At 39.0% G+C, this 110,135-nt stretch overlaps 6 protein-coding genes across 8 annotated transcripts; 3 read left to right on the top strand and 3 right to left on the bottom strand.

Moving 5' to 3' along the window:
• The first annotated feature begins 4,069 nt into the window (after positions 1–4,069).
• LOC135470745 (uncharacterized) lies at positions 4,070–6,042 on the top strand. The gene is made up of 2 exons (XM_064749819.1): positions 4,070–4,185; positions 5,127–6,042. Exons 1-2 carry the CDS (start codon positions 4,070–4,072, stop codon positions 6,040–6,042), a joined length of 1,032 nt encoding a protein of 343 aa, XP_064605889.1.
• A 5,450-nt stretch (positions 6,043–11,492) lies between these two features.
• On the bottom strand, positions 11,493–25,472 carry LOC135461340 (EF-hand calcium-binding domain-containing protein 6-like). 2 transcript variants are annotated; one of them, XM_064738382.1, is made up of 16 exons: positions 25,321–25,472; positions 23,472–24,220; positions 19,267–19,382; positions 19,016–19,113; positions 18,471–18,725; positions 16,816–16,953; positions 16,575–16,672; positions 16,169–16,320; positions 15,718–15,914; positions 15,398–15,511; positions 14,932–15,108; positions 14,376–14,672; positions 13,939–14,182; positions 13,595–13,767; positions 13,076–13,247; positions 11,493–12,423 (listed from the first exon to the last, which is right to left on the bottom strand). In XM_064738382.1, the coding sequence occupies exons 2-16, from the start codon at positions 23,827–23,829 to the stop codon at positions 12,175–12,177; spliced, it is 2,838 nt and encodes a 945-aa protein (XP_064594452.1). In that variant the 5' UTR covers positions 23,830–24,220; positions 25,321–25,472; the 3' UTR covers positions 11,493–12,174. The 2 variants fall into 2 exon arrangements, with proteins under 2 accessions (XP_064594452.1, XP_064594451.1); XM_064738381.1 differs by having other exon boundaries at positions 23,472–23,844; positions 25,321–25,331.
• Positions 25,473–26,621: 1,149 nt separating this feature from the next.
• Positions 26,622–36,731, bottom strand: LOC135469658 (ubiquitin carboxyl-terminal hydrolase 39-like). The gene is made up of 14 exons (XM_064748205.1): positions 36,638–36,731; positions 34,089–34,152; positions 33,678–33,772; positions 33,135–33,271; positions 31,763–31,859; positions 31,442–31,497; positions 30,936–31,161; positions 29,945–30,090; positions 29,706–29,751; positions 29,214–29,437; positions 28,938–28,999; positions 28,592–28,733; positions 28,180–28,266; positions 26,622–27,578 (listed from the first exon to the last, which is right to left on the bottom strand). The coding sequence occupies exons 1-14, from the start codon at positions 36,729–36,731 to the stop codon at positions 27,435–27,437; spliced, it is 1,620 nt and encodes a 539-aa protein (XP_064604275.1). The 3' UTR covers positions 26,622–27,434.
• Positions 36,732–36,868: 137 nt separating this feature from the next.
• On the top strand, positions 36,869–41,834 carry LOC135462095 (UPF0561 protein C2orf68 homolog). Of its 2 annotated transcripts, none has more exons than XM_064739452.1 (4): positions 36,869–37,003; positions 37,575–37,699; positions 37,999–38,075; positions 38,556–41,834. In XM_064739452.1, exons 1-4 carry the CDS (start codon positions 36,927–36,929, stop codon positions 38,682–38,684), a joined length of 408 nt encoding a protein of 135 aa, XP_064595522.1. In that variant the 5' UTR covers positions 36,869–36,926; the 3' UTR covers positions 38,685–41,834. The 2 variants fall into 2 exon arrangements, with proteins under 2 accessions (XP_064595522.1, XP_064595521.1); XM_064739451.1 differs by lacking the exon at positions 36,869–37,003 and adding an exon at positions 37,008–37,134.
• A 1-nt stretch (position 41,835) lies between these two features.
• Positions 41,836–62,476, bottom strand: LOC135462094 (piwi-like protein 1). Its single transcript, XM_064739450.1, is given in 25 exon segments — positions 41,836–43,563; positions 44,214–44,391; positions 44,707–44,774; positions 44,875–45,066; positions 45,280–45,320; positions 45,323–45,467; positions 46,854–46,888; positions 46,891–46,969; positions 47,572–47,667; positions 48,202–48,504; positions 49,033–49,173; positions 49,308–49,412; positions 51,375–51,453; positions 51,666–51,789; positions 51,792–51,856; positions 52,840–52,953; positions 53,206–53,286; positions 53,645–53,738; positions 53,741–53,762; positions 56,212–56,407; positions 56,658–56,858; positions 57,260–57,404; positions 59,112–59,244; positions 60,707–60,857; positions 62,416–62,476. Coding segments are annotated over 24 exon segments (2,835 nt in total). The 5' UTR covers positions 60,818–60,857; positions 62,416–62,476; the 3' UTR covers positions 41,836–43,476.
• A 30,121-nt stretch (positions 62,477–92,597) lies between these two features.
• On the top strand, positions 92,598–109,775 carry LOC135470640 (ras-associating and dilute domain-containing protein-like). The gene is made up of 11 exons (XM_064749711.1): positions 92,598–94,307; positions 97,474–97,514; positions 98,760–99,006; positions 99,608–99,815; positions 100,130–100,302; positions 100,672–100,822; positions 103,606–103,788; positions 104,946–105,527; positions 105,761–105,933; positions 106,424–106,563; positions 107,621–109,775. The coding sequence occupies exons 1-11, from the start codon at positions 92,685–92,687 to the stop codon at positions 107,718–107,720; spliced, it is 3,621 nt and encodes a 1,206-aa protein (XP_064605781.1). The 5' UTR covers positions 92,598–92,684; the 3' UTR covers positions 107,721–109,775.
• Positions 109,776–110,135: the final 360 nt, after the last annotated feature.

Genomic DNA, 110,135 nt, shown 5'->3' with positions numbered 1-110,135 from the left:
TCATGGTGGATGCCAGACCTCAAACCAAATAGTTATAATCCGAGAAGAGGGACATGTTACTCAAAGTACATATACACTACCATATATACCTTAATTAAGATATATCGACGCGTAAAAGCAGGTAAATATTAACTCAACGTTAACCCGACTCACTCTGTGTTTTAATATAGGGGTGTTTTATGATAAATAGGACATTCTTCTATTTAAGAATAAATAAAGTTGCGCACAAATAGTCTAAACAAATGTACACGGATGTACATCTGAGTTTAATCCATGCACCGAAACATGTAGAGTTCCTCGTGCGCAGTGTACAACTGTGCATACATGTTAGTCCATGTATCAGCACAGACCATTTGGTGGTGGTGGTGGTGGTGGTGGGGGGGGGGGGGGGGGGGTCAAGTATCAAACTACAATTAGGTTCTTTAAAGGACATAGAGAAGCTGTATATAATGAAGTTGACAGAGTAACATCACAAACTAGTTTTTATAGGGATAACAACTTCTGACTTTATTTTTACCGACATTTTGATGTACATTCTAACATTGTTATCAAGCATGTGATGATAGAATGTACATGGAAGCGTGGGTAAAAATAAAATCAGAAGCTGTTCTCTATATACAAACTTTGTGATGTCAAATTATAATTAGCTATTATAAATAACATTCACTGCTATTTAATTTTTCTAAACAACTGATTATGAAGTTTGAAGTTTAACTTCATGGCGTAGCACTCAGAATAAGTCAGGTGGTGAGGGAATGCGTAACAACTTGATTGTGAATAACTTCATTTATTGATCAAGACGTTTGGGTGTGGACTCAAACACCGTTGTACTCATATAACATTATAATAAATTGCATGGGATACGCTGAAGTGAGCAACAGTTTTCAGACTAGACAATCGTGTTAGGACGCGCCGGAACGTCGTCATCAATGTAAACGAAGACGTTGTTATCAATATAAGTAATGTAGAGGCAAGCGAAATAGTTCGTCAGGTAATGGTGAGAGTCCTTGTTCTCTCACTGCCAGGCAACCCCGAATTTGTTGACCAAATTACACATGTATATCAGTCCTTTTATAGCTGCTTTCTGATAGGTTGAACCTGGCACTTGCTCCAGTACTTAATCTAACGTTAACATGTGTACTACAGGGAAATAGAATGGTCGCATTCATGTGCTACTACTTTTAGGTGTTGTACAGCTATGTGTAGTTCTTCAAACAAGACAGTGGTGTGTCAGAGGAAATCTGTTGGGGCACCACGCAACACATATTCTGTCGCCTGTCATGTGCTACCTCCGGAAATATGTCCTTTCAGATATCATTATGACTGGCACTGTACACACACTCTCTCAGGCTTTTTGTCTGTTATGTGTATTTATGTTAATGAGGCGAGCAAACCTTGAGGTAGATTAGCGAAATTATGTACTAGAACTAGGGCACAGACTATACCGGTAACTATGTATAGACAGACATGCACTAATGATCACACGACTCCTGAAAGCCTCACGCGGTATCCTAGGACAAACAGTTAACTTTCACTTTTCGGGTCAATAGTAATTACACCGATACCGAGATATACATGGAGTGTCTATATAGACTTAGAGCTACTAACCTCGAAGAAAGCATACCGCATTGTATTGCATTGTGAAAATATTAAATCCTATTACTTTACATCAAATTAATCAGTGAAGTCACATTTAAGCGATACAGAACTTGTCTTAGCCGTTCAGTTATCTCGGTGACGACCTACTTTTTTATCCTATAATTGAAGTAAGACGTCAAATGGTCATGCCTCAGCTGTTTTAGGCCAAGGTCACCATGTATATAAAATATCCTACACTACATTACACTGTCTTCAATTATAAGATTAACTCAGTAGGGTTAGCTTTGCAAAGTTCAGGCTTTTATAACTTGTGAATTTAAAACTTTATATATTAACCTGCGTGTAAGGCACTTGAACCCAATTTTAGAGTAGAAATTTCATGTAGAAATGAATTTATAAAACAGGTTATTTGATAACTTGATAACTTCTGACGCAAAATCCACAGGTCAAGATAATTATAAAGTGTTAAGTCCAGGGGATATAAGTGCTTTCCATGTGAAAGGATATAACTGGTTACATTAAATGCTGACTTGATGAACATTTGGAAAGGTAAAACAACATCAACAACATCAATTTACTCCTGAAAACTGACTTTATATATCTGACTTATACAGAGAATTATGATGAAACCTTTGACAGAGTTACTTGCCTAGAGTATCGACTTTGAGTGGTGACTGAATCCCATGTTCAATTTGTATGTACGGGCTTTCTGACGCCAATTTTCACATGTAGTGAAATGAAGAGCCACGAACTGTATCCTTGTAATTCAAAACAAGCTATTAACTTCTTTGATTTAAACTATATAGAACTTGTATTATTGAATTTCCTTGCCTAGACACCTCTTTCAAAACTAATTTATGTAATAATCATTTAAAAAATGGATTCGCTGAAGTAGGCTAAATTAAATGCAATGGCAATTAGTTCCATATATGGTGTATATATTCGGGTGCAGTGTTTTCTTTAATCATGCATTTTTCATACATTTTTTTCAATGAAAAATAAAATTATACTACAACAGCACTGAAATAAGCCCCCACCCCCTGCAGGAAACCTTGCAGAAACTCCACACAATCATACATAATGTGTCTAGCTTACCTGTGGGACTTCATACAGGAACAAACAGTGGGTTAAATCTGATCAACAACGCCTGCTAACTTTTAAGATATACTTTAGAACAAAACCGCCCCAATCCAGTTTAAATTGTTGCGGGAATCTAAATTGTCTCGTGGCTACGTCTACCTTTGAATCCGGACAACAAGAGATATGATTATCTGCACCCTAATTTTGAGCTTGACGATTATATTTGAACTCAAAATCATGTACAACAATATTGTTTTTGGCCACCTTCTCTCTCCCCCCAAGCCACCTTAATAGAAATGCCTGTCATTCAGGCTGTCCATATGTCCATATCGGACAAGATGATTTGGATAACATTTCTACACATTTTATTAAGGAATCACCATTTCTCATTGTACTTCATGCACCCTGCTGAAGAAAAGGGCATGTACCTGTAGAAAATGCAAGTCACTCCTCCTCTGGCGTGTTCAGGGTTACAAAGATATAACAGAGATTCAGGGCATATAAAATGTGCTTGGTCGCAGTGAGGAACCAGTCACAACCAAAGCACCTGTATAGGTGAAAGCACATAGGAACCGTTCAGCTGAGGATTTAAACCCATTGATGAAAAAGAGGAACCCTTCCTGTATGGACATATACCATTGCATGGATGAAAGCTAAGAGGAGTCTTTTACAGCCTAGTATATAAACAGTATAGATGAAAGATGAGCAGAACCTGTAAAAAGTGGATACTTATAGGACTGGCTGAAAGCTCAGACGAACCTTTTACAATTGAACATTTAAAGGCTAAAGATGAAAAATAAGAAGAATACATGTATTTTTACAATGGTCATATATACACGTTGTTGAATGTTGACAAGAACCTTTTCCAACTGGGCATATAACGGCTTGGATAAATGTTCTTGCGGCAGAGCATGTAAATGCTTGCATGAATGCGCAGAGGAAACCTAATCAACTGGGGATGTAAACTCTTGAATGAAAGTTTGTAGGAAGCCTTCCCACCGAAGCTCTTCTCAAATGGTCGTATATAAAGGCTTAAGGGCCGTTTCCATCAGAACCACAGCGATTCCCGCTACGGGACCCGTCGCGTTTCCCGCAGCGTGAACGGTTTCCACCGAATGCGGTTCTGGCGGGAAATCGCAGCGCTGAAAAAAAAAATACCCAAAGCAAATGAAGACCCGGCGGTGAGCTCTAACTTTATAGTCGATATGGAAAACTCAGACTCAGAGTTCGAGGATATTGTCTTGCTTTACGCCGTCGCTCGTGTGAAACGAAAGCGCAAACATCGATTTAGGTGCACGAAATATTCAAAGCTCGGAAGATTTACGGAGAGTATCATCACCTGGTGAGAGAGCTGTCCTCATACGAGGACAAGTTTCACGAATACTTCAGGATGACTCCACAGCAGTTTGAGGATGTATTCGTTAAGATCGAGAGCGATATCAACAAAGAAAGCACAAATTACCGCGAATCGATCACAGCACGACAAAGGCTCGCAATATGTCTAAGGTGAGTTTATATTCAGATTTTACAGGTGTACGCAAATAAAACAGGTTTTACACAAACGGCAGTTTAATGGGTTTTGATCTCAAATAAATGTCAGAATGTGAAACGTCACTTAATTTGCATGTAGGCCTTCAGCTCTAGTGCTTGTACATATTAATCGGGTATGCATTCGTCTCGGGGCTGAACATCACAGAATCGCTGCCAAACGACTGATTGCTGATCTGAGAAGACGGAGTGTCACTGCGCTGATATGGAGAATCGTACATTTGACAACTGACACTCTGCGATCGGTTAGGGTTCGCCACTTGAATAGGGGTTAGAGAGAACGACTATTTTGGGTACAGGTATTCCACTTCGGCATCATGAATGATTTTTGAAATAGAAAAGCGGACTTCCGCCTGACCTCGGGGTGGTAACTTTCGGATGGTAGGCGCCAGAGACTTCAAAAACATCATCATATCGTCATCGTCGACTTGGGGGGCGCGTTTTGGGCCCTCATCGGTTTTTTCATGATGTAATCTACTATGGCCGTATCCACACTTTCGACGGGGAGAGAATTTCGCCTTTTCTTTGGCGGGGGTCGGGGTGTAATGGTGCTCGGTTTAGGCACTGTTGCCGGACTTTGTGCTGCGTTTTCCGGTTCCACCTCCTCATCGATGGCAAGCTGTGTATTTTGTGTATCGCCCAGCGTAAATCCATCGTCCTCGTCCTCTGGTCCAATGTCATCGTTTAAGTTACTGCTAGTTGCCCTTTCATCCAGAGTTGGAATGAGAAACCCGAGGATATGCTCATACTTGTATGGTTTTTTTAGCGGTAGCTGCCTGGCCACTCTTGGTCTTGTTCTTCTTCACATGTATCGCCATGCAGTCACGAATGTTTCGCCATTTCGTTTGAACATCAGAACCTGAAATGAAAATATACAGTTTTGTTTAATATTTTTTCAGGTTCCTGGCGACTGGAGATTCATATTCAACAATATCTTTCAGCTACCGTGTTGGGAAATCTACGGTTAGCAAGATTGTCAAGGAGACGTGTGATGCTATCTGGCGTAGGCTGCAACCCATCTACATGAGCGAACCGACTACAGATGACTGGGAAAATATAGAAAAAGGATTTTCTGAGCGTTGGAATTTTCCCAACTGTTTTGGGGCACTAGATGGGAAGCATGTTGTAATCACTGCTCCCCCAGCTTCAGGATCCACGTATTATAACTACAAGGGTACATTTTCAATCGTGCTTCTCGCCTTGGTGGATGACAAGTACTGCTTCAGCGTAATAGACGCTGGTGGGTATGGTTCGAACAGTGATGGCGGGTTGTTCAAGAGCAGTGCTTTAGGTAAAAAGCTTCAAAATGACACACTCGGCCTTCCCAATGACAAACCGTTGCCGGACGCCCCAGAACTAGGGTCAATGCTTTATGCACTGGTTGCCGATGAAGCTTTCCCACTCACGACCCACACAATGCGCCCAGTACCCGTCCGTGGACTGAATGATGAAGACAGGATTTACAATTATCGCCTTTTGTACGCTCGACGAATTTCCGAGAACGCATTCGGTATTTTAGCAAGTCGATGGCGAATGTACCACTGGAAAATACCATTGAGCCCAGAAAACTTGGATTCCGTTGTGCGAGCGACATGTGTGCTTCATAACATGTTGCAGAGTCAAAACCAGCAAAGCTACTCCCAAGCAGTTAATGAAAATGAACCCACACCAAACAGTATTTTGAGGAATTTGAGTCACCGTGGATGTCATGCAACTAACGACGCACTAGTTAGAAACAAGTACAAAACGTACTTTTCGTCTGCAGCTGGCGCCGTCGCTTGGCAGCGAGAATACGGTTTCGGTCGTGCTAATTAAATTCTCACTATAGGATCAGGACTTGAATTTAATTGTTAGACTGCATGGCTAGTGCGACAAGAAATTAACTAGCCCACTGAGCATGTAGCTAGCCCACATCTTTGAGGAGTTGGAAATCACTGACACATGTACATGCATGTTAACTTACAAACTGGTATTTATGAACAATATTACAGGTGACAAGTCTTTATTTTTCTGATGTATCATGGAGATCATAGCCAACAGATTAAAAGCCGATCATAAAGAATATTGAAAGTATTCTGATAGTTTACTGTCCATTCTTTACCCTGACTAGTGATTTTATGTATTCAAAATGGCTATAGCCAGAAGGGCTAGTGTTCCATAAAATGTACTAGCCCAACAGCAAATTTTACTAGACAGGGTCTAGGGGGCATATGTTAATTTCTTGCCCCGAGGATTGTCTATAAAACGATGAAGTGATTTCCACAGACTTTACTCACCTGAAATTCCCAGCTTTTCCCCAATACTTGACCAGATGTCTTCGTTAAAGTCCACTCTTTTGTAATTCGGATTCGACTTATCAAATAATACCGGATTCTTTTCAACTTCCAAAATTATTCTCTCCTTTATATCCATGTTTCTGTTATGTGATATTGCCACGTCTCGCCTACAGTGGATGTGCACTGAGACACACCAAGGGTCAGTGCACTACAACCTCTACCAGCCAACCCAACGTAATGACGCAACAGAAACCGCAGCGAAATCAGTCGAGCGAGCGGCTGGATGCGGGAAACGCAGCGGCTTTTTGCAACGCGATTCCCGCAGCGGTTTTGGTGGAGACGGTTGTAAACATTTACATAGAAGTGATCGTCTGCGGCTACCGCAGCGATTATCGTGCTCGGTGGAAACGGCCCTTTAGTGTGGTTAAAGCTTACAGGAACCCTTGCCTTCTGGGAAAACGGTTAGTCCTTCTGTACTGGGCATATAAATACTTGGATGAATGCTGGGAGGAACCTTTAAAACGTGTATTAACACCTTTAACTCTTCAATGATGTTTTGGAACATTTTGGGAATTTAAGAAACTTCGGAGAAGTACTAATATACAATTATATTAACATATGTCATATTTTAGACGAGCTGACAAATATGTCTATGTATGATCTGGGCTTTACTTAACAACTAGCTGACAAACGATTGACTAGCTTGTTCTGATCATTACATAATATCAGATGAGGCATAAACTAACCATTAATCAACGTGAATCACGTTTGACAATGAATAGTATTGAGTCAAATATATTTACATTAACTAGTTTACCAATAACCTATTATTACTGATAACCTATTATTATTTCGGAGTTATAAATAGTAGAGATAAACATAACTACATGTGTGTCAGCAATTGTATGCAGTTTAAACTGGATTTGACCATGATTTTCAACTGATAAAAATGGGTTTGAAGCGGTTTTTAGAGAAAAAACTGATAACCTATCATCAAGATGTTTTAGTTTTCTGTTCATCATGGTGTACTTTCGTAAAGATGTATATATGTGTATTTTCATACACTTTTGCATAAGTTGGTGAAGAGATTGTTTCATTGTTTACACAATATGACGTTCTTCGTAAATGTTTCACGCGCTGACCTTACAAACGCAACTAGTTTTAAGGTGCACCGACATATAACATCATTTGCTCTTTAACCACATGCACCGTTAGTTAAATGTTAATCTTAAAATAGTTTCAGATGCAATACAACTGCCCTCCTGGGCTAAAGGGAGCATGATAGTCTGTGGTATTTTCCTTGGGTTATGTGAATCGTTCACATAGACTTTGTGTTTTTTTTATGGAAACCTCCTCCTAAACCACACCACACTCACTTGAAGCGTTGTGTGCTTGTACATGTATACAACATGTGCTTATCTATACATCGCCAATTATAAGGCGTACGTGGGGAGGTCTCCAGCAAGCTGCGGATGGTCGTGGGTTATCCCCGGGCTCTGCCCCGTTTCTTCCCACCATAATGCCTGTCGTTGTGGTATGTAAGTGAAATACTCTTGAGAACAGCGTAAAATACAGATCAAACAAATAAATTCTGCGCGGGTTCTGTATAATGACCACACATGCAGATTAACATGGCGTTTATTTCCCATACTGTGTAATGTCTAATGACTGCGATTACGCCATACTGGAGAGTTTCAGGCGAACTGTCCTACGTGTGACAAACGTCAATTTGGTGGAAGGCGGCCTTTTGAAATCTTCATGTAACTACTGAAGAGAGCACTCTCAAGTGAATGTTTGCCAGTATTTTAACCGTATACTGTGGCGACGAAGCTTGATGCCTGCACAGGTAATGAACTGTTTGCTTATAACGACTGCACCTGCATACTTTGTTTACTTTGTATACATACCGGTACACTGTTTACTTTGTATACTGTCCCAAGCCTGATAACTAGCAAGGTTTGGTGATTACAGAGGGTGTCATCTCATGACTATTATGTTCGTGCTTGAAATTGTCAGTTAATATTGGATTTTACTACGCTAATGATCTTGTTTGCTATGACAGCATGCGCTGAACAAAAATGGCTGCAACATACATGTACACGTAGCTAGTTCCGTAATGATCACCGCCTTATTTTCAAAGATATTCTCACTGTCTTATCAGTCGGTAAGATAGGTATATCCTGTATCAGATGGGGGACATGGGGGAGGATATTAGTTTTAGCGATGCGGCGTTGTATGTGTTCGCACAAATGATCGAGTGTGGATAGAAAAAGACATAACACAGAAACCAGGGTAGACTAGCATGACTTTTGTTTCAAAGAATTAATTCAAAGTTTCAGGTCCAATATCTTTGAAAAATTGCGTGGGTCGAGATCATGCAGATAACTAATATATTATATACGTTTTAACAGTTACACGGCTTGTGCTTCATTTTTTTTTTCTCGATTTCTAATTGGTATCGGTTGTTCTGATCGAATGTGTGAAAAATTACCGATAGTAATTGTGAGATTCTGTCTGATTGGTAACATTGTTTCTAAAGAGACATACAACACAACTGAGATTGTAAATACCGATTGTCCATCAAATACAATGCACTAGAGCAACAGTCGATGCAACGTGGATTTGAAATGCAGCAGTCAAAAAGTCTCATTACATTCTTCCTACTGGCGGTAAAACCCCTAACCTGACATCACTCCCTTCGTCTAGGAATGAACTCGCATTTAAGTACGACAGGTATGGATGGCTAATGATCTCACACAGGAGAGAAAATGCTACAATTGCAAGAGAACAGACAATGACGCCTTAAAATGACTGGTTGCTGGCGTTCTGCATGCACACACACAGGACAAGTCCCATACACGAGTTGACACTACAAATAGAATAGACCCATTGTCATATGACGACAAACAGGGGGTTTCTGACATCCTGTAAGGCAGTAAATGCTCGCTTGGCAAAATTACAAATGGTCGCCCCCTCCCTCACCTCTCCACCCCGCTTTACCTCGCCACCTCACTCCAACTCCGATATGAGGATGAATGATCACGCTTCACTGATGTTTTACAGGTAGAGGAGGATCGTCGTTACCGACTCCTTACAGGCGATAATGGCTCCCGTTGGTGTAAACCGGATAGCTGAGCTTTGTGAAAACTTTCCTGGTTTTCGTAAACTATTTACGGGCATTAGACCTAAACTAAGAGAGATTCGTTAAAGAATACATAAAAAGGAACTATGAAACAAAAATTGTTTTTATGCCAAATGAATAAAATTATACCCCGCATATTTATGCATATTTTTTGTCAACGGTCGGATTTTTTTCAGAAATGACGTCATCGTTGATCTTGCTCAGAACTCGATAAAAATCCCCGAAGTGCCCCGCGCTCGGTGAACCGTGTCGATACAGTTTGGACAAGGTGACATGGACACAGGTAATGCATGGCTCTTCGGACCAGCTTAGCGCCCCCTCCGCGTCATCCGTATGTAGATGAATCGAATGAATGGAATGTAGATAACTGCACGAGAAGTATGATTTCCATCACACATGCCTAATATGTGAATGATTTACGGAATGAGATGCAGTATGTATGTGTACATATATACTCGAACGAATTTTGTGTATAATTTACCGCACCCATGGAACCTTCTCCTGGGCTCTGTCACGTTTCCTCACACCACATAATGCTGACTGCCGTTGGATGAGTGAAATACTCTTAAATAAGGCGTAAAACACCAATCAAACAAGTCAAATAAATACTGTTCTCTCACATAATTTGGATATGCAGATCTGCTTCACCTGTGGGTGTACGCACGGGTGCTGCTGTGTATACAAGATATGTGAACCATGAGAAAGCTTTGTGTCCGGAACAAATGAATAGTGAAGTGTATCAGGCCGACGCGTTATATAGGCCTAGGTTTGCCTTTGTGTTGCCGTGATCATGACATATGTTGCTAAAAGCTTGACCTGGTTACAAGCAAATGAAATGACACCTTACCCCCGAGCAACAGGAGATGAAGGTCCACCGTATACACATATTGAAGTTTTGCTGACGAAAGCATGACGTAGCATTTAATTTTAAATACCTTTCGTGCGGCTCTGTTTTGAACTTTCACTAAGACTGAACGTAGAAAGTAGGGGAATGTGCAATCAGTCTAATCTTCTCGAAAATATCGACATTACTGTGTTTGAAAAGTAATACCCTAGCATAAAATACAGACTCCTCTGTCACATGATGCAACCCGACATGTGTTCGCAGTCTGGCGCATGATGCAATTCTACGTGCATTCGCCGTTTGGTACAGGCTGCAATCCGGCGCGCCTTCACAATTTGCACATAATGCAACCCGGCACGTCTTGTCCATGACAGCATGTTGTTGACACTGTTGTTGATAAGACAAAAGACGGCAGTCTTAATTCACGGAGAAAACAAATTAACAAATTGTCACCTTTACTAACAAATAATGACATACCTAGAAGCTGCATAAATATGTCTGAAGGTGACATTGACTGTTTGCTCCACATTTTACGCTTTACACAAGATTATTCCAGTGATGATTTACGTTTATTTTCTGATAAAAAAAATCCTACATCTACTCAGAGGAAACTTCATGAAGGTTCAACAGACTTGTGCTTTTAATAGTGACAATTGTTACCCGGTCTATTTTGTTTTTTTTTTACCCTAATCATAAGTTTGTTAAACAATAACCAGGTACAAATGTCTTTTTAAATAAAAGCCCATCTGATGAAAACTAGCAAAAAGTAGCCTTTACTTAAAATATATCCTGAATGTCTTTCACAAGAAGGCCTTCCCTGACTCAAAAGCGCTAGCTCTCAGTGACTGTCAGATTCTTGACCAATAAACGATTCCAGCTCTCGCTTTAGTAATGTGAAGCTTCACGTCAGGAGGTTTGTAGGTATCTGGCGAGGAGAAGGGGTTGGTTGACGCCAATCACTCGAGTTTGCCTCCACCCATAAATCTGACACGTGAACACTGCGTTATCACTATATTTAAATACACGGTATTTCTTTATTCAGGGATGTAGTTACCCATGCAGTTATATCACAGATAACACAGCATTAAGTCTAACGCCATTCAATAGTGTATATACTTATCACACAGAAAAAGGTGTAAAGTACACATATCACAGTAGGTTAACATCGAAACATAATACCCCTATCTAGGGGCTTACTTAATCGTAGTAAGCAGCTCATTGTTGATAAATTACACATACAGCTATAAAAGTACTAGCATCCAAAAATAATGTAAAGAAAATTGTGATATATTGTCTACAATGAATCATCTGTTCACAGATCTACATATTCCAAAAAAGAAAAAAAACCAAAACATCTCCAACACTTAATGTACGCACAATGTAGACGCAGGATAAATCTGTGTTCTTCGTTTACATGTGGTAAATCCTCGAAACTAAGAATATTTGTATGAACTAATATATCACATCGGCGCTCTTAACTGAAGTCAATAACACAAAATTAGCCATTGAAATCGAATCTATGAAAGCAATCTATGAATGCACTTGAAACTTCACCATTGCGGGTTATGGCCTTTGTAACCAGATCAATTTCAATTCTCAGTAGTGACGTTTTCACATATAACCGGGTGACCCAAAATATTTGTTCATGTTTTAGAGTACCTGTTGTCTAACACAGGGAGACAACTCTAGGGCGCAGGTATTCTCACACTTTGCCTCGTCTCTGGTTTAAATATTTCGTTGATGAACTTTTCGTAGGGAATGGTACCGCTCATAGCTTCATCAAACACATTCATCAGGTGATAGACGTCATCTTCTGTCAGGATTACATTCATCAGTTTGAGCACTGACCGGAACTCCGGCACGGACAAATAACCATTATTGTTTATGTCCAGTTTCCGGAAAGCTCGCCGTAGATTTTTCCATTCTCCTGCCACCTGGAAATAGAAAGTGTTGAGATATTTCAAATCTTACAAATGCATGTTTAGTAGCCTACCAGAAAATTGAAGTACATTTTTACCCCAAAGCTTCTGTGTAATCTCACAGTTCTTTCTTGACAAATACACATCGGTTATAATATATACGAGATATTCCCGGTTGAAGAATTGTACGCGTAGAGCATCCACTATACTTTTCGTTAAACACCTTTGAACATTTGCAAAATGCAGACCATCAGATAATTATGACACCCAGTCCAGGTAGAGGCTTGGTGTGAACAGTTGGTTTATGAATCAACCGTGCGATCACATGTATACAAGAATATTTTATATGCAGTACTTTTCGAGACGATTGGCAGGATGTGATGTCGAAACAGCGTTTAATTAGAAAGACGAGAAAATATATGTATGAATTAAATACTAGAACAGCTACATGCATCTTGGAAACAAATGGGGAGCTACAAAATTTGATACGACGATGCCCTGTGATATCACCAGAATAAAACGCCATCTAATTCCATTTACCTGGAGGCGATCAGCAGATGTTTACAACAAACACTACATTATTCCGTCCAAATTTCGTGCTTATACACTTTCTCAGTTCTTTGGTGGTTTGTGTTAAAGACACGCGAGCTATATCCGCACTACAAACCTTCTGTCTTAGTCTAGAGGTTATCCCGTGAAGCCCTTTCTGTGGCGGTTCAACAATGTCTGTGATCGGCAATTCAGGTTGAGGATGCTGCAATAATGATCCCATGTCGTTTCCGCTCCGCCATGTTTGTTTTCTTATGGCGAATGGTTTCAGGAAGTCAATATAAGATACTCTGAAAGAATCCAATGTAATGGTGTTTAAAATTCCAGACACAACTGATGCCGACTGAAGATGTAGAAAATCTATGAAACTCGATAAAAAATGTATTCAGCATACAAACCTTCTTTCATGACACGTATTCTCCTTAAACGTGACAGCGCTGTCCGTACAGCATTAAAACACTTAAAGCAAGAATAGACTATAAGGTGCAAGATCTTGTTTACTTTTAAGTTTTGTGTGGCTTGGTCCGATTCACATAGAAATACGTGAGCAATGTGACCCTCTTTTTGATAAAAAGGCAAAAGATATTCCCGTTTAATACTAGTTATCAACGAAATGACTATACAAGAGATGACTTACCGCCCGTCTTTTTTAATGTCGAATTTGCGCGTTAGCATATTAAGCTCATGCTGACTCAGGTGCACACAAAGCTCTGAAAGGACATCCCTAAACTCTTCTTCGGACACAAAGCCAGTTCCGTACAAATCCATCTCCACGAATTCCTTCCTCAAATCTTCCCACATGTATTCGATCTACACAGGAAAAAGGGGGAAACAACAGATTCATGAAACTGACATCTGTATAATTAACCTTGTGTCACTATTTTTAAATTTTTTTTTTATTATTTTTTTAAGTGTCACACCAAAACCAAAGGCAACGCTTATATGTGCGATATAATGATTCCCCATTCTTTACAATCTTACCTTTGACCTTAGAGTGTCTTGAATCATATCTGCTGCACAGTTCAACTTCCTGGACCTCAGCATGTAGTCTGCGTCACCTCGTTTTGGAGGATGGGTCTTGGCATTGGGGAATGCAGCCGATTTCAGGGAATAACCAAAATGTCGAATAAACTGAAGATAATCCAAAGTTTTATCTGTGTTTGTGATGAAAGTTTTCCACAAATCTCGAATCTCACCCCTGGTGATTTCTGGATGTATGTCAAACCTGTAAAATGGATTTTCCGTCGATTAGTGTATCATCCAATTTCGCTACTGGTGCTAATACAGAACTACTGTGAGACTTGGCAGGGCGGATAAGCACTTCTGTTAACTCTAGACAAAGCTGTGTACTTTCGAAACAATTCGTTATTCAATTAACGTTTTGAATTTCACTCTTTGTCTTTAATGGAGATATTTACTTTTTCAGGAGCTGATACATGGACTCCTGTGACATTCTCTGGGTGTTTCGGTCATCCATCTGGTAAAACATCTCCTCGACCTCCTGAAATTTCCTCCTCAGCAGATCCTTAATAACCCTGAACAATTCTCTAGGGGTGCGTCGCGAGATAACCTCATCGAGTAAGGGGTCCTCATCTACTGGGTGTGGCTCTGGGCTCTCGGCAATGGCCTCTAACTCTGGATCTTCACGAATGTCCTCCTCGGGTAGAATGTCTGGGTTGGCAGGCTGGCTGTTAAACAGGCTTGGAGCGACGCCTCTGACAAACAACACAAACAGACATTTGCCTCAGGGAGGAATACATGCATGGCTGTTTACTTTTGTGTCTGAATGATCTAATTAATGTTAAAGTGATGATTGGTTACTGCACTAATGTTGTAAAAGGGGCGAATAATAAGAAATATTTCCCAAGAATTGTAACTTGTAAAGGGTAGCACAGCTGTATTTCTCATTCATGACCTTCAAGTTTTATTGCCTGTCTTGTCTGTACAGAACTCGATTCAATCGCCTTTACTTACTTGGTGTCAAACTGTTTCATGAATTCTCTGTATTTCACATTGCCGTCTTCGTCTAAGGGGAGTTTTTCCTTCATGCAGTCAAACTGCACCTCAGAAAGCTCCAAGCCAAAACGGCTCTCCATGGCGGCTCGGAATTCCTCTTGGCTCACATAACCAAGGTTAAATCTGTCCAGTCGTCTGCGAAAGATATGAAATTTCATCAAAACCATTTTGGTGCGACCAACGCAGTGAAAGAAACCAAGAGCTTTGCATATTAGGATTCCGAGGGTTATTTAGGTATATGCTACCGTGATTATTCCGCATGTGACGAAATCAAATATTTCCAACAAATCAACTGGCTTGACACGATTTCCAGCATGCATTTTTGTTACGGTGCTATGGTACATCGTGATGATTCACCTGTTAAGCAATGTGCTCAAAATTTGACAAACTGGAGTGAAACAAATTGCTTCTAATAGCCACTTACTGGAAAAATCCCAAAAGTGCCAAAAAATCCCTCTGAAACATGTTCATCAGCTGTGACTCAATGGCACTTAGACTAGAGTTTCCACCAGCACTTGTCGGTATATCTGTATTGAACCTGTAAACATTCCATGAGTAAGATAATTAGCCGATATTAAAACGTAAACAGAGGAGAAATTGGTGCAAAAAGAATAATTTAATAGGTCCTACAGAATATTCACCTCGCCAGAAGCTGTGGAATGATCCTATTCGTTTTTTAAAAACAATCTAAAGAACCACAGAGGGGCACATTCACCTAAAGTCATCGTATGTACATGTAGTTACCTGTGCTTGCGGTCAGTCATTATCTTGTGAGTCATGCCTTCTTCTCCTCTATCCTGGAAGCGGTGTAAGAATTCTCTGTAAGGTACGCCTTCGCGGCGGATCTCTACAGCACAGCGGGAAAGGAAAGCTGGCAGCATGTTCTTCTCCATCTTCAGCCCATTGTTAGCCAGTACATCCAAGAACCCGTCATGGTTTACCTGGCCAGAGAACACATTATAGGGAATCGCCATTTAGTATTGGGTACTACTGTTTTGAAAAACTCACTTTTGAATTCACTTTTGAATATACTTTACATGTCATTACAAGTTACTGACACAGTTTGCATAAAGAAAACCTACTTTCTAATACAGCCTACCAGCGACATTGATATTTTGACTAGAAATAGGTAGATTTGTTCAAGTGAGCTTGCACAATAACACCCTGACAGACACGTATGCATTTCAATACTCACAACACCAGCTTTGTCAACGTCAAGCTCTTCAAACGCTGTCTTCATTGTCATGAACCCTTCTCGGAATTTGCTCTTCAGCCACTTTTCAATGTCCAATGAATGTTTTCTTTCCATTTCAGACTTCTTCATTTGTCTAGCTCTTGATACGCGCCCTTAAAAAGACACATAAAGTAGTAACTTATTTTTCTGTTTATATATGAAAGAAACGAGCACAACAGTCTGCGGAAGGTATGCGTCATGTATGCAGTTCTGTTTTGATATTTATATTGCAACAATAAAGCGATGTAATATAAAGATTATCCAAGTCAAATATGCATTGAAAGTGTTAGCAGAGCTCAGTAACAATACCATTAGATCAACATACTTTAGTACCACAAGTGGACTCGATCGTTGTCGTTCAGCTTACCTGAGGAAGACTGGTGCACACTTCCGTCCCTTAAACTTATCCCCAGAGCATTCAGAAACTTTTCACCATTGATTGTGCCAATATTTTCTGTATCGTATCTATATTAACACAGAAAACACCAGACGTTAGTTAAACATTATTTTCAACCTAAGAAAACAAAAGCTTTAATGGGCTCTAGTTACAATGTTCCACTTGCATGATGTATTAATTTAAAGGTTAAAACATGGTTAAAGAAATATACCTTTGCCAAAGTTTTTCAAATTCATCATCTTCCATCTTGAAGCTCATTTTCTGGAGGACATTCCGGAGTTCCGGTTTGAGGATATGTCCGGATCCATCCGGGTTCATCTGGGGTATAAGGTCTGCCACGTCCAGGAATCTGTACAGAGAGATCGTCACATGAAAGGCAACTAAGTTATTATCTCCAACTATTTAACAACATGAAAACCTGAGGCAGTGGGAATTTTTTCAGTTGATTGGGATTTAGCGCCGTATTCTCAGAAAATGTATCTCTGCGGGCGATTTCATACGTGGAAGAGCAGGCCAGTGATCTCCAACAAAATTCATGAAAGACCACCTCGATACGATCGCCTTGGTCGTTTATGGCAACGAATGAATGATTGACTACGACTTTACGCCACATTTGCAGTATTGCGTATCGTAGCGGGAACATCTTATAACCAAAAATGAGTTATGGCTTTCGATATAAAAAAATTTAACATTCAAAAGAAAAATCAAAGAGACGGACGCTTTTAAAACCTGGTATGAAAATAAAACCAGTTAAAAATAAAAAAAAAAACCCGTATCGCAGCGAGGGCCCTGAAAACAGTGTATGTGGTGAGTATCTAGCATTTCCTGTCCGAGGCAAGGTATCGGAACAAGTCTGCCTCGACCTGCTATGAGCTCAGTCATACAAACTCTTCACATTCAGATCAGTGAGGTAAAACATATATCTTAAAAACAAACCAGCAGCAAATTTGTGTTGAATAGTATCTTCTGCTAAGACTGAGTAGTCAACTTTACCCCATATATGGCTGTCCATCTTATTATAAATATGGGCCATGTATGGGAAATAACGACACTGCCAACTTTTCCCAAAATGAAAACTTTTTTGGCCGTAAAATACAACAACATGATGAAACCGTTTAATCTCTGTACTATTTTACTTTATAATCAGACAATTAATCTGCGGCCAGGTGATGGTAAAAATCAAGCTAAGAAATCTGGGCCAAACATGGTCACCGCCTGTAGAATTGGTACCTTTTGCTACCGTTCTAATGTTATTATACATCATCGGATGTCAACCAAAAATCAGATACCATCACTGAACTGATATAAATCCCATGACGCGCTGAAATTGTCATGATAATGTTTTAACCGTAATCGAATTAGGGGTGCCGCGGTGGCCGAGTTGGTTAGCGTGGCACATTGACCCAGGAGCCCTTCACCATCGCCGTGGGTTCAAGTTCAGTTCATGTTGGCTTCCTCTCCGGCCTTGCGTGGGAAGGTCTGGCATCAACCTGTGGATGGTCGTGCGCTTTCTTAGGGCTCTGCCCGGTTTCCTCACACCACAATGCTGATCGCCGTCGCATACGTGAAATATTCTTCAGTACGGCGCAAAACTCCAATCAAATACATAAATAATCGCATTAATGTATTTTTTATCGCATCTCTTTCACTATGGAAACTTTCACTCCAAGGCTCAGCACATAAACATCTAGTACATTCAGAAACTAAATTATAATGGTTTCACGCTGAGAACAATAAATGCTATACAGTGAGTCTGAAACAGTCATGACTTTTGTGGTGCAATATCTTGAGATTTATCAGACCCTTAACAGACATATTTCCATTGTATTGTTTCCATATACGATGTAAAAATATTGGTAAACTTACCTCTGTCTAGCCTTTTCCTTAAGCTGGGCATGTACCTGGCTGGCTGTCATGGAAACCTTGTCTTGCCAGTGTCTGTGTATAGGATCCATCCAGCGAGGATGCTCTGTGTCCATTGGTTCACGGAATACCGCGTAGAAATCAAACACACTGATCACATGACGGTCTCTGAAGCCGAGTCGCTCGAGGAGTCTGATAAAGATGTTCTGACTCATTGGTCGGTTCAACAGAGTCACGAGGATCCGGAACAATGCCTCCCTGCAAAAAATGGTTGTTAATTAATGCATCTATATATACACCTGTGCGCAAACAGATCTTGAAATGGAAAATGGCAAAATACAATATATTGGAATTCGATAAATGTATTAAAAAATTACAAGTAATTTAATGTAAACTCAGGCATAATATTTTACATGTTTCGCTATCGCATATCCCTTTTGCGAAGGCATTTTTCACTTCCTGTAAACAGACTACTGTGGCAACACCGCGCCATAGCACAAAACGTGTAGGATACTTATTGTATGAGGAAACATGTGGAAAGAAATTACCTTGTGACGTTGCCTTTCCCTTCGGGATCGTTATCTTTGAACCTCTTCTTCACTTCGAAGAAGTTACCCCGAACCTTTTCTTTGAGCATCATTTCCAGCTACAAATAATACCAAACACCGATGATTACTCATAAATCTTGCAACTCATTTGAGGTAGCTTAGTTTGTTTGCAGTACACAAAGTGAAATATAAAGAAAATCGAATGGTCCTGAACTAATTGTTTTGTAGAATCCAGACCAAACTTGACTAACCTCGTCGATCTCCAATCGGGCTTGGGCGGAGGCCTTGGACAGGCGTGATGACGCTCGGCTTGCCACATCCCCTCGGCTCACAACCTCTCCCCGGCTACCAAGATCAGCCCTGTTACCTGTAAAAGGACAGGTCGTTATGACTGTTATTCCATCAGTCAGATGCACAGAATACAATTACCCTAGCATCAATGCCAGTGGTGCAACACGAAAACCCTGGAATGATCACCGAAATGACAATACAATAAACAAGTCGTGTGTTGATCTATTCCTTGTCAATATATCTTGAACAAAAAACGGATCCCAGAACTAATCTAGATAGCACCAAGTAATATGGTGCTTTTTATACAATATATGAATGTGGAAGGCCCGGAGGAGGCTATTGATTACTAGCCCGCATCCGCATCACCCCCACCCCTATCAACTTTGTTGTTTTTGTTTTTCAGGCTTCATCAGGTCTCAAATCGGGGTTGTTTTAAGCATGTCACGGTGGTGCCAGTGGCTTGCCAAGGCCATGACACCTGTTTCATTTTGTTGGCGAATAAATAAACATGGAACGTTAAACCAGCTCACACCAATCAAGTGAGCAATCAGATCAGTAACTATAATGCTATGTGATGTTCCAAATAGTCGACTACACTTCCTAATACTACTTCAAATGTATAGTTCACTTGCATTTATTTTTCCATGTGTGGGCGGCTTAATTTTTTTTTGTCGTAATTTTAACTTGAACAACCGTTCATTGAAACCAATGATACTAATACCTGTATGCCTGTGTGAGAACGAGGCTGTACAGTGTTTAGATCCAGAGACATTTGTGTTAATGAACATTCAGTGAACACATAAAGAGAGAATGCAGTTGTGAAAACGTGTTTCTTTGTTTTGGAACATTTTTCCTTAGCTAAGGGTGAAAACTGAGCGGTGCCCAAACAATCCCGCACCAGGTTTGGAACCTCCCATTGGATGCTCAAATATAGCTTCACGTACGCAAAGGTCTTAAACACTCTCATGATTGATGTTCGAGTGTTGAACAGAACACTGGCAGTCAATATGCTGAATGTGATGCACGTTATCTTGTCATTTTTTGGTGGGAAAGACGTTTGTTGATCATTTTGTATTGCTCTACAGTTCTTGTCCCATCAGTTCTAATCAGTTATTATCCCTAGCCGAAAGTGTACTATGCATTACCTTTGAGCAGATTTGTCCTCTCGACTTGTCATCACTGCTGATGACTGAGCAGATAATATTTGGGTAGTATTAGTCAGGTGTACATAACAGTGTTTTGTATATAGGCCCTGTGTCACAATCCCGATTATTGTGTCAACACAGAAAAGTTGATGACAATGTGTCACTGACAATGCCAGTGCAAATGGCTTGAGAAAATATGCCTACCATGCCAGTAGAAGAAAACCTTATCATGCTACCAGAGTACATTAAAGGTCCAATCTAGTCGTGGGCAATCTTCCCTAAAAAGGCAAATGTGCTTTTCCTCTTCTTTTAATCAAAACAAATTTCATTTCGTTTAGAGTTTACCAACATAGAAATTACTTTTGGTCAAATCAAGCTTTTTTACTAACTGAGGTTTACATGATAACAATATGGGAAAGATGTAAGACAATTAGGAAATCATATACATTTTATATCTGCTACGATTTATTATGTCCTATTTGTTCTTCTCCAATCACTGTTTCAAGCCAGTTCAAATGGGAACCGGTAACAAAGCCTGAACCCTTAAATAGCCTTAAAACCCACAGAATTTACCCAGGCAACGCCTTTGATAAACAATCGCTATGGTGACAAAAGTATTACTTATAAACATACTGATATTAATTACAGAAAAAGGGGAATTAAATATGTAATAAAGCTTACTCAACTGTATGTATGATTTTAAAGAAATGTTTAAGATTTTTTAGTCTTATATCTCAAAAAAAGTGAAGAGTAATGAAACTTCATTGGCAAGAGTGGGATTGGGGGCCTCTGTGTTAATGCCAACATAAATAGCGTTAGCTACGTTTTCACATAGAAAAAGGATCCCCCCTTATAACTTATGTAGATAACATGTACATGGTGTCTACAAATGTCATGATAACGTCGACCTAATCCCGCGTCACAACATATCACGGGTCACGTGCTGAATTGCTCGCACAGGTAAGTAAACACACAAGTAATATTACACCAGCGCTGACCAGATCGATTCGCAATACTTCAGCGATATCAATTGTTTATTTTGTACTCTGGTGTTGACAGATAAACCCAGTTCGACCATTATCGTGCTGAGGGGAGTTGGGATCGAAGTTCCCCTGACAGTTAGTGTCCTTGGAATGGCCCCACAACCAAGAACTGCCCAGACTTGACCAATAATTCTGATTAACGTATTACCAGAGTACACATTAGGCCTGTGCATACCAAGTGATCGCGTTACTTAATTACGGTGGTAATAAATATCCATCGACCTATTTAACAAATGTGAACTGGACAGACAGGCATGGCAGTGTTGACTTTTATATCAGTAAAAAATTGACATATGTGTCCCATGTTTTTAGTATTTCAAGCTTGGTCGTTGAATGATTATTATTCTTTCATGGGGGCGTAACATTCATAATGGATTCCCCACTGGGAGTGGCTCGCTAAAGTGTTTATAACTACAGTAATGTTTACCAGTTACATATATCCAAAATACATCGTGTTAATCCCCATGTTAAATTCCTGTCAAACACAAAGATCGCTTTATGCATACGGTATATGTTTTATCCGACACCGTCAGCATGGCTGTGAAACTTCAAGTGTAATGTTATACATATTTTATTTATTTAATTGATTGGTGTTTTACGCCGTACTCAAGAATATTTCACTTATACGACGGCGGCCAACATTATGGTGGGAGGAAACCGGGCAGAGCCAGGGGAAAACCGACGACCATCCGCAGGTTGTTGTCAGACCTTCACACGTACGTCCGAAGAGGAAGCCAGCATGAGCTGGACTTGAATTCACAGCGACCGCATTGGTGAGAGGCTCCTAGGCGCGCTAACCAACGGAGCCATATTAATATTTTAAAAATGCACAATTTAATTCTGACCACTGCTGATATTATTTAAAATAGAACGCCGAGGTGATCATTAACGGATAGTAACATGGCTTATTAATAAATTCATACATTATGTATATATGAAGGTCTTAATTAGAGATATTTCGTTTTTGGCGGGTTTATCTATACGGTGACCTATATAGGACATCACATTTTTGCAAGTTTTGTGACTTGAAGAGTTTGAAGAGTTTTCACATGGGCGAACAGATTTTCAAATCCAGGGGTGGAGTTTTCAGCTTGATGAAAACATTTTCAACTGGATGGAACCAGCTCTCGCCTGGCTGAAAAGTTTTCCAACGGTGGAAAAAGTTTTCACCTCGATGGAAAGGTTATCACGCAGGTGGAAACTTTTGCACCAGGTGGACTGTGGATGTTCACATCATACCAGATGCCTTCCCGTGGTTCGAAATGTAACAATGATGGTATGAAGAGCGTAAGTAAGAGTAATTAAATCAAAGGAGAATTAACTATACATCCTTGTGGAAGGTATTTTCATTGTTGTTCACCGGCTTTTGTTCTTTACAAACCATGAAAACAGTTTTATAGACAGAGCAAACCGAACAGCCCCGAGTATAAAGCCACCGTCCTTCAGCAAATAAATCATGAACTTTCTCATTGGTGCCCCTCATATTTTCAGTTGCATACATGCAACTTCCCATTTTACTCAGGAAATAAATGTTTTCACCCAGATAGAAACCAAAGAAAAGGTTACATAACGTAAAAAAAGTAAATGTCCTATAGATACTGAATTTGAGTCTGTGCTGACCACGTAGTTCTTAAGGGGCCTCTGTGGCTGAGGTGGACCCACTCGCCAATGCGGTGCTGTGAGTTCAGGTCCAGCTTGTGTATCGCGTAAAACACCGATCAAAATAAATACATAAAATAAAAATATGATTCTTAAGGTATCCATGTGAAGTATTCTCCTCGTTGTACAAAGTGTTTTATTCAGTTCCAGCTACTTTTTTTCAATCAACATATTTGACAACGAACTTTAATACATTAAAAGCGCAGCTTGAGCTATTGCGGTCATTTTCGAAACTAGACGAAACTAGAGTTATGTCATAACTTCACTTGGCAATAGTGTTAGCGTCAATTTATCTGCCATTATAGACATTCCACTTACCAAAAATAGGTATCTTCGGTTTGTCCGGATCTCCGAATGTCACCTCCACTCCCTCGGGAATAGCCTCTATACTGACGGGAGGGTTGGGATTAATTTGGAAACGCCGACTCTGCCGACTTTCTCTTCCCGCAGCACTGAAACTTTTCCTGGGGGTAAACACTGTTTCATTGGCCAGCGGTCTGCCCTGTCCGGCCGAGAATGACCTGTCAACTGCCCCTGCCCGAGAGAGCCCCCGTACTACACCCAGATCGTCCGGGTTTGATACCCGGGACATGGGGTGTTCTATACTCGGCAATTGACCCACTCTGTTTATCCCACTCATCTGGGTAGCGGGTCGAGATAGCCCCACCTGTGACATGTTAACACCGGACACCTGTACACCACAATATACTGTGACTATCTAACACCTCACAGGTTATCAGCTTTTCCCTTCCTGTGGTAGAAGTCCAACCCTCTAAACCTTCATTTCTGCCCAGTTCCGATCTCTCATGGGCCATGCAGTTCCATATGTCAAACAGTTGGGTCGTCAGTAGCAACGTTTGCTAAGTAACTAAGCCGTGGCTAATTACAAGTACTCATCTTACTGAGGCATTGCCGGAGTACCGGTCACCCCCGAGAACAGTAGGCCTGGTCTTTGATAGCGAGCCAGGCTTGACGGCTGTAGAGCAGAACGTAACACGACCATTGTGCCTTAGACAATGGGACTAATACCTACTTCGCCTCGGGAGGTAACCGTCCCAGCACTCAGTCTGTGTTAAAGCATAGGGCATATAGAAATAATCTGTTCAGACCAGATTGTTCATTTGATTCATCGTACACGACAACAAGCTCTCTCTACATACACATTAACACTTTTACTACAGACGAAGAGCTCAGTTGTTCTGTAAATATGACTTTGTAGGCCTATGCTATATTCGTTTCATTAAACATCATGCAAAATTTAGAATATTGCAATAATGATAATATTTAATAACAGCAGTACAGACTTGTATTTTACCAGTCATTGTATAAGATGACAGACAGTTCTGTAAACGTGAAAAGTACGTTAACACAAGATGGAACACAGTTCTATATATATGTCTTCTTGTAAAACATATATGAAAGACTTTGGAACATAACCATTTAAAGTCCTTTAACAGCGTAGATTTCGTTTAACATCTTACCTGAACATCTTTTTTTGTTCTAGGCCTAAGTAATTTTCGAATCCCGATGAACCCGGAAATGGGACTGGCGGGTACTGAATGCGTATCAACGATAGTGTTGATGAAAAGCCAAACTAATTCTCAGTAACAAGTTGAACAGTTTTAAGGGAACGGAGCTTCCTTGTATGTTAAGAGAGGGAGAGAGTCGGTTTACAAGGAGGGATTTTTTGTAAGCTAGGAGAGAACAATTAGTAGAAAGGTCTATTATTTCATCCGATAAAAGGTTGTGGAAGACAAGTGGTCTTTAATGAACGTTAAATAGGCTGCGCAAAGTAGTATATCTTGATTTGATTCATCATTTGACGACAGATACCTCAGACCGAACGATTGATTACGCCATCCAAACGAAGAAATTGTCAGAGATTACAAATGATACAGTTAAATGTAACCATATGTGACTGAATATAACAAAACTGGTGCAAGTTATACTTTAACTGGCATTGCCGCGGATCTTTTTCAGGTACTGGAGCTGGTCATAGTCATGCACAAATTTAATCAAAACAAAATTATTTATATGTAAGAGATTTTCGTCATTGTAAGCATTTGTTTTTTACAAATCTATAAAGTCAGTTTAATGGATGAAGGAAACCAAAGTGCTTTGAGTATAACCACCAACTACTGGTAAAAAATAACGAATTTTCACATACGTGTTTCATTGCAGATTTTCATCTGCAAAACGAGCTCAAATGGCAGGCAAGCGGTATCCAACGGATCCATCATTGCTGTCGATTGAAAGACAAGCATCTTAACGGGATGGACGCGACGCCTCGCTGGCGTTTTAGACTTTCAAATGTGTCGATCTAACCTACAGCTCGGCTATTCACAGTAAAAATGGACTAAGGGTCCGTGGCGCGTAAACGTCTATCGCCAAACAAGGAAAACCAAAATGAGGCCTGACAATTTAAACGTCTGTTGGTTTGCGGTCATCATAGGTCATCGTGCAAGCTTCCAATCCAGAAATTTCCTGCCAAAAGCCAATAGCCAAGTCACAAAGTACAAAATTCGAGACCCCCAACGTATTTGATCGCATGGACCTACGTCATGCGCTCATGGCTTTTCATGACTTGATTGAGTGTCCCACAGATAACCTTCGATCTTTGCTGTCGGATTATTCAATATACGTCATTCAAAGATCTGTTTTATTAACAGGGTTGTGCGTAATATTTCACAGGCACGCCTGTTTGTTTCCTCACTAAACAACGGTAGGCCGTATATGGCATGTTCTTCAGCTCGGTGACTTACAACTGCTGGCTGGTAGCTAGCAGTCAGAAAGGTCAAATTGTTTAATGTACGATATTGGGTGTGATTGTTGTAAGTAAATGTCCGCTGCTTCATTCCTTCAATAGTAAGAAGAAAATCGCTTTCCCGACTTTTGACGGATCAACTAATTTAACCCCAGCTTAAACTAGCACAGCCAGATCGTCAAAATCTGCTGAATTGTGATTTGATACGAAACCCTATCAGACCATTTTAACCAACCAGTGTGTCACCGACTATTGACAAGTCATTGGCAAACTTTCCAACACACGACATAGGTCATTAGTTAAAGGGTCTCCAGCCAGTTTTATGTAAGACCACGCGCCGTCGACCACTTCTTGCCACCCAGGTCCCCTGGACAACAGAAACAGACATCTTGAAATTCTGTCTGAGAATGGGACTGAACCATCGATTAGGGTGACATAGATATTAAGAGGCAATGCTCCCCTATTGCCATGTATATGGCATTTATTTAAAACCGGAGTGAAAGTCCTGATGCTCTGATAGTGATCTGCTTACTTACATTTTGAATGCATTCTTACCACGCATTTGCAATAGATGATAGTAACATCACAATATCAGTTTTGGGTGTGCTGTAAAACTCAATTGGGACAAAACCACAACTGTGATCAATGTTTTCCTTCATTATTTTATAATTCTTTTCATTTCAATAAATAATCAAGGATACCGCTTAAAAACAGAGTGACAAAACTTATAATTTATTCATTTACTTTAACATGGATGCTAAGACAGAAAAAGAGACAAGAAGTCAAGAATTCAGCTGTTTAACTTACAGTAATCCACACATACACATGCTAGGCATAAATGATGGAATATCCGTCTTAGGTTACTGTGATTTGAATGTATACAAACCCTGAGCTCAATCAACCATCCCTAACACTTACCTTGAAATTGATTCCAGAGCATACAAAGCTATGTTCTGAATTTTGTAGTTTACTGTAATTAATATGCACAGAGAGCATCATTGATGGAACATCCCCCAAGAATTATTGTGCTGTACATGTATGCCAAACCAGAACCCAATACATGCAGACCTTCTTAAGATATGACCTATATCATTCACCTTAAGATCATTTAGCTGGTATTGGAAGCAAACGCGAATGCTTAGGTTATGACATAAGTTACTCTTGTACTTTGTACAGGCGAGCTAAAAATGCAAGGCCAAGGACTAAATGAAGTTCAGATAAACTCAGCATTTCATTCATGTACATGTATTTGGTCCACTGATTGATATTTAACAGTTCAAGTGACATTATTAGTGAAATACAACAAAAATAAATTGTAAAGAAACAAGATGCACCAATTACTTTATATAGCAAAAAAATCAATAAATTTCTTGTTTCACCAGTTTTGAAGAAAACTTTTCTGCCAAATCGCTAGGTTTCAAGTTTCTACGTGACTGTTTCAAACCTCCCTGCTAAATACACAAATTACAGGAATTCCCGACTTTTACAGCAAAAAGTTTATGACAAAAAAGTCTGTATCAGCTTTCTTTGGCAGATTGTGAAGTTGTCTCCCCTTTTGTGCCACTCTCTTTTGTAACTGCAACTCCTTCCATGTCTTCCCCAGTCTTCTCTGGCACCACACCAAAATTTGGATTGGGGATGTCCCTCCTTAACTCATAGATCTGTGAAGAAAACATAGCAGTAAATTGTTTAGCACCATCAGGCAAACCAATCAGTCAGTGACTGTATTTTTCTGTAACATGCTTCATTATAAGAAAACTGTCTCATATCTTTCCACTATTTACAAGGCTGAGCCCAACAACCAATCAAATACTTAAGTGGAATGCATCATTAGTACTTCCTAAACACTAGTTACACAACAATCTCACCTGAATGTAACTCTGACAAACCAGCTCAACAGAGCTACCAAGAAATATAGTTACACAGCAATCTCACCTGGATGTAACTCTCCGACAAACCACCCCGACAGAGTTATCCAGAAGTACACACCAATCTCACCTAGATGTAACTCTTCGACAAAACCACCTCGACAGAGTTATCCAGAAGTACACAGCAATCTCACATCGATGTAACTCTCTGACAAATCAGCCCAACAGAGCTTCCCCGAATTACAGTTACACAGCAATCTCACCTGGATGTAACTCTCTGACAAATCACCCCGACAAAGTTATTCAGAAGTACACAGCAATCTCACCTGGATGTAACTCTCTGACAAACCAAATCAGCCCAACAGAGCTATCCAGAAGTACAAAGCAATCTCACCTGGATGTAACTCTCTGATAAAGTGATCATTTGAGGAAGGATGTCAATCACATGAAGGTCCTGCATCTCATACCACTTTTGAGTTCCCTGAAACATGATAGATTTTACATGGATTAGGACAGGAGCTTTGCATACAAATACAAATTCTTTTGATTAACACAAATGTGAACTGTGCTATGTCCAACACCTGTTTCTCATCCATGTACAATATTACTGACTAGGTCAGACACCTGTGCTCACCTTATGTAGGATGTGAACCTTATAGGAGGCTCGCCTTCATGTACAATGTTAAAGACTAGGTCAGACACATGTACTCACTCTATGTAGGATGTGAACCTCAAAGGAGCCCTGTCCAGCACCTGGCTTGTCTTCATGTACAATGTTACTGACTAGGTCAGGCACCTGTACTCACCTTATGTAGGATGTGAACCTTATAGGAGCCCTGTCCAGCGCCTGGTTCTCCTTCGTGTACAATGTTACTGATCAAATCGTAAGTGGTGAACCTGTGCTTGGCTCTGATTTCTGGAGACAGCAGGTCACCAAAATCTACATTCCTACCAGAAAAAATATAAAAAAAAAAAATTAAAAAAAATACAACAGCGCTTAAATTAATTTATTCTTTATAACCCCTTTTTGGCATAAAATAGCAACACCAGCCACAAATATAAAAATATACTTCACAAACAACATGTTTTTGTAATGTTGCAGTTGTCATTTTCAAGGTGATAAAGTACCATATTACTTAGGTTTATACTTACTTAACAGGGAAATTAACAATTGTTCGATTCTTCTCCAATACAAAGTAGTTTTTGTTGAACCTCTAAAATGAAAAATTTTACATACATTATCAAGCTGAAAATGACTATATATGCATTCATGAATGGTAAAACATGTAAATCACAACAGAAAAGACAGGTATAAAATCCTGATGAGTGTATTACACTTTTGATCATTAAATGAACACACAAAAGGTACAAACACTTTCATATTACTATTAGCTTAAATTTCATTAACATTTAAACCTAGAAACTTACTTTGACATAGAGTATGATGTATGGGGGAAGGTGGGTGATTTCAAATCTTTTCATGGTAGAATCCTTGTAGGTTTTGTATTCCTTCTCTGATACACCATTAAATTTAGACAAGATGGTGGCCAGGGGAACCTGTGGGATGATGTTTTCTCTCAGTCCATCTGGATAAAGCGGTGGAGGTGGCAGGTCACAGGTGAGGAACAACCACGGAATGTCATCCATCGTCTCTGAAAGATTTATCACACAGGTGTCAGCCTCTATCTTCAACAATTTTGTAAGTGAGGAACTTAAGTCCACTCAGATATTGGATACAAAACTTTACTGACTGAACGGTCTAACATCAAAGCATCATGAAGAATACATGTAACAAACCTGAGGTAAAGGTATCTTCCAAGAACCAGTAATTCCCACAAAGATCAAGATTTCATTTTAATACTGACAACTATACAGCATCTGATGTTTATGACATATGAAGTCCCATCGAAAAATAAGTACCTTTGTAATCTTCCATAAGAAGTAATGTCTCTTTCTCCTCTTCTTTCTGAAGCAAAAAATTACACACTCTCTGAATTAATGACCAGAGGAAGTATTAGCGCTACACCTTAAGCTCTTTCCATGAAGATTAGAATATCTTCTGACAAACTACATGATTATCAGAAGAAATAACACAAATAATTTATTGAATGACTTTCCATATCTCACATCAGCAATTATTTAGTGTTATTCTTTTGTACCATATCAACTGGAGGCATCTTTCTTGAATAGACTTTCATTTTCCCTCGAAACGTCTTGTTTACAACGCTGCTGGACAACTTCTTATTTCCCCCTAAAGCAGTGTGAAGAGCATTCAGAAACCATGACAGGAAATCTATAGCATCCCCTGAAACGAGAAAAGGTTGTGCATGCAGATTGTAATGGGTGACTTAACTGACTGCCACAGTAAATGACCTCACCACATACACAGTGTGAGTTCAAGTCCATGCTGGCTTCCTCTCCGGCCATAAGTGAGAAGGTCTGTCAGCAACCTGTGAATGGTCATGGGTTTCCCCCGGGCTCTGCCTGGTTTCATCCCACCATAATGGTGGCCGCCGTCGTATAAGTGAAATATTCTTGAGTACAGCGTAAAACACCAATCAAATAAATAAATAAATCACATACACAGTAACACAAAAAATTTCACGAGGAAAAAGCTGTGAGAGAATAGCAACCTGTATAGGTCAATCTGATAGCTTATATAACTAGTTGTACGATTTTCTGCATTATTATAACATCACACAATTACTATGAGCAACCTGTGTCTTTCACCACAGTGAAATTCTTTTACCTTTTAAATGGTGACAACATTTCTTTAGGTTAGCTTAGTTTATAATTTCAGGATTAAGAATTTTTTAATTACATTGTATTTATTTAATTTTTTGATTGGTGTTACACCGTACTCAAGAATATTTCACTCATATGATGGCAGCCAGCAATATGGTGGGAGGAAACTGGGCAGAGCCCCAGCACTATCCATAACCATTTGCAGGTTGCTGACAGACCATCCCATAAATGACCAGAGAGGATGTCAGCATGAGCTACACATGAACTATCATTAATCGCACCGGTGGGTGTCTCCTGGGTGTTGCACTAGCATGCAAATCACCAGCCAAGGAGGCCTCAGGAAGGTTGTTTTATTCTTCATAAAAATATCAAATATCAATCGGTATTACAGGGAACACATCTCACCTTGCTCTGTGATTTGAAATGTCTTTTTACTACAGAGAACCACAGCCTGTAGCATCTCGTGAGGACTCACATGAGCCTTGAAGTTACGTGGATTCCACAGTTTCCGTAGCAACTCGCCAAAACGCTGGCTCAGAAGGCACATTTGGTCTCCAGGCGGACGTTTTATGTTTTTGTAGTTTTGCTCTTGAAGGAAATAGTTTCTGAACGTATGAACATGAGATAAAGCCTGTAATGAAGAATAAATCATTAAAATCTTTTAGTTCATAGCACTATAGTCATCCACAAATTTTTAAAAATTTGTCAAACAAAAAACATCAATAGTGAAACAAATAGTAGTACACATTTATTTCCACTCTTGAGGTGAAACAGGATTATCTCCCTTTGTTGCTTGAGTTACTGTGGACATCAACAGGTCTGATTAATACAGTACACACACTGCCCATATAATAGCCAAAACTTTCTCACTCCGACAAAAAAAACATGTTAAACAGGTAAAACAAACCCACCTGTAGAACTACATTACAATAGTCATTAGCTTTGATGTTGTTCAAACCTACAATGCCTGCAAATATAAAATGCGATATTTAGTGATTAATTGGAAAACAGAAAGACAACTAGTTATAATTTATTTTTTATTCAGATGCTGATGATTCTGCTGGGTTATTACAAAAATGAAAACCAAATTAGGTCCACCTTCTATTCCTGAGTTAATCATAATAATTACCTTATGTGTAACTAGCGGATCACCAAAACTTTTCGCACAGTGATTTTCAGAGACATACATTGCAAATGATACATGTAGGAAAGATCTCTTATCCAAATCATACCTGGTAGGTATGTTGTACCATCATAGGCCCGAGACATCTTGGTGTGGTTATCAAGGTTGGCTATGTGTTTATCAGTGAAAGTTGGGTCCAGGACATACTGAAAACATTCTCTGAGAATTAACAATCTATCAACAGGCATTCTATCAATAGTTTTTCATTTAACCCTTACATGTATGCCCCCACCCACCTCCCACCTTATTAGATTGTTTGTCCAAGCTATACAATGTATTCTTGTTTCTTCTGATATTTTACAACTTTGACAGTGAGGTAGGGGGGAGTGTGTTCACGGGATAGTGCATACACATGACAAAATCAATAAACACCCTCATGCTTCAGTGGAAAAGATTTAGTGGTCTCACGAAAATTAATGTATATGCATTTTAACTGGGCATGTGGGTGTTTGCAAACAAATAGACCGCCTCCTAGATTAGATTCGGTGGGAGATTTCACAATTGTGACTATTTCAAGGGGTAGGTCAAAGAAAATAAATGCACCTAATTGGTCAGTGCTGAAACATTTGCATTCTCTGAAATCTCAGTCCAGTGCAAGGCAATCGGCTGTCAAAACAATGCAAGAACGAGGTTAGAACACATGGGATATCTAGTTTCAGAAACTTTGCCAAAATGTGTTTTCTGTGCTGAACTAAAAACCTGATTTGATAAGGCGCGAAAATGTAATTCTTCATACATGGCATGAGCGTGGGAGGTGGCAAACTCCACTGATATTTTACCAAAGCTTGACAACAGATACTTACCAATGAGATCTGTATTGCTGAAATACCTTTGAATTTCCAGGGTAAAAAAAACGACCAACGCACCCAACCTTAAGAATAATGGTTTGTTACATGCAACAAACAAGGTTTTATTGAGGATCTAGATGTACTAGTGGGCGTAAAATCACCCTTCTCTCTGTACATGCCTGGGGAGTTTACCCTATGTGGCGAGGGCCAGCAGCCAGATCGTCACTGGGGATTACTGCACAGCTGGGGGCTGATCACTTTCCCGTCTTCTTCTCCGGCAATTTAAATAGGCTAAAATTTATGGCCAGACATTTTCGGCTAAACTCTACGTCATACACGGTACCTCAAACATAAAATGTGCTATTTCCACGCCAAAGATACCAGACACAGAATTGACCAATAAACATGTATATGGCCTATTTGTGGGTTCTCTAACATCTTTGTTATGGCTGAATGCATGAAACCAACATCAGACAGCCCAACTTGAACTACAACTGACAATGGGACAGAAAGATTGCAAAAGCATTCAAATAGGCAATTACAACTTACACACTAGTAGAATCCCCTTAGTGGCAACAGAAATGAACATGAATCAAACAATGTCCCCAACAGTCTCCTTATAGAATTACTTACAATGATGTCATCTAAAGAGGAATCAATGACCTCATAGTTATCAGGCAGGCAGTAGAATTTCTGGGACTGTAGGTTGAGGAACACATGGTGACCGTCTTGTACACTGTGAGTGTAAGCATGAGACTTCTGGCCTCGGCCTAAAAAAAAACAAATCAGCAAATTAATTTCAGACATGATTGTGGTGAACCAAGAAAATAGCTGAAATTTACTATCATAGCCCAAAAAGGCCGGGGTCCAGGGGCCGCCTAGGCCCCGTTAGCTAGAAAAATCTGCGGAAAACAGGTAAATTAATCGAAACTGAACAAAGAAAAAAAGCGGAAAAAAATCATGTCTGTAATTTTTAATACTGTAAAAGTCCATTAATTTATTAATTTTTAATAGTGTGTCACACCTGACCTTTAAAATTCATTTTTACAATTAAATTATTCAAATTACAAGTAGAAGCATTGGTTTTTGTAACTGCATGGCAATATTTAAAATTTATTTTCAAGCCAAAGACTGCTAGGCTGAGTTGTTCATAAGAACTCAAGACAAACATCATACCTTGAAAATATTTTCCACAAACCAGGCAGGCATACACATTGATGTGGGAAAGCGAGACTGAGCATAGCTTCTCAAAGTCAAAATCAAGCACGGACCTGTATAGGATAAAGTTATAATTAATTCATGCAAGTTACAATCACTACTAGAGTTTCAAGAAAATAGGTTCTTACAATGCTTACATCAAAATATCTGATTAATTTAATTTATAAGCTTTTGTCAATAGTTAAATATTTACACTGCCACTGAGAGACAAAACAAGAACTGTCAACTACCATCCAATGATTTCACCCTGTTATTCCTCTACAATAAGACCATAGAGATCATCCAATATTTAAAAATAAAAATGATGAAGTTTGAGATTTATTTAAAATATCCTTTATTTTGTGAAATGAAATTTCGTTCTGTTTTTACCTGTTTATGGTGTCTAAATAAGGACAACTTCTACTACGATCAACTTTGGGATCTTTCACTGGAGCTGAAAAGTGTACAAAACAAAAAAATGAAACAAATATATATATATATACATATATTTATGAATTTGCTTTAGTGATCTGATCCACTGAACAAATGTAGCCTGAATTCAAGTTAGTGCTGTAGTGATAAAATCTGGTGGCGTCATGTTAGCATCTGTGAGGACATAGTGATAAATGTGCTTTATAAAATTGTCCAACATGGACAATTTGCTTGATGCCAGTTTTGAAGTTTGATGACTGTGAACCTGTGGGTCAGTATGATCAACGTTCTATTAAAGAAATGAAAGAAATAGTTAGGTACTAAGTAAGTAATGAGCAATGGAGGTAAGTGAGTTTGTGTGCCATGGGTACAAGGCAAGGATTTGGCCATTTACATCATGTTTTCTGAGAGGTTTCAGTGACACTTAATGTCAGTTTCAAGAGTTCCAGAACACCACACTAACCTTGCCGTATATTCTTAAATTACTTAAATTATGAGTAATTAAATTAAATTGTCATGACGATCACCTCAAGTAACTTACTGCCTCATAAAATCAACCAACATTCAGCCACTGTTTTCATTTCCAGGAAGCAGGGTCTGATGGAAATCACTTCTCACTGTTTTCAGATCTATTCACTTCATTGGTAAATTTGACTTTGCCTTTCTTCCATTCTTATTATTTATGTTACATTTTATAAAGGCGTCCATAAAAGTGTGAAAGTAATTTCATGTAAATTAATGACACGAACACTTGGCCCGATATTGAGACTATCTGCAAAAGTGGACTAAGAAAAAGTTGTGCAGGAAATGCCAGTCATGCGGCTGCACTTTGACAGGAGTATACATGGTGACAAAGCCAGGCATTATGAAGACATTAATAGATTTTAAAAGGCAAGTTTCATCGAAGACATCTCCTAAGTATACAGTGAATCATTTATCACAAAGAATACAGAAATTGAGACTTCAGCAAATGAGTAGGAAATACATGTAGTTTTGTAGTTCAGGATTCAAGTTGAATGTTATCTTATAACGAGTGATACTAAAATTAAAATTATCTTCATTCTTGGAAGTTTTACTTTATAAGAATAAGTTGATGTAACACAGATTAATATGTTTTGTCAAGTATCATTCTGTCCCTAAGTGACTGCCTTTTATTTCATTTATCAACTACATGTTTTTACCACAGGTTATAATTTCAAATACTCACAAAATTGTCTGAAACAAGTAGTGCTTTTAATGGCAGATTTCCAGCAAAATTTCTGATCTCCCCTGGCTACTGAAAGTCTGACTGACGTAATTCAGGGGCCTAAATTTAAAAAGTAGCTCGCCTATCACACATTAGTAATCAAAGAAATTTTTAAGGTGATTTTTAATAGCTAACTGTTGAGAATGTGGCTGTATGGTGGATGGTGATGTTACATCTAGATGGTGGGTAATGGCATTCAAATGTTACTTTTTCTTCCCAATGTTGATATATTTCATCTTCATAGTGGTAGGTGATCTGGTTCCTTTTACTTCTATGTTTCAGACCCTCTCAACATGGGAGGGCTGGAAGATTTGTACACTTTACTATATATGGCCTTAAGTAGCCCTGGCTGATAAGCTATGTTTTTTTTATATCTTTAGATGCTTGCATAGTCATAGATCAGTCTCCTTCGCCCTGGTATGAATTGTAAAATTTGGAAAGCTACTTTCGACTACTAACCTACCACGCCCGTCCAGTCACTCCTTTGCAATGCTTAGTGTTCTAGGGCACTTAACTGTTAAAATCATGAGGTGACAATCATCCCAAGGGTAATTATCCATCCATATTTAAGTACAGCATCTCCACTCACTTCTCATTTACGAAATGGCCGCCATCTACACGGCGTGCATGTGCAGTCGAGCAGCTGAATACAAAGCTATCCCTCCCTTTTAATGCTAGTTATGATGTCCTTTTGTTGTTACATGATCACACGATGACAGGTTTTAGTCCCCTTGACATTAGGTGTACAAATGGCATGTCAGGGAACCAACCTAGAGCATGTGTTGTTGTTTTGACATGCATGACCTCCACAAATGAGGGCAGGACTGGCCAGCCATTTCGCATCCAGCTGCCTGGCCGCACATGTAGGCAGTGTAAATGGCGGCCATTTCGTAAATGAGAAGTGAGTGGAGATGCTGTACTTAAATATGGATGGATATTTAGGCCTACCCCTGGCATGATCGACATCTCAGGATTTTAAGTCAGGTGCCCTAGGACCCTAAGCATTGCAAAGAAGTGACAGGGCAGGCATTATAGGCTAGTAATCGTCTGTTTTCCCAAATTTTACAATTCATCCTACCAGGGTGAAGTGAACTGATCCATGACTACGCTAGCGTCTATTTACTATTCATAGCACATCGAGGGCCCATGTGATTGTTCAAGCACTGCAACGTTTGCTCTTTACTTAGGTCAAGTAAGCTTAATTTCTAGTTTACCGACAAATGTGCGGATGCATTCGAGGCACACAGACATAAGCATTTACCAATATCATCAGCTTCTAAATCATCACTCTGTGCTTTCCGTTTTAAGATTGATTTTGGCTGCACATTCGCCTGGCTCTTTCCGTTCAGCGCCATTTCCACATGTGCATGCGTACTACGTCAGCGATTTGATTCTCTCGTACATTTCCCAGTATATTTCCTTTAACGAAAACATAAACGTACGAGTTAAAGAGAGTTTACGCATTAATTGACGACGTTTTTCGCATGCATCCGTCAACTGAAGAAGTGAAAGTCAATTCGAACACTTAACTTCCCATTGTAATGTGAATTATGGCCAGTCAACCTAAAGCTAGACTTGATATGGGGCATGGATTTATAAAATGCATTATCAAGAACCAGGTGGAAAGGTAAAATGCGCCGATCTCTTGCTACGCTTGGTTTTTTTGATGTGTGCTTCAAGCCGGTATGCATGTTATCACAGATCCAGCGAGATATTTAGGCACCTATCCATCATTGCTACAGGATTTGAAACCTCTGTGTACGTTATTTACGACATTATTTACGGTGTTTAACTTTGCATATTTTAATCGTGAGTAGTCATGGAATATGTGTATATGCCGTTAGTGTTAGCTCTGTACAAGACAGGGCTGATAGAGTATACGTAATCACAGCCCTACAAAGCTCGACTGAGATAGTATACGTAATCACAGCCCTACGGAGCTATGTAAGTGTATGATAGTGTCGCTGCTTTTCGATACACTCAGTGGCGTCAGTGCCCTTTATCTACCACGTTTCGATCTTTTTTATGGTAAAATCAAATGTTCAAATGTTAATACCATGAGCAGTGAACTGAAACCTGGCCCGGCAGACGTTAGCATATGCTCAGTGTGACCTGGTAAAGAGCTCAGTAAAGAAATTTTACATGTGATATATAAGCTACTGTTGCCGATAAGTACACCTTAATGTCTTTATTTACAGAGACAACTATGACAAAGAAGTGAAAGCAAAGATGAATGATAAACCAAAATCTGTTGGTCAGAATAGAGGGAAGAAACCTGAGTTGAAAACTTATGTCCCTCCGCCAAGGTCAAAGATTAAACAAGGTAAAATATTTGAGGTAGAACAGTTAATCACTCAGTACTCTATTTTGTCTGTAAAATCAGTAATAGACCGTATCCAAATGTGTTAATTGTTAACAAAGTTAAGCTTTATCCATATAATTTTTCAAACTTTTTTTACAAATGATATAAGTTATTTATAGTTGTAAACATTGAGCGTACATCTGTAATTTAACACAAATATCTAAATTCAGCTGCGTTTTCATGAAAAGTTTATCTTCTTCCCATGATATTTACAACAAATTATTATCCAATACTATTAAGGTACACTTTTCTTCCGTCAGAAACTGAGAGCAGTGTGATCTTTGATTTGGAGTATGAAGATCAGAAGGGTAAACTCCATACAATCTCTATAAACAGAGTAAGTGGTTGATATCAACCTATGTCGTGTGTTTAACAAGCAAGGGTATATTAGATTGTATCTTATACCATATAATTTGGTAGGTGTTTTACATGATACTCACAAATGTGCACCTATATGGGTGGCAGAGCCTGGTGGAAGCCAACACATTTCTCTAGATTTTTGACAAACGCCATGAGGTAATGCCACAACCCAATTTGTGATGGGAAAATGGTGGTAGCCTAATTCTTCAACCTTTTCAACTGCCTGTGCTATCAATAGTTTAAAACACTCTGAGAGAACTAAGGGGTGTAGAGAAATAATTTGCAGTTTTATAAAGCTTGCATCTTTAATGAACAAACAAATCATTTTAGTGTAATTTTCATAATAACTGCATGCATTAATTCCACTGAAAAAAGTGCCTTTATATAGTGATTGGAAAGGTTGAAGATTTACAGTACTGGTAGTTAATTTTTACTTCTTCATTACTTTTATTGGCAGGGTGACAGTGTTTCTCATGTGGCAAGGGATTTTGGCCTTCAAATTGGTATGACTGAGATACATGTGAAAGCTTTGGCCATCAAGCTTCATGAAGAAGTTGATAAAAGACAAAATGGCAGAGTGTCATGACACATTTCGAGTTGCTGTGCGGATAAATAATCTGTGGCAACAGTCCGGGACCAATGTATTATCCAGTAGACACCTGCCTTTACCACCCATCATTGCCATACAATGTAACTCCCAAGTTCACTCAAGGAAGGTTTATTATACCCAAGTGATGGTACATGTTACTATGATTGAGGACGAATGACTGAACAGGGCTGATACAATGTATCAAATAAGCATAGAAAGTGAGGTGAAAAAAAGGTAACAAAAGCATGGAGGCACTTACTCAGGAGACTGTTTATGAACCATAAAGGATTGGTTATGCCATCCTCTAGGCCAGAGCCATCCTTCTAATACCTGTTGAAGTCTGAATGGAGTTAAGCACTATACACTCTGGTGATTGAGCTCATTGTGTTGCTATCAGTGAATGTGGACCATCCCCCAAGTGTTTTTCAGTGGTTGGTTATGTAGAATGTAAGGAGTGGCTACGAGAAAAGACTGAAATACGTAGTAAAAGGTGCTAAGTCAAAACATTTTAGGAAAGTTTACATCTACCAACACATGATCTGCCATTATAAGCTAACAAGGAGTCCACTATTCCCAGTGCTCGGTAAGACATCTTGGAATTAAGCAACATTAGTGCACCCAACTTTGTCCATCAAGCAAAACCATCTTCTTATCTTGTATTGTCATTAAACACACACTGTTAACAAATAGCAGAAGTTCATTTAAGGACATCATTTAGATGGCCTCTCATTGTTAGGATATTTTAAATGGCTGCCTTTTGCTTGCATGAATCTGCATCAACTTTAACAATCTCATTTCATATAGACAGTTTTTCTGTATAGTTATTTCTGCAGAAGCCAATAAAATTAATTGCATCTGCTGCTGTTTCAGGAAATGCTCTCATTCCTTTATGTTTATATGGTAATGATTGCACAGTTAACACATCTTATTGGGGTGGGGATCTATTTTATATGTTGTTAATATGTGCACAACACCACATTATTGTCCAAGTTTTTGATTTTTTGTTTTATTGGTTCATACCATCTTCATTTTCTCCATTAGCATACTTTGTCAAAGCTGAGACGAATATAACTGTTATATTAGTCACAGGTCAAAGTCAGTATGTTGTCAAAAAGTCCATCCAACATGACCGCAACACGAGTCCAACCATACCAGAGGAAAAATCTGTTCCAATGAATTGTGAATGCACAAGATCAGCTGCGATCAAAAGTTATCGTTGGTTGTCACACATACATGTAAATTCTGACAAATCTTATCAGTCTGTCCTTGTAGTATGAACTTTGTATGAGCATTGCGAATTATCTTCTTAAATTGTATATACATTTTGGCCATGGAGTGCCTTTGATTTCACTCAATCACATGGCCACCATGGATGAAGAAGAGTCATTCAAGAGATAACGAATCTGTCAGTTTTGGTGTTTTCATTCAGGGTAAATTCACCACAACTTCTCAAGATCATGACAATTTAAAGATAGCGACTAATCACACAAGTTATATGTCATTTCATTGGTGTTACTGGGTCTTTGTACTCCTGAAGTTGTGTGTTACTTAGATGCAGTATTTGCAATGGTCTAAAAATGTTTTAATCATAATATCTGAAAATATGTATGACAGGTTTTCCTAGGCAAGCACTCCTAACTTTAAAATGAAAGACTCAACAGAACAAATTGGGGACTCAGCTTATGTAATGCAAAATCCTGTTTGTCAGAATTTTCTTCAAAATGACGCTTGTGTCAGTCCTGCCTAATACCATCAAATCTTGGTCTGAAAGTAGGATTTTGCTCATACGAATTTCCTGCCCAAATTGAGAATGTATACCGAATATAACTTTGCTGTCATTTACATGGCTTACAGCACAACATGTACATGTATTTCACTTGTTTCCTTGCAGGTTTTTTTGGCCACGCCGTTTTAGCGCTGCCTCGGTGGAAAAGAGACACATAACCCACAGTAATTGCGCACAATTTCGTGAAAAGTTGGTTTTATTAGCAAATACTAATGAAATGAAGCTAATCTGGCATGAATTTCTATCCTTGCACAACAAAAGAATCTACACATTCATCATTGTCGTCAAATCTGACCAAAATGAAAGAGCATTTGAAATAATGACTAGTTAACCAGGGCTAAGAAAGCAAAATGACTTTGAGGTCATCATAAAATGTCTATCACCATAAATCATCTAGTTTTTCACTAAGAGTATGTTAATAGGCAGCTGACCAGAAACATTACACAATTATGTCTCTGGGTTCTCACTCCATTATCCTTCATTCCCTAACCTAACTGCAGAAACTTTAAGCCTTACAATGACATTTTTTGCTTCATCTACTGGAGGCAATACTGGTACAACCATAATACATGCCTAAATGCTAGAGAAATACTACTGTACAGTGCAGGGTGGGTCAGAAGTTTGGTATGGAAATCCTGCACGATTAACTTTCACTGTGGTTGCAAGTATGCTCAAAACACCAGCCACCACTATTACAGGACCTAATTTTGTTTTTTATGTCCTTCTTCATAGAAAAAGACACCTAAACTTGAGAAAGCGGGGTATATTAATAAACATGTTGGTCTTTGCAAGCAAGACACAAAGCCTTCCAAAGCATGTTAATGAAACAAGAAACCACATCAACTCTTACAATGTAACGTTTGAGGTACCGTGTTGAAGTTACATGCAGATTCCTAAAGTGCCGCTATAAGGCTTTTGCAGACAGAAAACAATGTGCAGCAGGTTTCTATATATTTATGCTTCTGACATCAATTCAACATATCCAGAGAGACCTGTATGGTGCAGAGATTAAATATGTATGGCAGAGAAGGCAGAAAGTGATATAGACCGTTCCTGCTATGTGTATGGCAGAGAATGCAGGAAGTGATACAGCCTGTTCCTGCTACGTGTATGGCAGAGAATGTAGAAAGGGATATAGACTGTTACTGCTACGTGTATTACAGAGAATGTAGAAAGTGATATAAGACTGTTCCTGCTATGTGTATGGCAGAGAATGTAGAAAGGGATATAGACTGTTCCTGCTACGTGTATGACAGAGAATGTAGAAAGTGATATAGACTGTTCCCGCTACGTGTATGACAGATAAGGTAGAATGTGATATCGACTGTTCCTGCTATGTGTATGACAGATAAGGTAGAATGTGATATCGACTGTTCCTGCTATGTGTATTGCAGAGAAGGTAGAAAGTGATATAGACTGTTCCTGCTATGTGTATTGCAGAGAAGGCTGAACTTGATATAGACTGTTCCTGCTACCTGTATGGCAGAGAAGGTAGAAAGTGATATAGACTGTTCCCACTACATGTATGGCAGAGAAGGTAGACTGTTCCTGCTACGTGTATGTCCTGCCAGTCTGATCTTCGGATATCTCAGTATTAATTGCTTACACATGTGTATGTTCTTTTGTAAAACTATTTTCTGGCTGATTATTGTGCAAATGTCAAACAAGTTACCAAGCAAACAGGCAGAATGATTTACAAGACTAACTGTAGTGTTCTAAAGGGTTGCATTGAGAATTGGTGTATATTTGGCAGTCAAACACTAATGTCATCTCTGCAACTAATATTGAACAAACTCAGCCCAGGGCAAAACTCAACATGATTTATAATTATGGTAAGATACAGTAGGTGAAATATTAATCTTTTTAAAATACATCTTAAGACACCCCTGAAAATCTCACAACAAGGCAACGCTTAAAATCATATAATTCCTAAATTGTAGTTCAAGATGAAGTTAAAACATCAACTGAATTCCAGAATTCTAAAAACATCAATTGAATTCTAGAATTTTAAAATCATCAACTGAATTCTGGAATTTTAAGAAATTAAACTAAAATCTACTGGCACAAGGATAAATATTTACAATAAATTAGAGTTCTACTTAGGTTTTCATTTAACTTAAGAAAAACATATCTATTAGGTAAATGTAGTTGAAAATGAAATATATCCATGATGACAACACCCTCATACGCATAAATTGCCAGCACAGGCAACAGCCCTGGGACATTTACACATTGCATGATTATCTCACAGAAAATAGATTCTGTATTTCAAAAATAGTCCAAAGATATGCAGGCAAATATTTTGCCAATCAAACATAACTGAAGTACAGTGGAAGATACCTAGAGCCAAAATGTTCCAGAAACTTTATCTGCATGTCAACTAGACAGACAATATTTGGCTAACTTCAGCAAAAAAGTTATTTTATATAATTATGTAAGTAAACAAATAATCTCTGCTCTGAAGATCATAATGGGAAAGACTTGCTACATCAAAGAGAAAAGAAAACTACACGCATACATCAACCATATCCACTCCACATATTCAAGTTAAGGTTTAACCTGTAAGGGATAGCCATAAAGATGAATAATCAGATTTTAGGAATTCCTGTTCCTCCATTATAGATTTTCTGAGAGACAATCTGGTTTAGCTTCAGGACACCTGTGTCAGTAACATGAAAACTGTTTTGATAGTGTCAATCAATATGGCTTCATGGTAACATTAACATAAACATAACAATGTCTACCAAATCTGCACTATATGCCATCATCATATGTGTATTAAACAAACATGGCAAAACTGCGACCATTTTAAATACTTTTCAGTAAAGTCTTGAGTTCTTTGAGAGGAATTAAACACTGGCATTATGTGTAGTTCAATACACTGGCCAGCAGTACCAAAGAGACTTCTCACATACATGTGATCAGTAAAATAGGATCAACAGAAGAGCATAGATGGAAATGCTGTACAATGAATGATATACATGAACTAATGAGCTGATCCTTTTAGAGGAAGAACAGTCTGTTTGCCAGGTCAATGTGTGGTTCCTTGCCAATGTTCTGTCCAACCAAATAAGCCAGCTTGTGCGCATACTGAAAAAAGGAAAAACGTAACATACTGTTACTTTATGTAAAGCAGTTCAAAATATTGGTATGTACATATAATTATTGGAAATGATTTCATCACTTATTTATTTCACATAAAAAGAGCTGGAGGTTAGCAATCAGGCTTTGCCTTCACCGATGCCTCCACATATTTTAATTCATTTTAAATCAAGAAATTGTTAACTGTTTTTCCATTATCCTAAGGTTAATCTATAAAATTATCCCTTGATACTCCTTAGTCTTAAGTTGCCATTATCTGGTTGCAGTATTGCTATAGAGGTGTAAACCCATAATCATTCAATTATTCCTTCTTTGCCTCAGATGTTCAGCATAGGTTGCAGAGCAGTTGGCCCAATACTATGACAATGTGACTAATGCTGAATGTAAGATTACCCCCCACCCCATGCAAAGTAACACGAACTTTTCATGCTGAGAGTTTCCAACATGATCCAGTGTAAACAAGCTCACCAAGAATGATCTATGCAGAAAGAAACAGAACAGCTTTCCTCAGATTTTCTTTTGTGCTTTGTACATTTCCACCAACAAGGTGAAGTCCAACAAGATAACTTAAACTGTCGAGACAAATATTAATGTGAACATGTACTACTTACTGCTTAAATGCAGGAATAATGAAATACCTGGCATGGAGCAGGGACTCGCACAGTTCCTGGCCAATTGTAGTACAAGTGAGTCATCTTGTAGGTGAGGCGTTGCATGTGGTCAGGGTTCATGCCTGAGGAGTCGTGGACTACAATGTAGTGGGTGGGTGACACTGTGCCCTGTCTGACATGCTGGCTTACAAGGAAGAAGTCATACCTGAAACATACATCAGACATGAAATTGTCGCAGCTATATATAGCATCAAACACAAGCTGCAGTCTACAAATGTTATTGCAATACATGTACCTGTCTAGTTTACCTACTTAACACCAACCCATCATGGATATAAAGGTATTTGGGCTTGAAAGATCAGTGACAATGAAATAGAAAGGAAGTTTATTAACAGGCTAACTGTATCTTTTAGAAGACATTGGCCTTTTTCTTCATAATTTATGCTGTGTTGCAGCCATACTAGATTATATTTAGGCAGGACAATCTCCTAGCATTGTCCAAGCAGTAGCAGGTTCTTACCATTCCTTCCTTGTGATGGTGTGGTCAACGACAGTTCCTGGATAAGGGTTCCCCAGTTTATTATCAGGCTAAAAACAAAATAGGAAACACATAATCAACTTGATTCATCCTTCAACTTAGAATTACTTATCAGATATAGCCATAAAAACTTTAAACTGAAATACATACTGTTCTCATGAAGATCCTAGTGTTGATTCTTTTCTGTACCACAACCACGGATAGTTTTGGCTGGTAACTTTCACCAAAGACTTTAAAACAATCCTGAATCTGCTTCACTTCAAAGTCAGCCACAACGTTCAACTGTCCATCACCAACACCATCTCGGAACACAACTATCTTCTGCGGCAGTCCATGTCTTATCTGCAACACATTGTTTTATTCCATGATTTTTTATTCCTTAAAGGTTACATTGGCTAGAAGAAAACACTTAGAACAACCTAGGTAACAACTGAACAAAGATGTAAAAATTCAAAATACTTTGTTTTACTTCAGGTCAAACCATTTGCATCTGCTTGAATGGCCAAACACCAAGTTCCATCATGTCACTACATACATGTATAGATGAACATTTACCTCATGGTACTTTCTGAGGGCGGCAGTGAGGCACATCTTCAGCCATCAATCAGCTCCTGGCCCTGGCTCTGGAAGCACACTCTGCTGTACCAACGAGTGATGTGTTTGTTTGTACTCGCCACAAAGCCACCCACAGACCTCTGGCCCTGCTGGTGGAATGTGTCAATACCCACAACCATCAGGTCCTCCTGAAGAAAAAAAATTACCACAAACATTCAACATAGACAGACTATTAATTGGATAAGATGGCCCGATAACTTATTACTCAATACAAAATAGAATCTTTAGTTTAGTTTAAGATTTAACATTTTACAATCAATTAGGACAACTCACACATTGTGACAATTCATTCTTGCAGAAACATCAATCTGACAGTGTACATATACAGTATCAACGAAAAAAGAAAGAAACAAAAACTAAAACATAATAGATTAATTGGAAGTTAAAAAGCTGTGCCATCATGTCAGATTGCATTTTTCTCCTGAGCCTGAGCTTACACCATTACATCAGTGTTACGAACCCAGTGTTCTAGAGGCTTTAGTGTCACTGTAAACAGAGTGTACATTCTGGAAATACGCATCGGTGTTGTAAACATGTTTACAAACAGGCCATCCAGATTTTTCTTTACATTAGTCTATAAATATGGGTGACGGAGTTGTGATGCTCGCAGTCTCAAGACCATTTGAGAGCAGCCATATTTACTGTCATTTACTGTGAAGGATTTTGCTAGGTTTTGGAGATATTGGCTTTCATGCCATTCGACCATTCATCATTTGTACTCAATTTTCTGCACTTTGTGAGCTTGTGTTTCGCCACTAGCTATTTTTTGGAGATGTTATTTTGGAGCTTGTATCGATCATTGTCTCCTTCTGCGGTTACGTAAATTTTTCATCCCAGTTTCACTGTGTATCTATTTTCGAGTAGTGAAACATACATCCACAGCTCGGCATCACGGACCTACTGTCAACATGTCGCCCTGAGAAGTTACACATCCACTTATCAAACTGTCATCTAGAGATTGAGGAATTCATCTTAACTGTGGATTCTATATTCATGTGGACTGACTAGCCGTTGGAAGCTGGAATATTCCGTCCAGAATTGGATGCTGTCTTCAGTAAGAGACTATATATATATATATATATATAATATATATATATATATATATATATATATATATACACACACACACATATTTACATATTTTTGGAATTAGTTTGTATTGTGTATTTTTTTCAGTTGCATTATTTGTCTATTTTGTTCAACTACATCTACTGAACTTATTCAAGCGTCTTTGTGTTTCTTTGTTTGATCCTGTGTAATCGCGTATCGCTGCTCTGAGAGTTTAACAAGTCAGTTGTTTATGATCTTTACAATCCGATACTCTTCTAACAACAGCTAAAAATTTGTATACACATTCACAGAATAATTCAAGCTGTAAAGCTTTAAAACATCAATGTATTATTTTTTTTACAGATCTGCCTTCACACAATGACATATTCACAAGAACATGTACAATGACACAAGATAGAAAAGTAGGAAATCATAATCGAATGCAAAAAACAAAATGAACACACCAAAGGTATTGACATGGCCCAGAGTTCTCCTCCAATTTACAGTTGATCTGCAGCGCAATCTTTTGAGTCACACTGCGCAATTTCTGTTTCTGGCTTATGGTTTTAGCAATTATGACCTGAAAGCGAAACACATAAAAATAAAACTGCAGCTCAAAATATAACTAATTATAGTTATTTCATTTCTTGATTTAGTATGAACACTTGTTGCACCCAGCAATATTTCACTCATATGGTGTGACTCAGGTTTAGTTCAGGAGGGAAACCGACAAAGCCCAAATAACGGCAGTTGACAGTGTATCATATATTCATTTTGGGATTTAAAGGTTTCAGCACAACAAGTTTAACTCGATTTTAATGTGATACATGTATGTTCAATGTAATTTAAAACACTTGTATGCCTGATATTTCACATGATCAATTTAGGAGATGATTCAAACCCCTTGATTTCCTAAGAGACTTACTATCCAGGGGAACGATTAGTTTTTTAACCTTATTTATCCTGAAGTTGAGGCCTGTAACAGTTGAGAAAGTAGAGCATTAAACTCTACTGTATTTCCTAAAATGTCACCGTTTGTCACACAGAGTGTAGCACTGTAATTTGTGTAACAGCTGAAGAGTTACAGTACTGCATGGTGTAAGTATCCCTTTCCCTCTGCTTCATGTAGCTGATAGATTTGTGAAAAGTTCAAGTATTTATGGTCCTGGCAAATTCTGTTACCTGGGAGGGAACTGGACATTCCACACAGCACAGCTTTTTAATGGCACTGTAACGATCATCACGGCTTGTTGGGCAAACAATCACAACCATCTGCGTCTGTGGCAAAAAGGACAAAAAAAAAAAACAAAAAAAATAGAGACATAGGAGACACATTATCATTAAGCACCTCCATATTTGTTTTTTTCATTGGTGTTTAATGTTCCAGAATTGTTCACGTATATGTCGCAGTGATGAGTTTATGGATGGAAAAACATGAGCGGCTAAATAAATTCGCAGCCTTTGGAAAGAAAGTGACAAACATTCCACATGCAGCAGAGTGAGCTCAAAGGGGTGTCACATTGCTGGATGGCAAGTTATCTCAACATACTTCATCAAGGCCACCTACATAGATTCTTAAAATTACCCTTTGAATTGAACCCTAACACCCTGTGTATTCTAGGCTAGCAATTAAAAGTCAAGCATCTTAGGGGACACCACTGATTTTAGGAAACATATCTCCTTGTGTTATCATAAGAACTAAAACTTGACATGCAGAGAATGAACCTGCAATCTAAAAAGTTATATCACTGCAGTAACAAATGCAATTAATATGTAAATGAACACGAAAGCATTGTGAAAAACATACGTTACCTTTTGAGTAATGTGATCTCTCAGGCTGCGAATTAAAGTGTCTGTGCGGTCATCCCGTAGTTCCAGACATTGTGGATGATGCACTTCAATTCCCATAGCAGGACAAACTCTGGACATCATCAGAATGTATTCTTGAGCTTTACTCTGGTCTCTCCTTGTATAAGCCACGGTCCAGTTTTTCAATGCCACAGCAGATATGACAGGTGTGCTTGTAGCTTTGCGACCCCAATCTGCTTCAGGTCCAGCAGGCACTGAGGTATCATGGAAGATAACCTTTTCCGGTGGTAAATTTCTACCATCAAGCTGTAAGATCAACACCAGTGCAATGAACAACAACATTAAATATACAAGAATGATAATTGGGGGTTTGGGGAAGTTGAGTGGCACAAACGATAAAATGGACGATGGTGCCACAAAGCAATGAAATGAACGCAAAGTTTAACAAATAAAACTGAAACAAGAGGCTTCACACATTCCAAGTATCTACAACAATACCTGTCAGTTTCCCAACTTTCTGTTAGTAACTGGACAGGACTACTCAATTAAACAAAAATGCACTTCATACAACACATTAAAAACGAAGTCCAAAATTAGTACAAGCGGCTTTTTCTGCCAAAATCAGGTGAGTATGAAATATTGAAAGCATCTCCTACAAAATTCTGTTGCTGGAATAATGATTACACTTACACAGTAGTGTGCTGAAATCTGTCAAATGCAAGCTTAGATTTTAGTATAATTAAAAATATTCTCAACTTATGACAGGTTACAAAGAAATTTTCAAAACATGGCCTTATAAAGTATCCAAACAAATAACATAAGATGTGGCCTTACAGGAATAGTGTCTTTCTCAAGCTCCAGTCCCCAGCCCTCTAACTGCTTCAAACATTCTGAATTCTGAGAAACACTATTCACAAACTTCCTGAGAGCTTCCTGCCTCTGCATAGGTGTGACCCTGGTATGGGTAGCAATGTCCTGAAAACAAAACAGCCTTACATTAAACCTATACATACATTTCGTAACGCATAATATTAATTTACTATCATATGTATATAATTTCCTAGGTTAGTTTGACAATTGATCATACACATGTAACAAATCTTGTTTACCTTCATCACTCTGAAGTCTTGTCTGATTTCATCTGTAAGTCCAGTCATATAACAAAGTTCAGGTATTAGACATATCACCTCAGTCCCTCCTTCCCTCCGATCTCCCTGGTTTGTTATAACAACAATTAATAAACAGAATCAACAGCAAAACAATTGTGCGAAAGAAGCATATCCACGTAGAACATTTCCAAATGTTTATCACAATCAAGCTTTGTGTTTTTACAGATTGTCTAGACTTTTACCCTAGTAAACACGTTTCCACATTCATCAATTTGAATACCAAAAGTATTTTCAATATACTTAAATTTTAAAATGACCATTAATTAGTGAAAGACAACACCTGACTAATGTTTATGTCCAGTGAAAAACTACTGAAGAGAAAAAAAAATTATATCATAAAAATTTATTAATTTTAAGCATTGTCCGGTGAGATTCCCTCATCTCATTCCATAAACCCTCATCTCTACTGATTTTTTCACTGACTCTGATATTTGTTATTTAGAAACTGAAGGTTACACCCTAAAATGAATGACAAAAAATGTATTCGTATAATTTGAACAGCGTCGGCCTAGCATGCCTAGAATCCAGAGGGAGATAAATGCATTTGGGTCGAGATGGTATGCTACAATCTGACCTTTGTGACTTGTGATACCATCATTGAAAATTACATGGCTGGTAAATCAACTAATTTTACGACTGTGGTTGTCTGAATATGGTACACAACAATCCCAAAACACTGTGTGAAATGGTCCTTCAGCTACACATAACTAAAACAATCTCAAAATGATGTCTTGCGTCACTTCCCGGAGTGAATGAGTAAAGGCTACGTCATCGCTTAGCATAGATGTCTGCCTTGATGCACACTGGTCATTTGCGCAGTACTGTCATTTTGTTCTACAAGTTATTCAATGAAATCTCAACAAAAATAATTAAACCTGTTATCCAACAGCAGTGCCGGGGTCCCAGCCACTAGTCTTTTACCACTTCTGGTGTCTATACAGTTCATGATAATAGAAAAAAAGACACACAAAAAAAAAAAAAAAAAAAAAAAAAATAGAAAGGCATGAACCAGATCTGAGCCCTGTACTGTCAGGCATCATTTACCACGGTAAACTGCAGTCAATGCTTTCATGCAGTGAAGCATGAAGTTCCCGTGTTATTTAACAGGATGGTTTTCTTCATATTTTTGTTGGTTTTTTGGTCATAACATGAAACAACACAAAGTATAAGAATAATTCTTGCAGATTTGTAATCATGACATCAAGGGGCACCAGACAGTGTATTTATTTAATGATTTTAAGCAGTTTTAAAAACTGACTTACTTTTGAGCCAAGTTCATTGGCCAGTTTTGGCCTTATTTACATACCAAACTAAAAGCTTTTTACAATCTGGGTAAGGCGATCCACCTAAAAACTGTAAACGAGAAGTTTATCTCGATAGGTTTAACCATTTTGAAGAAAAGGATTTTTTTTTAGCTTATCAATAATATTCAAAATGGCCGCTAAATCATGTGACTGGTAAAACAGCACAAAACGTCCAAAGTTGCTTCATATGTTCCTCAGTAAGACTTCAAAGTTTTGTTTTTCTACGTTTACCAGTTTTTGAGATATTGCAATTTTACGAGTTGACTAAAAATAATAATAACAGTCCGAACGATTTCAAGAGGTGTATCCCTAATAAAGTACGATACTTTTTAGAAAGCTTGAGAATCCTGCTTTCCATCGAAATCTGTTTAGCCAGGTGCTCTCTTCTCCTTTGAAGGGATAAAAAAGTGTCGGAATAGTGTTTCAGATGTAAATTGAGCTGGACCTATGGTCTGTTTGATAGTAATGACTATTAAATGATGTAGCTGACAAGCAAGTAAATGCACCCTCTTGTTACAGCTGGTTATTTAATATTCTTACAGTTTATAATATCAGAATAATATCACCTATACACTGATAATCAGTTTTACTACGATAAGGACTGTGGTAAGTAAACAAAATTGACGACAGAAATCTAAATGTGAACATCAAACATTTGATAAAATCCTATACTCCAGTTTCTGTTAAGGTACCAAGTACTTACCCCTGGCAGATTCCTCTTTTTGGGTCGATGTAGCAGTAACGGTTGCTGAGGGTCCTGGATTTCCTTGTTATAGTTCTTCCTATAAAGTCAGGACAAATTATCACGAAATTTATGACGCTAAATAATGTACTCACATACACCAAAAACTCTCGCTCAGATGTCTTGGATTACTAAATTAATGTTTCAGTTAAAATCTTCTAGTCTATCTCCTTAGAACACAGCCATCAGTTTCAATCTTAATATAATGAAGCAGGGGTCAGAGTAATGTTGGTACATGTAAAGTAAGCTTGCCTATAGTATTCAATGAAGGTCATACTCTGTCCAGTGCTAGAGCATTCAAATGAGTGCTGTGGGTTCTTGTCCCAAACAATATCATCCACACGGTATGTCTTGTTATTGTAACGTGTCAGCACGATGTCCCAACCAAGACACGAGTGACTTGGTCCTGGAAATTCTGTGAACTCCTTCGAGAAATGTTCCTCCTGCATGACAAAAAAAAACAAAAAAAAACAACAACAACAATAATAACAAATATAATAGCTTTTAATAATTTTGCATCAAGTAAGAAACTTTCATAACGTGCTCAACAGTTTTGGTCCAGCTACAAGTTTTTTGCAAATGCACAGAACAGCCTGGAATTCGAACTTGACCTGTGACTTGGCATGAACAAGCTAGGTATCAAATTTCAATTCAAGACAAAGAACCATTTGACTAAAGTCTGGAAAACTGTCAATGTACAGAGCAGTAAAATAAAATGACTTTGTAACTCCCTATGGTGAAATCATGTATAAATTTTCAATTCAATGTTAATAACTGTTTCACAAAAAAAGGTCTGATCAACTAATTAATGACTCATCGATGAGATGTAAGCCTCTAGAACCATCACACTCGTGCAACCATTTCCCGACGTTAAGTGAACTAAAATGAAAGTAACTTCACATTTTCCGATGGTTTCAGAGTATACATGTACCCAATGTAGATGCTATATTGGTGGAAGGCAAGTGAAGCCTATCAATATGGCCCTATCAGCATAAGCTCCTCACACACACACACACACACACACACACACACACACACACAATGACAAATGGTAATCAAACAATTATACCTCATTCTGACCATTCCTACACTGCATAACTACAAATTCAGAATGTACTGCAGGACATTGGTAATCTTACTAGGCCTACATACATGTAAAAATATAATAAACCATTTCATGCACAACCATTAAACGACCAGGATCAACCGCACCAGTTGTTATGATCCTTTTCTTCGATCGTATGATCACATCAAACTATTCTAACAAGCTTGACAAACTGGAATAATGAGATGTTTACTTATTTAACAAACAGATATACCTCTACAACAAAATGTCTGAAAAGTATCAGCGCAGGCGCAAAAACAAGTACATATACAATTTTTTGGTACATAACAAAGTTAAGAAAAACAACTAAAGTTAACTTACATACACTCCCAGACTGTATCAGTTCTCAGAACCCTGTGGGAAGCATCAGCCAAAAGTAATAGTCCTCCTTCATGTTCCCTGATGGCTGTGATATAACCTGGCCACACCTCCAACCTGGGTGGAAACAAAACATACCAGTACATCCATGTACACAAAATCATACAGATTTGATATTAAAAGATGCCTTTACCCAGTTTACATTTGTTCATCAGTCAATAAACTCTGCACGTTGTTTTCATTTCCAACAAAAATAGTGACCACAGAACCAACAAAAACAGTGACAACGGAACAAATAAAAATAGTGACCATAAACTATATCAAATCACAATATACCAACATCATAAAAGATCATGTATTTAGACATACTTGTGCTGGGGGATTTCTGTTGGGGTATTTGGGTTGTAGTAGTAACGGCCCACTTGACACATCTGTAAAATGTGCATTATTCTGCAACAGAGAAGTTGTTTATTAATGAAATTAACTATTCAATCTTTGAAAGTTTTACAGTAGCCAGTACTTGGGCCTATTACAAAAAACTGTTGTAGGCAAAGTTGATAGTAAATATGAGTAACACAACCAATATATGTTGTGCAATAATTATGATATGTGTCATTATAATCTACACACATGTAAATTAAGCCTACATGTACATTGTTAACTTTATGGAACAGAACCAGGACGGCAACTTTTTTCACTCCCAGTTAGCAACTCTTCAGTGGAATTTTTCTCTCTAGAATTTGATTCAGCCTTAAAGAGTTGTTTGTTACAGGCATTTGGCTGTTTTTGACAGGTGAAATATACCTACCTTCTGAATATGCTATTGTATAACTGATCACAACTCTCAGGCTTCAGTAATTTAGTCTTTCTTATTCGAAGAGTGACATTTGTCCCATCTGTAGGCTTTTAGTATGAAGGATAGTCTCCTGAGAAAAAGGCAAAAAAAAAAAAAAAAAAACACAAAACAAAAAAAAAAACATGATAAGAATCCCAAACGCTTAATACGGAATACATTCTACTACAGTATTGAGTAAATGCCCTACAATTTACCCCCTAAGATTTACCAAATGTATTCCAGGTTTCCTTGCATCTGTAATGACTGTGCACAGCAGGAAACCAGCAAGGGTAGTCAGCGGATTATGTGGAAAGTTGACAAATCCAAAAACCAAGCTCATGCTTCACTAAACTGTTAATTTAAATCTATGCTCCTGCTACCAACTTTTTTTCTATCTCGATATAAATCACAAACTTCTTGTATGTGGACAGCCTGATCACCTGGAGTTTATGATTGCCATTAATGAAAACAAGAATTAAAACTTGTTTGTTTGAGTCCACTTTTATGCATATGGATTGGAATGCCATATATCTGTTTAACTGTAAAGGCTATAGTGGCAAAATTTCACATACTGAAAATCTTGATCATACTCATCAAATTACCTGTCAATTATCTGACGTTGTCTAAAGGTGATAAAGGCAGCAACTTTACACCTACTTTTGCCACGCTCCAGTTACAGAAACTTGTCCGAGTCATTGTGGGGTAATATGAAAGATTCTCTATCAACTTCTGCCATAATTTCGTACACAAAACTACTTCATTTACTGATGTGGTACAGGCACGACAATCGGCTGTCACAACAATCTGAACAGCTCGTGGTTCATTCAGAGACCTTGCTGGACTATGTTTTCTGTGTTCAACTCAAAATTCATGACTTGATGTGCAAGAATATATAACTCGCCTGTAAATGGGAGGACAATTTCAAATGTCATCAGACACGTGCAAGAGGTGTGGCACAACAGATCTTCATCACTAATTTAATACCCATTTCTAACATTTATTTATGTGAAGCTGAGAGGGACCAACTGTAACTCAGAAAATGCAAAGATCTGCACACATCCACATAAACGTTTACATTAAGGCCTATAGTGTAACCTATAAATTAAGACAATGACTTTTGGCATGGTTATACTTTGAGCATGGATAGAAATTAGAAGTAAAGCCAGTAGGACAACTACTATCTTTTTACCCCTAAAGTCACAGTACAATTTGGCAACTTACAGGACAAAATTTCTCTGAACTAAACTGTTGGCCAATAAATGATCAAATGCACTTTCTTTTGATATGTAACAGTTTTAATAACTCACCTGTGGGTTTATTTTGGGCACTACAGATATATAAAATACCCAATGGCGGTATGTACAACTATATCACTGCCTTGACAAATGCTGCTGCATAGTTGCTGTTACTGGTATCTAAATTTTTTTCTGGTAATTTGGGTGAGTGAGTGCTTGGGGTTTAACGTCGTACTCAACAATTTTTCAGTCATATGATGACGAAGAAATCATTAGGGTGCATGTACGTGTAATGTGCCTCCTTGTTGCAGGACGGATTTCCATCGCTCTTTTATTTAGTGCTGCTTCACTGAGACGACTTACCAAAGGTAAGTAAGCCGCCCCGCCCGAGCCATTATACTGATACGGGTCAACCAGTCGTTGCACTATCCCCTTCATGCTGAAGCGAGGAAGTTACAACTTCCTCTTTTAAAGTCTTAGGTGTGACTCGATCAAGGATTGATCCTGGATCTACCGGTCCCGCAGCGGACGCTCTACCAACTGTGCTAACCGGGCCTGTCAATGGTAATTTGGAACCCTGATGAGACACAGCAGTTTTGGGAATTCACAAGAAAGCCTCTTGATACTTTTTTAGTTTAATTCATGGGTTTAAAACTAAAAGTGTGACCGGTTAGGTAATCTTTTAGCATCCCCATCAATGACTTGCTCAATGTGGTATAGATCCTCTCCCTGAGCTGTCATATGGGGTAAGGAAATACATGGGGACAGGGGGGTATCAAGTTGCTGTTCACCCTCTTCTGTAATCTCATCACTAATCCAGTACCAAAGTAACTGACATGGAAACCTTTAGGTGATTTACTGTACATCTTAAACACAAATGTTAGTTAACATACAGACAAAAGTTAAGACTGCTGGTAGGTGTACAGCAGCTGCCAACTGCCAACATTTGGCATGCTGTCTGTTGTCAAGGCTGACATACAGATGTCTTACATTATACTGGCTGAAGACAGTCTTCAATGAACAGCTGACTGCGCAAACTGATCTGTGCATTGTCAACTACATATTGACAGCAAGGTCCCACAAGTTTTGAAATTTACAAATTTCCTGCCCAAACACTGCCGTTTTTTGTTGTTGTTGTTTTTTTTTCTTTGGTTAGAAAAAAAAAAAACACTGATGTAACAGTAAAGAAGTCAGTTGTTTTGTCTTTCAAAGCCAGCCCATTTGGGGGGGAATCCAAGAGCACATGGCCACACTTGTTTAAAGGACAATGCCGTTAAAAAAAAAAAACACATCAAAACAACTTACCTGTTGTTCTAATTCTTTGGGAAGATACAGGATGAATCCATCAAAAGCTTTTGTTGGTCCAATCAATTCTCGAAACTCAGCCAACAAACGAAAGCGCATACTTTTACTGTCAATTTCAGGCTGGAAATCAACATGGTACTGATATACATGTCTGTTTTTGCACTTCACCCTCACGTAATTGGCAGACAACTGCATACTGAAAAGGACGGGAAAAATAAAACTGCATGTAAAAATTACACTTCATAATATACATTACAATACATGCTATTCACTACACAATCCTGGACATATTTTCTATTGATATACCAAATCATTGTGTCAGGACTTTGGTAATAAGGGCAAAAAAATGTAAAATGGTTAAAACAAGCCTAGAATTAACCATATCCTTGCATAAATATGTAATACTGTTGGAAACAGGCAAAAGCAAAAAATCTGCTAATACTCACAGCTTTCCAGAAGATCCTGAACGGCTAACAGTTGGCTTGTCGTGAATGTTTAGATCTCTCATCCCTCTTGTTGGTGGTGTTGCAGAGGGCTGTCGTGGCACCTCCTGAGCAGCTGCTGCAGTCAGTATCTGAGCACCAGTTGGGTGGGCCTGAGGGGTAGTGGATGGTGCAGCCATTGCAGATGGCACCTCACCAGTTATCCTATTTTAAACCATCCAACACATACATGTACATTAAGTAGAAGTAATAATGATGTCCTTTCTTGATAAATTGTTTCACATTAAATCACATAAGATGAAATGGCAAACTGTAGTGATCATTGTCCCTGCTGGACTTACTTTTTGAAGCTGTAAGACAGTGACTGATAATGGGAATAATATCAACCCCGTCACAACTGTTTCTTTGCATCAGACTGGTTTCCAATGATATAAGACTTAAAGCACTATTAATTCAAAATAAGCTTTTATATCAACGCCATATCACACAATTTTTTACATTAATCTGACATGACAAAGTGGAGACATTGTGTGGAAATGAAAATACAGAATGGCAGCCTGGGGGCCCTTGTGAGAAACAAAGCCAAATCAATTGCAACTACTCACCCCAACGCTGCCCTAAGAGCTGCAAATCCACGTCCAGCAGGAAGCCTGACTTCAGGCTGTGGGGCAGACCCTGCAGCAACAACTTGTGGCACATGCCTTGGTGGTTCTACTGTCTGCTGCGGGGATGGTTGTGGGCTTAGTATCTCTAATAAGAGAAAGAAAGAAAGAAAACAGAAATATTTATAAATACATAACCTTACCTTATCAGCTTAGCTTGAATAAAAGTTGAAGCAAAATGTAGAAATAGCTAATACCGTATGTGTATCAATAACGTAAGTTTACAAGTTGTTGTTTTTTTCTTGATTTGGAGAGTAACATTTTGGTGTATGCTATATTTGTGTGAAAAATACCATGGGTGTTAGCAGTAACAGCAAAGTGGATTATTGTAGGCTTAATTAAAATACTCAGAAGTTTCATGCAGAGACCTTGAAGAAGAACTCATGCAGTCTTAGTGTCCAGCGGTGAGACTTTATCAAGATTGAAGAACAATAGGCTTGTTGTGTTGGACTAAGTACATAATACTCACAAGGGTCAAACTTCATTAACTGACACACATTGTATGGTTTGGAAAATCTTAAACAACAGAAAAGAATTAATCTCTAAGAACTGCTGGAGTTGGATTCAGTGTTTCTATGCCAATTCCTCTTCTGAACAATTTTCCGGGTGGCATTTTGGTCAGCCATTACGTCTGTAGACAATCAGTCACATAGGCTAATGCTGGGAAGCTTGTCACACACCAGTCAAATAAAGAAGAATACACCAGCCATCTTGTGTTACTGGTTGAAAACACCGATAGCTGTGGCCAGGCCGACAGGTCCGTCAACTGGAAGTAGCCTATGGTGAAAAGTCTGAGCCCACTGAAGCCCAATTCTGTCCAGAATATACGTGTTTTGGGATTATTTTTTTTAGCTACTCCGATATGAGGTTTACACAATCCTTACAGTAATATAAATACATGCTTTTATTTTGGTGTAGTTTTTATACAAATGCGACAAATGATAAGACATGAGCATGAAGGACAGTGCAATGGAACGGTCACACGAGAGCCCGCCTGCAGCCCGCCTGTGTTGGGGTGATGTCCGAGGTGAGAGGTATATGGAATTGCATGTGCTTTATTCATAAGAAAGTCGCGTTGGTTTGTAAAATTTATGCAATGATTTGTCGAGTTTACCATAAAATATCTGCTGTAAGGTTCTATATGGCATAAAATAAATGTATATCAAAATTAGTACGCTGATCGTTGATACCAATTGATAACTTCGATCGTATATCTAATCCCTTAATTAAATCGCCTAATCAAGTTGATGAACTGATTTTGTTTTGCTGAGGTACGTTACATATTGCAAAATGAACTTTCTGCTTTTCACGGCTAGTATATGTTCACATAGCTGAATACACGGAGACTGTATCTTTGCTTGCAAACTAGCTAGGATAAGTCAGAAGACGGAACTATATTCACACCTTCAATGATAATCCTACGCGCCTCAGCATTTCTCCGACACAGCTCAGTTCAGGGTTCATCAAGCATCAGTAGAGCGTTATTCTGTATCTCGGAGCACGATATTAGCTGTAAACCTAAGCTGTGATGTATTTAGATTACTGAAATCTATACAGTACAGCTAATTAACTGGCATCATTATGTCGCAGAGGAGGTTCTATGTTGTTAACCAGGATATAGATCTACATTACAAGCACATGTTCCCAGCACTGAGTAGCCTGTGTCAAACATGTTCTGATATTTCAACCAATTTTTTAATTGAATATACAGTATAGTTACTTTTTTATTGTTTTTGTTTGCATTAAATTTTCCATTGCAGTGTTAATAAAGATATGACTTCACTATGCACCATACCTGCAGCTGGTGTTGACTTCTGTAAGAGCCCTGCCAGAAGTGCACCTCTCCCAAAACCTCTACCAGTAGGGACAGGGCCTTGTGGTGCACTAACTGTTGCGGACAGAATGGTCACAGCTCCAGGGGCCTCTTTCTGAGAATAATACACATGGCTTTAAGAAAACTTTATTTTATCAGAGTGAATCTGATGCAACTTGATAAAAGTTTGGTTAAAATGTGTGAAACAGTTCAGTTAAAATGGAAAGCTTCTTGATTACTGATTTTGCAAATCACCAAACTTTCAAAATATCATATCATATGATAGGTGTGTTTACAGGCACCAAAACATCACATCACATGACGGTTTACAGAATTCAAAGAAGCTGAAGTTATTAAAATTAATAGATGTTATAATGGACAGAAAGTCTGCCACTATATATATAAAGCAAAAAGGAAATAGGATACAGGTATCACAGAAAATTATTTAAAAAATTATGTTAAGTTTTGAAAGCCAAGAACATGGAGATCAACACTGGGGATATGGCACTGATGGGCAATTCACCCTAAGTAGCCATGTTGTAGAAGCCTCTATGAAATTGGAAAATCGCTAGCATTGAAAGTGTCACATGATAATTGGCTGAGAGACATCAACAAACCTATTAGTTCTTGACTGTCAGTGTGGCTTCTTATAGTGGATATACAAAAATCAATGCAATAAATCGGAAATTGGAGCTATTTTAATTGCTAAACTGAAGAAATTTGGTCCACACATTTACATGCAGGGAACTGAGAGCGGCTACCCTTGTGACAAAGTAACTTGTCATGGTGAGGTGGCAAGAAAACCTCCTTGGGAGAGTTACTGCTTGAGAAAGATATTGTGACATTGCATTACTTTTCTTTAGCAATGTCAAATTTGTATCTTCCCTGCATCTTCTGGAAAAAGTCTGTTCCATGTGAGAAGGTCCTGCTATGCTCAGTACATTTCCTCATGTCAGTACAGCCAGCCAAGTGCAGGCCAAGACAAAGTTGAAAAGGATGGGTCTTGTGCGCACACAGATCGTACTCACCATGACTGCCACACTAAAAGAAACACTAATACAGGAAATTATAGAACTAACCTTTTGTCTCCGGCCATACGTTGGAATGTCTGTCAGCAACTTGTGGGTTGGCGTGGGGTTTCCCCGAGCTCTGCCTGGTTTCCACACACCATAATGCTGGACGCCGTCGAGTAAGTGAAATATTCTTGAGTATGGCATAAAACACCAATCAAATAAATAAATAAATAGAACCTTTCGAGGTGCACCCAATGTGCTGTTTTAGATTTACTCTCTATAAGTATGTATGTGTATCATGTTGGCACTAACAAATGGGGAATACAAATGGGTTTGATTCCCTAAAAACGAGGTTTCAGCTGCCACTTTCCATGTTTGTGCAGTTTCATTATAGTCCTTCTTTGATGGAAACACTCATTGATAATATTCTGTCTTAGTACTATATTATTTCCAAACAAATCTGTTGCTTCTGGATGACTTATTTAGATAAATAGCAAATATGTTTTTAGTTTAGGTGTGGTCATTGCTGAATGAAGTAAGCTTCAAGCACTTCAGTTCTGTTACCTGGGCGTGTTCCCCTTCAGAGTCGCTCTGTCCTGGTTTTCTGGTTGGCTGTTGTAGTGCCTGTGCGAGGGCCGCCCCTCTCCCTCCCCGGCCAAATCCACCAGTCGCCATTCCCAAGGACCAACAAGATCAGTTGCTTTCTTTTATGGCTCTTTAAATGATAAAAAAAAAAAAAAAAAAAAAAAAACACTTTGTGACTGTCAACATTTCAAGTGACCTGTATTCATATAATGTGAGTGAGTGAACGCCTGGGCTTTAACTTTGTACTTAACAAATTTTCAGTCATATGACGAGGAAGGAGTCCTGAGAGTGTATGTAATGTGCCTCCTTGTTGCCGGATGGATTTCCACAGCTCTTTTATTTTGTGCTGCTTTCACTGACACAACTTACCGAAGGCAAGTAAGCCGCACCACCCAAGCCATTACACTGTTATAGGTCAACCAGTCGTTGCACTGTCCCCTTAATGCTGAACTCCGAGCAAGGAAGCTACAACATCCTCCCTTAAGGTCTTATGTGTGACCCAGGTTTGACCCTGGATCTACCACCAACGAGGAAGACGCTCCATATAATGTACAGTGTCAGAGATAAATAACACTCAATGCAGCTATAGTGATGCTTGATCTCTGTAATCAACAGATTCAAGTCTTGTTGGTTACACATTAGTAGTCCTCACACATTCTGACAAATCATACTAGCATTACGTGCAGGACAATATACAACTTTATAATTCTGCCAGTCCTAGAGCCTTCTGAGAATTACAAGTTGGACTAAAACCCATTTTCTTATCCACTAGTTTAGTTCTAGTTCAGTTCTCTGTTGATTATTGAAGATTAACTTGAGGATGCAACTCACTATACCCTTACACAAACATTAAAACTGCCTCCTGGTTTAAACATGTTCTCTCCACAACGTAAGCCATAATCATTCATTTATTGAATTCGTACTAAAGCCTAATTAAACACATTAAATGCCACAACTTTGATGTCAGGTAACGAACTCCTTGCTCCATGGTGGTAGAACTGCAATAAAACAAAAACAGTCTGCAAGATTGCCTAACGGATTGTTTTTTTTTGTTTGTTTTCTTTGTGACTCGAGATGCAAACATGGCAGTAGGTCTTTGAGATTTACATCTTCAGAAAAATTGCACTTTTCGCCGACTTACGGGGGTTATTTTGTCATGTGCTCCCCACAGAGACGTTATCTTCAGATGAATAATCATGATTACGCATATTACTAAGTCGTTTCCAACAATTTACTACCACTGGGGTTAGGTCATGTCAAAGAGAAAATATTTGGGTTGAAGCAGCAACAGGCTGTGGGAAGTTTTTATCAGTTTGTTTATCAAGAGATTTCCGCTGACATCTTTTCTTAATACTGTACGTTTTTTGCATATCACATATTCAAAAATAGCACATACAGTTTACTGATACAGCAATAATGCCCTTCACTACTTTCTTATTATAAAATCATTTTCTCCGTTTTTCTTATCTCTACCTTTTCAAAGTTCTCATTTCACATCGTCGAACCAATACAGATTCGATGGTAGTGGTGTTGTTGTTGTAATTCAATACTGACAACAGCATTCGTAACTACCACGATTTCAGACCAATGCTCTGTTTTTCTTGACCGAAAACTACTTTAAACGCCCAAAATAAATATCATCTTTAAAAGTCACCCAAATGAAACGTCATTTTTAACTGAACTCTTACTGGAGGTCACTGTATGTAAACCCCAGGAAAGCGAAAATACAACCTCCCGCTCCGTTTGTAGTGGCCCGGATGTGCACGAGGTCAAAGTTACTGGTTGCCGAAATGTTTTCTGGAACCCAGAATTTCCCGCGCGCACTTAATAAGCAGAGTCATAATTCGAAAAAATGTTAGTTGAAACGGTTATACAACTAGGCCTACTATAGTAAGTCATGAATAATTAAGTTTATCAGGCACACCTGTGAAATTTGTTCTCTCTCAGTTTGTATAGACTTTTAGGTCTACATAAACTAAATGAAATGAGTAACCCGTACATGGAATTAGGCATTTTTGCCTACCCACTACAGGCTTAGGCTGTAAGAGTTCCAGTTTCAGAGATTATTTCAGAGTAATAGGCGAATAGATAGAGCCAACATTAAAAATAAAAAACGATCTTTCAATCAACCTTTGGTCAATAAGAGAAAAAAAAAATATATAACAGTGATATACCGAAAGTTACGCCCCTTGCTCCATCAGATCAGCATGATGTCCTATATGCCCCAGCGAACGAGCAGTAATTAAACCATATAAGCTTATACGCACTGCCTCCATGATTAAACATACTCCCTGGAGTAAACCGACATAGGCCTGCATTCGTGACACCCCCATTGCACATAGTAAATTAACTGATGTGACATTTTTCTGTAAACGGTGACGAATATAAGCTAGTTACATGCACCTGCATGTCATGTAGAGTATTCTACACATATAGGGTCAAATGAAGCTCCTTATACCAATGCTATTTATGCGAGCTAACATAAAATTTGTATTATACTCTGTGTGTGCAAGAATTTAACGCATTAGTGTCTACATTTGACAAATGGTCCCAATTACAAAGAATTTTGAATAATATATTGCTGGAATGGCTTCGGGGAAAGGTAACAACGAATTTAAATCCACCTAAAACAATAGATAGGCCTATCCAGGCCTAGCTGATCTCCCGTTGATAATTTTAACTTTCAGTACCAATAACTCAACATTGTAAAGAGAATTTCAATTTTAACTTACGTGAGAAACCGTCCGGGCTCTGAGTTTTCGAACTATGAATTTGATCTATGTTCAGGCATTTCCAGGCGCAATGGTAATAGGCCTACGAACTTTTAAGCTGAAGCTTTGTCTTGTGTTACACCTCACATGTTTATCTTAAAATTTTATGTTTATTTAATATTTTTGTCTATTTTCACAGTTAATCCCATTCCTATCCCCGAGGGTTATTTCTAAATTCATTTTTCTATTCGATGGTAACTGTTTTTCAATGGCCTAATCCGTAGGCCTATACAATATATACACACATACGATGTGGACGTATTGACAGATTGCAGATCAATGTCAAAAAACTCCACAGAATCTCGCACAAGTGTAATGAGCAATTTGCTATCTTGTATGTGATCAAGCTTTTAGCTCGGTTTTATAGTATTTTAAAACCATTGTGTGCATGTGGCGTTGTGGAAAGTGCTATGAGATCATGATGCCACTTACGGAATTGTCTGTGTTTAGTCCTGTGTCATCGATATTGCGAGAAAAGATGAACAATAATTAAATCTGAAAATCCACGCTTTCATGAGTGTCAATCAACTGGAATCTTCGAAAAAATAACTCTGTTCTTCAATAACTTGTTTAAACAACCCTAGGTAGAACAACAAACCGCTACGTGGAGAAATTCTATAAGCTGTCACTCGTGTAGCTCTTCTAAGACTGGGCTAAATGGCGAAGAGTCTGACAGATCGTAACGGTTGGTCTTGTATGACGTCATTTGGCGCATAAAGTCATCCTCATTACCTAGTGGTTTAAAGCGTCGTATTACTCAGATGAATGTATCAGTTCTTCGGACTTTTTTAAAATCTCAAATTAATAATATATACAGGTGTCTACTTACGATTTAAACTGGAAACGGATCCTTACATGTACGTCGATCAGTTTTGTATTAGTCTACTTTATGCAAAACAATACCATTTTTTGTATAAACAGATAATTGGCTCTGGTGTCTGAACGTAAGGCCCTTAAAGGAGAGTCTGCTGACCATCAAATAAAAAATATAAATAATAATAACAATAATAATGAAAACTTTAATAAATCGAGATCATAGCAAGTCCAAAAAAAGTCAGTTTTCTAAATACTCTCCAAAATGACTGTGTAGGCCTACAAATTTGCTCATCACATCTATAATGACGTGTATATGCACACAAATTGTCTACCAGTGATACACGCCATTAGACGCCCTTCGTACTGCGGAACAATGGAACTACAAAATGCGATGCGATGACACGACACTAAGAAGACACGATACTGCGAAGTGATGGGGCGATGTAAGCATCGTTCCATCGCTGCGCTGCATCGTTCCATCGGCTTTGTAGTATCGTGTCATGGCTTCGCAGTATCGTGTCATCGCTGCGTTCCATCGTCGGGCGAGGAAACGATAGTGCAGTGGTATAATATGATGACGACCCTTAGCCGGTTTCTGTGTTTAGAACTCTCAATATGTAATAAAGTAGCGAAAAAAAAATTAGTGGCCCTTTTTAATTTCATCGTGACGCATGTTTGTCATTATGTTTCTGAAACGGTAAATGTGACCCTTTGAGTGAGACATTGAGCCTGAGCTCGTCATCTGCAAACATGCATGGGTTAAAACCTTGTATATAATCTAGGCTTTATTTGCTTGCCTGTTTAACAGAACAACAAAAGAGCAGCACTGTTTACTTTTAGTTCCTGAAACAGACGTTATAGTTGTGTGTCGTATTGTTTAAGTTATAGGATCGATTTCAATTTAATTAGCTTTTCGAATCAGCTAGCTTCTTGGAGGGTTTCTGTATAATGACCCTATAACGGCACATCGCAGACGGGTTCAAACATCTAGACGTGGAGAGGATTAGAAAGTTGACGTTCGGTGCACTGTCTAGATCAGCCTTCGGACTTACGGTAATCTGTTCTGGTGGTCGAGTGGCAGAAAACGTGCCACTGACCACGGTTCGAAAAGGGCCCTTTGATGAGCACAGCAAAAAGCAAAGTCACTTTATTTAAGTCGAGTTCAACATCCGTATTTAGAAACGGCCTTTGTGTATGCTACATATACGACACACTGGTTCCATCCTCTAGGGATTAAGCTGAAGGAGATACAGCTATTTCATGCATCATCAATCTGCATCAGTCCGCTTAATTCCGGTCAAAAGTGATAGCATCATATTTACATCAAAGCAGGGAATTCATATAGCCAGTTTGCATACAGTTGTCTGTATAGAACATGCCATGAGGACAAGTGCTTTCCAATAAAAACACCAACCTGAAATACGGGCTAAAGTGAAAACATCAGTATTAAGGTAAGTGAGACATTAGCGTTTGTCTATATATTTTGTATATATGTCTCTTTAATTCCATAATTTTGCGGTTTTAAATCAGAATGGCATGTACCATGTGCAAATATAACATCAGGTTCACCTACTAAATTTGGATACTCTGTCGGGAAATGTCTGGGTTAAACTTGATAACAGAGTCTTACTTAAAAATTGGTTTCTTCAGAGTGATTTCAAGAAGAGAGTGGTCAGAATTACATTCATGGAATGAGTTGATTGAATCTGCATATATATCGGCTTTAGCTATATCACTGGTCGGCTCTGAGCCATGCGTGTGTTATAGCCATGGTCATTCTACATTTAGAATAACTATTTGATACATTGTATATTAATTTAATTGTCTCGCAAAAAATTGGAAAGAAAAAGCTCTTGATGAACCGTTTCTTGTGCATGCAAGTGGTGTCCGTACACGTATAATTAAACACTTTTCTGTACACGCAAGTCATCCATTAGTATGTGTGTTAGACAAGTAGTAAACTGTCTGAATTAAACTAAATGATCGAATGATTATGAGTTTACTCCACTTCTTCAACATTTCAAGTGAACTATAATTTGTACTAGTATGTATATATGTAGGAATGTATGTATGTATGTATATATTTGGATTTTTACGTCGCACGTACTTAGTCATATATGACGACGAAGCGTCAGTCGGCATATGTGTAAGTATTGTCTCCCTGTATGTCTCAAGACGAGTTCATGCTGCTGCGACTGAAGTATCATGCCGATGACACCAGACATAACACCCCTTTATACTGACACCGGTGCATCCAGTCCTGTTACTTTGCTCTAACTTCTCCGTGTTGAAAGCCAATCGGGGCAGCAACAAGTACCATTTTAAAAGTTTTTATATTAATTTTTTTGTATATTTGTTTCAGTATCACCATAGGCCCATCAAGATATGTTTACAGGTCAAAGGATGAAACTCTTGACCTGTACTATAACTACTTTTTCTATATAGTTGCCATCGGCGACGAGTGTAATTTGTAGAGGCTTTATTCTTTCACTGCTAATTTGTCACAGGTGTACACCTAGGCCTATATACGCGTATGTTCTGCCTTTGGATATTTGTTATAGTGAGAATAAATTTATGTTTGTGAGAAGTCAGAGGTGACTTCCATACGCTTTTATGCTCTGTGCCCACAGTCTTGACCAAGTAAATGGCCCATAAGGCACAAACTGTGTATTTAGGTGTATATGCATGGGAAGGATTACCTTGCATTGTATATTTTAATCAGTAGGTAATCATAAAGGTCAGTTTGGAAAAGTGTCTCTCAAATGTATGCTACATCTAGAGACCCTTTCTCACCTTATCTCTTCTCAGACAGAAGTATATATGTGTTCATCCAAGTGTACCTAATGTATAATTACCACTATGTAATTTCTTTAGCGAGATGTACACCAAGCAGAATAAGTTTCTGAGATAATTCTAGCGAAAACTAGAAAGTATATTTGAAAAAGAAAACAGATTAATTATCTTCTCATGCACAATTAAAACTTTAGGCAGGGTCACTTATTTGTTAAATTCTTAATTGAGTACTTAGCTTAAATATAGCTTTCACAGGCTAAACATACGGTGAACATTTAATTAATATCTTCACAGTATTTAACTATGTTTCACTTGTCTCTAAGCACTTTAACATTTTTTACATGCCTGCCGGTATTTTTAAGGGCCTTCGTCAGATTGCGTAATAATTATCTAACGGACATCCATATTTAGAGCGGCATATATAAATATACATGCTGACTCAGCAGTCGACTGCGTTTAATATCATACGAATAAACCGATGCATATATATTTTCATGTAAATGTTCTATGACATGAATAGGTTTAGTTATAACATTATTCATCATGAAGCTGATTCCTTGAACACCACAAATCAGCCGAAAGCGAATGTGTATAGATGGCCATACATATATAGCTAGGTCTTTATATTACCAAACAAGACTCACACTAGTATCATCGGCATAGAGGAATTCCTCGTAGAGTGACATATATTACTGTCACGGGTAGATGTGTATGTGGACAAATGATAACCCTGGCCTCAATACAAATGTTGACATGACGACATTCTCGACAAGTGTGTGAACGAGTTATTAATGGTTAGGTCACAAGAGGTAACCGAGATAAGGCGGCAATGTTGTCTTCCCCTGGGCGGAAATTCACTCATCCATACATGCCTGCCTGGGAAAACGGCTAGCGTCTCTCTTACCACCAATGTGTACAGACGTTCCGCAAGCACTTGTGTTCTGCTTTTAATGAATCATTGCATGGTTATATAATAATTTAGGTCAATGAAGGTAACTACTGTTTTACGTTGTTCTTTTATCATATAATCGCTGACCAAGTATGCTGCATGCATAGAGAGGAACGAGACAGTCAGAGCGTCTAGATTACATGGAATCTATACCTTATATAGTCTTTTATAAGAATTTGTTAAACGTAAATTTATACGCGTAATTATATATGATGAGGTCACATTGTCAGGGTTTCCTGGGGCAGATGGGTTGATGCATACAACCTTGTAAACACGTCACGATCGATGTCCACAAAACGCTTAGCTTCATTCGAATGCTTCATCCGTCTGTTGAATTGCGTCGCGTAGATAATAAAGATTGGTATATCCCCTTTCTCTAACCCTGCTGTCTAAGGTAATAAGAGGTCAACCGTTGTCAGCATGGTAAGGTGTGGGTACCACACATAGTGCGAGGTCTTAGGGCCCTTTTGCCGATATTATTCATGTTGCTTGGTTGAAGTAATTGAACATACAACAAAGACTATAGATGAGACATTAACAATGTATGCAGAATGGCCTAGAGTTGAAACAACAGGGGTACCACACATAGTGCGAGGTCTTAGGGCCCTTTTGCCGATATTATTCATGTTGCTTGGTTGAAGTAATTGAACATACAACAAAGACTACAGATGAGACATTAACAATGTATGCAGAATGGCCTAGAGTTGAAACAACAGGTGGTCCGTCACATGTATATATACTTGCAATAAACTCTTCGCATTATATGACATCTATATACACTACTATTAACTCTTAATAGTTAAATATTAACTTATATATTAAGTTAAAGGTTATATATTAACATTGCAGATCTACATGTAAATTATTATAAAACGTGTTCTCGTGCTTAAAGCGTTATTCCTTTGTATATGCATGCGACATATCTACCATATATATCATTAAGTCAGAAGTACTGACACTAAAATGCTGACATGGTCAAAACCAAAGCGAATATCGTGGAACATCACCTCGCTTCATATATGCATGGACGTTGTTTCGTTTCTTGGTATAAAACGACATTTACATCATTGTGCATGTTTCCATTGTGCCTTTACAAATGTATAAGCATACGTGTATATTATGTTTCACACAGTTTCTTGCCACGCCACTCAATTCATGACAATATGTGTTCATTGATTTCCTTTTGACTGATGGACTGATTCGATATTAACGCCGTGCTCAAGTAGTTTTGTGACGTCGGCCATGTTTATACGTGAAGGAAGCTTGAGTGCAATGCAGTTTAAATCAACGACCTAATAGCCAGGTACCTGACAACCCTCATGACAGCCAGACAGTGAGAACGTGATTGGAACATGCGACTTCGGTGGTCAAGGGCCTGCGATAGTCGCAGCGGGCAGAACTTTAATCCCAGCCAAAGAGGCACGATGGTTAGCCAGCGTTGTAAATGAGTATCCGCAAGTACATGTACCTGATATATGAAGTTGCATGATAGATGGTTGTCAAATCATCTTTGATTACAGATATTCTTAATTCTATCTTCTACTATAAAGGATCAGAAATAGGTCGTATATAAATACATATGCAGTATTTTGTATGTTCTGGCAATACATAGCGTCTGTGGCTTCATAATCATGGAATATTTGTCAAAATAAAGGTGACATTGGCCTTACGCGTGTTACATACAGATGTCGGCAATTTGGAAGTCAGTTCAACGTGAGCTAATCACAAATTGGGAACTGTTTGTAACCTAATTTTACGATTACCATAAACAACGGAAATGCAATGGTGTCTTGTGTTGCTGTTTAAAGCCATACTCAATAATTTTTCACCTACACGGCGGTTCGATTGTTGCATGTCTGGAGGAAACATGGAAGGACCAGAATGAAACAACGACGTTCGGCAAGTTGCCGACGAACTTTTCCATGTGTGACGTACAGGTATATTCACACTATCTTGATGAATCCAAGGTTAAAGCGCGCAAACGTCTTTACATTCTCTGTCCGACGTCGGGTTCGAGCTCACACCTCAGATATCCCATATAGCGAATGGAAGACAAACGCCTCAACCGCTTGGCCACGACTTCCTTCACACATAATGATTAAACGGGATGCGGTAAAGATAATTATATGATAAATGTGTTAGTGTGACTTTTCTTTATGCTCACCTCAGATTTGTGGTCACTGAATCTTTCTTCAGTAGGGCGGTTGGCTTTTATCCTGCTACAGGGACAATGAACACTTTCCAAGTGATATTAAGCCGCTAATGTGCATTTGCCATTTGTGTATGTGTTTTTGTCCGCTGGCATGATTTAACTTGATGCGCCTATAATACACCGGTCACCTGAAGAGTTGTTAGTGTTGCTCATGTATATATAGCAGACCCATGGTACACTGTAAAAACTATGTGCTTTGGGCGATACAAGCCTCCGCGCGGATGATTGTCACCGAAACCCCAATGACAAAATAGTTCAGATATATAGCTGTTGGCTAATCACAGTGATTACGTTTTGATAACTACCCACTCCCAGCAGGCAATGACGGTTGAAGTACATATGCTTATAATACACAGGCATATCTGATTTTGATGTCATTCTACGACTGTAACTTTATAACTGTAACCCAAATTAGGTATACTGTACGTTTTCCACATCATAACAAAAATCATATGATCGACTCTGTTGTACTTCACAGCATTCAAGCAGTTGAGCTTAATTGCTTCACACAAATGTTGTATTCCGAATACTTCAGCAGTTTTATTCGCCTATTCACCGAATGTATTGTACATGCGTGGACATTCTCCACTGGATCACTCCATGTAGTACACAGAGCATATAGTACCCGTTGTCGCGTAGTCACAATACAGTATACAAATATACAGTATATAAATCTCTTTGAGACTATAAAGTTAACTTTCTTTTCATTGCATTGGTGTGGTCATGTCATAGTTGATCATGATTGATAGCTGTAGGCTGGTCACCTGCGTACAATGGCCAAACACCTGGAAGTGATCAATTGTATAACTATATTATTTGGGTTTAAGCGACGTGTCAGGCAAAGGGAATTACTGAGATTTCGCATGAAACTCGCATGAAACAGCATTATATACACTGTGTATATTTACTTCAACGCTTGAACATCATGCACTTATAATAAGTTACTGACATTTTTGCTTATACTTCATAAGAATTTCAACATGCACAGAAGTGTTATTTATGAGGGGTATATGTTTATTGCAGCCATGTATAGCAGATCATCATGTAAAGGTGGCTTTTTCTAACCACATTCGTAAGAATTTCCCCTATTTGCCTGTGGAACATGTGAAATAGTTACTTCTTATAAAATCATCTTAGTTTGTAGTAAGTTATAATAGAATTTAAAATAAAAAAATCCTTCGGAAAACTTGTTTTTGCAGGTATTTCCATACACAGTTAGATGATAGATGTACCAAAGGTGTAAAACCACGTCATTTTAAGTTATACCGACGCAGCTCAATGCACCACTCACGCAGTGTATTGTTGGCGGAATGAGCGTCATGGCTGGTGTCAGCATAACGTGAATGCAATACCTGGTCGTGTCATATCTGGTGTCTTCGACATGGTGTCCTAGTGGGACAGCACTATAAATTAATATGACAACGCAGGGCCAACCATCTACAAGTAAAATCACAGAAATAATGGTATATATCAGGAGTTGAACATCAGGAGTAAACGATTTGGTATGTCAGCCAGTGAGCAGAAGACTTCACTTGCCTCATTTATTCTCAATATACTGTACACGCTTCGGGATGACATGGAAGATATTTAGATAAGCCAGGGTGCGAATATATCAGCTCAGCCCTCACGATTTCTGATATAAAATTATCGAGCACGGCGTGATCTCACACTTGAGGCTCGTTTGCCGTCATGGTCTGGTGCAAGGCGAGCGCGTCAGTCAATAATCTGTGCATTGCCGCGGTGGCAGATGGCTGTTCATGTATAGTCTCTATAGGCACTCTCTTTAGAACAGGTGGTCACATCTTAGGAGGCTATAGAGAGCAAAGGGTTTCATTTTAATCTGGGATAAGTCGCAGAGGAAGTGTGCGGTAATTTACTTACATCCACAGGAGGAACTGATCAGGTGTGAAAAGCTTGGATGAAAAGTTTAACACGAAGTACCGGTAAGTAAAGGCCTACGGGTAATGTAAATATCTATGTAATCAGTTTTCTGATATTGTGATGCCCTGGTTGTCTCGTTTTACTTCCGCTGTCAACACGGAACTTCAGTTTGTTTTTCATACTGTATCATAAATATATTAACAAATGCACCACTGTATAATTGCTTTGACAAGTTAGTAGGTCTATGATATTCACTAACAATATCCAGCTGATAATAACTAAGCAATCACTAAGCCTTTTTGTTATTTAGGTAAACATAAACTATTCTGATTTGAGAACAAACTTCAGAGAAACGGCTTTAATTGTTTGATTGGGGCTCTCCGCCGAAAATATTTCACTTATACGATAGCAATCATTAACTTTATGGACAGAAAATACAATAATCAAAACACTCACGCCCATTCGCCAGATATCTGGCAAACTTGGGGGATTTGTGGAACACCCATGTAGAGACAACAACACTGAAGACAACAGTGGCTATAACATGGGTAACGATAGTGGCTACAACAGGGGAGATGACAGTGGCCATAACATGGGTAACGATAGTGGCTATAACAGGGGAGATGGACAGTGGCTATAACATAGGTAACAGCAGTCGCTATAACATGGTAACGACAGTAGCTATAACATGGGCAACGACAGTGGCTGTAACATGGGTAATGACAGTGGCTATAACATGGGTAATGACAGTGGCTATAACATGGGTAACGACAGTGGCTATAACATGGGGTAACGACAGTGGTTATAACATGGGTAACGACAGTGGCGATAACATGGGAAGCGACAGTGTTATAACATGGGTAATGACAGTGGCTATAACAAGGGTAACGACAATGGCTATAACATGGGTAACGACAGTGGCTTTAACATGGGTAATGACAGTGGCTTTAACATTGGTAACGAGAGTGGCTATAACATGGGTAATGACAGTGCTATAACATAGGTAACGACAGTGGCTATAACATGGGTAACGACAGTGGCTATAACATGGGAAGCGACAGTGTTATAACATGGTAATGGCAGTGGCTATAACAATGGTAACGACAGTGGCTATAACATGGGTAATGACAGTGTCATAACATGGGTAACGATAGTGGCTATAACATGAGTAACGACAGTGGCTATAACATGGGTAATGACAGTGCTATAACATGGGTAACGACAGTGGGCTATAACATGGGTAACGACAGTGGCTATAACATGGGAAGCGACAGTGTTATAACATGGGTAATGACAGTGGCTATAACAAGGGTAATGACGGTGGCTATAACATGGGTAACGACAGTGGCTTTAACATGGGTAATGACAGTGGCTTTAACATGGGTAACGACAGTGGCTATAACATGGGTAACGACAATGCTATAACATGGGTAACGACAGTGGCTATAACATGGGTAACGACAGTGGCTATAACATGGGAAGCGACAGTGTTATAACATGGGTAATGACAGTGGCTATAACATGGGTAACGACAGTGGCTATAACATGGGTAATGACAGTGCTATAACATGGGTAACGATAGCGGCTACAACATGGGTAACGACAGTGGCTATAACATAGGAAGCGACAGTGTTATGACATGGGTAATGACAGGCTTTAACATGGGTAACGACAGTGGCTATAACATGGGTAATGACTGTGCTATAACAAGGCAGACGACGGTGGCTATAACATGAGTAACGGCAGTAGCTATAAAATGGTAGACGACAGTGACGTTAACATATACCCTTATATATATATATTATATATATATATATATATATATATATATATATATATATATATATATATATAATAATAAACCACAGGTATGGCGACAAAAATGATAATGAACAATTTGTCATTTGTCTGACTGAAGAAACGCATGAATTCGCTGACATAACTGGCTTGACAAAGTGAACCAGGTAATTAAATTAACTCTTGCACGAAACACCTTCGGCTGTGTTGTCTATGTTAATTAGGGCACGAGTCATTAACTGAAGCCAGGTAGCAACTATCCATAATAATGTATGAAGAAATGTGGGGTATAATTTGTCCTATATAATTTGTCACATAACAAAACATCATATGGGTTCCTCTTGGATGTCATAGTCAGCTTCAGTGAGTGCTTAACGCTGGACGGTTGGCTATAAGTGAAAGAATGCAGCTGCCTTTTTTGACTACCTATATGGATCCAAATATATTATGCATTCTGGAAATTATTACAAATGCATTAGGCGAGTGTTTAAAATTCAACGTATTTTCTTATCACTAGTGACATCCATGGTGTAAAGAGTAATTTGTGTATGCAGATATGATTTTATTTAGGATTGATCCGTATTTTGTCTATTGTTACATTCATCGTGACAAACGCTTCAATAGGCCGTGCCTAGGGTTGTGTTCATAACATTATTAAATGGCCTGTTTAGCTCTTATAAAGGAACCATTTGCCATCATTACTTTTTTTTATCTCAGTCCTCATTAAATTTAAAGCTGTTGTCAGACATTCACAGTTCCGTACATTTTGAGGATAATTCTTACTCAGACATATATATATGTCATTGTTATATATATCATTGTTATATACACACACACACACACACACACACACACACATATATATTTATATATATATAGGTCATTCCAAGATCGTCGATTTTTTTAACAGAGCTTTTCATAGGTATATATATATATATATATATATATAGATGTCCCCTCAGGCCACCAGAAATCCCAGGTTATTGAGGCCATGTAAAGATTTGCACAGTTTTGAATGGAAATCCTTTGTCTAGAGCCCTCGGATTGAATCAAACTTTCGGTTTACCACTTCGCACGATCTTAATAAACTGTGACGCTTGTGTTTGTAAATATTGCGACGGAAATGTTTGTTTTTTTTTTGTTTTTTTTAGGTGATAATGGTGGAGATCCAAGCCTATATCCTGTGATTTAGTTTAATCTGTGTTGCCCAGCATTCATACATCAATGGTTATACCTGATAAATATATTGTGATGTCAGCTGTGAAGAAATGTCTTTGAACACGTGATATCACTGTAGGCCTACATTATACATATGGTCAAGATTATGGATGGTTGCTCACTAAATCATACAAAGATTGCGATTTATCATTGTTATTTGGCGACTTTAAATGTGCACAATGATAGGGATGCATTTTGGTTAATCCCATTTAACGCAGTAATAGTATGGTAACGGTGGCGCAATTGGTTTCCGTGTAACTATAGACCACAACGGATCACAAATCTTTGATCTAGTATTGAGTTAAAGTTACACGGAAAACAGTTGCGCCACCGTTACAGTGAAACACATTGGGTCTACTTCGATTACAGGAAATCAATCTCTAACAGTGGTCCATGTTAACCATGTGGGCGTCCATGGCGCTGCCATGTTTCGGAGGGTCGTACAAAGGAGGTACACGGAAATCTTTTGCGCCAGCGTTACAAGTATATATATAACATGATTCATAGCTTTCATAATATACTTTAAATCGTGATCATTTGAGGACCGCTTGATGTGAGGAGGAGGTCATTTTTCCCACAAGGCTATTTTTAACACGTGTCAGGAAGCCCATTTTAAGACGAAGTAATAATTTCCTTTGTGACTAATATCATCTTGGATAAAATCCCGTGAAACGTGACCAATCGGGTGTTGTACCCGTTGATTTTCTTTCCGCCGTTATTAGACAGCTATATGATCAGGTTAATGGTGGTATATAATGAAAACTCCATAATGAAGATCACGCCCTTTGTGTATTCAACATATAACTCGTTCGTGTATGACTGGCTAAGGTTTACTTGCTCTCACGAATGTCAGAATGAAAGAAAAGGCCTCTGCGTGTTATTGCAAGTATTTACATGGTGAATACATAGAGGTTTCTTATGCTTGAAGTCTGGGTTGATGAACCTAAAATATATTTTTAAGCAGCAGGACGTGGTTTAAAGTGCATGACTTCCAAACCTGGCTTTGGCTGGTGTATTTCTAGATTCCACCCTCTCGCTATACTCGTGTGGCCTTGTGACAATAAACGGTGTAGATTTTCCCGTGGGGACGATTTGGCCGTCTTACGTTCGGTGAAGACCACTTGTCTTCATCTGGTATGTATCATCAAACTTGAAAAATCTTGTCAGTAACTCGTCAAAGGTCGGGTGTTTACCCCAGGCAATCAGTTTCATTCACCTATAAAATTAACCACCATCGTGAAGGTGAAAAAATCCATGAGTATTTCGTGAAACAACAATCAAACTCGGACTCGAACAGGGAATTTGTAGATTCTACTGATTTCATTTCTTGTCAGGCCTTGGTGATAATACAAGTGGTCGACCACGCTTGTGAGACTCTTTGCAAGGACAACTAACGTTCGCTGAAGACCATGCACTTGCCAAAGTAAAGGTCGGTAGTTTATATCGGGCCACTCCGCTTTTTTTCACCCATGAACCCGATCGGTATGGCGTTAAACAAGAATCATATAAATCAATCAATGACGTTCCACCTACGGTTTCTTAGTGGACACGTGCAGTGTGTGTTGATTCATGCAGTAGGTGGTGATGACCTGAATGACCTCGTCTGGGATAGCCTAACTGGCAGACATGTATCACATGTGATGGATGACATATCAAGGAAGATGTCGCCAAGCTGATCATGTAGATAATACACCATAGTCTTAACACCTGAATAAATTACACCAAACATGCCGATAGTCACGAGATCATATCTCCTGGCTAATCCAGTAAATAAAATTTTATTCGTCAGTCATCGATTCCAACAATACCTTTTCGTCGACCACAAAATTTCCCGTTACGATGCTCATGCAGACATACATATGAACTTTGTAATTGTCGAGTAATATTGATGCAAAATGACTGAATTTGTTTCACCCGTTGGATCACGTACATTATAAGAATTGATATTTGATCCATCCAGTGACGTAAATTTGTCAAATCACACATGACCAGCAAAAATATCACGATTTATTGTATACAGGAAAATTTCTCTATTTTAATCTCGGTTTAACAGGAATTAGAAATCACTGTATGGAGAAATAGGTAATGGATTCCTTAGTAACGTTTGACAGCATTTGAACCATTGTTAAACACATGAAAACATGGCTAAGTGCATAAAATATTACACCTTTTGTTCTCGGGGGGCCTAAAAGGCCAATCATTGCAACGTGTTCTACATGTTCTAGCAATAGTTCCGATGGGAACAAAATCAGTTCTCAGGGTGATCATTGCTTACCGTCAAGTAGTGAATGCCGTATTGGCAGTGTTGGCTTATGACCACATTAGTTCGGCCATTGTTCACTAGTAGATGGGTGACTGGCGGTGACCCATAAACCACTTGTCCAAATCTTTTAACCCAGCTTATATGCTTTATAGATTTTAGCGCCCGCAAAGTAAACATGTAAATTTACCTGGTCTGAGACGACGTGGATAAAAACACCTTTATGATATTATTAGTCTTTTAAATGCCGTTTGAGTTACTACATCAAAACAGTGCGAATGCATTAGGGTAATACATTTTAGTTCGATAGTTAAAGCCTTCATGTCTTCATGAGCAGCAGGCAAAAGAGCTTATAGGTTAATGAAGTCTGATATGGTATTAGGATGACGTATGGTGTTGTATTATATTCGTTTGGCACAAATGACTGTTATTCCTGTGTATGACGGTTAAGTGGCTTCCATATAGTTTTTATTGTAGGGCCTAGGCAGTGCACATGTAACGAGCTCAATTCTCTGGGTCACTCCACTATAATGTTAGGAAAACTATTACCGTTCCAGAAGTAAAAATGTGTATGCCGACAACGATCACACACCAAAAGGACAAAAATGTAAGTTAATACAAAGCCTTTATTGTGTTTCTGGAAGAAGCATACAGTTTTGTTGTTGACTTGATGCACCTTTATTTTGCAGGCATGTATACAAATGTTAGGGTCGAGATTAGACAATGTAGGCGTATATATCTATATTTATGTTAAGTGAGTATGGCAGTGTTTTATCCTCTCTATGCATGATGAATCAAATATCATATGTATTCCACAAATGTATAGTGTGTGCCTCGAACTGACAATTACCAAATATAAGTTTTTTTCATCGGCAAGTTCAACATGCCAACCATGATCATCTGCTGGAACTCTTACTTAAACATGCAGTGTTCAATAAACGTGAGTCCTGTGTATAAACATTTACCTTTGTATAAATATGTGGTTTGATGCTAATGGACCAATGGTAAAAAGCAGTCCACAAGAAGAATTTGGCTTGATATACCTATAGGAAAGGATGCGTTAATTCCCAAACAAGCCTGTCGTATTTATTTGTGATTATGAACAAGTGTGTGTGTTTTTTCGTTATTTACACGCTAGATGGCGTTGTTCTCCGCCATCTCTCCCTTTGAACCAATGGTCGATCTGATATCGATATTAACGAGATGATACCGGTCTCCGCGAGAAAAGCTCGAATGGTAAAAAGTCACGTCCAGTGACACCGAAACAGGATCGACAGACAAACACTTTAAGCGTTAAATACCCACTCAAATGTTTGTTCGTTTGTTTCCTAAATGTGTCGCAGAGGCGCATCGTCTACAAAATTGAGAAAGCTAGCTTGCGTGGTGGGTTTGTATATATCTGTATAGCTGACACCGCACTGAGCTATGTCCTAACGCGCGTGGCAACTGTGCGTGCGCAAATAGTCATGACAGCAAATAATCGTCAAAAAGTCCAGAAATGTTCTGGTATATTCCTATGACGACCACCACAGTCATTTGTTTCAAGCTGATTGCTTTGATTGTCTTTTTTCAAGTCTACTTTTTGTCTCCAAATACCTTGTCCCAATACATCATACAAAAACATTTGCTGTCATTTGTCAAGTCCTGTAAGGGAGGCTGTAGGCTATTTCTTCGTTCATATGTCCTCAACATTTATCTGGGTTTGCAGAAAACTCCTCTGTACAAGAACGTCGCAAAGTGCGTTTAAAACATACACAAACCGTTTGTTCTTGTAATTTTCATTAAGTAAACGACTCGAGAAAGTTGAAATTAAACACACATGGATTAATACTTTGGTTTTCTCGTCTCTGTGGGTCATTTAACTAATGAAGGTAATGGACACGAACATATATCGGTCAGACCGGTGTTTTTTTCTCCTGTCACCCAGAGTTAGTCCATGTGCCGCCATCTGCAGTGATGAGCTGTCTTCGAGCTCGCCAGGAGCCAGAGGCGGCGTTAGATGTGATAGATGACAGGACGATGGACGGGTAATCCCGGACGCCTATATCGGTAAAACCAGACACGCCACTGCATCCTCAACAAGTAGGCCAGGACAAGACAAAAACTCTTTACTCAGCTTTGTTTACATGAGAAAAAGGGCATTTTTGATTCTGGTGATAAAACATCTGTATCTGTTGGTATTTATAGACACAAGCATGATATGCATTCGCCCTCCAATGACGTTTATTCATCAACGGATGGAAGAAGTTGAACGGTAGTTAAGGGTTAAATAATGACTCAATTTACACAACGCATACAGAGCCTTATAAATGGCGTTTGAGGTTAATTAATAAAAAGGTTTGAATGTGCAGGAAATGCACAATTAAGGCTTTAATGAGTGTCGGCACATTGTTAACCCACCGACATCTGTGTCATGACGATGACGTCTGTTTATGGAGAATAAGCGTTATTAAGATTTAAGCGTCGCAACAGACATTCTTATTCCGTCCATGTCAATAATCACGAGGCCAATTTCCAAAACAACTGTGAAAATAAAGAAGACCAAATTAAGAACTTAGCAACTATGTACTGTAGTAAGAAATGAAGGCGGAGTCTCGTAAAGACAAACAGTCAAATGTTTTCAATGATTCTGGAAAGACCCGAAGAATGTTCTACGCTTATACATGTAATCAGTTTTCAACATGCAGTGCTATGCCAGTCTGTAAATTGTCGTGAGATGCGTATATCACTAGCGCTATATGATTGCAGTGGTTCACATATCCAACTTCGCAATTTTACTCCTGACGATTCAAATGCAGTTCTTAGCCTCGGATTAAGGGCACTAGACACATTTACAAAGCGAAGCGCCAGAGATCCTGGACACTCCATCAATGTTTAATCAATCGTCATGATAAAATTTTTAGAATTTAGCGTGAATGTACGCGTTGAAACAGACATTCGTATACCAGCCCTCAACCTATATGGACATTACAAGTCAATAATGCTAGACCAATTCTCAGAACGTCTAATGTCGTTTGTGATAATAAAATATATATCTCGTCTTGGTGTAATATTTTTGCCACCATAGTTTTCATGATGGACGTCGTCAAACACACACGATCTAACAATGCAAAAAGGCGAAACATACGGATGTATACCCATTATTTAATCTTTATATTGCCCGTGTGGAAAATTTACCTTTACACCTACCGATATATAGATGTAAAGGCCACGGTCGACTTGGCTTTACTAATTCTCATATTTTAGTGTTTCAGTGGCAAAATTTCAGGATAAACACGCACGTCAGAAAAAAAAAAACACCACTGTGAATAATCGACCAGTATATGTGTACCGTGTAGAGTTAATCAACTGTCAATTTAACACAGTGTGTTGGTCATCAGTCCAGTGTCCAAACAATCCACTATAGGTTAGCTCATCAGTCCAAACTACCCACTGCATGGGTTAACCTATCAGTCCAAATAACCCACTATGGGTTAACCCCACAGTCCAAACTACCCACCGTGGGTTAACTCATCAGTTCAAACAATCTACCATTTGTTAGCCCATCAGTTCAAACAACCCACGTTGGGTTACTCCATCTGTCCAAGCAATCCACTATGGATTAACCTATCAGTCCAAACAACCCACTTTGGGTTACCCCATCTTTCCAAAACAACCCACTGTATGTTAGCCCATCTTCCAAACAACCCACTGTATGTTAGTCCATCAGTCCAAACAACACACTATGAGTTAGCCCATCAGTCCACACAACCCACTATGAGTTAGCCCATCAGTCCAAACAACACACGATGAGTTAGCCCGTCTGTCCAAAAGAACCTACTATGGGTCACCCTTTCAGTCCAAACAATCCAATATGAGTTAACCCATGTCCAAATAACCCCACTATGGGTTAACCCATCAGCCCAAACAATTCACTATATATTTTAACCTATGAATCTAAGTAACTCACTGTATGTTAATTCACAAGTCAGTGAGACTCACGTTGCATCCATCGTCTTACTTGTCACTGTTCAGTTTTAAATAATAAAGATAGTTTTGGTGCTAATAGACGAATAAATACCAGGGTTTTTATTTCTCGTCTATAGTACCTACATGAAATGTAATGTTACAAACCGGTAGTTGGTTACTAAATATAAACGAAAAGTACAAGTTTGTGCCCTAAAGATAGTCCACATATATTCAATCCCTTTCTTTATATGATATTACTTCTGCTCAATTTGCTCCTGAGTGTGCATTTAAGGAAACTGGCTTTGGTGGTGTTTTGCACCTGCGTGCTTTTTTGTCAAAGTTTTTATGAATACTTGGGGCACGCAAGAAAAGAAAGACAGAAACGCGAAGGTTAAATTCATTTGATGTGTCTAATGTATAGATATATATACACGTGGCCAGTGAAATACTATGTTTTATCTCGGCAAATGATTAATAACAAGATTCTCCATAAATATTATATGTTAATTGGCTGCAGAGACTTCTTTACTAAAAATAGTCCCTGTCCATCACCAAAAATACAACAGCGCATATTTTGGTTTGATATAGGTTGTACTTATTTATAAATTCATTTGCTTTTCCTGATGACCATTTCATTCCTTTGAGTGGATACCAATAGGTGTTAAATCTCGTTTTTCTAAACGCACATTAGCCGATTTAATCACCACGAACTTGCTTCGTATAACTTTGGAGTGCTGGGTTACACCATAGAACGACTTTGAGGGGTGAGTTGGCGTCTTGATTTATGCATTCTGATTCACGATAAACATTTCTATACTCTGTGAACACATCTGAAAAGCACGTACTACAAAAGTATAACCCAAGACACCAGGTCTGATTACCATAACTGTTACATTATTTTATCTTAGGATTTAAGGCTATTTGATTTAACTGTTGTTTTCACTGGGTCCAGATAAAAATGTTAACTATAAGTTTCTCTCATGGTCAATTTAAATGATGCTGTGTTAAATTTTCTATGGTTAAGGCTATGGTTTTAACTGCATGATAAGAAACTACTGGTGTTAATATATGGAGTAAATATAATGACAACATATCTACTGGCAAGCCGCATAAAAGGCATTGATTGCAGAACAGGAAATTCGTCACTGGCATTGGGTTATTTTTTTTGCACTGCATGGCAACCTTCCTGTATGTTAATATATGTCTTTTATGTAAAATTATATTATATGTGCACAGTGTTCACAGGGTAGTCAGTTACAAGGTAAGGAAATTGACAGTTTATTCTTTTATATATGATGTCAATTCACAACAAAAATCCCAAGCCAGCTATCAGAACCTCATATATTTCTATGCTCTAATACATATCCAGTGAGATGAATCACTATAGGGTAATGGGCAAAGGTGTTGTGTGTATTAGGGGGTGGGAGTTGCGTGGTACAGGGACTTCATCCCAATGCTTCAAGTACAATGGACTCAGTCTGGGTCCACGTGCTCAAACACCCCGATACCTGAATACTGCGGAAGTCCGCTGGCTAAAGCCAACCACCTGCTGCCTCTGTATCTGAAAGAGCAATATTTAATATATATTCAGCAGGTTATGCGCCCTTTGTCTGCGTTTTAATGAAAAAGTTCAGGCCTTACAATACGGTTTTAAAGTCACAGTTGTGCCTACATGACCCCATTCAGATGATAGACATTCGGAATCTTTTAATGTAAAGTGACATGAGAGTGTAGTAGACATGCTGGGAGTGTATCCATCAAGCTCCAGCCAGAATTGAGGCACAAGGCTTTTGCTGATCCACCACATTATTAGGCCTGATTTATTGACAATACAGGTAGGTTACTTAGAGATAATGTGGGTTTAATTAAATAACACTTTAGGCTTGTCATCTGGTAGCAAATCCTAGCCTACAGACCGGATTAGCCTGGGATAACCGCAAACCTCGGCCGGTGCGTATGTGAAGCATAATGGATTGAGGACTCCTCGTGGGCTTTCCTGTTCATTTAAAACGACCACTTACTAAAGGCGTGCAGTGACTAATGACATGAACCTCACACCACTCAGAGCGCCGCTCCATATCGGGCAACACTGCTGTCTGCAAATCCTTCAGCATGCTGAACATCAGATCACATTAACTCACCCAGGATGATCGATGGTAAAGAAGTTTATACCACTCCCTGACGTCTCAGTTCACCAGGCTATATAAATACGTCACATATGAATGCTTGCAGTTTGAACTCTACAAAGAAGCATTACAAGCAAGAATTAAAAAGACAACAAAAGGACTGCCTGTAAGTAAAAAAAAAACACGTGAACTTTGTTTTACACTCGGATTGTTTACACTTGCCAAAACCTCCCCGCATGTATCTGGCATAATGCCATTAGCTCTGACTTTGTCCCCAATATCGGCGTAAGAGCACTGAGTCAGCTTGTCTCAGGGGCAGTCAGTTATCGTTTACACGTAGATGAATTCGGAGATACATGGCTGTGTTATTAGATAAAAACAAACAGTAAAACAAAGTCAGACTATTTAGATAAAATGACAATTAACGTCTCAATAGGCTATCCGCGCTTTAATTATATGCAAATGGAATTATGATCTTTGCACATTGTGTGTAAATGATATGGTAAATAATTCACACCAGCCGTACATTGTTAGTGTTGTAACTGGGGGTATACATACATAGACAGAGCTGAAAGGTCCAACCTACATACCTAAATTATGGTACATACATGTACGTTAATAAATCAATGAATCGGTCAATCTCGAATCTATACTTTATGGAACTTTACTAAAGTACGTGTAAGTGAAAAATGGCTGAATATGCTTGACGGTAAACAACGATCAGTCTGTGTTTGATAGATGGAATGGAGCGATAAGGCCATAAGACGCAGCCAAGCTAATGTTAAAGAGGTTGTCTTTGAAAGTCTTCTGTGATCGATATATGGGATGACAAGAACGTAAAACGTAGTATTCATGCGGGCTAATCTTTCGAGTTGTATTTGAAGACTATCGATTGTAAGTACGTATAGATACATATCTACAGGGCGAAACTATGCGAGACGATATTTATAGACATATTATAATTGTATTTTACTTGTATATAATTGATGGCTAATTGTGGGAGGTAGATCAAGGAGCACAGGAGAATTTCGTTTAGTCTTTGTTTCATGCAGATCATTGCGGATCAAGGGCAGTTTTTATCAGGCGGATATCAAATAGCACATGGCCGTTCAATGAGCTCCGTCAGGTAACACATAGTGATCACTCAGATCTTTTACAGAGATATTTTTTGGCAGAATTCCACTTCTGTATCGGTGTGTGACATATCTCCAGCATGTCAGTCATTAACACACCAATCAGGCAGTCAGGCTTACATGCTCGCTGTAAGCACGAACATCTGGTGTTATTATATCGAACATCTGGCGTTATTATATATACTTATACTATAGTAATGTGGTGGCAAGTGGTACCAGCGCAGTATAATTGAATAGGTCTAAGACTACAGAATTACTGTTTAATTTTCTAAATGATTTCAGTACAGTGCATTTTCGTGCTAATAATCTTTTAAAGGGGTAGGCGGTATTTCTTAAATACGTGTGTTACTAAATATGTACACACTCGTGTTCTTGCTACCAATACATGTACTATACATCTATGCACATATATACTAGTAAATATACATATATTTTTCATGCAGGTTTCCGTATGCCCAAACACCATGTCCATTTTGATAAAATTCAATATTTCTGTAACATCCTACAGACAAAGTGCTGTCACTTAGTAATGAACAGTATAACTAATGCGCATCTGTTGTGCATTATTTTGAATGATACCAATCTCCTTGTATTTAATACACGCAAATTCCACCGGTCACGATTGTCATTCCCGAGGTGGATGAGATCTAAATTGTTAGGTATTAGTACAGAGATATATACGTGATTTAAATCTATACGTTATACTGTTCGCTTGGGTAACCATGAACGATCCTTGTATTAGTGGGCAATTTTGTATGAGGCAGATTGATTCGTTCGTACATGTAAATCAGTAATGTACTTACTATGTATCTACGTCATCGCCGCCCTGAAGTCTGGTTCATCTGTGAGACTGATATTTATAACCCACACCTCTCTTCTCATCACGCCGTGGTGTGTACATATGCATGCATAAACACAATGTTCAGGTACAACGTGATTATGGGCCTCATGATTAAACATTATTCCTGTATTAAATCGTGTTGAACTGATTTTCAGTTTTCCGCCAGCTTAGTGACCAACTATTTCTAAGATTTTGTACAAGTGTCCATGCATCTATATATATATATATATATATATATATATATATATATATATATATATATATATATATATATATATATATATCAATGAATGATACCAATCATTGATTGTTAACATGTTTCGCGAAGACTTTACCATGTCTGCTTTAGAGCATCATTCTCCCGTCTGACCCAGCGATTCCATGATTAACTGTCATTTGAACGGATCATATAAGGTAACGTATTGATTGTTTAAAAAGTCATCTCCATTTAAATATCTGGTATTGAAAAAGAAAATCCCCAAAGGGATCAAAAAATCGCCTTTCAAGGTCAGCCGATCCTAAAGTTGATATTCATCTGCAACAACGTTAAGCCTCTGAATCCGACAAAACAATAACGTCCTGGGGAGAGTGGTACAGAAAGTCAGCCTTTTGGCAGTGGTATTACTGAATGAGACAGGGAAAATGTTTTGCAGTCCTAATCAATGTAACACCTCCTAAAGCTTTGTGACCTTGTGTTAACACCCGATACCACAGGAAAGGGGTGGATTGGAGTGAACCAATATCGGCCTAGTCAATACATCAGAAAGGCTTGCGGGATGTCCAGATAGCGTCAGAGAGACAACGAGCCATTCATAGAACTCCATCACACTCCAGTGACTAGATTGGTTCCAGGTAGTGGCCCTGGTAATAGAGATTGTGTACATGTTGGTTACAGCTGGATAGATATTACTGGCACACGTTCAGTTTAAAATCCACATTACAGATTCAGCGGTGGTGAGCGATGTAGTAACATTTTTCTTTCAACACGGGAATAGACTATTTGATCAGCAGATGTAGGAACCTAGCAGATCTTTGTACTGTGAACGGATATGGGTAATAACTGTTCTACACCCTAGCACGTATCATGGGCATAGTTTAACTCCTGTGATTCTGCAGAATGTTGAAGTGAAGATCCACGATGGCAGTTTGTCCATACCATCGCTCTAGTGCACCCATTTCGCCGCCAACTGCCCACTAGCTGGACAGTTGCCGTGTCAAGACGGATGTAGCATCTCCCAAACTCTATAGAACTTTAGATCTATCTCAGCCATTGTAAGCCGGCGCCTGTTCCATCGGGCCGGAATCACAACAACAAAGGACGGGCAGGATTACTGTCAGGAATTTGACTCCATTCAACATTACCAGGATCGAACTTCTTGAACACACAAAGAGCGGTTGCCTGCCCGGTTTTGGTGCAGGTATGTATGCTAGAACACCTGAGGCAAACAGGCAACACCTGTGGGTGATCATCAATAGCACTTCACCATTTCATTGTTCGAATTTTTTTCAATCAAAACTGCTTTATTACATACTGGTTTTGATTTTGTGTAAGTGCGGTTTTTTAAAGTTTTAAAGTGAGTGTTTAAAATATTACCTGCTAATTGTAAAAGGAGATAATACTGAACAATTTATATGGCTTTATGTCGATTGTAATAGCAATACCCAGTGTTTACTAACACAGCACGAATATATCACCCACAAGTTTATTTGTTTATGTAGTATGTGTTTACGTAGATTTTGTGATGGGTGGGGAAGAGTGAGGAAGTTCAGTAAATATATTGTAGGAGGCAATGTTCTTTGCCTGTGACATATGATACAAACTATCCCCGTTAGCTGGAAAGATTTATCAAAGACGAAGTTTGATAGACATCTAAAGAAACTATGCGAGTGTGTGTTATGGGATTGTAATCCAAGTGACTAAATCTGGATATCCCGATAAGACTCTTGGCAGGCAGAGGATCCGTGCAGGCGGGTCTTCCTCCAGACAAGCGATAACACACGGCACATTGACAAAGATGACTGAAAACACAGAAGCATTTCCCTCTATCTCTTCCGTGTTCTGCCTGTTTGATCAACGGGTCTTCGCCAACATTGAGTGAAGAGAGGGTGTGAGAAAAACAAGTCAAAATCCTGAGATTGTAAACAGTAGATAAAATTTGATAGTGCCTGCATCACATGGGTGAGCAGATGCATCTTATAGGCTTGTCGTTATCCCTATACTCTGCACGCTGTGTCAACAATACGCTTCCCCTACATCAGAACCCAACTGAACTTAATACCGCACATAACACCTTGCTCCGTTTTGACACGGTTTTGCAAGTGCAAGTAGAATTAAACTAAGAGCTAGTATCAAAACTTGTCCATACTGTATTGGCATGATTGTGCATATATATTGATAAGATTGTTCCAGAGTCATGCCATACATACTTTGAATTTATCTATTAATGCCTGTTATCGTACATGGTTTTCGCGGTTTGTGTGATCGATAAGACTGATTTGTTACATCTGATCTGGGTTTCATTTAAATATCAGTTCTCTCCTTCTGGAGTCATGGCAAATTTATGCCAGCCATTCTCTTACATGGTACAGGCATAATTTTATGCCCCGACGTATTTATTTGTTTCATATCTATATCGTATTAATTGGTGCTTTAAAAAGGAGCCTCGCAGTTATGCAAGAGGAAGGCCCTGTTATAAGTCAAACATGACACACACGAATGACTCTCGCAGTAAGTTTAGGCATGGGACATTCAAATCCGTTTGACACTGAAAATAGGTATGGTTGCTACTCACCTCAGCTTGTGCTATTTCAGGTACATGTAAACGAGTTAACGAAGTGTTAAGATTTGCACCTAAATACCTTTTAAAATTGAAATTGTCTGCATATCAAAATAAATTAGTTTAAATATAGATTAAGCAATTAGTATGTATGACAATAAATGACACGTGACGCAATCAATACATATCACTTAAATATCTTGATTTATTTTTATTCACTAAGCATGTGTGTTAATAAGGAAAATGTAGTGTTTTTACAGAAGATGCATATTCCTGCCTACAATTTAAATTAGAACATGTATTTAATCAAAGTTTAAAAATTACAATAATTGTCATACCTTCGTCCTGTTTTACAGTGCATATTTCGGAATTCTATTGGTTTAAAGTCCAAGAGGCACAACTCCAAAATGGTGATTTGTTATTTATAAACGAAAACTATGTGTTTGAGGAATAGGGCTTGACACCATATAGTCGTACCTACGTGACCTATGTTTTATATTCCACATTGCATTTCTTTAAAAACATGCATAGAAATGAACTCGGGAAATCGTCCTTTTGGCTTCAGTACCATGTATAACACTCAAAGAGAAACACAACATCCTTAAGAGAGGAAGTTCCACTTTGTAGACACTTAATGCCATACATGCCACCCTCGTCATTTAGTTGTAAGTCATTTTTGTATATAACAGATGGATCTGGCAGCGTTTCGCAGTTGGAAAATGTAAACATTAAGAAGAAAAAATAAAGACGAGAAAACAAACAAAAACATTAAACATCCGACTCTTTTCATCTTTGCACGCGTTCTTTACCCCAGCGGGTTGCCTTATAGCTGAGTTTAATATCTGTTATATTAGTCCCAGCTTTTAGCTGTTCCATATCTGTCGATCATGAAGCCACGCTGTTGGTGAAAATGTGATATCGACAGCAAATTAAGGTTTTCATTGTTTTGTGTTTATAAAATGGGTGTTGTTCAGATGTCATATCATTAGAGGAAACATCAAACAAACGTCATTATAGAAACAACAATGCCCCAAAACTGCATCAATTAGCATTTTGAAGGAGGTATAGAAAGCCTTGAAATCTTGTGTTATGGGCTATTGTGGATGTCATTGTCTTTTGGGACCTGAGGAACGCTGGGAACGCAGGTTATGTTAATGTCTTCACGTAATTCAGTCTCTCTGACAACGGGGTGGCGAAATCGCCCCGAGAGAAAGCATCTCTCAAGGTCATTTGATGCTTGTGCATGAGAAATCATCAGCTCTAACAACTCCGCGCTTAACACCTGTTATATAGGACAATTTTCGTTTTCATAGGTATGCACAGATATCACTGTACTTTCCTTGTGGTGATAAATTTCCCTGTTATCGTCTTTTCTGACTTGACGAGAACCGCTTCTTTAAATCCTCCACTGTGACGAAGAGAAGTTTGTATTTTTTGTAACACCAAAAAAAAAGTCGACACACTTATAAATTACAATGTGACATGCTGTTTGTGAAGAACAAATTGAGGATTGCATAGTGAGGGGTTTAAATGTTCTCATGGCCACAGGGTTTCACCTGTTGTGTCTGGTAGAAGGGATGTTCACTTAACGGGCAATGTTAGCTGGGTCTAACCAAACAGCCTAGCCAATATTGACAGCTTCAATCCTGTTGTCTGCAGACTAACATCTAAATAATGCCCTCGGCATATAGCATGCATGTGCTTTGTAAACGCGATTCATTATGCATTAAAATCCAAAGTAAAGATTGCAACACTTCAAACTGTGCCGTCAGACTGAGCTCAGCTGTATACGCATATTTACGCATATTTGTTCTCCGTTGTTACGAGACATTAGTTTACATTGAAAATGAACGTTACTCCAACGTGGCTATTAAGACATTACTCGCTTTGACAGCCTTGAGGTTTGTGGCGAATGTTAGGACTCATTTGCCGCCAAAATCATATGATACATTTTCATTGTAATTTTGTTAAATGACTACGATTTGGATTAATTGGATTATAAAGTCTGAACGCTGCATGGTTTATGCACCTCCTTTATGCACACCTTTAAGTGTTTCTCTGGCTTCACAGTTGTGAAACAGCTGAGGGAAACGTCGAGAACTTCAATATTCAAGCAGTGAAAACCAGCTGAGTGTTTTGGGAATGCTTGAATTCCAGTTCTTTCTTAAATATGCTTAACAGTATCACCTAAAGCAAACTATGTTGTAGAATAGTTCAGTTACCGTAAGAGTGTGCTGGGAAAACAGGACACATTTTCAAGCAGAGCGTGACATGTTGTTACCATAATTGCTTCTTGTCACCGAAAGTCTTGTTTTCTTGCCTGTATATTTGTCTTTCTAATTATGTAGCTGTGAATTGTATACCAGTGTTCCGTCGTTTTCCTTTACTTAGAGTGAAATTTGAATGCGACCAGACTTGAAATGTGATATCAGTGTTTAAATAATTGATTGTGCTTTTCAAGATCAATTACCCATTGGCACACGCCAGCTTTTAACAAGGAGAAAGTTGTCGTGTTTCTCTAAGTGTGCGAGTCTCTCGGGAGTGCTGTATGGTCCGTGCTTCGTTAACAGCCGGATGCGTCACACTGTAACTTAACAAATATAGCTCTTGTTTAATGAAGAGTACTTACAACTTTATGCCTTGAGCTTTTGGCAATGACCTTGCTCTTTGCCAAATTCAGGAGTTCAAACACTCCCGAAAACTTCTCGTGGACAAGGCCAAGTGCCTGCATACTGCTGAAATTAGCTTGATCGGTCACACAGCACGCTGGGACACGCAGCAGGCAGCTAAATTCGGCGAGTGACAGGACAGTAGTGAGAACGTTCCAGTCTTTCAAACAGATGATCGAAAACTTTGTGAAGATGCAAGTCTTTTATGGTGGAACGTTTAGTCAACAGAAAAAGATCATGGTGCATTGTAATACACTAAATCTACGCAATTTGAACCTTGTTAAACAAACTGATGCTGATGTTATATCTGTGTATGAGGACCGCTGCAGAGGTGGTTTCTTTTTACGCTAATGAGCAGACGACAAGGGCGGATTACACGTGACAAAAGACGACAGGTTGGCATTGTGTATTCAAGTGGGCATTATATATGCTTTTCATGGTCTACAATTGTTGTCAGACAGTAATCAGCCCAGTCACAGACTTATTATACCAAACACGCGACCGGTGATCTCTCTTGATATTGTAGGTGTCCGCTGTGAATTTCCATTATAACCCCTTACCTTACCACCGTATAGTGGAGAGCTACAATGAAGGGGTTAATCCTTTTGTCGCCTAGCTGCCTCTACTAGACAGATGGTTTAGTCCAGCGTGTCTTCTAGATCAACCGTAGCACAGTGCCTGTAAACCAAGCTGTCAACGCGCCCGACTTTAATCACTTTTAATTAACACGATAGTTTGCCCTACATCAGTGATAACATTGGCCTTAGAGAACCGGCCATTGTTCAGGCACCATTTTTTTTCCAGTTTGTTCAATCAAGTTTATTTTTCAGATTTTCTGTGAACTTAACCAGACGTTTGTCAGATTAAAAACTCAAAGTCTTTCATCGTCTTGTATAATATTTTTATGTCTTCATCTTTTGACAGGTAAACTCTGACCTTTTGACGGTGTAACCTCGACTGTTGGCTCGTGGCCGCCCGCCGTAAGCCTGCTGTCAAGAGATGCGGCTGGAGTTGTGCAGATGAATGGGGGAATTGTTGAAGTGAGCTTAAGGGAGACGCGTGGATAGAAATCTCGATGAGCCCGCTGTTGTCTTAAGTGAAGGCCTACAGAAGAGCAGTCGTGACATACATTTAACCGTCTGTGCAGTTCCCATTTCACCTGTATCAGCCCTGTGAGGCGGACGTTGGTGGAGACAGCAGTCAGGCCAGTCAGCGCCTAACAATGTGCAGGTTCCCTTAACTATTGACTCACTTCACTCCTCTGCCTCAACAGATCGACAACTCTCCTGTGATCAGCCACCAGTTCTTGATATATGCGCACCAGTCCTGTGTTAACATCATTCTAACTACACCGCTGATATTGTGCCCGGCGACATCAGGATCAGCTTGGCGTTTCTTGCTTTTTATAGGTGTTGGTTATGTGGCAATATCACTGATGAAGTGTTCGTACTTGTCACCTGTGCTAATTTGATAATTAGGCTGATAACTAAAAAATTACCACGGCTCAAAACATCAGCTCAAGTGTCTTAAAAGTTCCCGGACCTGTGAATTTTGTATACAGATTTTTAATCGATTGGTGGAAGGCGTGGTAATAATTACCTGTGCATCCTTACGCCTGGAGACATACATTACAGTTACGCAACAGGGTTACATCGCAAGGTATATCCCATGTACAGAAGCATGTGAAATTGCAATCTACTTTGTGCTGGTATAATTCATAGTGAATTCACAGAGCTGATTATGCTGTGGTAGAACTGCCATCAAGGATGAGTGACTCTGTCGATATCAAGGCACCTCAGTCCAGAGGTGCAACGGGTGATGCAAAAAACAACCCTGGCAATATTTCGAACAAACTTTTGCCTGCATTCAAACGGAGAGGTTCGGACCTTGCCGCTTCTGTGGTGGAACTTTCCACTGATAATAATACCCCCGGCGTGTTGAGAATCTTTGGGGACTCGGTACGTCCCGGAACGCATTACAAGAGTGTCTTAGCAACAATAGGATCGACAGCATGCGAACTGGTCAAGGAAGCTCTCTCCAGGTATAACATTTTAGAACAGAAGACAGGAGAATACCTTCTATGCGAAGTTATTGGGAAATTTGATGAATGTTCTGGAAAAAGTGCACAAACGAAATCAACTGAATGCCGGAATAAGCCTAATGGAGACGGCAACAAGGGTTCAGACCTCGACCTCGAAAACTGGAACTCTGAGTATGTCCGTATTATTGACGAACACGACCGCCCTCTCTTGCTTCAAGAGCTCTGGAAACCGATGGAAGGTTACGCCAGGCGGTTTGAGATCAGACGGAAAGACGACGTGCTGAAGAGCATTTGTCAGGATAAAACTACTACAGGTATCAACTCGAATGCCAGAAAGATACAAATGGCTAAGGTAAAACCAGGTGTGATTCCACGAGGAGTCGAGAATGATGAACAGAGGAGGAAAAGTCCTCTCCAGCTTCCTCGTAAAGAAAGCTTAACTGTGGCTAGTGTTCGACGGTCCAGTTCCCGAACAGATTCCGCATCAAGCGTGGATAGTCTCTCTTACGGGGCCTATTATCCCGATAGACATTCAGAGCTGCCCAAGGCTCCCACAAATTGCCCATTTTTATTAACACTTCGCGGATTCGATATCCGTAGAGACAAACTGTACTATTTGATAGAGGAGGATATTTGCGTTCTTGGTGGCTTGACCCAACCGACTGGAAAGGCACCATCAGTGGTACTGAATGCCCCCGATGTATTGTCTCAGCATTGCTGTCTGTGCAGAAGGAGAATGCAGTCGAGTTCTAGGTATAGTGAAACTCACCAGATAGTGGAGATCGAGCCGGAACCTGGGGCTAAGGTGACGGTGAATGGTTGGGCTGTATACTCTAGAATAGTGCTAGCTTCCGGTGATTTGATAACAATAGGTGATCATTATGTTTTCTTATATAAAGATCTCACTGCAGGTCAAGACATTCCTATGGAATTACCATGGTTACAAGATTGTGGTAGAACACACAGTCCTCAAACATCCCCAGTGGAGTTTTCATCTCCAGAAGAAGACGAAAAAATTTTTGAGTTCGGTGATAAGACACGTGTGAATTCCAAAGATGAATTTTTTGGACGCACCATGAAAAGGCGTAAGCAAAAGTTGCTGGATAAATGGAGGTTAAGTGATGGATCGGACGATGGGGCTCGACCCAGGTTTAGTTACTCTAAGGACAGTGAGGATGAACTTATCCGTGCTGTTATTACTTTGGTAGACCCATTTGAGGATTCTTATAAACTGAGTCCGGCTTTTATATACTCAATGTGCTTGGAATACTCAAGTCACACATTTGGGCTTTCACATACGAAGAAGCTTGTCTTACGCATCCTCACATGTCTTAGAGAAATAACACTGGTGAGTATGGTATCCTATAATATAATATGCATGTATACGTTTAAGAATCTGTCGGTTGATATGATGTCTTTTGAAGCCTCTAGTTCTCTCGTAAGTTCAAATCTAGACTTTATAATAGATTTCTCTTGTGCAGACATTAAGGCACGTGTCTTGTCAAAATGATTAAAACGTTGCAAAAAGCAAAGGAGATTAAAACCGGTAAGACAGCTTGTAGAAAAAAGGGCATCCAAGTGCTAAAACCATAACCCTTTCTCTGAACGTTATACGTGTGGTGTATACGGGCTACAGAGCCTACGCAGCCATGCTAAGTCAGCTGGAAGATTATATTTGGACAATTATTTCCTGAGGGCTTGATTCTGTCGTAGATAAGGTATCAGGTGATTTTATATCAGATTGTCACATTAACACCACATATATATATATATGTATTTCACATTTTTTTAGTATATCAATAGCCCGCGGTCTTATTTAGTTAGGCGTAATTATAGAGTATAAGCATATTATGTTGGTGAGTGTTAATCTCAATGTGCACTTCAAAGATCATGTTTAAATGAAGAGATATCATTAACTCTAGATGTGTTAAATGAACTTTCCTCTGTGACAACGCCCGATGCCAAAACGCATGCGAGAGAAATGCTTTGTGGAAGTTGCTGAGAACTATTGGGAACTGTATAATACGCACGATTCATGTCGCCTAAATCCGTTAAAAAAGCTTTTCTGATATTAGAGCTTTTAACACAGTTAGAGGTGTGTCAGTATTCAAAGGTTGTTAAAGCGCAGCATTATAATAAAGCATTTAGACTTGCTCATGATGGGTATTTGAGGAATTTCGGCGAAAAGAGTTTTTGTGTGGAGGTAAATCGTTGGCATGGTGTAGTGAAGTCGTGTACAGCCTAGCTCAAGGTAGAATTAGTGTGCAGTTATTCATTCACACCAGGTATCCACCCAGGTGATGTCATTGTGCAAACATTGGGGTTAATCGGACAAATTTAACCACTTGGTCTCAAACTCACTAATTTCACAGCCACGCCATGTAAAAATACATGTAAAATCGGATGCAGAGTGTGACCGCAAAAACTGCCCATTTGACCCACTGTCTGTGTTACGACATTATTCCAACCGCCCAACCATAACCAGAGTTTGCCGAATCAAAGGTGTCGCAGAGGTGTCATAGTCAGTTTGTGCTGTATTTCAGAAGGATATAACGGGCATGGCGCCCAAGTCCTGTATTATGTGGACAGCCAATGTTATGAAAAGCCCGTATCTTGCTGTATAGGTTAACATTTCCCTGCTGATTAAAGACCGCAAAGGTACCTTCAGTTCCCATATCGCATTATCCCCATAAAGTGCCATGGCATCTGATATCACTGGTCATCACGATTCAAAGTTAAACTATCCTACAAACAGTTTAAGCAAAGAAAACAATCTTGTCAGCAATCACTATGGTTGTTAATTCTTCTTACTGACTCATTTTCTTTGGAAGTACGTCAACTTGACTTATATTATTAACATTGACTTGATGGTGAACTTTTCGAGAGCTAGCTCTTAGGCACTTTAGCGTCAGCAGTTTTTGTTACTCCTTTCTTTTTATACTAAAATTCATTTGCAGAAGCAAGCACTATTTCTCCCATGTAATCTTTGCTGCTAATGTGTTTTTGAAATGGTTGTAAAACGTGCGGCATATGGCCGTCTGGTCACAGTGTTAAAGTCTTCCGCACATGTCTGATTATGTAAAACAACACATCGTGATCTGCTGTCGTGAGAAGGCAGAGTTAGCCTCGTTTGTCGCGCCGTGGGCATGTTCAGTCTAATATGTTTTATTTGCTTCGGTTGCACTTTGTTTGGCAATGTTTCGGCCGACCAGATTTACCACGCATTCCCAGTTTCCATTCCCACGTATAGTCTGTTTTCTCAGCGGCTGTGTCGTGGTGTGTGTTTGCGATGGGCAGTGATAGATAGCTAGTTCCGTGTCCAAGAGCATCTTCCTTACGGCTACGCCCTGACATGCCAGCTCCTGCACGGAGCACGAACAATCGAGCAGGCGACTGAGCACATCAGACCTAAACCGATTTGATCCATGTCCCCCATTCACGGCGAAAACTCACGATTGTCAGTGTAACGACTGCGTCTTAAAGTACTATTTTTTCCCACTAAATATCATTTCCTTGAGATTTCCGACTTTGAGAAAACAACACGCATTCGTGTACAGCACCAAACATGTATTTACATGTCCAGTTTGGATGCTGAACTGTAGTATTCTACAACGTAGTAATGTACCAATCATGATCAACAACATGTTTTCAAAGTGTCCTGATGGAATTTATTGTAAGGTCTTATATGGTTTCAAATGTTAACGTTCAAACGTGTGGCGTTAAGCTGAACTAATTCATTCGGAAAAGTTAACTTGCTTTACAACAAAAATCGTGCAGCAATTACAGTATATGAACAGTTTTTAATTTCTGTTGTATCATTTTGGCATGCAAAACATTCAACAAGACTATAACGGACACAGTGAAAACAGATAAATAGGAAGACATTTGCTATACGCTTCAAAGATCATTGTGTCCAACAAAGATCGTTTTGCCCAACATACCAAAACGGGCACAAAAAGCATTCCTGGTCCCAGTAACTTCAAGCCGAGAGATCTTACATCCTCGTGGTATAACTAGGGTATACGTGTGTATGTTAGAGCACTGTGCAGTAGTTTAAGTACAGCCGTACTGGGATTGGGCAATGATTCATCAACCTCTTTTGTTTGAAGCAAGGTGTATACTTCCCAACTGAGATGGGCCCTGTTAAGTAATGATGTTAACTTGGCACACTAGAACCCATCCTAAAGACAATATAGATAGATAAGATAAAACACCTCCCTTATCTCGCTCTATGTCAAGCTTGGGGGCATGAGCCAGACCTGTTGATGGCTCATTTTTGAAAACATTATCTGCACTTCCTCTTATGCGAATCTTAACTTAAGTAATTTCAGGCGGCCTTTCCAGAGGTGTGATAAAACCAGTAAAGCTGTGTATAATATAATTGTGTTGGACAGGTATCAAGGTAGAATTTGGGCATGGCTGGCAATCCTACTGGCCCTCTTAGGGCCAGCTGCCAGTAATACCAGCTGTGTCGTCTTATTAACATTCATGGCATAACCTTATGACTTTTTCAGAAGTGCTCGTCGGTGATAACAGAAGACAGTTTAGGAGAGAGGTGAGAATTGGCCCTGGCCTCTATCCCTGGCTCATGTATTCTGTTCGCGCCCTCAACTCCAAAGCTCTGACTCAGTCAGAAAGCCGGCTGCTCAAGACGATCCGTCCTCTGTTCTCAGGACAGGCCTGCATGTGACGACTCGATAGCCTAGATGGCGATGTTACAGCTCTAAATAGCGGCTGACATGGTCGACGGCAGGCTTAAAAGCATTAACCACAACAAATAGACCAATTAACAGACAACTTTTTCTTACCTATTATTACATCTCAATGGAATCTAAATTTAACAGTATACACAATTTGTAAACGTGCCTGCTTTAATTAGGGCATTAGTTTTTTGGTGTCTTTCAATGCGGATCTGAACATTCACTGGCTGAGATCTCTAATGGGTTCTTGTTGAACAACCACTAAGCCTTGACAAATGAAGTCAACTGTCGAATCCGTTGTCAGATGTGGCGTTATGTCATGAAGTTCGTCAGGTACGCCCGATGGTTTTCTGCTCGGTCAGTCGGGTTTCCTTCAAGAGCAAATCTGGTACTGTCGTGCAAGCAAAATATTCAGGTGTAAAAGAACTACAAATAAATGAGTAGTGCGAATAATAACAAATGATAATGAGAGATGATAAGAGGTCTTTATTGGGCTAACACTTAAAATTGGTTATTATTCAATCTGGATTCAAACTGATGCTGAAACTGGGTTCTTAACGTTGGTTGAATTTAAATTAGTTGCCATTTTGACCAAAGAAAATCTATTTTTGACAGTCAAACAGGATATCCTTAGATGTGGTAATCTAAATTTAGCCCAGCGTTTCACTGTGACAAAGAATAAGTACATGGGCTGACATTTTGTTAATGAAGCCGTCGCATTCTGGACACTCCGAGGTTGCGCTAACCTGAGGACGATGTCGGCTGATTCACCCCATTACCTATATGTCGTCAGGGAAAATAGGGTCAGCATCCTCTTTAGTAATCTTTGATACCTCTGTGTCAACACACACGGATGGTACCATGTCACACCCTCTCTGAATAAACAGTCCTAACATTCTTCTGATGTAATGGGTATCATGAATCTACGAGAGCCCATCCTTTTGTTTGGCGTCATCCCTTTGATACTATAACCTCTTTGTTGAGCACATTGCTTTCACACAAGTGGAGCGCCTTAGCGTCAACATGTATTACCACAGTATAATTCAACGTTATCGAAAAGTGTTTTTTTTTTAATTATAATTTTATGTCTCTTGTTTCAGGGGTGTTGAGGGTCCACAGGGGAGGTGTCGAGACGATCTTCATCACGCCAGGCCCGTGGTCTTCTGGATGTCAAACTGCCTCCAGCTCCATACATTTGTCAAGAAGTATATCCTCTGCCAAGATGGCGGCGATGGCATTTCGATGTCAGACCCACAGAATAAGTCTACAGATAGAGAAAAAATTTTGTCCCAGTTTGAAGAGATCATTAAATTTGGATTCCAACAAACTGTGTATTCAACAACCAAGGTGAGTTTGTTCTTTTCTTCATAAGACGGTTGGCAGAATTCAGCTCCAGTGGATTTCTTCTTCAAACACAGACGGCTAAAAAGTTCGGAGTCTGTGTAGGAGAAATAGGAGAGACCTATTTCTGTCCGATAAAAAGGTCTCGCAAACCTCGTCGTCAGCCACTGAAACATTTGTTTGAGGATCAGACATTGAATAAAATTAATATATTCCCTGATCTGATTACATTAAAGTCTTACTCAAAATTTTGTGTAATTAATAAAACATGCAGATCAAAGACTGTCTTTTATAATGGGTTGTAATCGTATGTCTCCTGAAAATGCTCAAATGTGTTAACTATTATCCGTCCTGGTAAACCTGGGGCTTCCTGATATGGACATGTGCCAAAGACCGCATTAATGCCAAGAGAAGGTTTATATTTTACGATCCCAGCTTTCCCCCACTCGTACATACACGCAAATCTAAGAAAGCCTGGGGATCTCTGCATAAAGACACAGAATCCCATGGTAGAGGATGGATCTTCACGCAGGGAAATAAATCATTACATTGTATGTTGTTGTATGGATATCTTTTTTGCTAGTGACAAACAATATTTTGTCGACAGGTTTTGTATCACTACATTCCACTCCTGCTGGACTCAAACCCTTTCGAGGAAGAGTGTAAAAGCGGAAGTGCTGACGTAATATCCATACTGGAAGATATTTACGAGCTATCTTCTAGTTTGGAGCTTAATTCGCATGTCCGGAAACAGATCTTCACATACCTGTTCTTTTTCATCAGTACATCAGTTTTCAACAAGTTGATGTCAAAAGGTTAGACATACTCTTGGTTAACAGAAAATGGACTGAAGAAAACTATCTAACTACTTCAGTGAAATCGACTAAAGTAGGTAACAGAACAACAACTTGCGATTTATTCAGTATTTAATGTCCAGTGAACGTAAAATCACAACAAGTAATGTATAAACAGTCTTAAACTCTGGCAAATCTCGAAGTAGGTAATTAACGATAACTGCAATGATGGTCAGATGTAATTTTTATTTCTTTGGCCGTGACTATAACTCTATTTTAAATGGTAAACAAGTGTAATGGCGATTCCTATTTCTTCCCCCCCAACAACTCCCCAGGTTCTGGTAACAGGTATTACAGCTGGCACGCCGGTGTACGTATAGCAGGGAATCTCCAACAGCTGGAGGAATGGGCGGGTCAGTTCGGATTTCAGGCGGATTTCCAGGACATGTTCAAGGAGTTGGTCAGCGCAGTGGATCTTCTGGCCACAGCCAAGGGCAAAGTCATACAGGTACCCCAAACACTACATACTTAATGCTAAAGGACATAAGTATTCATATCTGATTGGAACCGTGGCAAATGAAAGAAGCTGTGTAAGCTTAACAAACCCATAGTGTGTTTAATAAATTGGACTTTGCCGAACCAAAATAGGGGTTTACTATATGGCAATCTTAAGTGTTCAGTCTGTAAAAGGTGTTAACATTTAGAGTTGTCACGAATTACATTCCAAACCATTCATCATATTGAACCCGAAATTAGTGATCAGTTGTCAGAACCTGGACGTGGCCAAATCTGTACCCGGTAATGTTTTTCCCTGAAATAAATTCATGTAGCTCTGCTCAAACCAGTCTGAAGTTTGCCAATCTGTTTGCCGCTACAGATGACGTGGAAGACGTTGCGTGGGTTGGCACCAAATCTGAACCCGGCCCAGCTTCATCACATTCTGCAAGAGTACCAGGTGGGATCAGGAAAGGAAGTGCCCTCCGGGTGGGTGCCGGACCAGGAGGACTTAAAGCCAGCCCTGGACTCAGGTGAGCCAATGGGTCCTCTTATAACAAAGGCGTACATAGGACAATAGCATTATGTCCATTGTGTGATAGCTGACAAATGATGACACGTTACCGATGAAATCAGGCCTTTCGTCAGTTTACTTCAGTTAGAGTTTTTTTCTAACTGTTCATGTAAAATGCGTAAATATAGTAGCAACTTGTATAATTGACTTAAGCAAAATTGGGTGAAAAAAATGCAGTGATGTTAACCGCAATTCAATAGATGTCAATGGTCTAGAAATTACTCAAACTGCTGTGATGCCATCACATGTGATGAACAATTACATCAAGACAGTTCAAAGGGACCAGGGGCCAGTTTCATTAAACTTGCTTAGTGTTAAGTTGCCCTTAGCTAGTATCTCTTCATATCTCTGCTACATACGTTGCCATAGTATTTAAGGGCTGAGCTAAGTGAGCTTCATGAAACCGGTCCCTTTGGGGATGCTTTAGCAGGGTTAATATTAATCAGGTCTTTTTCTGTATTTTTTGCTTTACCTAATTCTGCTTAAGCCATGGCGCAAGAGAAAGTATAAATTGCTACTGTATAAGCCTTTACATGAACAAAATTTTGCAGAATAAAACCTTAACACGAGGCGGATACGTGTGATCATTTGCCAGCTATCACACTGTCGTCGCTGCTCTGATTTTTCTCACTATGCTATGCCCCTTAATTGTATTGATTTAGTGGCGGATATAGAAGGGAAACAAGACCATAAGCTGAATCTGTGCACATGTGTACGTGTGTAAGTTAGACACACAAGCCTGGTATATTTTTAATTGACAATTAAACAAATAATTCCATTCCTTAAATCAAAAGTAATGCTATGATTGTGTGGTATTCTGTTCGAACCCAGGTTAGTGTGAATACATCGGGATCTAAAAGGATCAACTAAAAAGGTCGTGCATAATGGACATGATTTCCTTTTCTCCGATTTTATCCTTTTTCTGTTGGTTTATGGCCATTAAATCCATGACAACGCCCAAGAACATACATGTGATTATATCTATTTATTAGGCGAGAGATTAATAATTTCAAAGCAAATATGCACATTTCCGATTGTACAAGGCTTTTGGTTCCAGCAATTCTGTTGTGACCGATATATATTCCACTTGTGTACAATCCTGTAGATAATCCGTTTGAAATGTGCAGTTAAGACAATATACGCTGAAGTTTTCAAACAAGGTCAACACATACATCAAAATTCTGAATTTTTGGCGAAAAGATGGACTTCCCGTAGGATTTTCTTGTTTTCAGAAAGATTTGGCAAATGACGAACAATTCAGTTCCATGATAGATTACTCCATATTGTATACATGCGGTCAAATCTGGTCAAAGGCTGATGGCAAATACTTTAAAGATCCATAATCAAATATAAATCGAGCATTTCTATATCTTTCATCTGGCTTATCCAAGTGATGCCTGTCAGCCGAAGGACGGTTTGACAACAGACTATGTCAAACTCAAAATGGCGAAACATTCACAAGGCCGCTTACATTCCTGAGAGCCTGCAGTAATTCGCCCAAGCTTCAGAAGCGCAATGAATTTTTGTCATGGTATCTCTGCGTATAGAAATATATTCCATGTTGATATCTTATATTTGGGCAATATTATTATGGGTATATGTGTATATATTTCAATATCTTTATTGTATCAAGTTTAAGATCTGTCCAGTTCTGTGAGTATATCATTTTTTTTACAAAGCACTCCACGATTAGTCAAAAACCTATTTGATTTCTGACACTGTGTAATAGCCTTAGCTCAAGCAGACTCTATTTGATGACCATCGATACATCAAACATGAATTAGCTAGACCATAAATAAGAACAAAGTGTGTCCGTCAAACCCCGCTGAAGGCCTTTGTATGTCTTTGGAAAACATGATTTTGCAATAATGGTTCATTAGATTTGCCCTGTGGGCAATATATTGACATCGACTGTCGACAAAGCTGGATCGAATAAAACCAAGTTCTGGCTCAACAGGACACTCTATAACGGGAATGTATAAAGTGGACAATTTCAATGACTTCCGCAAACACAGGTCTTGTAGTACGCCACTTTGAGTGCATTTATGCTTGATTATAACCAAGCTGTGACCAGTTTGTTGAGCTATGTGTTTTATAGTCTCTATTTCCCACTGAAGCGTGTCATTCACTGATGGAACTGTAACCAACTGGTCTGTCATTTCCACACATTTGTACTTTATAGCAAATGGAACTGACTGACGATAAAGTGTCTGATATATAACATCGGTGATATGCTACACAATCAATTGGCATCTATGTATGTCATAATAGGGCCATTATTCTCATTTGATAGAACTATTTAACTGTAATAGCGATCTCCTGTGTTCAACTTCTAATTGTAGTGTCATTGACCATGCAGAGCTCGTTTTGAACCATACGTCCTAATGAATATATTTACCATAACTCATCATTCATCCCACTGCCTCGCTCTACCTCTATTGTTATTTATGGGCTTGGGGAAGAGATTTGCTCAGAAGACTACCAAAGAACGATTTTTAGATCTTACGTACAATTCAGATGTAGTGTCAGATGTATATATAGATGCCCCACACCCACAGGTTTATCATTTTTTAGAATAAATAATATATTCTTTTACGGTATGGTATAATACATGTATATGTCTACTTTCCTGTTTTGTGTTTGACATGGTGCAGGCTTTAGCTATAAATCCGTAACGCCCACTTTGTTAAATGCACGTGTTTGCTTGTCGTATGTCGTGTCTGTGATCTTACCGGGGATCACTAAATCTTATTGTCCCGGTGATTTTTGTGTCAGCAGGTTCCGTACAGATTAAGCTAACGGATCATCCCCCATTCTCTCTGCCGGAAGGAGACGTTTGTGCCATTGATCTCCGTAAAGATGTCAGCGATTTAATTCTGCTAGAGCATCTCACCACCATCACGTCCACGTTCGGCCTCTCCGAAGGTAAGCCAACTAAGTGAATCATGGGGCACTAAATCTGGAGTAACGAGTGACACGCCGAACTTCTGACTCTTTGGACAAACTGTTCAAGTTCTTATATATATCAATTGGCTTCCTCTCTAGCCGTGTGTGGGAAGGTCTGTCAGCAACCTACGGATGGTCGTAGGTTTCCCCCGGGCTCTGCCCGCTTTCGTCCCACTGTATTGCTGGCCGCCGTCGTACATACAAATGAAATATTCTTGAGTACGGCGTAAAACACCAATCAAATAAATAAATAATTATCGAAAGTAGAGCGGGACGTGGCCGAGCGGTTAACATGCTTGCCTTTCAATCACAAAGGTCACACGAGACATTGGTTCATTTCCGTTCTAGGACATGGAATTCTAGATTCTCACCTCTCCATGGATCTCGGGGCCTAGGTGACAACTTGTAGTTGATGGTGGTCTTGCATGAAGCTGACTACCACTGGCCTTCCACCAATGTGATTTATGTCACAGATGGGAAAGTTCGTTAAAGGCACGCTGGTTTCCTCCACTCACATAACTAGCCGCTGTCGTTTAGGTGAAAAAACATTGAATGTGGCGTTAATGGAAGTTAGCGGAAGAAATAAATAATTCAAATTGGTGTAATCGTAGACCATAGATATCATCTCGTAAAATCTGTGATGAGGTCCGCCCAGCCATATTTCTCTCAATTTAAACGTACCAGCTGTTCGAAGGAGTTGGCACGATGCTTATACACTATGTATGTATTAATGATATGATCTAAATTATATTTATTTCTGAGCGTCGCCCATATATCCGCGCACTATCGTCCTTACTCTCGTCACTCCACTTGGAGGAAGCTGACGACAGCCTAATTTGTCTTTACCTCCCGCGACATTAGATACCTCTTGTTCTTCTCACCCTGTTTATCATAATGGGTGGTCGTTAATGACAAGAATACAAACTGTTTTTACCGGTCTTGGGCTTACCACCAGACGCCTACCTCTCGTTACAGCTGACAATCTAGATGCACTGAGCAAGTGCGTGCGGCTTAAAATTAGACTATCTAGACCAGTCCTTAGCAACTATGTGCCTTCCCTTGTCAGGAATGTCTACTTTAATGTTATTTTTATGTTTATATTGATATTTTCACTGACTATTTCTTTCAACTTCCAGATGATGATGATAGTGGGTACAGTGTCAGCAACACACCACGTCTTCAGTCAGGGTCTAAGCTGGACGCCTCTGAGTCTTTCAGTTTTTCGGATGATGGTCCAATGACAAGGCTAAAGTTACCACCCAGAATCGGAAAGCCCTGTGCTGGAAACCTTCTGGGACTGAAGTCTGGTAATTTGTCACAAAGCAAGCCTATCACATTTAACCTGCAGGCCAGGGATAGAGGAAGTATTTCACATTCGTCCCAAGATGGCGACATCTCTGAGGAATTGGACTGTTCAGAAATCCAGTTGTCTTTCAGAGAACATTCTACCGTGTCCAAAGTCCCGCCCAACACTAAACTTCTTGAGGAAAAGACGCCCATTCTTACTAACGATGCCACGGCCCCAATCGCTGGAAACATCAGCAAAGGGTTCGGTCAGGTTCCGAATACTAAATTCCAGATCTGGAAAACAGCCGGTTGGCAAGATAGCTTTTGCATCGATGTCTCCAGTGTTGCGCCCAGCGCTGACAAGGCCAGTAGTGGACTCAGAGTACTGTCGCTTGAGGAATCCGTCGTAAACACAAATTCCTTTGACGCAGGTAAGCGCATGAATCCGAACTATTATCTTTTTTAACTTTTCATGACTGGTCAATCAGTTTTCATTAGTAATCAATTATAGTTTCAAGAGACAATAAAAAAGGCCACACCATCCCTTTACAGGCAATTCGGCAAAGTAAGTTTTTGCTTGAATATCTTTTATTGTTTTGGTTAGGGTTTCATTTAGTTTCTTTTTCATTGTTGGTTTTATAAGTAACCTTATCTTTCTTTACAGGAACTTCGGAATCTGATTCTGATTGCCCACTTCAAGGAGGCCCTTGTGGTGGAGACGTACCCGCCATGACAGCCATGAATACAGCCTATCTGAAGGATTCCCATGAGGACGTAGTCAGAGTTAACCTACAGAGGGACAAAACTGGACTGGGCCTGGGCTTAATAGACGGCATGGTAAGTTAGGGGGCAGAAACAAACGTCACTTTGCAGGAAAATGCAAGTAATATTGTTTTGAATTTGTCAACAGGGAGAACTGAATGAAAAAAAAAAGTTGAAAGTGCCAGTGTGTGCAGTAGTGGACTAAAAGAAATTCAAAACCGAGCTCATGACTGAATAATATATGACAGCTTTATAGGGCGTTACTAAGGTAAACAATGCTGAAGCCAAAAAGCGAGCCTGATAAAGCATGCACCGTGTTTTCTTTTGTTTATAGATTATAGCGTATGATCCTTAACTACAAAAACGCACTATAACGATACTTCAGTCAATTACACTGACACAAGGTTGATCACAGTAATAAACTCTTCCCGAGGCCAATGACAATGATAGCTAGGCCTACACGTATCACTTTGTCCACCCACTTCAGAATTTAGTCAAGTTTTATGCCATTACTGTGTCAAATTATTTGGTATGTACCTAACCATTATCTGTTCTCTACCTGCAGCATACGTCACTGCATTGTCCCGGACTCTTTGTGCGGACCGTTGTTCCCGGAAGTCCGGCAGATAAAAACGGCCGTATCCGGATAGGAGACAAACTTCTAGCTGTTAATGGCACAGCCCTGCTGGGTGCTGACTATCAGACGTAAGAAAGATTCACCTATGTAAACCAGTCAATTACATCTCATCATAATCAGCCATTGTTTTTAACGTGGATATCTCTCCCATAAATGAACGAACTCAAAATCATTACTGGATCTGGCTGATATAGCTAAAACGAGATTCTTTACGACTAATGTCGTTTATACCATACCATTGATTTACAAATGGGTTTTATTTGATTATTTTGAATTTCTGTACGTATATAGCTCCTGTCAAGCGGCTAATATATATAATCCATAAAGCTTCATTGTATACATGGTGATAAGTAATGATATGCAATTCTTGAAATTGCTTGAAATCACAGTAATGGGAAGAACATTTGTTCCCAAGATTTTTTTTTCGCATACGTGTTCAAAACTTCTCGTATACAACAGTTATTATTGTAGTCAGCTGATATGTTCACAAAGCTCAGGCACCCGCTCATGTCAAATGATCCCAACCTAGACAGACTGTTACAGTGTCATTTCCCTCCGACATTAAACGCCACTTTATGAAAATACACTGTCAATAATTCCATAGTCAGCTTTCTGACAAACTGCATCAGAAGCCATGTGTGAAGTCAGCTGATTTCGCTGTAAACTGTGACATGTTCTTGGTGCGGGAGCCCAACTCCTCGGTGCAAAGCTTGAACGGCCACGCATTGTTCAGTGTGAAGTGTTACATTTATTTAGACACAGCCTGTAGGATGAGGGGAAATTCTATGCGTCCAAACACATTGATAACATAGCTTCTTGACGTGACCACGGTGCATGCCGCATTTTTGTGCTCGGCCCAACATTTACTGTGAAATGCATCTGTTCTTAGCAAACAAATGGCTAAACGCATTACCAGTTCATGGCAGGGTACCGAACGGAAATCTTTTTTTGAAGCGAAATTCAAACAACAGTGGATCTTTAAAAATTTTTTATTATTTGGGCTATCGTTCGCAGTATAGTTAGCGCTTTGTAAGTCATGTATAGGGCGTGCTTAGGATGTTTATAATACACAATTTATACATTTGTATAGCCCAAAATAAAATATATTTCTCTTATACACTTCAGAGCCATGACAATAATACGAAATGCCGGGAAACAGCTGCAGCTGGTGATAGCTCGGAATGATGACGACACAGCTCAGAGGCTTTCATCGACCACGTGCTGATATTCGCCCCAAACAGTCACAACGGCACGATACAAGCACGTGAAATTGACACCAACACTGGCGCCTGCTCTTTACGGATTCCTGGAAAAATATAATCAGATAAGCCAAATACTGCTGCAAAATAAAAATGCGTGCCCAGGGGCAATCCTAGTTTGCAAAAAAAAAAAAAAAAGACATCTGAAAGCAAACATATAACATGAAGATTAAAGACATATTTCGTTTTTGCCTGTAGAGGACAGAGGCGGAGGTATAACTGTGTGGATGGAGCAGACAAAAGTTTGTGAAAGCAGGCCGATATTCACAACTTGTCTAAAGACATGTGTGAAAACGTGTTCATCTGCATTGATTTGTTTGCTGAGAACAGCAAAAGAGCAGCAGGTGTTTTTTTTTCAGGTTTACACTCAGAAAATCCAATATCGGAGTCGCTCCATGGACAGTCAATGCTAGACAACTTCAACAGAAATGCCTGGTCTTAAAGCAATGTTTTTTTTGTTGAGAGAGTTTATTTAATAAACACGTAATGCGTAAAACAAGTAAACCTGACCGTGAAATAATATCAGTAGACGCAAACACAAAAGCGCTAATGCTGAAAGAAAGCATGGGAGCATGTTTTCTGACGATTGAATGGATTGAGTAATACTGCTTTCTCGCATTTGTCAGTAATCTGTTCAACAAATACCCACATATACTTCCACTGACTATACTTGCATGGGCCTAGTATTCAACACAGTTTTACAACCTGTGCATATTCTGTATACATATAAATTGCCATTTCAAGTGCTGGTCTGTACAATACTGTTTTGTGATATATTATATGCATATATGATAAGTCGATATTACTCTATTTAATATGTATAGCAATTTCCGCAATATTATCATGTTACTAAGAAGTTTATGTATTATGTCTCGTTTGTGTTTATTACTGTCTTCAGCTTACAATAATGTTTAACTTTTATATTTTCCTATAGCAGCAAATAAAGCGTCTTGGGATGTTAAACTTAGTGAAGAAAAGCAAATCGTTACATGACTGTTAGTTCTGCTGTCAGTTCATACAACTGAAGGACATTGCTTATATATGCCACAATCCCCATTCTGGGAGAACAGCGATTAATCTAAATGAAGGTGTATATATTTACGACCGCTGTGGAGAAGCTAACTAGTTTCACTGAGTCACGGCGATTCTTCGGAGCATTCATGCATGTAGTAGATATGATGCTTTAACACTCTGGCATTACCTGATGTTGATCCGAAGATGTCTCGATCTTTTCACATATATGCATCTTGAATAAACTGAGGAACAGCTGCTAAAAGTGCTTCTAAAAAGTTGAGTTATGGATAGGCCTACTCTGATAAAAAGCATTCTGAAAATTAATCTTAAACGTTTGTTCATCATTGATCCTGCCTGCGCCTTGAAGCTTCGTAGTTTTTGCACTCACACATTTCGACGTTACAGTAAAAATTTATTTCTTATTTAAGTCAAATTAAGGATCTCTTCGTTGAGTGCCTCATCAGACGATGGTCGTTGACGGATTGTAAAAAGGAAAAGAAACGTGTCGCGGTAAAAGGATCAGTTACTTATTTCGTGCGATTATATATACTCTGGCCCAAGCCTTCATACTGTGCGTTCACAACAACAAACATATTCTTGTAAAACTGAAGTTGGAAAAATATATCGTAACATATACATTCTCTGGTGCATATTTTGCAATACGGCACATCTAATTGGGCCATTCATATTACATGCCAATGTGAAATAAAACTGGGTCTGGGTTAGCGTGACCTATGCAACACCCACGCTCAAGTAATACAGTGCTCACGAATCTTCGTTTTTACAAGAAAATTTAATGTTATGTTTTTTCTTTACAAAGGAGGAACAAAAAACGCATAGCCGCTCAATATTTATCACTTGAGGTTGGAATTTCCTGTTCATTAGGCTATATGAATATAAATGAAACAATTTTAGGTACATGCAAATGATTTTAATGTTGATATTTCATTTCCTCTCTCTTCAGCATCAAAAGCAAACGCAGCCAAAGTTAACTGATTGATTTCTCTCTAAAAGTATTTATCCTCTATTCCTTTATGAGGCCACACTCAGAGCTTTGAACAAGTCCGTGTTTATCGGTACGGTACTAAATATTCCAGCATATTAAAATGAGACATGTCAGAGGGGGAACTCGCGGAAATTGTGATTGGAAAAAGTGAAGTTGACATAAAGCTAATAAAGCAGAAGCTGTATGCTCGTTACACTGATTGTGAACACGAGACGTGGTGTGTGACTTCACTGCCATTATCCTGTGTAGCTATGATCACACGTCTCATGGCTTCAACTCGACAACAATGCCGACGTGTACTCTCTTACCGGTAATTTATTTGCTCAGTTTAAGATTTGTTTGTTCTCGCATGAAGCAATAT

This window comes from Liolophura sinensis, chromosome 1, assembly GCF_032854445.1.
Source record: "Liolophura sinensis isolate JHLJ2023 chromosome 1, CUHK_Ljap_v2, whole genome shotgun sequence".
NCBI lineage: Eukaryota > Metazoa > Mollusca > Polyplacophora > Chitonida > Chitonidae > Liolophura > Liolophura sinensis.
The sequence above is the reverse complement of the archived record's forward strand: the minus strand, read 5'-3'. Positions and strand labels throughout refer to the sequence as shown.

Excerpts from the sequence above, each read along its gene's own strand:
- LOC135470745 (XM_064749819.1), top strand. The coding sequence starts at position 4,070 with ATGACTCCACAGCAGTTTGAGGATGTATTCGTTAAGATCGAGAGCGAT. Across the intron at positions 4,186-5,126 it reads AGGCTCGCAATATGTCTAAG|GTTCCTGGCGACTGGAGATT; the intron begins GTGAGTTTATAT and ends ATATTTTTTCAG.
- LOC135461340 (XM_064738381.1), bottom strand. Across the intron at positions 15,915-16,168 it reads ACGTTGACAAAGCTGGTGTT|GTAAACCATGACGGGTTCTT; the intron begins GTGAGTATTGAA and ends TTCTCTGGCCAG. Across the intron at positions 15,512-15,717 it reads ATGACTGACCGCAAGCACAG|GTTCAATACAGATATACCGA; the intron begins GTAACTACATGT and ends GAATGTTTACAG.
- LOC135469658 (XM_064748205.1), bottom strand. The coding sequence starts at position 36,731 with ATGGCGCTGAACGGAAAGAGCCAGGCGAATGTGCAGCCAAAATCAATC. Across the intron at positions 31,860-33,134 it reads CCTCTTTAGATGACATCATT|TATGTCCTGGACCCAACTTT; the intron begins GTAAGTAATTCT and ends GAATGTTTTCAG. Across the intron at positions 28,734-28,937 it reads ATTGTTAATTTCCCTGTTAA|GAATGTAGATTTTGGTGACC; the intron begins GTAAGTATAAAC and ends TTTTTCTGGTAG.
- LOC135462095 (XM_064739451.1), top strand. The coding sequence starts at position 37,043 with ATGTGTGCTTCAAGCCGGTATGCATGTTATCACAGATCCAGCGAGATA. Across the intron at positions 37,135-37,574 it reads ACAGGATTTGAAACCTCTGT|AGACAACTATGACAAAGAAG; the intron begins GTACGTTATTTA and ends CTTTATTTACAG. Across the intron at positions 38,076-38,555 it reads ATACAATCTCTATAAACAGA|GGTGACAGTGTTTCTCATGT; the intron begins GTAAGTGGTTGA and ends TTTTATTGGCAG.
- LOC135470640 (XM_064749711.1), top strand. The coding sequence starts at position 92,685 with ATGAGTGACTCTGTCGATATCAAGGCACCTCAGTCCAGAGGTGCAACG. Across the intron at positions 97,515-98,759 it reads GAAGACAGTTTAGGAGAGAG|GGGTGTTGAGGGTCCACAGG; the intron begins GTGAGAATTGGC and ends CTCTTGTTTCAG. Across the intron at positions 99,007-99,607 it reads CTGTGTATTCAACAACCAAG|GTTTTGTATCACTACATTCC; the intron begins GTGAGTTTGTTC and ends TTTTGTCGACAG.